A 144,179-nucleotide genomic window follows, 5' to 3' on the forward strand; every position below is an offset into this window, starting at 1 on the left:
ATTGGTATTTATGAGTGATTATTTTTACTCTTTTCTATTTCTCTTTATATTCTATAATGGGTACATTTACATATGTAATAGAACTACTAATAAACTGTATATAAAATTTCTCCCCTGGGTGAGAACTCATCTTCTGCTAAGTTAGGTTCAAGAAACAAGAAATCCTGTTGTTTGTAAATATCCCTTTAAACAGAAGTTAATGCTTGTGAGTATAAGTTCTTCTGTATTGTTATATTGGCAATTTAAGCCTTAATAGAAAAGGGTGGTAGTTTGATAGTGGTGGTAACTTAAAGCCAGGATGGAGTGTTCCAGTTTCCCCAAGAGTCTGTGTGAACAATGTGACTGGCAGCATGTGGGCTTGTTAGGGACTCTGGTACCAAGGCAATCCATGCTGAGATCTGTTATATTTGCTCCAGTCTAGTGTGGTCCTTAGCTTAGAATATGTAGCTTAATCTCGGTGAGCGTGGATCCTAAAAATTCCACCAAAAAGGCTCTATTAGGAGAAGTTACACATAGGGAAACTTGCATAATGTAATGTCATTATTTCCCTTCATGAATGGTCCCACTGAATGAACAGGAAGGGTGGGGCCCTCCGTGAAACTTAAAGCCAGTCCCTCCAGTGAGGCTGGTATCAGCAGAGAGGGCCAGAAATGTAAGAAGTGCTTGAAGTGGGCATGAAAAAGTTCTTGAAAACTAAAAAATGGTACCATTGTATCTTTTGTTGACTTGAAATTCTTGGCATGTTAATTAGTCTATAAAAAGGGCCTTGACAATGTCATAAGGCAAGTTCTAAAAGCCTCAGGCTTTTAAACTTGAAGTAGCACAGTGAAGGACGGACCTCATGCAGAATGTTCACAATGAATCGCAAAAAGTGACAAAAGTTGATTAATTACTTATATGAAAACAAATTTGCAGTGATTATATTAACATTCTGAAGCCAGCCATTTCCTTCCATTTGCTTCTTGTGGTTGGGACATATCTTCCTCTTTGTTCATTTCCTAAAGGAACCATCTTTCATTTTCCCTCTTTTTTTGATAACCTGTTTCTTCCAAGGACTATAAATATCTGAGATTCACTGATCTAATGAAGACTTCCTCGTTGACAGAAATTCTTACAGAATTCAGTGGCAAAAATGAGCTCTATCTTTGAATCAAAATCTGAAATTATTTTTTAAAAGAAAGATAAAAATAGAAAATAGCAAGTTCTTTGCCTTGGGTAGGATGTTTGTGACAATTCAGAAACTGCCCTTGCAAAAATTATAACAGTAAGAAAATTATGACAGTGGAGGAGATATGATCTAGACAATCCCCTCTTGCCTTTATCCTTCGAGCTGCCTTAACTGTTAATGGGCATAGGCTTGGCTAGCTGTGGGAGATATTTATAGTTTATATGATTATAGCCATTCCCCCAAACACAACCATCTTTGTAAAGCTTAATGAGAGACCACCAGGTTAGGAAGATAGAGAAGCCTGGATTCTGCTAACATATGAGCATTGCCAGCCATTTTTTCTGGAGATCACAAGATATGCAACTTTCTCAATTACTTCTGCAGATAACATCATTATTGTAGAATCTAAGATTGCCCTTTGGAGATAACTTTTCAGGTTTTTTGCTTGTCCGACACCAATGATGGCTCTACCTGGACCTGCCAACCACTCCTGTGTCTCCATCCAGAAGCACTTCAGCCAGCAGGAGGATAATTTCCTATATCCCTATGACTGCTCCCCCAACTAATCAGCGGTAAGTACCCATTGCCTAGCCACCTCCACCTCTTCCCCCAAACTACCTTTGGAAAACCCCTAACTTAAGAAGAGATTGATTTCAGTAATAACTGTCTCCCACATGGCATGGCCAGCCTTGTGTCAAGTAAACTTTTTCTTTACTGTAATACTGTAGTCTTTGTTTGTGTACTAAGCAGGAAGAACCTGTTGGGATCTTTCAATTCTATTAAGTAGGTACATTAAAATACATCACCTCATGTCAATCCCTCATTCCCTCCACCTAATTTTAATCAACTAGTTGAATTTAAGAAAATAATCTTAACACTAAGTTGGCTACCAGCAAGTGTTCTATTTTTAAAAATTATCTTTTATACATCTAAAAATTATATAGGTGCTTAAACTTGAAACAATTTAAGGTGTATAAAGTGCCTATCAGAATCTCTTATCTATAATAAATGTGAAATTAAAAGTAAAAAGTTTTGCATATTGATGGAGACATTTCTGTCTTGCCCTTGGTATGAGTGAGGTTCAACAAACATGAGGATCTACTTTCTCTTAAATGCTTCAGCTGTCTGGGGCACCAGGGCCTCCTGGATGGGTAGCATAGAAAGCTAAGAACTCTTTATTGCACTTGTTCATTTTTGGGTGGTCCACTGGCTAAAGCTTGCTATATTCAATGGAGCAGAATTTTCCAAAATGTATTCCATAGCACACCATCCCAAAACAGTCTCCATGAAAAAATGCATTACTCAACTGAGCTTGCAAAGCACTACTGATATGGTTTGGCCCTGTGTCCCCACCCAAGTCTCAACTTGAATTGTAATCCTTACATGTTAAGGCAGGGACCTGGTGGGAGGTAATTGGATCATGGCAGCAGACTTTACCCTTGCTGTTCTCGTGATAAGAGTTCTCACAAAATCTGATTGTTTAGTAAGTGTGGGGCTCTTCCCCCCGCTTCTCTCTTTCTTTCTCTCTCTGACCTGCTGCCATGTAAGACAAGCCTTCCTTCCCCTTTGCCTTCTGCTATGATTGTAAGTTTCCTGAGGCCTTCCCAGCCATGTGGAACTGTGAGTCAATTAAACCTCTTTCCTTTAGAAATTTCCTAGTCTTGGGCAGTTTCTTACAGCAGTGTAAAAATGTGTGAATACAACTACCGAATGAATATTATTGAGTAAGTTTAGTATTCTCTACTTAACCTGAAAGCCAATCTTTAGGCATGTCTGACTGGTGCTGATGAATACTAATAGTAATTTGCCTTCCCATCAGCCTTCATATGGTTACAATGCAGGGAATCCTTGTGCCTGCCTCCTAACTGCAACCAGACTCCTTCCCACCAGCTCAGTCTTTCTCTCACACCTCACCATTGCAATCTCCACAGACTCCAGCAAGGTTAACAAAGCCAGTGAGACATTAATTGACATTGTCATAACTCTGGCATGCATCTGCTGGCATAATAAAACACTTGGTGTTTTAAATCAATCTGTGGTGCAGCATTAGTGATAAGGTCTTTTGTCTCCAGGAAGCTTTTCAAGTGCACATTTCTCAATGAGAACAGCCTGGTCAGGAGGGAGACAGTGTTTCATGATCATCTCGCTTCAGACTGCAGAGTCTGACTGCTGGGTTTGCCATTACACATAATTACATTATACATAATTAATGGCTGAGTTTGCCATTAATTATGTGATCTTGGGCAGTTACTTAAATGTACCGTACTTTAGTTTCTTCACCTGTAAAATGGGAATGATAATGGGATCTACTTTGCGTAGGGTTGTTACAAAGGTTAAAGGAGATAGTACTTACATTAGAACAGTAACTAAGGCCGGGCGCGGTGGCTCAAGCCTGTAATCCCAGCACTTTGGGAGGCCGAGGCGGGTGGATCACGAGGTCAGGAGATCGAGACTATCCTGGCTAACATGGTGAAACCCCGTCTCTACTAAAAATACAAAAAACTAGCCGGGCGTGGTGGCGGGCGCCTGTAGTCTCAGCTACTTGGGAGGCTGAGGCGGGAGAATGGCGTGAACCCGGGAGGCGGAGCTTGCAGTGAGCCGAGATCACGCCACTGCACTCCAGCCTGGGAGACACAGCGAGACTCCGTCTCAAAAAAAAAAAAAAAAAAGAACAGTAACTGGGATGTGATTAACAATCAATAAGTAGTTATCATCATCCTAGTACTGTTATGATTATTTTCTCAGAAGTTTGGGTTGGAGTTAGCATTCATCTGATACCGTTTTTGAGAGTGTGTCTATAATTAGATCTTTCTGGTCTCTTTTGGAGGGCATATTACATTTAATAGGCATATAAGACTTGGTTAGTCTGCACTTAGACGGCTGAATCTTGAGGAACTGATGTTGAAAGGTTAGCACTCTGGAGCTGAATCTGACTGCAAAAATGACCAGGTCCCACTCTCATTTTGCAGATCAAGAGCCTCAGGTCCAGAGAAGTATTTTTCCAAAGCCCCACAGTTTGCTATAGGTGGGGTTGACAAGAGAACCTAGGATTCCTGATTCCAGGTCTACTACACTATTCCACACTGCCCTAGTGCAGGAGGCCTCAGAGTGTGTAGGATAATGCATTATTAGTTATTCTGTATACTGCTTAAATTTGTAGATTGTTTCTTATTCAAGGTTGATGTTCCTCAAGCGTAAAGAAGCAATTCGAAGGGAGAGGAAGAAAGACAGGGAAGAGACACAGGCTTTAGAGTCAGAGTCCTGAGTTTTGATCCTATTATCTAAACGTCTAACTCTCAGTGTTAGTGAACTTCTGTGACTTTCACCTTCCTTGTGTATTTGGAGATGATATTTGCTTTTCAGAATTATTGGGAAAATTAAATGAGAAAATATATAAAATTGCTTTGAATGTGGTAGGTATTCAATAGATGGCAGTTTTACAGATGTTCCTTGACCTACCATGGGTTTATCTGGATAAGCTGAGGGGTGTACTGAATGCCTATCGCTTTCACACCATCTTAAAGTTGAAAAATCCTAACTTGGGAACCATCTGTATTAACATTTATGGCTAATGAGAGCTTTAATAGGTGGATGCCACTGCCAGAAACAGCTACTTGAGAAACAGGCTGGAAACAATGTGCAGAGTTTACTTAATCCCATGATTCTTGAACTGTGATATGTGTAGTCCAGGGGTAAATAGCTGTGTGCCAAAGTGAACGAACTGGTATGTCATTTAGGAGGTCAATTTTATTTGGGAAAAAAAAATTGAGAAACTATTAAGTTATTAGTAATTTAAAACATTTAAAAAATAACATGGATATTCTATGGAATAAAATTCAAAGTTAAACATCTTAAGTAAAAAGCACAAGACTTCAAATAAATTTTAGTTTTGCAGCAGACAGCTCCAAAATATTCTGCCAGCCTTCCGTTTCACCACCGTTCTGCCCCAAATTCCAGAGTGCTCACCCTTCATGGCTGTAGGGAATATTCTGATGAAAAGTTGAGAAGGATTAATTTAATCTATCCTCTTACTGCTGCTTTGTAAAGGTAACCACTCAAGGAAAGACAAGCTGAGAGGATATATTCTAGGTGCTGCCAGCTCCTCTACTAAGTGATGTGGGAGTGTCACATGGAGGGCAGTGACGTCAAATCGTGTTGACTCTGAACCCATACACCTGCCTTGCTAACTTCTCATGCTCATTTCTGAATGCCTGGTCCTCATTTGTGGGTTCTGTTTGAGGTGGCATCTATTCTTTTTGGCTGCCAATCATCCAATCCATCCTTTCTTCTGCTGATAATAGCTCCTGTTTTTTCTCCACCCTTCTCCAACTTGGTCTGTGAGTCTTGGCTGTGACTAGTCCTGACCCCTGGATTCAGGGTAGCCACGTGACTGTAGTCTGACCGTAAACTTATGCCTTTCTTTGTGGCTCCTGTGGTGCTTTCTTTTCCCTGAACTTGAACCTGTGAGGATATAAGCCTGGAGCTGCCCGATGCTTCTGTCAGTGAATGAAGCTATATAGACTCATAAATTATGTCCTTTATTTGTTTTGTTTTGCCTTAAGTTGTAGAGTTGAGTTTTCTTTTATTTGTATCACTCTGCATCTGTATTTACTCTTGCCTTTTCTACCCTAATCAGTTACAAGAACTACCTACCTGTCCTTATTGCAAAGATTAATATTTACTTCTTCATGCTTCATGCATTTGTTTATTCACTCATTTATACTTATAAAGTTTATAGAATACCTACTGTGGCAGAGCTGGTAATTGTATACTCATTCATTTCCACTTTTTTTTTTTTTTTTTGCCAATTGAACTGCAAGTTTATTCACAGCAATGATGTGCCACCTGAGGCCATGGGTCATGATTGATCTAACATTTTAACTTAATCATGGGAATCCTGTTCTAGGTGAATCACACCAATCCCATCCTCTCCTTTCCCAGCCTTCCTTCTAGCTAGTGGTGGCCATGTGGCCCAGTTCTGGCAAATGACACCTCTTAGTGGAAGTTTGCTGGGAGAATTCTGAAAAAATTTGCTATACTGATTAAACAGCATATGCACAATTTGTACAACTACCTTCCTCCTCCTTCCTGTGACTGCGATGTGCAGAGCTGCAACCACTATCTTACAACCATGATGCCCCCCAGGTATGAGAGAGAGGCCAAGAGAGTCACAGAGAAGCCAGCCTTGACATTGTTGAGCTAATGAAACCCCACCAGTAGCCACTTCCCTCAAGACTTTTTATATGATAATTACAAACCTCTATTTGTTTAAGCCTGTGTTAGCTTTCTGTTACTTTTAGTGGACAGCATTCCTAAAAGACACACCCAGCAATAAACAGCAAGGGGCTAAATGCTGGAAATAGATAAATGATAAAGATATGCCATTTCAAGAAGTTTAGCACAGAACTATTCAGTTAGTACAGTGTGATGATGTAATTGCTACAGAGTATAGACAAGGCCCCAAAGGTGCCCAACAGAAGGCATGCTTGAAAGACATAAGCCTTGAGCTGACCCTTACATGGAAATGAGGGTTTTCTAAGTGGACCTTGGCATGAGGTTGGGGACTAGAGCAGTCCATGGAAGCTGGAACAACACGTACACAGGGCTGGCTCAGTAGCTATAAACAGTTGTAAGTGATAAAATGTGAAGGAGAAACCAGTAGCAGGAGACAACTCTATACAGGTATACAGGGGCCAGATCTTAAGGATCCTTTTTTTCCATGCTAAGGAATTTAGAATTAATCCTGTATGTCAGTGAATCAGCACCTGTATGAGTCACCCATGGGCTTTAATAACAGTTTCTCAGACCCTAGCCCAGACCCACTGCTTTGGAATCTATGTGTTAAATCCCAGGAATCTGTATTTTTGAGAAGTTTTGCAAGTGATATTGGTTAAGAATTAATCATACAGATGATAAGATAGTGAAAACTTTTGGTCAGGGGAATGACAAAATCAGATCTGTCTTTTAGAAAGATCCAGTTGTGTGCCTATCACATTTAATGCACAGAATACATCATTTTTTAACAACTGCCTCCTCTATATGACAACATTAATTTTAGTAATATTTTTCTGATTATTTTTTTAAAAATTGAAAAATAAGAATAAATTTTAATTTTAAAGATATTATTCAAATTCAATAAAATAGTTTCTGTATGAGCTTAAAATTTACACCTATGAAACAAAACCTCAGTGTCTGTACTCTTTTCACTGTTTGAAACATTAAACACAAATCCAAACTCCAAGTGGTCAGTTAGAATGACTAACAGAAGTAACTCGAGTTCTGTTTATTCATCTTGAAATCCCTATACTGTCATTGTTTGTTGTGAATCTCCTTTAGCAGTCCTTGTGTTGTACAGTTCTGATGGACAAGAATTTCAGTTATCACAGTTTAGTTAAATAGCACCAGTCCTGCAACAACAAGGTTTCACATTTCAATTACCAGTTCAGTTTATTAACTGTGAGTAATTGCATGAAATACACTTTACAGCCAGCTCTTCAGCTCACAAATCACTACATAAATAAAAGATGCACATCATGATTGGTGACCAATCATGACACTTCTTTAAGAATCTGTTCGTGACTGATCACCAAGCATCTGTTATGCAGTACATGCACAGATAGTACAGTATGTAGTTGTGTTGCATCCTTGTTGTCCAGTGATAGTCCACAAGATGTTTTTACAAAAATGGATAGTCAAAACGGTATATTGGTCAACAAAGATGAAAGTGTAACAAAGGAACAAAAATGATAATGCTAGAAATGAAACTGACATCAAACATGAATGGAGTTTTAGAAGAAATAGCTGACCCTGGGAATGCTGACACAACCATCATTTGAGACTTAGATATGCAGCCAGAGGAACTTGGTGAAGGTAAATTTATGGACATGAATTTGGCAAGTGGATGTGACAAAAAATATAAAGATGTTCCTGAGGAAGTGATACTAGGGACTTCACATGAAGGGGACTCTTGGAGATATTTCATGATGTTGAAAATGCAAAGGATAAAATTTTGGAACCTGATTCAAACTTCAAAATAGGATAACAATTTGTCAAGGGATAGAAAGAAAAAGCTCATTCCAAAAATAAGTTATAGGAGAAGAAGAAAGAAAACACCATTCGAACTACTCTTGGTAAGTTTTTTTAGACAAAGAAATAAAACACTAATTCACAATGTTTCTAATGTTTTAAATTACAGTGTACTAAACAAATATCAATTTTACTCTTTTTCATTTCTCTATTCATTTAGAACTGAGAGTAAGAGAGCTTTTAATGTCTCAACCAAAAAGTTTAGAAGTCACAGAAGAATCTTACTTCTACCTTTTGATGATAAAGATCTTTTTGCATGATTTCCGCTTACATGACAATTTTTTCAGTTCCACAGTGCTGTGCAAACCAAAGACTGCCTGTATTTAAAAGTGGGAATGTATGACACTTAAGAGGCTAGACATAAAAACTGCTCTTGAAAGGAGTTTGAAAAATACTTGAATTGTTACAAGCTTACGAGGGAAACACATTTTAAGGTGTTGACTGTACAACTGGGAATTCTCTGATTACTTTCTCTGTAAAAAATGTTTATGAAAATAAAATGTCTACTAAATACACAATTTAAAATGTGCTAATTTGAAGCTGATGTATATAATGTTAAAACTCATTAGTAATCACAATTGTTTAGAACTTAGGCCAAGAAAATATTTTGGGGGTAGTAGTAACGTATCATTGATGTTGTTTAGACTCACATACCCATGGATATGATAAAAGGCAGACTGACTTTTAGTTTTATTATTGTTTTTTTTTTTTTTTTTTTTTTTTTTTTTTTTTTTTTTTTTGAGACGGAGTCTGGCTCTGTCGCCCGGGCTAGAGTGCAGTGGCCGGATCTCAGCTCACTGCAAGCTCCGCCCCCCGGGTTTACGCCATTCTCCTGCCTCAGCCTCCCGAGTAGCTAGGACTACAGGCACCCGCCACCTCGCCCGGCTAGTTTTTTTTGTATTTTTTAGTAGAGACGGGGTTTCACCGTGTTCGCCAGGATGGTCTCGATCTCCTGACCTCGTGATCCGCCCGTCTCGGCCTCCCAAAGTGCTGGGATTACAGGCTTGAGCCACCGCGCCCGGCCTAGTTTTATTATTGTTTTAAATTCCCTTTGTATTTGCCCACCTTATGGCTTGCACTGGGGTGAACTGCTCCCACTGTCCTGCCATCGGTGCGCCACTAGAAACATCACTGGAGAAGCACTGTGGTGGAGGATGACATGAAGGCAGTGAGACAGAAGCCGGATATGTACATAGGAATGGCAGAGAGACCGATTAGGAGATAAGCTGAGGCAGTCACAGTGGAAATGAACCTATTTTAGGCTATTGGTCTTTGTCATGATGACCAAGTTTAATTCCTGCCTGAGATGACCACTACCTCTTACAATTTCTGCAACAATCTATCTCTTTCAGACCCATCCTTCTGTAGTGGCACTGCTGATTATTCTAAATCTCCCCTGAACTTAGCTGTGAACCTGCTGAATGTCCTTTACCCTATCACTGACCTCTAGCTCTCCCCTACCCACATTTGACCCTCAAGGAGATTTGGCCGTGTCCTCAGTTGGATCTGACAGTCTAAAATCACAGCCTATTATTCTTACAAATTATAAGTGAAAGAGATTCTAGATTCCCTTATATTTAGCTTCTTTCAGAATCTACTAATTTTGGAAGCACAGGTTTGGCCCCCATCTCTGTCCTAAGATGTCTTTTTTTCTGGAGACGAGTACTCTTATTTTTCTTTCAGTTCATCATTCTGAAACCAGCCCAATTATCCCATAGAACTGAGGTTTATGGCTTCTTTTGAGTAAACATAGAAATTGATTCTCCCAGTCTTAAAACTTGAGAAAGTTTCATTTGTCTTATCTGAGTTCCTTTCTCAGGGAATCAACCATCAGTCCTCCCAGATTATAATAAGGAACTGAAACTTACCAGATCATCACATCTGGATAATAAGATGCCAGACCCCTCACTCAGCGTGACTGCCTAATGGGCCACTTGCTTCCTTTTGAACAACTCCTCTTCCTTACCCCTTCCTAATTTCTGTTTTCCCACACAGGGTTACACTTATTTCCTGCATATAAACCCCCAATTTTAATCAGTCATGGAGATGGATTTGAGACTGATCTCCCATCTCTTCAGCTGCAGCACCTGATTAAAGCCTTCTTCCCTGAAAATACTTGTTGGCTCAGTGATTGGCTTTCTGTCTGATGAAGAGCAGGACCTAGACAGGACCACTTGTGTTTTGGTAACAATTCTACAACAACCTTTTCTGAATTTGATTCTTTCATCACACTGAAGACACATGTATGTTAATTGTATATCTGAACATCCTGGGTAAAGCATGACAACAATAAACAATAAAAATCCAGAATTATACTGGTATAATTAGGCCAGAAATTATAAATTAATTGCCTTTAGTACAAATTAATATCACAGATAATTCATTTGGCCCATGCAGTGTTTTACATTTTCTTGAACCAATGCTAATATTTCAAAACCTTCATGACAAAAATCAGGCTTTTCTTCTTTTTCTTAAAAAATACCCATTACATTTCCACAAGGTAGCAGTCAATTGGTGCTAATGGTCACCACTACTTTTAAACAGGGTCTGTCTAAACTTGATTTCTATTTTCCTTGATTCCTGTTTTGTGATATCTGTTTAAACCTGGTAGACACTTGAGTTTGTAACTCATTATTTGAAATTTAGAGACTTAATTCTTATCAAGAGCAACATTAGCCAAAACTATTTTCTTCAGAATAAATAACCAGTCTCTTGACTGTCTACTTCTCCAAAGATCAGCTAATAAATTTAGATTTGATCAACACGTTTATCTTGTGGTCTTTTCAGATCTCAGCACCCGTATATAAGAACAGAGTCAGTTTTGCTTGGCTTTGGAGGAGAATTTGAATGAAAATGCAGAAGGACATGTCTCTTCCCAATTATGTGAGTAGAAATAAGTATTTGAAGAGTATGTTTTAATTTCCTAAACAGTCAACTATAGTTAGATGTTGCCACAGCCTTCACTAGTCCAGTCTATGATGGTGTAGTATCTGGCAGTTGATCTACAATTGTTTATGTGTTCTTCCTGAGGTCTTCTCCAGCTTGACTTCTCATCTGTTCTGGACACCCAATAATTTAAACCACTCATACATATTCTTTGCAAATTAAAAAAAAACAAAGTCTGCATAGTCATAAGGTGGCAAAACTTATTACATAGTCAGCTTACCTAACCAAACAGACTGCTAACCTTCTTCCTCTGAAATAGCTAACATTTGGGTTATTTCACTGCACTTAGGTTTTCCGCAAAAGTGAAAAATATGTACTTGTATTATATTTGCATAACTAAGATGTCTATTGTGTTGATTTTCCCAGAGCAAAACAACTTTTAATTCAAAGTTTCTTATTTTAGGAAACATACTGAAACTTGCTCTCACATGAACAAAATTAAATAAAATTTTCTTTTAGAATAGTTTTGGTTTACAGAAAAGTTGCAAAGATAGTACAGAGTTTACATGTACTCCTCATCCAGTTTCCCCTGTTCTGAATGGTATATTTGCCACAACTAAGGAACCAGCATTGGTGAGTATGATGAATGTCCCACTTTATTTGAATTTAACTCTTTTTTTCCTAACAGACTTTTCTTTTCCAGGATCCAGTCCTTTTTTCTCTCTTCCAGGATCTCATTACATAGACAACACATTACATGGAAAACACATTACATTTAGTTATTATGTCTCTTTAGACTTTGCTTGGCTGTGATAAGTTTCTTAGATTAAAAAACATTTTTTTGATGACTTTGATAATTTTCAGGAGTACTGGTTGGATATTTTGTGGAACTATCTAAATTTGGGTTTGTCTGATGTTTTCTTTTTACAATCAGTCTCGGATTATGAGATTTTAGAAATAATACCACAGAGATAAAGTGTCCTTCTTATCACATAACATCAAGTGTAGATGCTATCAACATGACTGGTCAATGATGATGTTAACCCTGACCACCTGTCAAGGTAGTGTTTGCCAAGTTTCTCTACTGTAAATTTAGTCTCCCTACTCCCCAGTACTTGAAAGCAAGTTAGTAAGTGCAGCCCATATTCAAGGGATGGGAAGTTAAACTCTGCTTCCTTGAGGGATAAGTATCTATGTAAATTATTTGGAATTTTTCTACATGGGAGATTTGTCTCTTCTCCCCCTTTGAATAATCTCAGGTTAATTCATGTATACCTTTGGCAGGTCCCCATCATTTTGTTTACTTAGCACTTCCTTACTTTCTGGTACTACGTGGTGTTCCAGGGTCATTTGTATATTTTCTGTCTCAACCTTAGAGTCAGTCATTTCTCAAGGAGCCCCAGTTCCTTTCACTGGAGAATGGTGTTAGAAACCAAGATCTGGGCATTGGGTGTGCTCATTCATCCTGGGATGTTATTGCTTCTAGAAGGCCCTCTCAGAGGGCAGAGCTAGGAAATATATGTATGTATACTAACCCATGTGTTCACACATATACACAATCATTTCTGTATTTATCTGTCTGTATATATTTTAAGTTAAACATGAATTCACACTGATGTCTTTGACCCCAAGCCCATACCACATGTTTCATTCTGACTTCCAACTTCTATAACCTCTCAGCAGAGAGAAACCTGGATCCCACTATCTACCATCAATTTACTCATTTGTTCAATCCCAGTATAAGATTTTCTTATCTCCCTAGTTTCTATTTATTATGGGTTCAAGTGATATATTGGGGCTTAATCTCAGATAGGAAAACCCTTTTAGTTCTTTCAATGATGTAAACAGCAAAGCATAATTTGGCCACACTGCAAAATAAAACCCTCAGCATGTTTTCTTAATTCGTTGAAATAGATAAGTATGCATTAGCAGTTAACACATCTGTGAACACCTGGGATGCTATGAATGTTAATTAGGGATATCAGGTCTAGAGGATTTATGAAGGCAAGTGATTAAACAAGTAAATATAGATTTTAGTCATTCAATATTTCAATACTACAAATTTTGTTTTTGTGTAAAACAGAAACCCCTTGGGAACTTTAGCTCTACTCATTACTTGTTTGCAAAAAAAGATTTTTATAAAAAGATATTTTGTAAATTTGCACAAATGAGATTTTATCCTTTGGGAGTAACAAAAACAAAGGTGAATGATACTGCAGTGAGATAGCATAAGTTTTGGGTATACTGAACTATTGCATTAAGAGTTGTTTGAATGCAGAAACAACTTAATGTCTTTCTGGAGTAAAATAAATTTCAGATTTTTTGGAAAAATGCTATTGCAAACATATTATAAAAAGTTTTTTCTATCATTAGACAGAAGCACCTAAGATAATGACTGTGCTTCTGGGTAGGCCTACAGTGCTTTTGGAAGAATTGATCATGTTCTCCATTGTAAGTTCTGCTGTGGGTGCTGTAACTGTATCAGATGTGGGGGTGTGATGCTACCTTTAGTGCAGAGAGATAAAGGGATAATATTAACAAATGAAAGGAAACCATTGAAAAGAAGCCGAAGAACACCTCTAAAGTTTGCAGTAATGTAAAGTATTGATACAACATGGTATATAAGATGGGACTATGATGCTAAGAAATAATTCCTTGAAACTGTTTTTAAAAATGTGGCTCATAGCCTTTTGCTGTAATTAGTGATCATTTTGTCTAAAGCAATAGCCAGCTAGACTGGTGAATGACATTGGGTAATTATAAATGGCAACATTAATTTTCTTTTTTTTTTTCTCATCACATATCTGTCTAGGTTTATTTCTAGAGATTTTATTTTTATATTTAGTTTTTTTGGTCTTCAGGAAAGCTTTATTAGGATTTATTTGTTTCTTTATTTTTTATTTCAATAGGTTTTGGGGGAACAGGTGGTGTGTAGTTACACAAATATGTTGTTTAGTGGTGATTTCTGAGATTCTGGTGCACCCATCACCCAAGCAGTGTACACTGTACCCAGTGTGTAGTCTTTTATCCCTCACCTCCTCCCACCCTCTCCCCTGAGTCCCCAAAGTTTGTTGTATCATTCTTATGCCTTGTGTCCTCATAGCTTAGCTCCCACTTATGAGTGAGAACACACAATGCTTGGTTTTCCATTTCTGTTACTTCATTTAGAATAATGGTCTGCAATTCCATCCAAGTTGCTGGGAGTGCCATTACTTCATTCCTTTTTCTGGCTGAGTAGTAGTCCATGGTATATATACACCACATTTTCTTTATCCATTTGTTGATAGATGGGCATTTGGGCTGGTTCCATATTTTTGCAACTACAAATTGTGCTGCTATAAGCATATGTGTGCAAGTATTAATATCTTTTTCATATAATAACTTCTTTTCCTCTGGGTAGATCCCCAGTAGTGGAATTGCTGGATCAAATGGTAGATCTGCTTTTAGTTCTTTAAGGAATCCCCACGCTATTTTCCATAGTGGTTGTACCAGTTTACATTCCCACCAACAGTGTAAAAGTGTTCCCTTTTCACCACATCCATGCCAACATCTATTTTTTTTTATTTTTTGATTATGACAATTCTTGAAGAATTAAGGTGATACTGCATTGTGGTTTTGATTTCCATTTCCCTGATCATTAGTGATGTTGAGCATTTTTTATGTTTGTTGGCCATTTGTATGTCTTCTTTTTAGAATTGTCTATTCATGTCCTTAGTACAGTTTTTGATGGGATTGTTTTTTCTTGCTAATTTGTTTGAGTTCTTTATAGATTCTGGATATTAGCCCTTTGTCAGATGTATAGATTGTGAAGATTTTCTCTCATTCTGTGGGTTGCCTGTTAACTCTGCTGATTATTTCTTTTGCTGTGCAGAAGCTTTTTAGTTTAAGTCCCATCTATTTATCTTTGCTTTTGTTGTAATAAATGGAAACATTATACTTTCAAGTTGGGTCTTGGTGGTATCTCCAGTTTGGGACTTTTTAATCCATTAGGTTGCCAACACCTGTTTCTGTTGGGAACATATTTACTGCCCATCTTTTGTCATCTCATAATAGTTAGGGTTGAAAGGGTATTTAGAAACCCAAAGACTACTGGAGAAAGGCTTTGAGAAGGAAGCTACCTGGGTTAGGTTAAGTTAAATTAGATAAGAATACATGAAATGAGCAAAGAAGATATATGTGAGCTAACATGGAAATCTCTAACAGAGATATTGAAATTAAATAAAGAAAATTTCAGAAAAAAATGCTTACCTGGATTAAAGGGAGAGACTGGGGGATCATGTGGAGAAACTTAACCTATTTTTTGTGGTATATTCCTACAACATTTGATATAGTTTTGAAACCTATTCCATATTTTATAATGAATGACTTGTGAAATAAACAGCCTTATCAGGCTACTTTGATTTGGATAATAACAAACTGACTGACCAGATGAAACTAGTGCAATAGTTTGAATTAGTACATTCTCAGGCTGTGTGATTGTGTGCCCATTACTGATCTTACAGTCATCACTTTGGGAATCAAAAATGAATTACAGAAATTAAAATACTGATGTGCCTTTCTAGCTGTTAAAAACTGAATCTTTCAAAAGTATGGTTCATCTTTGTTACAATAAAATGGGTTTTAAAATATTTCTTATTGATGTGTCATGAATCTGTCAAATTTGATAAGTACAAAAATTGATTTTATTTCTTTATTCTCAGTGGTGAAATTTTTCTTTTATTATTTCAAGCCAAGAAAATAATGTTTTATATTATACTAGTAAATACTTCCAAAATATGATGTTTACATAATGATTTACTTTTTACAAAGTATTTGCACAACTATTATTTCATCTGGAGTCTCCAAACAAGAGAAATGTTAAAATCTAAAACATTTGTTCTTAGAAATTCTGAAATGATAGGGTCTTTTTAAATGTTTTATTAACAATTTTTCTCTTCAGGCATTTTATCTTCTAACCCCAAAGTATGTTATATTCTTATAGTTTTATTTCTAAGGTAAGATGAAGTTTTAATGACATAGAAACTTAGCAATACAATGACTCCTCATTATAGAAAATATTTTCATTAAAGAAAACTTTCATTTAATTTAATTCAGTTCAATTCAACCATTACTACTGATTGTGTGTGCACTGTAGAGGATGCTATGCTGGGAGCTGCAGGGAATATTATGAGCAAAGCAGTGTCCTGCTTTCAAGGAGCAATAATTACACATAAAGTATAAGCAGTTCAATGAAGAACTTATTGCTCTGTTGTGGTGAGTGTGGGAGAGTCAAGACAGAAACAAAATAAATTTTGACACTAACCTGAACATGATGATATGAGGGAAATGAAAGCAATGTGTCATGGGAGTTCAAAGGAGAAGATGATGCCCTGAGTTGGTAGGATTGGAGAAGGCTTCATGAAGGTAGTGAGTATGAAATGAGCCTTGAATATGAAATAGAATTTAAAGAAATTAGGAAGTTTAGACACAGTCATGGGAAAAACCAAAAGTATTTCAGTTGAGGCTATCTTAATGAGTTAGCCTTTTTCTTTTTTGTTGATGATATCTATAAATCATCTTATCAGTGAACGACATAAAGTAGGGACTCCTTTTGTTTGTCATAAGTCTTATGATATGGGTTATCATCTCATCCAAGTTTCTCAAGAAACTCTGATCCAGAGAAATTAAGTGCCATTTTGTAAACCCCAGGCGCTTGGTAGAGGAGTCAGACTTAGAGCCAGTCTTTTTATTTCCAAGCCAGTGATGAACTCAGTTTACTTAGGAAAAAAAAACAAAACAACAACAACAACAAAAAACCACTACAAGTATCAGTGATCTTAGAGGTTTCTTTTCCTTATTTGGGATATCAATATAAAGAAAAAAATGCAAGTGACTTTTTTGGTGATTTGAGACTTTTTTATACGTTATGTCACAGTCTTGACTAAACAGAAGGAAATAATAACAGATGCCATTTCTAGGAGGCAGGCATTTACCAAATGTTTTCTCATTTAATCTTCACCATAAACAGGCCCAATTACCATAATTATCATTTTTATTATGAGAAAAATGATACTAAAAGAGTGTAATTGATGTGCTTAGTGTTGTATCCTTAGAAATGCTGAATTCAAGACTCAAACTGAGGTGCTGAGCTATTAATCCACATTGCTAGTTTGGAACAGTTAAGTACAGCTGTTGGTTAGAGGAAGATGTGAGGTCCTTCTAATAATCCCTTTAAAATTACCTTCTCCTTTCTTCAAGGCAAACCAAGTGTTTAGGACACACAAATCATTTGTTTACGCTTCCTCTAAATTTGGTCTGTAGGCTTTTGGGAAAGACAAGAAGGAGTCGTTTCTTCACTTAGAAATGAGGAAAACACAAAACGTGGTTATAAACATAGGGGAAGTATTTTTTTTAACCATTCATATCAGTTGGAAGGGTTCCAGAGCCTCAAATCACTTCCCTCCACCACCACCAGTACCATCACCACCACCACCACCAACAACAACAACTATTGTCCAGCAGGGCGTCCTCTACTAGTTGATTCCACTTATTTACTGGTGACAGCGCTAGACTTAAGCATGGGGTAAATGCTGGTGTCTAAAGGCAGGGAGGAGGTACCTTCTAGTCTTTTAAGAGGTGAGCTTTCTTGAAGGCTGAATGTAAAAAGATGTGCAAAAGAGATGTCCATGGAAAGTGAAACTTTCAGTCACATACAAAAATGGAGAAAAGTAAAATGGAGATTTCCAGAATAAGGTTTCAAATGTACAGACAGATGTCCAGATGAAGGCAAGCAATTTTTTCAGCATATTTCTCTTTATTTTTAATTATGGTGAGTTTTGAGGTTAGTCCTACTCTTTGATTGTACTTTTATTCTCCCAATTTTGTCTTTCTGTGTTATGATCCCCTTAACAAGCAAGAGGAAACAGATGTATAATAAACCAGATGTCACTCAATAATTCCTAAGTGTTATTCTTAGTATCAGAAAAGCAAATGCAAACCAATAAAGAAAGAAAAAGTGATGGGTGTGGGCTAGATTTTAAAGTTATTCATTTGGCATAATTTAGAGTTATTATTGACAATGATGCTCTTCAAACTAAAATAAGTTCTTTAAAATGTGGCACAGAAAAGGACTTCTTATGGGTGAAATGAGCAGTATGCTAATGAAAAGCTAAATAGTTATATATTTTTCTGTCTATTTACCGATCAATTTGCTGACTATAGTTTATTCCTAAATTGCTCCTTTCTTCAAATAAGGGTGATATTATAGAGTAAGACTCAGCGTGACAAAGTGAAATTTTGAAAGGCAGCAACACTTTAGGTTTAATCAATGGCCATTCCCCTTCTTTGAAAATAGAACTCTGGTTTTTATTTACTCTCCTCCTATGAGCATCTCTTCAAGGATAGCTAGACTCTTCCCCAACCAAAGAGGTAACTCTTAATTGTTTTAAGCTAATTACAGTTGTCTCATTATTTGTTTTCCAAGTAATTGGTGAAACCATGTGTAATTTACAAAGTTTTGGCCAAGAAAACGTGAAAGGAAATCTCCTGAGAGCCTCTGGGAAGGTTTTTATCACTGTGTGTGTGTGTTTGTGTGTATGTGTGTGTGTATTTATGTGTGTGTGTATGTATATGTGTGTGTGTATATATATATAAATAAATAAAACAACCAAAGACAGGGTAGATGTATCCTCAAGGAATACTTGAAACTGAGTCAGATATCTGGAGGCTATGAGGGGGAGTCAGCCTAAGAGTCGATATCCTGGAGATCAGCAGATGGCACAGCAGAAAGGAATCTGCTTTTATGATGACCTCATTGAACTATTTGATTACTCATCCCTAAAACTGACCTAGTAATGTGAGATAATAGTGTCCTTATAAACCTCTTCTGGTTGTGATTTCTCTAATTTGCAGATGAAAGCACTCTGATTGGCACAAGTGTCAACTTTATTTTTTTCAGGATTATATTTAACTAGTCCCCAGTTTGAACTTATTTCCAATTTCGCCTTGTATTATCCACCTAAAATGCTCTTCTTGTCTTCTTGGATCATCCAGAGCCTGAAATCTCTATATGTATGTGTCTCTGAAATCTCACAGTATGTATGAAACCTTCCCTAAAACTTCCTTTGGGAGCCCTCTCTTCTGAACGTCTAGAAAAGTGCTGCTCAAACTTTAAGTTCATTCGTGTCATCTGGGGCTCTTATAAAATGCAGATTCTGATTCACTAGGTCTGGAGTGGGACCCAAGATTTTGAGTTTTCAAAAGCTCCCAGGGGTTACCCTGCTGCTTATCCAGGGAGCACACTTTGAGTAACAAGAACACTCTTACTGGTAACACTCACTTGATACTAGATTACATGCAAGCAATAATGTATGTTATTTAGTTTCATGAGTTTATGTTTCCTCTTTCCAACGAAATTTCAAATTTTCCAAGGGCAGAGGTCGTGCTTTCTCATTTTTTGGTTTCATGACAACACTCAACACGGTGAATCTGTTAAGCAAAGAAGGGATGAATCAATGAAAAGGAAATTAAGTTAAATATAACCATGTTTTTGATAAAGAGGAATCCATTATCTCAAATAACTATCAATAAGATGATTTGTTCTGTCTTTACTAATTGGCAAAATACTTACTTTTGCAGAGAATTAAAAATTCTAGAAAAAATATTTTAAAAAATTATTTGCCAGATGGCAGTGGAAAGTGAACAAAAGCAGGCAAATACTGGAGGGGAAGTGACATTAAATAAAATAAATATCAATTAGTGATATTTTTTCTTTTTGCCTGAGTACAGGTCCCAGTGTGCTATACAGTGTAGCTATTAAAGTACTTCATATAGTCTTACTGTTTAAAAGAAGTAAATGACAGAGTTCAGAGAAACCACAGACACTGGAAAGCGAAGGAGAAATCTTGTAGAGGAAAGAGCCAGAGATTGGGAGTCCACAATGCTGTTCATAAACTCTTTTCAAATTTCTGGGTGGTCTCAAATCATGCATGTGGGACAGACTCCTAGCAGCTCAGCTATGGTAAAGGAATTGAACTGGTAAAGGAATTTGAGCTGCCATTCACCATAGAAAATATAGAGTTTTCAGTCTGAGTTCAGCCAGTTTAACTGACTGCTCTAACAACAAAATTAATACTCTTCAAAGGAACATAACAGAATCCAGAGTCTGTGTAACACATTATTCACGATGCTCAAGATATAATGAAAAAGTACTTGCCATACAAAGAAACAAGAAAACGTAACCAATAGACCATTCTCATGAAAAAAGACAACAGAGACTGACCCTGAGATAGTCCAAATGTTGGAATTAGCAGATGCAGATTTTAAAGAAACAATTACACCTGTTTTCGAGTACATAAAGGAAAATTTTCCCATATAATAAAAGGGAATAATTCTTAATAGAAATATATAAATTATAAAAGGAATCAAATGGGAATTATAGAACTGAAGAATACATTCTCTGAAGTTTAAAAATTCCACTGCATAGGCTTAAAAGAAGAATGCATATGATAGGAGAAAAAGTCATTTTTCTCTGAAGCTAGATCATTTGAATTCAATGAGGTGATTTGGTTGTATGATTCCTAGTTCAAACCTTAGAAATGACAATTATGGCTGGTCTAAAGACTTTCCAATTATCTTTTTTTTTTTTTTTGAGATGGAGTCTCACTCTGTCACCCAGGCCGGGGTGCAGTGGTGTGATCTCGGCTCACTGCAACCTTTGTCACCCAGGTTCAAGTGATTCTCCTGCCACAGCCTCCCAAATAGCTGGGATTACAGGTGTCTGCCACTGTGCCCAGCTAATTTTTGTATTTTTAGTAGAGATGGGGTTTCACCATGTTGGTCAGGCTGGTCTTGAACTCTTGACCTCGTGATCCACCCACCTCAGCCTCCCAAAGTGCTAGGATTACAGATGTGAGCCACCGTGCCTGGCTTCCAATACCTTTTTAAGGAGCCCAGGAATCCACTCTTTTTCTGGGTCAAGGATCTTAAAACTCAGGAAAATTCAACGAGTTTTTAGTGTTCTTACCTCTGCTAAACAACAGTTGGAAATCTTCAGTGAGCCTAGAAGAGACATGCCAGCCAGGGATTTTTCAGGTATCTGCTTGATGGCAGCCCCACTAGCAATGCCCTAGAGTGTACTGAATGACACAAACCTAATTAGACTGATTAGAATCTGATCAGTTCTGAGAATGCAATTAAGCAATGCTGCTGCTTAGTTAGTGTTATGTCACTCTCAGAATAACAGAAATATTTGATGTTGCTGAAAGAGAAGGGAGAACTTGAAAGGAATTAAAAAGTAGACACATCACCAGTTGGCAGTCACTGTAGTAATAATAATTTTAGCCAAGAACCAAGAAAGAAACTAGCGGTTGAAAATTTGATGAAAAATAGGACATTTACATCACGTCAAAGTAGGTCTCCAGAAGGTATTTATTAATTACAAAGGGAAAAAAGATTTACACTGAGGAAACATGGCAGAAATCACCTTAAGTAAGTGATCAAATAAATGCCACTAATAATGAGACAGAGATATCATGTGCTTCTTATTATTATGCTCTGAAAAGGACACAACACTTTACTTCTGAGCTAATCCTTCCAAAAATACATAATCTAAATCTATTTATGAGGAAACATCAGATAAACCCAAACTAAGGGCTTGTATACATTTTGAATGTCGAGGTCATGAAAGACAAAGAAAGATTGAGGAATTATAAGGTGATAAAGAGACATGACAATTAAATGCAATGTATAATTCTGGATCAGAAAAAAAAAGACATTTTCTTCCTTTTGCTATCAAGGACATTAGTGAAATAATTAGTGAAATTTAACTAAATTCCGTAGATTAGATAATAGTCACATAAATAGTAAGTTCTTGATTTTGATAATTAAACTGTGCTTTGTAAAAGAATGCCCTTGCCCTTGTTTTCTAATTATTAAACTTTATTTTAGTTTTAGTTTCACAGTGCAATTGAGCAGATAGGACACATACCCCTGTCCTCACATATGTACAGCCTCCACCACTATTGACATCTTACACCACAGTGGTACATTTCTTACAATCAATGAACCTGCATTGACATATCATTGTCACCCAAAGCTCGTAGTTTACATTAGGGTTCACTCTCAATGTTGTACATTCTATGAGTTTTGACAAATGTGTAATGACATGTATTCACCATCATAGGCCCTAAATCCTATATGCTCTGCCTATTTTTGCCTTCTTCCTCCGAACCCCTGGTAACCACTCAGCTTTTTACTGTTTCCATAGTTTTGCCTCTTTCAGAATGTTATATTGTTGGAATCATACAGTATGTTAGCCTTTTCGGATTGGCTTCTTTCACATAGCAATGTAGATTTAAGGTTCCTCTATGTCTTTTTGAGGCTTGACAGCTCATTTATTTTTAGTGTTAAATAATGTTCCATTGTCTGAATGTGCAACAGTTTATTTACATATTCACCTACTGAAGGACATCTTGGTTGCTTCAAAGTTTTGGCAATTGTGAATAAAGTTGCCATAAACATTAATGTCCCGGTTTTTATGTGGACATAAAAGTTTTCAACTCATTTGGGTAAATATCAAGGAGTATGATTGCAAGATGATAAAAGTATATTCAGTGTTGTAAGAAACTGGCAAATGATCTCCCAAGGTGTCTTTTCCATTTTGCATTCCCAGGAACAATGAATGAGAGTTTCTGTTGCTCCACATGCTCATCAGCATTTGGTGTTGTCAGTGTTTTGGATTTTAGCCATTCTAATAGCTGTGTAGTCATTGTTTCTAAGAAACATACATGAAAGTATTTGGCATTGTAAAGTAAAGAGGCATTGCAATATAATCTTACATGGTTCTGAAAAAAATGCATTTTTGTGTGTGTATAGTGCACACTAGGCACTCACAAAATAATAGATATGTTATGATCCACATACCTTTCCTAGCTTCATCTGGTTTTCCTCCTTCTCCTAATCTTCAAATTCTCATTCTCTCTCTCTCTCTGTCTCTCTCTCGCTCTCTCTGTGTGTGTGTGTGTTATATCCAGAATAACAGAGAGGAGGTATTATTATGGCCAACATTAGTGGAAGTAAGAGAAACACATTCTAATTCCTTATGGCTCTGATCATAAATTCTAGAGCAGTAGTTTTCAAATATGGCTACACATTGGAATCATCTGAAGTGTTTCAAAAAAAAAACAAACAGATGCATAATATTACAAACCATGCATAGGTAAAAACATTTATTCAAAATACAAAATAGAACAATAATATAATGTAACAAAATATACAAAGTTCATTAATATTTTTTCAGATTGCATATCGCAACTAACATTTAAGAAACTACCATTTGTAGAATTTTGGTGTAATATCAAGAACACCCACAACTAACTGAAAATACTCCTTTCTTTTCCAACTACATGTCATGTGGGCCAATTTTTCTTTAAATGTTTCAACCCAACAATTTATTGCAACGTATCAAATGCAGAAATGGATATGAGAATCTAGTGTTCTGTTTTAAAGCAGAAGTTAAAGAGATCTGGCTGGGTGTGGTGGCTTATGCCTGTAATCTCAGCACTTTGGGAGGCTGAGGCAGGCAGATTACTTGAGGTCAGAAGTTCGAGACCAGCCTGGCCAACATGGTGAAACTCCATCCCTACTAAAAATACAAAAATTAGCTGGACATGGCAGTGCATGCTTGTAATCCCAGCTACTCAAGAGACTGAGGCAGGAGAATCACTTGAACCTGGAGGCAGAGGTTGCAGTGAGCCCATATTATGCCAATGAACTCTAGCTTGGGCTACAGAGAGAGACATCATATCAACAACAACCAAAAAAAAAAAAAATTAAAAAGATTTGCAAAATGCTAAATAATATCTGTTCACATTTGAGGAGAAAATATGGATTTATTTTTATAAAAATATGTTATTTATGCCAATATGAAATGAGTATGTTATTTTAGTAAATTAATAGATACTTAAATTATTTTTCCATTTTAATTTCTAATATGGTACATTTTGATAGGTATGATTAATATAAATAAAACCCTTTTGGGGTCTTCAGTAAGTTTTAAGAATGTAACAGCATTATGAGATTATGCTGATCCAACAATCTTCATTTGGGAGGATCAGGAAAAACTTCCCAGATTTGATAGAGCTTTTGTGGCTTGACTGGGGATTTAGCAATTGACGATTAGGATTGGGCATATAAGAGGATGTTCTAGACAGAGGGATCAGTATGAGCTGAAGTCCAGAGGTGTGAAAGTTTGGAGAGAATTTAGGAAACAATGAATAGTCAGTGCATTTCAATCCAGCTATCTACAGAGCACCCTTTGGGTGGTAAGTGCATGCTGTGTGTAGTGCTGGAGAGTAAGACACTATCTCTACCCTCAAACTCACAGTTCATATTGGTGGAAGAATTATATTTTGAGTGGAAAAGCAGTCAACAATACATGTGGTCTGACCTCAACATTATTTTCCCGGGTGCTTTCTTTAAAAAAAAACAATTAACTTCATAATTCCTCATTTATAAGTCTATGCAACAACTTGCATTTAATTAACTATAATGCCTTTATACTTTATTATTTACACAGTCTTTAGCAACAATGTCCATTTTTCTTTGTGGGCACCTTTTTCTTTATGCAGCCAGTTTTACAAGAAGCAGGTGAAATTCTTCAGCTGATATATAAGCAAGTTATGTCCATTAAAATTAATGAGAGCTGACTATGTGCACTGCGGGAAGAATATACTTCAAAAAGTTAATTTACACAACGTTTCTTATTACATTTTCATTGTAGGATTTCTTTTTCAATTATGCTTAATGAATTGTATTGAATGCCCTGTCACTAAGGTTAGCGACATTAAATATGCTTCCAGTTCTGTTTCATGTCTTGGGCTGTCCAAAGCAATCTTTTAGAAGTGGAATTAATCTTATCACCTAAGATGAATAGATAAATGTAACGGTTTTCAGTATAGTTCAATGCCAAAGTCTCCACAGCAAAAGAATTCGATTAAGAGACAAGTAAAGGAGACAGAACAGATTGCTTGTAAAACATGTGACTTCTGGAGATAATAAATGACACGTTATTTATTAAAAGAGCATTTCTGGTTAGAAAAATAAACAAAGCCATCACATAACTGTGGGGGATCTTCAGGGGAGGAAAAGGGCCTTTTCTCCCAGGGATGCTTTCACGGGTTATGCACAGTTTGTCAATAAACCTTGGTTTCATTAAAGAGTGTTCATCCTCATACTAATAAACCAAATTTGCCGAGAAACCCCAGAACAGCAAGATGGCAAACCTAACCCACGCATTTATGTTATTGTCTACTTATTGGCTTCTGGATACAATTTGATCCTCTGTTGGCCTGGCTGTCTCAGACTTTCTAATAGGCTCAGGAACTGCCTGGGGCTTTCACTCACAAGGAGCCAGTGAATCTGGTCATCCTTGGTGGTTGTTATTCTTAATAATCTTTTCTTACTTCTTCCAAAGGGACACCTAATATAACGCTCTATCAAGATCACTGATGTTATTATTGCAGAAACTTTTTACTGTTTCCTTGCTGTTCTGCTTCTGGTAGCTTTAATAGGGTCTTGGAGAGCACAAAGGTAATATTTCTGCTTGTCAGAAGGATTCCTTGGATTGAGCTTTTGTAATTTGAGCATTTGCTTTTGAGGCAGCAGATATGGGAAAACTATGAACTCTTGTGTTGAATCTTTAGCCTAGTGGTTCCACAAAGACGCAGTTTGTGAATGGTACTATTTTATTATTTGTTTTCACTTTCAGCCATCATGTATCCATCATTCTAATTTCAAAAAGTTATTCATGCCTTCATTAACTTATCTGGCATATAAGGAAGCAATCATTAACACATAGGCACTTGCTTAAAAAAACTTTTGGTTTAGTTATCAACTGAATGCATACACTTTATTTTCAATGAAAATTAAATTTAAAAGATTGACCCTGTGCTCTGTGAGTGACATTTTGGTTGTGACACTCATACTGGCATATTATAAGGAGAATCCTAAAACAAAAGATGAAAGCCAACATTACGTCTCTTAAATAATGCTACCTTTTTTGCTTGCTTGTTTTAATAAGCAATGTCTCTTCTAGGAAGGTGTTTTGCTTCAGAGGGTCTGCTAGCTGAAGTGCTACTGTGCTCCTCTGAGCACAGAACATGGATGCCTTTGGTCTCTGGTAGGAGTGATGGGCCACACTTACAGATCCCAGGCACAGAGCAACATTTTGCAGGTACCTCTATTCCTTTTCCTTTAACTTTAACTCATCTGCCCCATTCTCTAAGACCCCTCATAGAGATTAGAGGATATCTAAACAAAATATTTTAGTGCTTTATTTTTATGCTATTCCTTTTCTTTCTTGGTCTTTTAAAAAGCACCTTTGATCTCTTATATATTTTTGGTACCAATGTTTCTGAGGATGTGCTCTTTTCAATCACTCTAGGAATTATTTCACAGAGAATGGGTCCAAGCTACCTGTAGTGTGACTTTAACATTGCAAGGAACCAAACCAGGGCCCAGACTGGATGCTGAGGCCTTGTGTGGGCTGAGGGGGTGGGAAGCTTAGTTTTAACTTAAAGATTCAAGATTTGAGCTGAAGTATTTTTTTGGAGAAAAGCACATGTATCAATAGATTTGGGCACAATGGTTGTTTGAATAGTGGCAGACATGAAGGTAGAGAAGGAAAACTATATTTAAACTTACTGTAAGGTCTCAAAACAACATACTTGAATGCAGAGACGAGACACTAAAGGAAATGGAAAATGTGTGCATGTCAACTGTAAGATATATTAAAACATAAAAAGAATCTTTAATGGAAAGAGATTGGGAAGCACTAGTATAAGCAAACTGCCTATTTATGTTTCTTAACAAATCTATGTAAAATACTGTTAAGTCAATAAATCTCAGGTTGATTGTACATGGAAAAGTCAGATAGAGAAAATCCCATGATGAGAACAAACAATTAATGATGTGATTTCTTTATAGTTCAACCAGCAATGTTTAAGAATTGTACTCTCTGGATTCAGTTCTGAACAGATCAGTGCAGTGGATATTGTTTGGTTTGTCAGTGATTAAAAATGTTACATCAAAATATGAAAGTTTTCTCTTATTCTAGGAAACTGCAGATATTTTTATTTAAAAAATACCACTTTAAACATTTATATTATTTAGATTTGGGCACCACTGTGATAGCAGAAATGGAGAACAGACAGATAAATTCAGAATACATAAAAATACTGTTTATGCAGCACCATTGCAGTTGCAACATCTATACAAAAACCAGTCTGGTAGTTTTATTTTTATATTGCAATTAGATCTTGAGGTAAAATTTAGAGCTACCAGTATGTCTCCTTACTCAGGTATTGGATGCTCAGAAATGGACTCCTACATGGTTTGTGATACTTTTTACCAAGGCTTGCTTTCAGAATTTTTGGACCTCCTCAGCCATAGATTGTGTGTGTGTGTGTGTGTGTGTGTGTGTGTGTGTGTGTTTGTGTGTGTGTGAATAGGTAGCTCCATTATGACTGTGACAATTGTGTGGATTCTAGAGTCTGTGCTGTATCTCTTTTATCTTCCGCTTTTTGCCACTTTCTGAATCTCACCCTCTCATGTATTTGTGTTTTTGTTCCTCTCTAGCCCTGTTATTAATATTCATCGTTGTCATCATCTTGATGATTATTTATCTGAGATTCATATGAGATAACAGCATGTTTGCATGTTTTAGTATTTTAGAAGTTTAATTAAAAACCAGGGACTTTTAAGCTCAGTTTGATCTGTTCTTTTAATCTTTTGGGTTTTGGCAATAAAATCCTCAAAATAAAAGCATTCTAGCTATTTTTAATTCATAGATTTTTACTTATTTGAATTGTAGATTTAAGATTTTTATCAAGTGTTTGTTACGTTTCTTTAAACTTTGAGATTTCCAAAGCTTCTCTGCATGCTAAAGTGGAATCCCCCTGCCTCCCTCTACCACTATCATGCATTATAAAGGCTGCGTTTTTTTCCCTCTTAGATGGACACCTTTGAAAAATTCTAGTGAAAAAGTAGGATGTAAAATATGGTGATTCGCTTCACAGGCAGCCTTTATGGGACTGTATCTATTTTGTCAGGCAGAAAAAATTAGTTTTACAATCAGGGCTGCCTCTCTCAGTGAAAAGCGTTTCAATCCAGCCTATGATCTAGCCCTGGTCCAGCATGGAGAAAGGAGCATTCCTTTTTCTATATGGTCCATCCAGAGAGGTGACTTTTTCCTAATTCCTACAAACCACATGGCACATGCTAGAAGCAGCCATAGTAAGATGCATTAAAGCAATTAAAAATTTTTTCTACAAAAGATAAAAATTGCCCCTCATTTATCTTTTTATACAAATCCAACAATGAAGTCATTGCCAAGTATGGCAACCATAACCCAAAGTCTCTTATGTTCCTAAGAGCATCAGAAATGTTTCCATTCTCCCAAATACACACATATGTATACACACACATAAACACATATATGGAGTGAATTAATTTTCAATATGGCTGTTGCCCCATATTTAATGATATGCCAGAAGGTTGAAGGTAGTAACATTTCTGCTATACATTCATATTGGGAAGAAATTAATTATATAAAATGTTATGTTGCTTTAAATATTCTTTGACTTTAGAAAATGATTTTTCTAGAGAAAACTGCTAATGTTAGAATCATAACTAAATTTGTTTACCTGGCGTCCAGAGTTAATAGTCTTTTCAGTGTTAACTTGCATAATCTATTCTGTTTTGATGAGGAAGAGACAACGGCCAGTAAACAAGTTGACAACAGGGAATTCTAGAAATCAACTTTCAGACTGCCATAAACTAGATGACTATATCGATTCCTTATGAAATTTATCTTCCAAACCTGAGCACTTTTGAGAGTGAAAGAGAGAACTATGCTTGGACTGTAGTGTTAACTGGGATGTTCCAGGCAAAGTGAAATATATGAAGACCCTGGTTATAGATCACAGAAAAATCTTAATTAATAATTTAACATAGACTCTAAGATATCATAGTATTTCACTCTTTGTCTTAAGCATGCACTAACCTTTTTGTGGTGTGTTAGTTCTTTGTTAGTGTGTACAAACATGAATCTAATACACAGAGGCCTCAAAAAGCTTATATATAGGAGATAAAAGATAGGTATGTGCAGCATGGTTTGGCTCTTTAAGATGCTGCTTCTGGCCTGGTAAGATGTATCAAGGCAGCCAGAGAAACTTAGAATTCTCAGAACCAAGTGTTCAATGCTCTTTTGTCACTTCCTGGTTTTGCTCCCACCTTCCTCTCCCTCTCTTCGTGATCTTATCCTCTCTAACCCAGGCTCAGCAGGACCTGACCACCCTTTGCCTCTCTCCTCCAACGATTCTGGAAAAATGGCAGCTTACAATATGTTTTATGGATTTCTTTTTAGCCTTTTATAGCATGAGTTAATTTTATTTGTATATGTACACTGATTTGTTAGTGTGTGGGAGATTGTTTATTAGTCAATTTTCTCTTCAATGACCTATTTAAGATTTTTCAAACCACAGCTGCAACTCATTTTGTGTTTTATTATGTATTATAATTTTATTTTAAAATTGTACCATGCATGTAGAATTCTCTCCTGTCTTAACTTATTTTTATGTCATCTCTCCTTGGCAAAAGTCATGATTCTTTTATTATAATCTGTCCAATAGAGCAGGAAAATAATAATAAAACAAACCAATTAAAAAGGAGACAACTTTTAAATTTCTCACTGAGATAGTAATACTATACCTACTGAATCTGTTCCTTGAATCTGTTACTATGAGACTCCCACAATATTAGATATTCATTATTTATTTCTTAGCATAGAGCATTTGGAAGACAATGATTGTAATTAAAGGAAAGAGAGCTAATTGCAGAAAGTCCAATATGAGATCCAGTGATGACTGGTTCTATATTGCCCCAAGAGAAGCAGCTATTTAGCCCTTATCTCTTCGATCTGATCAATACAGACAGTCAAACTAGAAAATTAAAGGCTCAAATAAAGAGCTCTCAGAGAATCTCCAGAAGGACCATTTATAAACTTGATTCAATCCTGAGTTTGGAATTTCAAAAGTGAGAGTAGAAGTCATATTTAGGAAAATATGAAGCCTTCAACATTTAAAGATAATCAATTCTTCCCTGTTTATTGTATGCCCAGCAATGTAGAGTGCTGGAATTTTAGCAGCAAATAAAATAGTCCACTGCCCTGCCTTTAAGGCTTTTCATTGTAGCAAAGAAGACATTGCACATGCATGTTTCCGAGGACACATATATGGATGCATAAGAGCTATGAAGATGAATCATAGGCTGATAGACTTTCGAATTTGGAGGGAGCATTTTGACTATGCAATGCTAATACCAAGCTAAGAGGTGAGAGTGTTTCAGCAGGTTGGAGCTAACGTGGCTGGGAAGGCAGAGGGCATGGGAAAAGGAATGAAGAAAGGGCTTGCTAGACTATGGAAAATAGTATAGTGTCCCTCAAAAAATTAAAAATAGAGTTACTATATGATTTGGCAATTCTACTTCTCAGTATATACCCAAAAGAACTGAAAGCAGAGTTTCTCAGGAATATTTGTATTCCCATGTTCACAGCAGCATTATTCACAATAGCCCAAAGGCAGAAGCAACCCAAATGTCCGTTGATAGATAAATGGATAAACAAAATGTGGTGTATACACACAGTGAAATATTTTTTCAGCCTTAAAAAGGAAGGGAACTCTAGCACATGCTACAACTTGGAGGAACCTTGAGGACATTAAGCTAAACAAAAGAAGTCAGTCAGAAAAAAGCAAATATTGTGTTATTCATCAATATGAGGTATCTATAGAATGGTCAAATTCATAGAGACAGAACATAGAATGGTGGTTCACAGTCTGGGTTGAGGACAAAATGTGGGGTTGTTTAATGGGTCTGGAGTTTCATAACATGAAAATAGTTTTGGAGATTGGTTGCACATACTTAACAATACTGAACTGTACACTTCTAATGGTTAAGATGATACATTTTATATTATGCATATTTTATCACAATTTTAAAAGGGAGAGAGAAAGAGATATGCCAGAGTGTGTCCATAGAACTTGAGCAGTGGAGACGAAAAAGAGGGATCAAACTTAGCTTTAAGATTTTAAGCTTATATGACTGACAGAGAAAAATGGCAACATTAGTAGTGAGGGAGAAATTGGGTGGAGAAGGTTGGTTTGGGTGGTTGGGGTAGAAAGGTTTGGTGGAGATGATGACTTGGATTTTAAAATGTTCACCTGGAGGGTCTGGTGGGAATCTTGTTGGTGGTAATTTGAGAAGAAGAGCTAAAAAGATGTCATATATCCTTTTCTTAGGTTGATAAAACTTACCTATCATGTATTTGGTAAGGTTATTTATCGTGATGCAAAAACGACTTCATGAATAATTATCCTTTTCAGGTAAAATTGTCAAAGGTTTATGGTTATGTTGCCTCAGAGTGATTTTAATGACAGAAATTCGAGGAAAAATAGCAGGGTATACGTGCTTGAACAAAGTCTTTTTATATTCCTTAGATGATAGTTGATGAACAGGGAGTGGCATCAATGTCCAACATTATAACTTGAGTCAAAATTACTCAGCACAACTATGATGGGTTTTGCCTCTCCTGTAGTCTTAGATGACCTTCTGACTTACGCCATCCACCTGCTGTGAGGGGAAAAACAACAGCATTTGTTTAAGCTCCTTGGATATTTCTCAATGAAATGGGGGTCATAATACTATATAAACTATAAAAATATACTATTATTGTGATTATTTCTACTTTGTTTATTCTCAATTGTATGACCTGCTTAGAGGAGGGGCCATATCTTTTTTGTTTTTGTAATCCTAAGAACTAGTAAATTGCCTGGCGCACAGCAGGAACAAGTTCACAGCCTTTGATAATAGCATCATAGATGGGTAAAATGGAAGAAACTGGAGGGGCCTCCCCTTTGCTGTCACACAAAGAGGTGACGCTCAGAGAGACAGGCTGGCTTGCCCAAAGAAGTGCTAGTGGGCTAATCCAGACTACAGCCTGGATCGCCTGACTTCTAGTCCAGTTTAACTTCCAGCTTACTTCATCATTTCATGAAAGTTCCTGAAGCTCCCAAACCTCAAGTTGTATCCCATGGTACCCTTGTTAGTGCCCAGCATAGTACCTTGCACTTAGTTGTCAAACAAATGTTTATTGGGTCTTTTCCAAAGCAAAAATCAGATGAGGGGAGAAGCAGCAGTAAGTGTAACACACTCCTGAATGGTACCTAAGATAAGCTTTTATTTGAATTGATACTCTAATACAAAGAATAGTTAGATGCTCAGTTATTAAAACAAATTCTGGGCTAGCCTGATGAGAATGGAGTTTTTTTTTTAGTAAGCAATTTTACTTACACTAATCTTACTAGCTGTGTGTGGCAAGCCAATTGGCCATACAGAAACTCTTTGGTTCTTTTTGGCAGATAAAGGAAGCTGCTGGAGAAAGTTAAAATCGATAAGCTTAAACACCTCCTCATAACTGCAGTATCACTTATTTGTAACAGCAGGTCTCAGATCAAATTCTGCTACACATACAGATATTTTTAAACAAATATAATTAGAAAGCAAGCATAAAATTGCACATACAACCAGCTGTGTAATCCCAATGCCTTTGGCATATTCTAACCCCTGTCTTACATACAGAGTTTATTGGAGACAAACACAACCATATTCCAGCAGCAGGGATCCATCCTTTTATAGGCAGTATCAGGCAACTAGAAAGCCTCCTAAACCAATGGCTGAACACAGAACCAGCTAGTGGAGTGTCATCCTTGAAGGTGAAAGCATAGATCTCACTGGATTTCATACCCTGTTCTTAAGGAGTTGAGTGTCACCAAAATGCCGTAAACCAACCCATACCTAGATACCTTTAATGTAATCAATAAGAGCCAGTTCTAAAATTTATCATACTACTTACTAGGTCACTATGTTTAATCCATGAAAATCCATTGCTGATATTCATTAAACTAATAGCGAAGTGTTGGTTATTGACTGAGATGTGAATCATTCAAGCTATTATGGTAGCTGTTTTGGGGAACAGATTTCCTGGGTGGAATGCCAGAAGACCATCTGGTTTGTGCATTATTGATTAGTGCCTGAGTGAAGCTCACTGTAAGTAATATACACATGATATCACACTATGTATGTTGAGTATTTTAACATGTATTACAGGACAGCATAATACTATCTCAATTTTCTTATTAATTAGGTCATTTTAGATAAAATGGAGGGTTTTGGAACCAAGATGGAATTTGGGAGCTAATTTTAGTAATTCATTGTCTGAACTGGATGCTTTTTTTAAATGAATGTCAGTGAATTGATATCATACCCATATGACATAAATGGAAACTGAACCACAACTTAGTTAAGTGACTTCTTTAAGTGCAGATAAAATGGTGTAGAGGAAGAATCAGGGACAGAATCCAGAGCCCATGGTTTCTTTGCCAGTGTAAATTCCATGCAGGGGCCAATGGTAGGAGCAGGGACATCTCTGGGAGAGAATTAAGTGAGACACTAAAATTAGGTTACCCTTAAAACCTTTCTCTTCGCCATTGGAACTGGGCAGGCTTTAGATTCTGCACTTTAGTAGACATTTATCTCTGTTCTTACCTTGGGGAGTATTATCAAATGCAACCGCCCTTTCTGCCTGTGAGGCTAGGGTCCTCCTCACCTGAGCTGAGAGATCTGATGGATGTAGCCTTCATGGATGTGCACTGAGCCACTGGGGTTATGCTTTCCAGCCACAGGATGGTGGCAGCTATGAGGACAGTGGCTGTGATGACAGTGACTTGGCTGATTGTAAATCAAACTGTCTGGAGTTGTTTCCTCCCTTTTGCCTAGAGAATGCTATGTCAACATTGAACCTATCATTAGCTTTATGGTTCCCCAGATTCTAGTCATAAACATTAAACTAGCACATCTTTTGATATCCCTTTTTTTTTTTTTTTTTTGTAACTGAGACAGAGTCTGGCTCTGTTGCCCAGGCTGTAGTGCAGTATCATGATCTTGGCTCATGGCAAGCTCCACCTCCCAGGTTCAAACGCTTCTCCTTTCTGAGCCTCCAGAGTAGCTGGGATTACAGACACCCACCACCACAACTGACTGATTTTTGTATTTTTTGTAGAGATGGGGTTTCACCATGTTGGCCAGGCTGGTCTCGAACTACTCACCTCAGGTGATCTGCCTGCCTTGGCCTCCCAAAGTGCTGGGGTTACAGGCATTAGCCACCACACCAGACCTGAAATCTCCTTTTGAAGAGTTTTATTCAAAAGTCTCTACTTCCAAGGTTTACAGACAGAGTGACCTCCTGAGTTTCTCCTGTCACCACCCCTATCCCAAATGTTGGAGACATGGAGGCCCATGAGATGGTGTGGACAGAGTGGGGATTTTTTTAAAATTATGTTTTTATGCAGAAGAAGGGGCAGTCCTAACAGACCTAGTACTTTCCCATCCCCATTTCAAGTGTTTGAGACCACATAAGGAGGTAAGAGAAGATTTATTGCTGCCACTGTTTGATGACTATCTTCAGTGCCCAAACTTGATATGGGTTCTCTAATTTTGTTAAATACTTTCCATCCCTTAGCCTGTACAAACATTTTAAAACCTCAGTAATGCCATAGTCATGGAAATTACTGTTTTAACTAAAACTTCTGAGATCTTGATTGACTTCAAACACTGCTTCAAACATCTATGTCAATGACAGGGCCTTATGCCATTATTTCTGCATTACATTCTAGGCAGTGATTTACTGACAAGATGCTACCTGGCCAATATTGAATTAAGTGTCATCCTGCATTTGAAGACTAAGGTTTTTATATAAGTTCAACATTGTTATATAAAGTATCAATTTGTTTACCTTTTAAAAAGTGGTACCACACAGAAAGCACAGTAAAATCAAGTGACAAATAATATTTGAAAATACCAAATTATAAAATATAACTTCATCCAGTAAATATTATAAACACTTTGTTTAATGGGATTTATGAAGGTTTAGAATGCACAATTAAGTTTCTGAAAGATGCAATTTGTCCCAACATTTTTTGAGATACAAATCTATTTGGTCTTAGTAAAATAAAAGATATGTTTTTGTTTTTAAACCATTGGACTTCCTAGTTGGGTAAGTTTTAGACGACAGCCCTTCGCTTTCAAGTATGGATTCTCTCTTGTTCTCCTGTTCTCTTCTCTCAAGTCCCTCCATTCTAGTAATGATGGTGATAAAAACTAAGGTTTTATTGAATATCTAATATTTGCCAAGCACTGTAGTGAGGATTTTATATACATAATGCCATTTAATTCTCTATTTCAGAGATGAGAAAACTGAAACTTAAGAGGTTGAATAACTGATCTCAGGTCTTCCAGCTGGACCACAGTGGAAAAAGGATGTATACATTGGCCACATAAACTTTTGTTTTTTCTAAATTTTGTAACATTTGCTGGATTGCAGTTTCTTGTCTAACATTGGGATGGAGTCTCCACAGATACCCTAGTCATTTTGAAAAAATTCTTTTTTAGTCCAGCTGTAGGTGTTCTCAGTCTGGATAATTCTGTCCAAGTAAGATTTTACTTAGTGGCCTTTTTGGTTGTATCAAGCAGACTTCTGAAAAATACACACAGCTATGTAAGAGAAAGAGCCTAGTTGTATCTTAAAGATGCTCAACATAGTCTCTCTCCTCCTTCATTCCTTCCTTCTTTTTTTCTTTTTTCCTATGTTTTGTTTTCCAAAAAGATACAAATTGTTTTGTATTTGATTTCTTCCCCTAAATAAATACTGTAATTTAGTATTTCTGCTAAATAGTCCTTGTATTGAATCCTCTATAAAGGTATAGGGACTAGGCAAAAGACAGCATAGGACATGGAATGGGTTATCTGAGAATCGGTAATATGTGATGGCTTCCATGTTATTTGTCATCATGTTAATTAAACTTTGACTCTGTCAGTCTGCCAAAGAAAGTTAGACTCCCTTGAGCAGAGGACACACACTTGATCTTAGAATGAGAAGGGTAGATGAGTCATTTCTGTTATAAATCGATCTTGACAGGCAGTGTCAGAAGCTCAGGGCCAATCAGTCAGTGTCACTTACTGAGCCCTAACCTGGCCAATGTATAATTATTCCCGGGCTTTTCCCCTTGAGTGCAACACTGTCTTTGTACTTGACAAGATATTAATTACTAGACCTGGGAAATTCGATGTGTATGATTTTACTCAATCACTCAAACTCATGTCATTCTCTATGCATGTTACAATTAGGCATGAGTAGTAAGGCTAGTGGAAAATAAGGACTAACTTCAGCTCCACAATTCCTCCAGGCAAGCCTAAAAAATATATGTACTCAGATGTCAGAAAGTTTTTAGTAATTCATGCCATTCTGTGTTTTCATTGTAATTGTCACTACTATTATTGTCATCACTAGAAAATTTGCCACATAATAAAATAATGTGATTTTTTTTTGTTACATTCCTAGATCAAATGGAGTGCAGTGTTTGAATTAGGAGAAAAAAAGGATTTCTGCAGGTTTCACCCAATTTATAAAACACATATTCTGGAAGGTTAAATGTAAAATAAATTTTATATAGCTAAAGACTCATCTTGGAATTATTTTTCTGTGAAACCATGAATGAGCTTCACCTTTGCCTTTGACAGTTAGACCCCTGCCCTTTGTGTCTCCATTATGCCCACAGTCTACTTCTTCTTCTTTTTATTATTTTTTGTTATAATTTAAGTTCTAGGATACAAGGGCAAAACGTGCATGCATGTTACAAAGATATACACGTGCCATGGTGGTTTGCTGCACCCATCAACCCATCATCTATGTTAGGTATTTCTTCTAATGCTATCCCTCCCGTAGCCCCCCATCTCCAAAAGGCCCCAGTGTGTGATGTTCCCCTCCCTGTGTCCATGTGTTCTCACTGTTCAGCTCCCACTTATGAATGAGAACATGTGGTGTTTGGTTTTCCGTTCCTGTGTTAGTTTGCTGAGAATGATGGTTTTCAGCTTCATCCATGTCCCTAGAAAGGACATGAACTCATCCTCTTTTATTGTGGCTGCATAGTATTTCTTGATATATATGTGCCACATTTTCTTTATCCAGTCTATCATTGATGGGCATTTGGGTTGGTTCCAAGTCTTTGCTATAGTGAACAGTGCTGCAATAAATATACGTGTGCATGTGTCTTTATAGTAGAAAAGTTTATAATCCTTTGGGTATATATCCAGTAATGGGATTGCTGGACCAAATGGTATTTCTGGTTCTAGGTCCTTGAGGAATTGCCACACTGTTTTCCACAATGGTTGAACTAATTTACACTCCCACCAACAGTGTGAAAGTGTTCCTATTTCTCCACATCCTCTCCAGCATCTGTTGTTTCCTGACTTTTTAATGATCGCCGTTCTAACTGGTGTGAGATGGTATCTCATTGTGGTTTTGATTTGCATTTCTGTAATGACCAATGATGATGAGCTTTATTTCCATAGGTTTGTTGGCCCCATAAATGTCTTCTTTTGAGAAGTGTCTGTTCATATCCTTTGCCCACTTTTTGATGGGGCTGTTTTTTTTCTTGTAAATTTGTTTAAGTTCCTTGTAGATTCTGGATATTAGTCCTTTGTCAGATGGACAGATTGTAAAAATTTTCTCCCATTCTGCAGGTTGTCTGTTCACTCTGATAATAGTTTCTTTTGCTGTGCAGAAGGTCTTTAATTAGATCCCATTTGTCAGTTTTGGCTTTTGTTGCCATTGCTTTTTGGTGTTTTAGTCATGAAGTCTTTGCCTGTGCCTATGACCTGAATGGTATTGCCTAGGTTTTCGTCTAGGGTTTTTATGGTTTTAGGTCTTATGTTTAAGTCTTTAATCCATCTTGAGTTGATTTTTGTGAAAGGTGTAAGGAAAGGGTTCAGTTTCATTTTCTACATATGGCTAGCCAGTTTTCCTAACACCATTTATTAAATAGGGAATCCTTTCCCCATTTTTTTTTGTCAGGTTTGTCAATGATCAGATGGTTGTAGATGTGTGGTGTTATTTCTGAAGCCTCTGTTCTGTTCCATTGGTCTATATATATGTTTTGGTACCAATACCATGCTGTTTTGGTTACTGTAGCCTTGTAGTATAGTTTGAAGTCAGGTAGCGTGATGCCTCCAGCTTTGTTCTTTTTGCTTAGGATTGTCTTGACTATATGGGCTCTTTTTTGGCTCCACATACAATGTAAAGCAATTTTTTCTAATTCTGTGAAGAAAGTCAGTGGTCGCTTTATGGGGATAGCCTTGAATCTACAAATTATTTTGGGCAGTGTGGCCATTTCATTATTTGATTCTTCCTATCCATGAGCATGGAATGTTTTTCCATTTGTTTGTGTCCTCTTTTATTTCCTTGAGTAGTGGTTTGTAGTTCTCCTGGAAGAGATCCTTCACATCTCTTGTGAGTTGTATTCCTAGGTATTTTATACTCTTTGTAGCAATTGTGAATGGGAGTTCACTCATGATTTGCCTCTCTGTTTACCTATTATCAGTGTATAGAAATGCTTGCAATTTCTGCACATTGATTTTGTATCCTGAGACTTTGCTGAAGTTTCTTATCACCTTAAGGAGATTTTGGGCAGATACAATGGGGTTTTCTAAATGTACAATCATGTCATCTGCAAACAGAGAGAATTAGACTTCCTCTCTTCCTATTTGGATGCCCTTGATTTCTTTCTCTTGCCTGATTGCCCTGGCCAGAACTTCCAATACTGTGTTGAATAGGAGTGATGAGAGAAGGCATCCTTGTCTTTTGTTGGTTTTAAAAGGAAATACTTCCAGATTTTGCCCATTCAGTATTATAGTGGCTGTGGCTTTGTCATAAATAGCCCTTATTATTTTGAGATATGTTCCATTGGTACCTAGTTTATTGAGAGATTTAGAGTAAAGGGGTTTTTCATTTTATCAAAGGCCGTTTCCTCATCAATTGAAATAATCATGTGGTTTTTGTCATTGGTTCTGTTTATGTGATGGATTACATTTATTGATTTGCATATGTTGAACCAGCCCTGTGTCCCAGGATGAAGCCAACTGGATCATGGTGGATAAACTTCTTGATATGCTGCTGGATTCCATTTGCCAGTATTTTACTGAGGATTTTCACAGCGATGTTCATCAGGGATATTGGCGTGAACTTTTCTTTTTGTTGTTGTTGTTGTGTCTCTGCCAAGTTTTGGTATCAGGATGATGCTGACCTCATAAAATGAGTTAGGGAGGAGTCCCTCATTTCCTATTGTTTTAAATAGTTTCAGGAGGAATGGTGCCAGCTCCTCTTTGTACCTCTTATAGAATTTGGCTGTGAATCCATCTGGTTCTGGGATTTTTTTTTTTTTTTTGGTTGGTAGGCTATTAATTACTGCCTCAATTTCAGAACTTGTTATTGGTCTATTCAGGGATTCAGCTTCTTCCTGGTTTAGTCTTGGGAGGGTGTATGTGTCCAGGAATTTATCCATTTCTTCTAGATGTTCTATTTTATTTGTATAGAGGTATTTGTAGTATTCTCTGATGGTGATTTATATTTCTGTGGGATCAATGGTGATCTCTTCTTTATCAGTTTTTATTGTGTCTATTGATTCTTCTCTCTTTTCTTCTTTAATAGTCTGGCCAGTGGTCTGTCTATTTTGTTAATCTTTACAGAAAATCAGCTCCTGGATTCATTGATTTTTTGAAGGGTTTTTCATGTCTCTATCTCCTTCAGTTCTGCTCTGATCTTAATTATTTCTTGTCTTCTGCTAGCTTTTGAATTTGTTTGCTTTTGCTTCTCTAGTTCTTTTAATTGTGATGTTAGGGTATTCATTTTAGATCTTTCTTGCTTTCTCCTGTGAGCATTTAGTGCTATAAATTTCCCTCTAAACACTGCTTTAGTTGTGTCCCAGAGACTCTGGTGCATTATGTCTTTGTTCTCACTGATTTCAAATAACTTATTTATTTCTGCCTTAATTTTGTTGTTTACCCAGTAGTCTTCAGGAGCAGGTTGTTCAGTTTCCATGTAGTTGTGTGGTTTTGAGTGAGTTTCTTAATCCTGAGTCCTAATTTGATTGTACCCCATATTCTACTTCTTATAGTATCATAATGCTTCCTATATTTTCCCTGTTCCTCATTTCAAATAAGTATCCAGAGCTTTTTTGCCTACTGATTTCGGGATGGTTTATGTTTCTGGGCTAAAAGCCAAAGTTTCCTGCCAGACACATACCTTTCAGATTTTTGAAAAGTCTGAACCCATTGAAGAGAGATGCAAGGTATGTTGGAGGCCAATGACTTAGAGAGGATTGGGCTTTTGAGAAGCTGTAGGTGGGCAGATCACCCAAGGTCAGGAGTTTGAGACTAGCCTGACCAGCACGGTGAAACTCTCTCTGTACTAAAAATACAAAAATTAGACAGGCATGGTGGCGGGCATGTGTATTCGTAGCTACTTGGGAGGCTGAGGCAGGATAATCACTTGAACCCAGGAGGCAGAGGTTGCAGTGAGCCAAGATCACGCCATTGTACTCCATTCTGGGCAACAAGAGTGAAACTCCATCTCAAAAAAAAAAAGAATAAGAAAAGAAAATAGGATAGCAGAGAGTTAGTAGAATCCGGGAGTTGAAGGGCATAGGTCCCAGAAAGAGCAGGGGCTTGCGTTCTGCTCTGAGGCAGCACCTGAGAAGGTGGCATGACTCAGAGGGTAAGGCTGGGGGCTCCATATAGATGCCCGTTTCCCACACTGGGACAGAGCAATAGGGCTGAATCTGAAGGGACCATGCTGACTTTACAGTGGGCATATTCCGTCAGCCACAGAAGACTTTGAGCTGATGGCCACAGGGCCTCCTGGTGCTTTGTTACTATCTGAGAGCTTTGGTGTTTGCCTGGTCCTGCTGCGTTACTCCCAGAACCATTTCAGATATGCCTTCTGTCCAATAGTTTAAAGTAACCAATGCCCTCACAACAGAACTGACCAATGTTAATATAAAATGTAGCTCTGCTTCCCTACAAGGCATAACAAGAACTTTATTCCCTGTTTTAAAACTCTTTGCCAGGCCCTAAGTCTTATGCATTTTTTTTCCTAATCTACTTTGCAGTGTTACTCAAACTCCAATATGGTTCTTACTTCTTTGGGAAATTTGAGACTTCAATATTAAATGGTGACCCTAGCAACTCTTGTCCTTTCATTGATTTTAGCTACTGTGCACACTCTTGACTGTCTGAAATAGGTGCATTATTGGGATTAAGGTGGGTAAACCTGGGCTTTGTCCTCTATGGGTGAGCAGATGGTTCTGAGAAGGAAGAGTAGGGAAGGAAGAATGGATTGCAAGTTGGAATGATCAGACTAGACTACAGCTGAGCAAGCAAAGATATCCAGAACTTGGACTGAAGAGGGTAAGATAAGGAAGGGCCAGAGGCCTGGCTTCAGGGGTGTCTGTCTACTGTGAAGTTCTGTCTGCAGAATGGAAAGACAGAAATATATTGTCAGTGATCCACATTTGACATTTGTTGGGCATCACTAGCTCCTACCAATGAATGTACAGGATTGAAATGATAAATAATAGCCACAATGAACTTACTTTAGGAGCTTTGGAATTCCCCAGGTGAGCTGGATGGTCCTGTTGCTGCCAGTAGACACCCAATAACACATTTACTCTTGTAGTTTATCTGCACAGCCATATGGTATTCATTCCATTTCCCTTATGTCCTGAATTGGTTCCTTTGTTCTCACTGACACTGTCTTCCTTAAATCATAAATGCCTAGAGGTTAGGCATCATGTCTGTTTAATTAGCTCTGTAAAATGCCCAGCACAGCTCTATACACAAGAAAGTATTAGATGTGCTTGTATAATGAGTCAATGTTTGAAAAGTGGAAAAGGGCTCTGAGTCACTTAAAATAAAGATCACAGTTAATAGGATCTTTTTAAGCCTCCTGTAAGGACTCTTTTTAGTTGTCAAAAAGTATCTTGGAGATAGGGTTGTCACTAGGGGATGTTAGGAGCTGATGTTAGGACCTGATGTACATTAGGAGCTGATGTTTATTTCTGTGCACAGGAATGAGTTTCTGAAGTTCAAACTTGTGGGCCTAGGTTGAACTAAGGCACCCATGTAGATGCTGTGTTGAGTGTAAGGAAAAGACAACCGATTCCAATCCTTCTGAACACCCCTTTCCCTATGCCCTTCTTCTCTCAGGAAGCATAGGCAGCTGGTGCCAAGACGTGCCTACAGTAGATGTGAGCCTGGCCCTGGGGCAATGAAATACGTGGATGAAATGACTTGCTTCATCCCTTTGCTGAAAGCAGAGGCCAAAAACCCTTACCAAACAAAAACCCAAAAGCCTCGTTTGCTCAAAAAATGACCACAAATTATCAAAGTTATAAAGAACAAGAAAAAATCCAAACTTCTCTTTGGTCAATTTTAGACAGCCATTGTCCTTGAAATGTTAAGGGTTATGTAGATAAATGTATCCATGACAGAGCACTTGAGACACAATTGGACCAGGGAGGACAGGGCTATTGTTGACTCTGACAATGGACAGGAAGGAATTGAGCTCACACGGGCCTAAAAGCCAAGGAGCTAATGAGGTCAGCGATCCCGGAATTAAAAAAAAGTCTTGTGAAGAACTTTGAAATGTTCACCTGTAATAGTTCTGGAGCTGTTAGCACAAGCTGTCATATCTGCAGGCCCTATTTCAATAACAGCTTTAAGTATCCAGCGTGTTATATATCACATACTTAAAGACTTTTCTTGGCTGGTATTTACTAAAGGTGACAGCTAGTAAAAGTTCCAAACAGGCTTACGAAATATGCAATGAGGACTCCGGAGAGGAAACTGGAGAGGAAAGATGGTTAATACAAAAGAAGAGCAAATCTCTGGAAGTTTTTGTCTCATTTGATTAATTACCTTAGATTTACATTGGAGGAGGAGGATTTCAAAGGCAGAGTTTGGAGTGATGGATGCCCAGTGACTGTTCTACAGCCCACCTGTGGTCTAGGAGCTTGAGCTCTTTAGGCAGATTCAGCCACAGAGATATCCGTTCCCTGCCCTTTGCTTTTCTCTCTGCTCTATACCCCTGGATCTCATTGGTGCTTATGTCTTCTGACAGCTTAAAGCAGATGGCTTTCAACTCTGTATCTCAATATCTCTTCTGAGTGTCTGTCACACATTCAGAATTATTCACTGGATGTTTCTACTTGGAAACTAAAATGTAGCCTGGATGAACCTGACTCACCACCTTCCATTAAGAACTGCTTGTCCTCTCCTAACTTGTCCTGGTTCTGAGGGATACATGCCCACTTTTTTTCTGTACTACCAATAGGGAACCTTGAGGTCACTGTTGACTTCTCCCTGTTCCCACCTATCCCATAAATAATCACTCATCAAAACTAGTTTATTCTTCTCCCAATATCCTTTCCTGCAACTTGGACATTTCAGGCCCTTTTCTTGGCAGCCTTGGATTATTTCTTTTGTCTATGTATTATGCCTTTATATGGTTCAATCTTTCATATGACTGGTCGTTTGTATTACTAAGCCTTTTTCAGAATGTTATATACTTGGAATCATACAGAATGTTGACCTTTTCAGATTGGCTTCTTTCACATAGCAATATGCATTTAAAGTTCTTCTGTCTCTTTTCATAGCTAGATAGCATATTTATTCTTTGTGCTGAATAAATTCCACTGTTTGGATATACCACAGTTTGTTCAACTATTCACCCACTGAAGGATATCTTGGTTACTTCCAAGTTTTGGTAATTATGGGCTAAGCATCCGTAGTCAGAAAATCTGAAATCCAAAATGCTTCAAAATCCAAAACTTTTTGAGCACCAACCTGATGCCACAAGTGGAAAATTCCACAGCTGACCTCACGTGCCATTGTTAGTTCCTGCTGTTGTTTAATAGCTGATATAAGTATCCTAATGATGCTACTATGCTGCTTAGTTATCCTGAACACATTATTTTTTTTGCTATATTAATGATATGTCATTTTTTTACTGTTAAGTACTTATATGTGAATAAATATGAGAGAATGATTGTTTATTGGTAGCTATAAATTCAGAGTCAGGAATGATGGTGATGCCAAACAGCCACAGATTGTCTCACACAAGTGCTGAGATAGTGATATATTTGCTTTCTGATGGCTTAATGTATACAAACTTTGTTCTATGCATGAAATTATTAAAAATATTCTATCAATTACCTTCAGGTTATATATATGTAAAGTACATATAAAACATAAAGAAATGTCATGTTGAGACTTGGGCCCTATTCCTAAGATATTTTATTACGTATATACAAATATTCCAAAATCTGAAAACATTCAAAATCTGAAACACTTTTAGTCCCAAGCATTTCAGATATGAGATTCTCAACCTGCACAAATAAAGCTCCTATAAATATCCACGTATGGGTTATCTAGACATAAGTTTTCAACTCATTTGGGTAAACCAAGGAGCATGACTTCTGGGTCATTGGTAAGAATGTGTTCAGTTTTGTAAGAAACTGCTAAACTATATTCTAAGTGACTTTTCCGTTTTGCATTCCCACCAGGAATGAATGAAAGTTCCTGTTAGTCCATATCCTTGTCAGCATTTTGTGTTGTTGGAGTTTTGGAATTTAGGCATTCTAGTAGATGTGTAGTGTTATTTATTTATTTACTTATTTATTTATATTTCAATAGTTTTGCGGGAGCAGGCTGTGTTTGGTTGCATGGAAAAGTTCTTTAGTGGTGATTTCTGAGATTTTGGTGCACCCATCACCTGAGCAGTGTACACTGTACCCAGTGTGTAGTCTTTTATCCCTCACTCCCCTCCCACACTTCCCCCTGAGTTGCCCAAATCCATTATATCATTCTTATGTCTTTGGGTCCTCATAGCTTAGCTCCTGCTTATAAGTGAAAACAAAACAAAACAAAACAAAATGGCCAGGTGCAGTGGCTCATGCCTGTAATCCCAGCACTTTGGGAGGTCGAGGCGGGTGGATCATGAGGTCAAGAGATCGAGACCATCCTGGCCAACATGGTGAAACCCTGTCTCTACTAAAAATACAAAAATTAGCTGGGCATAGTGGCACTTGCCTGTAGTCCCAGCTACTCGGGAGACTGAGGCAGGAGAATCGCTTGAACCCAGGAGGCGGAGGGTGGGTGTTTGGTTTTCCATTCCTGAGTTAATTCACTTAGAAGAATAATGGTCTTGAACTCCATCCAGGTTGCGTGAATGCCATTATTTTGTTCCTTTTTATGGCTGAGTAGTATTCCATGGTGTGTGTGTGTGTGTGTGTGTGTGGTGTGTGTATCACATTTTCTTTATCCACTCATTGGTTGATGGGCATTTAGGCTGTTTCCATATTTTTGCAATTTGAATTGTGCTCTATAAACATGTGTGTGCAAGTGTCTTTTTCTTGGAATGATGTCTTTTCCTCTGGGTAAATACAGTAGTGGGATTACTGGATCAAATGGTAGATCTACTTTTAATTATTTAAGGAATCTCCGTGCTGTTTTCCATAGTCATTGTACTAGTTTACATTCCTACCAGTAGTGTAAAAGTGTTCCCTTTCACCACATTCATGTCAACATCATTTTTTTTTTATTTTTAATTATGGCCATTCTTGCAGGTGGTATCTCATTGTGTTTTCGATTTGCATTTCCCCTGTTAATTAGTGATGTTGAGCATATTTTCATATGTTTTTTGGCCATTTGTGTATCTTCTTCTGATAATTGTCTATTCATATATTTTGCCCACTTTTTGATGGGGATTATTTCCTTTTTTCTTGCTGATTTATTTGAGTTCTTTGTAGATTATGGATATTAGTCCTTCTTTAGATGCATCGTTTTCAAATATTTTCTCCCACTCTGTGAGTTGTCTGTTTACTCTGCTGATTATTTATTTTGCTCTGCAGAAACTTAAGCTTAATTAGGTCCCATCTATTTTCTTTGTTTTTGTTGCATTTGCTTTTGGGTTCTTGGTTATGAAATCTTTGCCTAAGCCAATATCTTCAAGAGTTTTTCTGATGTTATCTTCTAGAATTTTTAAGGTTTCAGGTCGTAGGTAAAAGTCTTTGATACATCTTGAGTTGATTTTTATATAAGGTGAGAGATGAGGATCCAGCTTCATTCCTCTATTTGTGCCAATTATCTCAGCACCATGTGTTGAACAGGGCAGCCTTTTCCCTCTTTATATTTTGGTTTGTTTTGTTAATGATCAGTTGGCTTTAAGTGTTTGGCTTTATTTCCAGATTCTCTATTCTGTTCCATTGATTTACATGCCTGTTTTTGTACCAGTACCATGCTGTTTTGATACCAGTACCATGCTGTTTTTGGTAACTATATTCTTTTAGTATAGTTTGAAGTTAGGTAATGTGATGCCTCCAGATTTGTCCTTTTTGCTTAGTCTTGCTTTGGCTATGTGGGCTCTTTTTGGGTTCCATATGAATTTTAGGATTTTTTTTCTAGTTTTGTGAAGAATGATGATGATACTTTGAGGCAAATTGCACTGAATGTGTAGATTACTTTTGGCAGTATGGTCATTTCCACAGTGTTGTTTCTACCCATGCATGAGTATGGCATGTATTTCCATTTGTTTGTGTCATCTATGATTTCTTTCAGCACTGTTTTGTAGTTTTCCTTGTAGACAGCTTTCACCTCCTTAGTTATGTATATTCCTAAGTATTTTATTTGTTTAGTTGTTGTAAAAAGGGTTGAGTTCTTTATTTGATTCTCTGTTTGATCATTGTTGGTGTATAGCAGTGCTACTGATTTGTGTACCTTAATTCTTTATTCTGAAACATTATGGAATCCATTTGTCAGATCTAGGAGCTTTTTGGATGAGTCTTTAGGGTTTTCTAGGTATACTATCATATCATCGGTGAACAGTGACAGTTTGACTTCCTCTTTACTGATTTGGATGCCCTTTATTTCTCTCTCTTGTCTGATTGCTTTGGCTAGGACTTCCAGTTCTATGTTGAGTAGAAGTGGTGAAAATGGGCATCCTTGTCTTTTTCCAGTTCTCACGGAAAATGCTTTCAACTTTTCCCCATTCAGTATAATGTCGGTTGTGGGTTTATCATAGATGGCTTTTATTACCTTGAAATATGTCCCTTCTATACTGATTTTTCTGAGGGTTTTAATCATAAAGAGATGCTGGATGTTGTCAAATGCTTTTTCTGCATCTATTGAGATGATCATATGATTTTTGTTTTTAATTCTGTTTATGTGATATATCACATTTACTGACTTGCCTATGTTAAACCATCCCTGCATCCCTGGTATAAAACCCACTTGATCATGGTGTATTATCTTTTTGATATGCTGTTGGATTTGGTTAGCTAGTATTTTGTTGAGGATTTTTGCATCTATGTTCACCAGGGATATTGGTCTATAGTTTTCTTTTTTTAGTTATGTCCTTTCCTGGTTTTGGTATTAGGGTAATACTGGCTTCATAGAATGATTTAAAGGATTTCCTCTTTCTCTATCTTTGGGAATAGTTTCAGTAAGATTGATACCAATTCTTTTTTGAATGCCTGATAGAATTCAGCTGTGAAACCATCTGGTCCTGGACTTTTTTTGTTGGCAATTTTAAAATTACTGTTTCAATTTGGCTACTTGTTATTGGCCTGCTCAGAGTTTCTGTTTCTTCCCAATTTAATCTAGGAGGATTGTATTTCCAGGAATTTATCTGTCTCCTCTAGATCTAGTTTGTGTGTGTAAAGGCATTCATAGTAGCCTTGAATGATCTTTTGTATTTCTGTGATATTGGTTGTAATATCTCCTATTTTGTTTCTAATTGAACTTATTTGGATCTTTTATTGGTTAATTTTGCTAATGGTCTATCAATTTTTTTTTTATCTTTTCAGAGAACCACCTTTTTGTTTTATTTATCTTTTGTATTTTTGTTGTTGTTGCTGTTGTTTCTGTTTCATTTAGTTCTGCTCTGACCTTTGTTATTTACTTTCTTCTGCTGGATGTGGTTTTGGTTTGTTCTTGTTTCTCTAGTTCCTTGAGATGTGAGCTTAGCAATCTAAATTGCCTATTTGTGCTCTTTTGGATTTGTGATTAGGCATTTGATGCTATAAACTTTTCTCTTAGCACCACTTTTGCCTTGTTCCAGAGGTTTTAATACATTGTATCACTATTATTGTTCAGTTCAAATAATTTTTTAATTTCCATCTTGATTTCATTGTTGACCCAAAGATCATTCAAGAGCAGATTATTTAATTTCCATGTATTTATATAGTTTTGAGGATTCCTTTTGGAATTGATTTCCACTTTTATTCCACTGTGGTCTGAGAGGGTACTTAATTTTTATTTTCCTACATTTGTTGAGATTTGTTTTGTGGCCTATCAAATGGTCTATCTTGGAGAATGTTCCATGTGCTCATGAAAAGAATGTATATTCTGCAATTGTTGGGTAGAATGTTCTGTAAATATCTGTTAAGTTCCTTTGTTCTATGATATAGTTCAAGTCCACTGCTTCTTTTTTGACTTTCTGTCTTGATGACCTGTCTAGTGCTGTCAGTGCAGTATTGAAGTCCCCCACTATTATTGTGTTGTTGTCTGTCTCATTTCCTATGTCTAGTAATAGTTGTTTTATAAATTTGGGGGGTCCTGTGTTAGGTTCATATATATTTAGGATTGTAATATTTTCCTGTTGGACTGCTCCTTTTATTATTATCTCTCTTTGTCTTTTTAAACTGTTGTTGCTTTAAAGTCTGTTTTGTCTGGTATGAGAACAGATACTTCTACTCACTTTTGCTGTCCATTTGCATGGAATATCTTTTTCCACCACTTCACCTTAAGTTTATATGAGTCCTAATGCATTAGGTGAGTCTCTTGAAGACAGCAGATACTTGGTTGGTGGATTTGTATCCATTTTACCTTTCTGTACCTTTTAAGTGGAGCATTTAGACCATTTATATTCAACATTAGTATTCAGATATGAAGTACTGTTTTATTCATCATACTAGTTGTTGCCTGAATTCCTTGGGTTTTTTTCATTGTGTTAATGTTTTATAGGCTATAAAGCATGTAAGATTTATGCTGTAAGGAGGTTCTGTTTTGGTGTATTTCAAGGTTTTGTTTCAAGGTTTAGAACTCCCTTTAGCATTTCTTGTAGTGCCAGCTTGGTAGTGGTGAATTCTTTCAGCATTTGTTTGTCTGAAAAAGACTATCTCGCCTTCATTTATGAAGGTAAGTATTGCAGATACAAAATTCTTAGCTGGCAATTATTTTGTTTAAGGAGGCTAAAATAAGACCCCAATCCCTTCTGGCTTATAGTGTTCTGCTGAGAAATCTGCTGTTAATCTGATAGGTTTTCCTCTATAGGTCATCCAATGCTTTTGCCTGAAAGCTCTTAAGATTCTTTCCTTCATCTTGATTTTAGATAACCTGAAGACTATTTGCCTAGGTGATGATCTTTTTGTGATGAATTTCCCAGGTATTCTTTGAGCTTCTTTAATTTGGATGTCTAGCTCTCTAGCAAGGTAGGGAAGTTTTCCTGGCTTATTACCTCAAATATGTTTTCCAAAGTTTTAGATTTCTCTTCTTTTCCAGGAACACCAATTATTCTTAGGTTTGGCCATTTAACATAATCCCCAAATCCTTGAAGGTTTTGTTCATTTTTTAAAATTATTTTTTCTTTGTCTGATTGGATTAATTCAAAAGCCTTTTTTGAGCTCTGAAGTTCTTTCTTATACTTTTTCAAGTCTATTGTTGAAACCTTCCAGTGAATTTTGTATTTCTCTAAGCATGTCTTTCATTTTCAGTTGTGATTGTTTTTTTCTCTATGCTATCTATTTCTCTGGAGTATTTTTCATCCACATACTGTATTGCTTTTTAAATATCTTAAAGTTGGTTTTTACCTTTCTTTGGTATCTCCTTGAGTAGCTTAAAAGCCAACATTCTGAATTCTTTATCTGGCAGTTCAGAGATTTCTTCCTGGTTTGGATCCATTGCTGGGGAGCCAGTGTGGTCTTTTGAGGGTGGTATAGAACATCGTTATGTCATGAGTAATCCTTTTGTGATTCTTTCTCATTTGGGCAGACTATTTCAGTGTAAAAATGTGGAACTTCAGAGCTGCTCTTCAGATTCTCTTGTCCCACAGGGCGATCCCTTGAAGTGGTGCACTCTTCCTTTTCATGGGGGTGGGGCTTCCTGTGAGATAGACTGCAGAGATTTTTATTGCTCTTTTGGGTCTAGCCACCCAGTGGGGCTACCAGACTCTGGGCTGGTGCTGGGGAATGTCTGCAAAGAGTCCTATGATGTGATCCATCTTCAGATATACCAGCCATGAATGTCAGCACCTGCTTTGGTGGAGATGGCAGGGGAGTGGAGTAGACTCTGTGAGAGTCCTTGGTTGTAGATATGTTTAGTGTGCTGTCTTTCTCAAATGATGATTATGCTAGCAGTGAAGTTGTCATGTGGACAGATTCAGAACCACTGGTTAGCCAGGATGTTGCAGGCAATGGAATTAGCTGTTGTTTTCTTCTTCCTTGGAGCAGGGTTGTTCTGTTATGAGTTGCTGTAATGTCCCAAGTTGGCCTCCAGCCAGGAGGTGGCACTTTTGAGACAGCACCAGCTGCAATAGTAGGAGGGGGATACAAGCTTGCCCTAAGGTGGCCAGGGTAAATATTTGGTTTTCTTAGGTGATGGGTGAGGTGATAAAGCTCCCAAGAGTTTATGTCTTTTTTGATCATCTACCAGGACCAATGGAGAAATTCCATCAGGTGGGGGCAGGGTGAGGTGGGTCTGAGCGCAGCTTCTCCTTGGGTGGGGGTTTCTGCAGCCACTGTGGGGGATGGGTGGTACTTGGGCCAGTGGGGTTATGTTTCAGAGGGGATTATGGCTGGCTCTGTTGCTAGGGAAATGGCAGAAAGCCAGTAGTGATAGGCATCACCCACCTCCCAGGCAGTTGGCAAGCCCAGTCTTGCTCCCTGCAAACCCCACTAGTAGCACCAAGTTTACCTCCAGGCAGCCTGAAGAGGGGACTCAGACCTAGCCCAGACTATAAGCTTCCCTGCTGAGAAAGGAAACAGGTTTTCAGACTATGCTCCTCCTCATCTGCCCACACAGTCCCTCAGTCGCAACTCCTGCTCTCCTTTCTGCAGCAGTTCCCGTTTGCCCTGAATTCTTCTCAAAAGATTTTGCACCAGTCAAAATTGTTACGAACTTTAGTTGGAAACTTCTTTCACCTTGTGATCCCTCACAAATTTTGCCAGCTACCTTCTCCAAGGCCTCCTGTGAAATATAGTCAGGGATGGCTTCTCTGGATTCAAGCCAGAGAATGGGATTGCCTGCAAGGCTCTTCCCATTGCTGCATCTACTTTTATATTTAATACTAAATCTATTTCAGCTCTGGGTAAAGCTAAATCCTTCTCCTATAATCTCGATTTTCAGGTTCCCCTGTGGGGATATGTGTTCTAAGGCAGATTTTCCCACTTTCACACTTTGGGAACTCAGTTTTTTGCCTGGAATTTGCAGCAGTCTGCTGCTGCTTTCTAAGGATCTGTGACTCCTTTTGGTTTTCCTTGTACACTCCTGCAGTGGTTCCTGGAGCAAAAGTCCATAGTGTGAGTCTCCACATGCTGTTCTGTCTGTCCAAGTGGGAGTTGTACATCAGCCTGTTACAGGTAGTTAGATAGCCATGAGTGGGGCAGGAGAGGGCTCTCTCACCCACTAGGAATGTCAGGTGATGGTTCAGCAATTATCTCATTGCTTCTCTAGAAGTGACAAATTGGCAGCTGGTGCCAGGGAGAGGCCGTTTCCTGATGGTCCACATCTGTTGCACTAAAGTGTTGATTGAATGCAGGCTCAGGGAGAAGCAACTTCCTGGGTGTGCACATTAAGAGACAAAATGGCGGAGTATGATCTTCTGGAGGCACTCAACCAGGAAAGGGAAGAAAGCCTCAGATGGGCATATGTACAACTGCCTAAACACACTGCACATGATCACTTTCCAAGAGTAAGGGGGTCACCATGCATGCGGGCAGCCCACCCTAAGGGAAGAATCATAGGTAAAGGGACCAGCCTATAATGTCCTAGTATCAAGGTCAAACACTGCACTTGACCTTCAGGTGCCTGCTTGGGTGTCTTGCAAGCATATTTGCCTTTCTTTCCTTTTCTAAAGCCTTTTAAAATAAACTTCGACTCCTGCTCTGAAACTTGCCTCAGTCCCTTTTTCTGCCTTATGCCCCTCAGTAGAATTCTTTCTTCTGAGGAGGCAAGAATTGAGGTTGCTGCAGACCTATATGGATTTGCCCCTCATAACTCGGATCCCTTCCACAAGTAACAAGCCCTGTTTCCTATCTTCCATCTCCCCTGATTCTTGTGTTATTTTAATTTGCAATCCCCTTATAGCGTATGATGTTGAGCATATTTTTATATATTTATTTGCCATCTGTATGTTTTCTTTTTGTTTGTTTGTTTTGTTTTGTTTTGTTTTTGTGATGTGTCTGTTTAGACCTTTTGCCCATTTAAAAAAATCAGGTTCTTGTCGGGGCGCGGTGGCTCATGCCTGTAATCCCAGCACTTTGGGAGGCTGAGGCTGGCAGATCACTTGAGGCCAGGAGATGGAGACCATGCTGGCTAACACGGTGAAACCCCGTCTCTACTAAAAATACAAAAACAAAATTAGCTGGGCGAGGTGTCAGGCGCCTGTAGTCCCAGCTACTCGGAGTGGGGGGGGGGCTGAGGTGGGAGAATGGCGTGAACCCGGGAGGCGGAGCTTGCAGTGAGCCAAGATCGCACCACCGCACTCCAGCCTGGGTGACAGAGCGAGACTCCGTCTCAAAAAAATAAAATAAATAATAATAATAACAAAAAAAATCAGGTTCTTCATTTTATTATTGTTGAGTTTAATAGTTATTTGTATACTTTGGATAACAGTTTTTAATCAGGTATGTCTTTTGCAATTATTTTCTCCCAGTCTGTGGCTTGTCTTTTCATTTTCTTGAAAGTGTCTTTTGCAGAGCAGAAGTTTTATATTGAAGTCCAGCTTATCAATTCTTTATTTCATAGATTGTGCCTTTGGTGTTGTATCTAAAAATTCATTGCCAAGCTCAAGGTTATCTTGATTTTTTCATGTTTTCTTCCAGTACTTTTGCTTGCTATAATCACTTGCTATAATCACTTATTAATTCCACCAGGTTTATTCCCAATTCTTTCAGATTTTCTACACAGTCAATCACATCATCTGCAAAATAAGGTTTCATTTCTTCCTTCCCAAGCTGTATACCTTTTACTTTATTTTCTTTATTTCTATTTCCTTTTCTTATTGCATTAGATATTCTAGTGTGACATTGAAAGTGCGGTGAGAGAGGACATCCCTATTTTGTCCTAGTCTTAGTAGGAAAGCTTCTAGTTTCTCACTATCAAGTAGGACATGAGAAGTAGGATTTTTGTACATGTTCTTTAGCAAGTTGAGGAAGTTTCCCTCCACTCTAAATTTTCCATGAGTTTTTGTTATAAATGGGCACTGGGTTTTATCAAATTCTTTTTCTATTTCTATTGATATGACCATGAGATTTTTCTTCTTTAGTCAGTTGATGTGATGGATTACATTAATTTATTTTCAAATGATGAACCAACCTTGCATACCTGGAATAAATACCACTTGTTTATGGTGTGTAATCCATTTTATATCTTGTAGAATCTCATTTGCTAGTATTTTGTTGAAGATGTCTGCATTTATGTTCATGAAAGATATTGCTTGTGGTTTAGTTTTCTTGTAATATCTTTGTCTGAGTTTGGTATTAGGATAAGGCTGGACTCAGGATGAGTTGTAAAGTATTCCCTCTGCTTCTATCTTCTGAAAGAGATGATAGAGAATTTGTATAATTTCTTCCTTAAATGTTTTGTAAAATTCATTAGTGAACCCATCTTGGCCTGGTGCTTTCTGTTTTAGGAGGTTATTAATTATTGATTCAATTTATTTAGTAGACAAAGGCCTGTTCATACGATCTATTTCCTCTTGTATGAGTTTTGGTCGAAGAATTGGTCCATTTTACCTAGGTCACCAAATTTGTTGGTATGGAGTTGTTCATAGGTTTCTTTTAATATACTTTTAATATCCATGGGATTTATAGTGATATTCCCTCTTTCATTTCTGATATTAATAATTTATGTCCTCTCTCTCATTTTTATTGGCTAACCTGGCTGGAGACTTATCACATTTATTTATCTTTTCAAAGAAGCAGCTTTTGGTTTTGTTGATTTTCTCCACTGATTTCCTGTTTTCAGTTTAAATTATTTAATATTTTCAGTTTCTCCATTGACTTCCCCTCTAATTTGTATTATTTCTTTACTTCTACTTACTTTAGACTTAATTCACTCTCCTTTTTCTAGTTCCTAAGATGGAAGCTTAGACTATTAATTATAGATCTTTCTTCTTTTATATTTAACTTTTATTTTAAGTTAAGGGATACACGTGCAGGTTTGTTATATAGGTAAACTTGTGTTGGGGGTTTACCCAACCCCAAACTTGTGTTGGGGGTTTGTTGTACAGATTATTTTGTCACCCAGGTATTAAGCCTAGTATGCATCCACAGAAAAGAATGAGATCGTGTACTTTATTGGAACATGGATGAAGTTAGAGGCTTCAGGAATCTAATGTGGGAACATAAAACGAAATACTGCATGTTCTCACTTACAAGTGGGAGCTAAATGATGAGAACACATGGACACATAGAGGGGAACAACACACACTGGGGTCTAACAGTGTGTGTTGCGAGGAGGGAGAGGATCAGGAAAGATCTTTCTTCTTTTCTAAGATATGCATTTAATGCTATAAATCTCCCTCTAAGCACTGCTTTTGCTATATCCCATAAATTTTAGTAAGTTATATTTTCCTTTTCATTTACTTGAAAATATTTTAAAATTTCTCTTGAGATTTTTTCTTTGACCTATGTGAGTTTTTGTAACCCATTTTATTTTTTAAATAACTTTATTTAGGTATACTTGATATACAAAAAAATTGCACATATTTAATGTGTACAACTTCATGAGCTTGGGCATATGCATACACACATGAAGTCATCACCACAATCAAGATAATAAACATATCCATCACTTCCAGAAGTTTCTTCATACTCCATTGCTTTTTGTTTCTTTTTCTCTTTCTTCTTCTTTGTGATAAGAACACTTAACATAAAATCTACCCCTTACATTTTTTAAGTGCTTAATACAGTATTTACTATAGGCACTATGTTGTACAGCATATCTCCAGATATCCATTGAACAACTTCGCATTTCTGCCTCCCTACCATTTCTTCACTCCCCTGAAAACTACCATTCTACTCTCTGTTTTTATGAGTTTGATTATTTTAAATACTTTATGTAAGTGGAATCATGCAGTAGTTGTCCCTCTATAACTGGCTTATTTTATTTAGGTTAATATCTTCCAGGTTTATCTATGTTGATGTATATGGCAAGATTTCTTTCTTTTAAAGGCTGAATACTATTCCATTGTATGTATATACTACATTTTCTTTATTATTTTTTCCATCAATGAACATTTGAGTGTTTGTGTATCTTGTCTATTGTGTAATAATGCAATGAACATGGAAGTACAAATATTTCTTTGAGATCCTGATTCCAATTCTTTTGGGTATATACCCAGAAAATAGATTGCTAGATCATATGGTAGCTCTGTTTTATTTTTTGAGAAACCTATGTGTTACTTAGTAGTGTATTGTTTAATCTCCAAGTATTTAGGGATTTCACAACTATCTTTTGGCTATTGATTTCTAGTTTAATTCTATTATGGTCTGAGAGCATACACAATATTATTTCTGTTATTTTAAATTTGTTTATGTGTGTTTTATGGTTCAGTGTATAGTTTATTCTTGGTGAATTTTCCCTGTGAGCTTGAGAAGAATGTGTATTATGCTGTTGTTAGATGAAGTAGTTTATAGATATCCATTATATCCAGTGAATGGGTCGTGGTGTTGAGTTCAACTATATCCTTACTAATTTCCTGCCTGGATCTATCCATTATTGATAGAGGGATATTGAAGTCTCTAATCAAAATAGTAGATTCATCTGTTTCTTCTTGCATTCTATTTGTTCTTGCCTCATGCCTCCTGATCATTTTTGCTCAAACATGTCCAGCTTGCCTCTTTACAACTCCTATAGCTTGACAGTATGCCCCAATGAAATGTTCTGCTCATCTTTGTTTCACAGTTCCACCTAAAATTCTGCTCAGTCCTATTTTCATATACTGTAGCCCAAAGCAAGTTCAAGTCTGAGGTCTGGACTCAATCCAGTTTTCCTAGATCCTGCCTGTTGGGAAGGGGCAAGTAGCTGTTTTACTTAAATTGATTAATTCCATCTTACTACTGCATGTAAACATTTTATAGGCTTATTGTGTGGGAATGTATGTAGGTCTCAACATGATCTTCTAATATTAATAGAATGAGTATAGGGGCATGTGACTTGTCTGTTCATCCCTACACAGGAGCATGGTTGAAGCTTAATAAATGTTTGATAATTAAATGAGCACATTAGTGTCTAGCTGGAAGAAGAGGTTTTGTGTCCTAATGTTTGAACTTGAAAAGATAAACATCAAAGATGAAGATTTTTAAAAAGAAGGAAAGGAAAGAAAACAGTTCTTTGGAATTAAAACCCCTATTCACTAAAGAAAGAGAACCTATTAATGTGTTTATTGAAAATAATATTATATTTAGAGTTACGAGATCAAAATATGAGCTCTAGTTCCATCCTTGGACAACATGATTATCCTCTCTAAGCTTTAAATAATACTTACCTCATGGAGACATTGTGAGAATGCACTGAGATATGATGATTTGTGTATGCTATTAAATATTTCCATTAAGTCTTCATTAAGGGTGAGAATAAGATGGCACCAAATATTCATTCATAGGTAACTGTTTGAAAAACACTGTTTGAGCATATGTATACAAAGAGAACAGTTATGGCACATGGTTCACTTTTTCATCTTTGTTTAGAGAAGAGGTGAATTCTGATTTGGCTGTTTTGCTTGGCTTACATTTTAAAATGTTCCACATTGTGTTGCTAGTTTGTAGAATTTGAGATTAATGCTTAATGGATGTTTATAAAGGCACATTTTTATTTCTGCAACAAGAGTTTATGCTATTGGGCTTAGACTGTCTGTCTAGTATAAGCTCACTTCAATTCTCAGCTACTAATGTGTTTCTAATTAATAAATGTGTAATGGAAGCATGGAAAAATCTTTTTCAACATGAAGTGAGGCCTGAAATTATTTGTTGGTTTCATATGTGCCTTTTTTGCTTGTTTATGTAAGCTTGATTGCCAAATTGCAATTTAATTGACTTTACTGTATTAGCAGGACTAATATTTTTCCATATAGAATTTCTGAATTATCACATATGCAGTGTATATAGGGTTTCTTAAAGTAACTAATTTCAAAGAGGACCCCTTCCAGAGCCTGAAATTCTGCTTAATTTTTCTTAAAAAAATATTCAAAAACAAGTTCAACTAAGAACTCAGTGAGCAGGATACTTGCTATGTTAGTAACTTGCCTTTTCATTCCTGTCTGTCTCTCACAGGAGAAATAGCTAGTTAATGTCATCTAACCTAGGCTCCACTTTTCACAGTCTAGCTCCAGCCATGAACCAATCCTAATCCTGCAGCTATGTACTGATATGATTAGGCTTTGTGTCCCTACCCAAATCTCATCTTGAATTGTAATCCCCATAATCCCTACATGTCAAGGGAGAGACCAGGTGGAGGTAGTTGAATCATGGGGGCAGTTTCCCCCATGCTCTTCTCATGGTAATGAGTTCTCATGAGATCTAATGGTTTTATAAGGGGCTCTTCTCCCTTCACTTGGCACTTTTCCTTTCTGCTACCTTGTGAAGAAGGTGCCTTGCTTCCCCTTCACCTTCTTCCATAATTGTAAGTCTCCTAAGGCCTCCCCAGCCATGCTGAACTGTGAGTCAATTAAACCTCTTTCCTTTAAAAATTACCCAGTCGCAGGCAGTTTTTACAGCAGTATGAAAACGGACTAAATAGATGTCCACCCCCACTGGCAATTAGTCATATTACTATAGACTTAGACCAATTTGTGCAACAAAGCTTTTGCCTCCATCTTTGAATAGCACCCAACTCTTCACCGTCTTCAGCTCGAGTCCATTTGGGTAGCCCCTGGTACCTTGCCAAGATCTAACCCTCCCTTTTCTCTGAGAGTAGGGTTCTGCTCTCTGCACCAACTCAATCCACTAGCCAAAGAATAGCTGCTATTGACCAATTACTTAAATTCATAACTATTACTGGGATTCCTCTTCAAGTGCCTTAGCTAGGGTACTGGATCTCCTTGGATTTCTCATCTCTCATTGCTTCACCCCTCCTACTCAATTCTCTAGGCATAAGCTTCTGTCAGTTCTTCTAAGGCATCAGGCTCTCTCTGATATCTGAATATTTTCATGCACATTTCCCTTTGTATGGATCAGTTTTTCTACTTCAGCTCCTTCTCCTCCAAGCACAGACAACCCTAACAAATTCTATAGTTCATTCAGCTTATCCTTCTAAGACACCCAGTTTGGGTTAGGTAGTTTTCTATAACATCTTATACCTACCCTGTTGTAGCATTATTATATTAATACCAAATTATAATTGCCTGTTTAGTTGTCTGTTACCCCCACTTCTTCCCCCAGATTATAAGAGATCGTGTCTATCATGTTCACAGTTGAATTTCCATGAATAGTAAAGAGCCTATCATGTAATAAGCACTTAATGAAAACTTGTTGAAAGAATAAATGCTGACTTCCTACTCCAACTAAGTCTGAAAATCAGCATGCTCTTGGGGCTGAATTTCAGCTGTCCTTGAAGAAACCAGCTCTATAACCATTATTATTTCTCCATGATCTTGTCTTATTCAGGCCCTGAATGATCCTTTACCAGTCTGAAATACTGAGTTTTGACATAATCTTGAAGCCCTGTAGACCAGGGCAGGAAGAAGTATGTCAGAAGGTGAACTTTAGTTCACGGCATCTCTCTTGTATCTATACCTCTGAAACACTCCATATCCCCAATCTTTCTTTCAAGGTGCTGCACAGTCATATTTTTATGCAGATTTAGACATCTCTGAAAGCCGTCATTCTCAGGCTCCTCACCTGTGTCAGGGTAGCAGTTTGCACTAACAGTAGAGCTGAGGGAACGGAGATGCCTCCTCCCCCTCCCAACACTGCCCTTAGCATACACTTTTTTCTCAAGACAGGAGGGGGTCACAGTACTGAGTGCTTCTGGGCCTCTCACCTGGATACCTTAGCATGGATGTGTTCCTGAGTCTGTTTCGAAAGGATAGAACCTATCCTTTGTCTATGTCTGGTTGATAGATGAAACTAAAATTATAATAGTACAATAAACTTCAATCAAATTTTGTGATTAAAAGAGGATCCAGTTTTCTAATTCTTAGCTTGGGTCTTTCCATAAGAACCCAGCTAATGTAGAGGCCTCTGACTTGTGGCCCATTGACTGAGTCTAACTCTCAGTTTCATTTGTCTTGCATAGTATTGGCTTAGTGTTTCCTAAAATATTCCACTAGTTGTCAATTTTTAAAAATCAGATAATACATCAAAAATTTGAATTCTGGCTTCTTTTGTAAAAAATGAGAAGACCAGGACCTGACTTCAGGCATAGAAACAATGGTTTTAAGCTGGGCGAGGCTGCTGTCTTTATAAGGGCCCACACTTTCTGGTTCACCATAGTCCTCATTGCTCCCTATTGTTGCCACCATGCATGGACCAGGTTACCTGCTAGGCCCTGATGGCCATGTGAGTTTGTGATTCTTAGTCCTGAGATTCATCACCATCTAGGTCCTAACTTACTAAAGGTCAGCTGTGCATGAGCTTTATCTAGTATGTCCCCTCCTGTTGTACGTGTGGCATAGACAATGAGCTAGGACCATCTAACTTCCAATAGAGAGAGAAGATTAGGCATGAGCTGGAATAACAAACAAACAAACAAAAACCAGAGGCATGCTTAAACATGACATATCTAGTGACTGGCGTATAGGGAACCATTATAACTGATTTTTAGAAAGATTTTTAAGGCAAAGAAAAATAATCACTATATATTGATAAGTGGAAAAATGCTGACCGTATTACTACATGTAGTATAATCCTAATTCTAAAGAAAAAATATACAGATATATTCATTGAAAAAGTCTGAGAGGAAAGAAACATATTGGAAAATAAAGTTGGTGATCTCAGGTTACTGGGATTGTAGGTAATTTTTGGTTTTTATTTTGTAATACTTTCTTGAATTTTCCAGATTTTCTCCTGAGTATCTATTACCTTTCTAATCAGAAAATAAGTAATCTTTTAAATAAATGAATATAGCATTATTCCAAAATGTACTATTTTAATAAATTCTGTTATGGTCCTAGGGAAGATTTTTAGCCTGTGGGTATCCCGAGTTACTCAGTTTTTGTGTGTGTATAGATATATAAATAAATACATATATAAATTATAAATATATATCATATAAATATAATATATAAATATTTATGTATATTATATATAAAATGTATATGGTGTGTATAGAATATACACTGTATATACACTAAAACTACAGTGCATATAGGCTATGCATATATAAATCTATAGTGCATATAGATATATAATATATATTCATACATGTTTTTATATAGAGACATAGTTATATATATTATATATTTATTGATGTATGTATAAATATATCAATATCTACATATATTTATCTGTAAGTATAGATAAATATATCTCTATATTTATATATCATAAATTATTAAAAATTATATAAAATATATATCTATATATTATATAAAATATTTTACATATAAATTATTTAAAAGATATATTTATTTATCTATACATTTTAATATATTATATGTGAATTATATATGTAAATTATTTATATATAAATATAAAAATTTATTTATTTATTTTTGAGACAGAGTCTCACTCTGTTGCCCCAGCTGGAGTACAGTGGTGCAATCTGGGTTCACTGCAGCCTCCACATCCCAAGCTCAAGCAATTCTTGTGCCTCAGCCTCCCAAGTAGCTGGGATTACAGGTGCATACCATGACACCTAGCTAATTTTTGTATTTTTAGTAAAGATGGGGTTTTGCCATGTTGGCCTGGTTGGTCACGAACTCCTGACCTCAAGTGATCTGCCAGCCTTGGCCTCCCAAAGTGCTGGGATTACAGGTATGAGCCACCATACCTGGCCATAAAATTATTTATATACATCAATTACAGATATTTACAATATATACGATCTATATATAATATTACACATAAAATATATGTGTTAAATATATGAATATTATATAGATATATAGAAAAATATATTGAATAACATTGAAGGAAACATGAGCTTCATTAATGGGAGCCAGAGAGACAGCGGGGGGAGGCGGGGGAACTAGAAGCAAACATGTACTAATTACTTCTGCTATTGAGGCACCTGCTCCATACAGTCCTTTTTCCTATACTCCTGTGCCTGTATGAAATAAACAATGAAAGAAGTCAAAGAACCAATGTCAAGATGCTGAGGAAATTAGAAATAGATAAACTCACAGAGGCAAAAGCAATTAAGAGACTAAAGTGCAAAGAACAGAAAGAATAAAAGAAGCAAAAGTAAGAGATATTTAAAAGTTGATATATAAATGAGTAAACAAAATATAGATAAAGCAAAAGCAAGTTTTATCAAACAAAACCCCAGAACCACATAAAATTAAAAGGGCTCAAAAAAGAGAGATGTAATATATAAAAGGAGAAAAAAAAAGGCTCAGGAATAAAATGCAACTCTGAAAGGAATGAAGGTAATTACAATGATAAAATTTGAGAAATAAATGAAAGAGACAAAAATACCTCACCTTTGAAGGACAAAGTAAGAGATTACAGTAGTATAAATATATTAAGAAAGAAATACAACCATTTAAGAGAGAAATGGTAAAATCAGGAAGCTTAAAAACTAAAATCAGGAAGCTTAAAAACTAAAAGAAGATAAAGTAAGACAATTGTCTTAGTCTGTTTTATGCTGCTATAACAGAATATCACAGATTGGGTAATTTATACAGAAAAGAAATTTACTTTTCACAGTTCTGGAGGCTGGATAGCCCAAGATCAATGCACCTGATGCGCGCTTTCTTACTGCACGCTCACAAGGTGGAAGGGCGAGAGAGACCAACTCTGTGTCCTCACTTGTAGGAAAAGCAGAAAAGTGCAAACCTACTCTTGCAAACCCTTTTTACAGTGGTATCAATCCATTTGTGAACTAAACACCTCCCATTAGGCCCCACCTCCCAACACGGTTGCATTGGGGACCGAATTACCAGCACATGAATTTTGGGAGCCATATTTAGATCATAGCAACAATAGAGAAGAAAAACATGTAATGATTAAAATTAAAAGAAAGGCCGGGCGTGGTGGCTCACGCCTATAATCCCAGCACTTTGGGAGGCCGAAGTGGGCGGATCACGAGGTCAGGAGTTTGAGACCAGTCTGGCCAAGGAGTTCAAGACCAGTCTGGCCAGCATGGTGAGACCCCATCTCTACTAAAAATACAAAAATTAGCCGGGTGCAGTGGCGCATGCCTGTAGTCGCAGCTACTCAGGCGGTTGAAACAGGAGAATCGCTTGAACCCAGGAGGTAGAGGTTGCAGTGAGCTGAGATAGCGCCATTGCACTACAGTCTGGCGACAGAGTGAGACTCTGTCTCAAAAAACAAACAAGCAAACAAAAAAAGAAAGAAAGAAAAAAAAAACATATGGTGAGTAGAATTACAATAGACACTTTTTATTAGGAGTTTACTGGTACCAGGAGCTTTACATTGATTCATGTAATCCTTTCAATCACCCTTTGAGGTCAGTGCTACCACCTTCATCTTCCTTCAAAGCAGGAGGAAAGTGAGGCACACAGGTGAGTGGTTCCCTTGCAGTTACTGGCTGGGAGGATGTGTGGCTCTGGGCTTGAACACAAGTCACCTGCCTTCAGATCCAGGGTCTTTTGTAGTATATATATCATATATACTACAGCTTAGTATAGATGAAATGACAATCTTAAAAGATTAAACCCTGCTAAAATAGTAGCCCCTGTGAAGTTAGAATACATTTAAAATAAATACAGTTTCAATGAAGAAGGAGGAAGTAGAAAACAAAGACCAAGATGTAAAGGCTGCACTGCCAGGCTGAAATGTCCCATTAGACCATTAGTCTAATGAAATGTCCCAAAGACTATTAGTAAAGGCTGCTCTGCTGGGCTGAAATGTCCCTGGGAACAAGCACATGTGCCTGAGGGCAGAAGGCAGAACCCTAGGTGACAATCTGCATACTTTCCAAAGCACAGCACACAACCTTATGCAATCTACAAAGAACACATATTCCCTAACCCCTGGAGGTACATGCACCTGATGCTGCTCCAACAGCAGTGTAAGCTACCCAAATATTGCAAGGAAGGCTAATGGAGAACTATCTTTACTTATTTAAGGAGATAGAAGGTTTGGGAATAGGTAGAAAGTTATAGAAAAATCTCACATATTTTCTTTTCAGTCAAATCTTAAAGAGGGTTATTTGAGCCTCGTGCCTGTATACGTTTCTCTTAAAAGGGATATTCATTACTATTTTTATTTTCTACAGCATCTTTAGCAGATAAATCCTGTAAATGTAAATTGCTAACTTACTGCAGTGTATTCATAGCACATTGTTGTTTCTTGAGCCCTCCTGTTTAATGTATACCAAGTGGGTATACAGGAAAGAAAATAAATTAATATAACAAAAAGAATTTTGAGGAAAATTTTGATGCCAATATAAAATCTTATGTACTATTTTCAACAAAGTTAGAAAAGTCAAATTCAACTGGTAATGAGGCTCAATTCCTCACATATAGTAGGAATAAATAACTTAATGGAAAAGTTCTATTTGGGGCAATGCAAACACTTAAATATGAGGAATTTTATTGCAAGGTTTAGGCAGAATCTTGAAATCACATGTCAGTCTGTGTTAGAATTCCTTGCTACTAACTAGAAGCTTGGCAAACTCTTATAGGGAACATAAATTGATTTTATTTTTTGTTTCAGCAATTATACTGTTGCTGTTATACTAATATATGACATTACTGTTCTGGCTGCTATAAAGTTTTAAAAGGTGCCACAAAACACCATTGCAATCTACTTTCTCAAAATTTAAGACTAATACAAGATAGTAGAAAGGAGTGGGGGGAAATGTTGAGTGTTGCAGTTAACTTGCCTTTTTAATTCTTACTTTTCTTTAAAATTAAAGTGATGTGGGCTTTCAGGGTAAGGATGATGATATAGGGATATTTCTTTCCTTCTTTCCATGCAAAAATCAACTTTTAAAAAGAGAAGAATGAGAAATAGCAAACTCTGTCTTTGTGAAATTAGGAAACACACTAAACTCTGAGTTGAAAAATAAAATCTACTAGGTGCATTAAATACTTGACCAGGGTTAGCAGATATATGCAGTGGTGGGGAGGGGAATGCCAAGAGATGAACTTTGTCTCTAGATCTCAAGCAACAGAGTCGGTAGCCAATATAACCCAAGGATTAGAGTGTTTTGTGAACCACAGAAGATTCCCGCAACTCTGTTTAATCTCAAAGTTTAGAAATGTAGGTGGAGCTAAATTTCTAACTGAAAGCATGGACTCATCCAGGATTCCACATTACATTCAGTCATTGTCTTTAGTCTACTTGGGCTTCTATAGCAAAATACAATTAACTGGGTGGCTTATAAATAACAGACAATTACTTCCTGCAGCCTGGAGGCTGGAAAGTCCAAGATCAAGGAGTGAGATATGGTCTCTGGTGAATTGCGTCCTCATAGATGGTGCCTTCTCACCATATCCTCCCATGGTGGAAGGGACGAGGGATCTCTGGAGTCTCTTTTATATAATATAAGGGCACTAATTCCATTCATGAGGGCTCTACCTTCATGACCTAATCACCTCCCAAAGGCTCCACCTCCTAAGACTATCACATAGGGGTAAGGATTTCAATATGAATTTAGGGCACACATTCAGACCATACCAATCATTGTGTCTCCTTAGATTCCTGTTGGCAGTTTCTCAGACTTTCCTTGTTTTTGATGACCTTGATTTGAAGAGTACTGGTCATCTATTTTGTGGCATGTCCCTCGATATGGTTTGGCTGTGTCCCCACCCAAATCTTATTTTGAATTGTAGTTCCCATAATCCCCATATGTCATGGGAGGGAGCCAGTGGGTGGTAATTGCGTCATGGGGGCAGTTACCCTCATGCTGTTCTCAGTGATAGAGAGTGAGTTCTCATGAGATCTGATGGTTTTACAGGGGGCTTCCCCTTTTTGCTCAGCACTTCTCTCTCCTGCCACTGTGTGAAGGAGGACATGTTTACTTCCCCTTCCACCATGATTGTAAGTTTCCTGAGGCCTCCCCAGCCATGTGGAACTGTGAATCAGTTAAAACTCTTTTCTTTATAAATTACGCAGTCTTGGGTATTTCTTCATAGCAGTATGAGAACAGACTAATATATCCCTCATTTAGGATTTGTCTGGTATTTTTCTCATGATTAGACTGGGGTTATGGGTTTTGGGGAGGAAGGCCACACAGGTAAAGTGCCATTCTGATCATATCAAGCCTGCATACTATCAACATGACTTATCACCATTGATATTAACTTTGATCACTTGACAAAGATGTTTGTCAGATTTCTTTTTTCAATGTAAAGTTATTTTTTCCCTCCTTTCCATACTGTACTCTTCAGAAGGATGCTACAATGCACAGCCCACACTTAAAGGGTAGAGAGTTATACTGCCCCTCCTGGAAGGTAGAGTAGTTACATAGATTTGGAATTATTCTGTATATGCCACTGATTTGTTCACCTTTTCTGTAGTCTAATATTATATAAATGGCCTTTTCAGAATGACTTCTTTTATTTAGCAATACACACTTAAGATATATGGTTTAATAGCTCATATTTGTTGTCATTGAATATTTTATCATGAAATAATTGTACTACAATTTACTTGTCCATTCATTCGTTAAAGGACAGCTCTGTTGCTTCCAGTTTTTGGCAGTTTAAATAAAGCTGCTATAAACTTTCACATGCAGGTTCTTGTGTGCATACAAGTTTGCAAATCAGTTGGATGTGTGATTACCCAGGATACCTAGGAGTATATCACTGTATTGTGTGGGAAGACTGGGTTTCGCTTTGTAAGAAACTGCCAAACTATCTTCCAAGTAGCTGTAACATTTTGAATTCCCATCAACAATGAATGAGTGTTCCTGTTGCTCCAATCCTTAGCAGCAATTGATGTATTATCAGTTTTGTTTTGTTTCTCTGGATTTTAGCCACTATAAGAGCTACACAGTGGTATTTCATTTTTTAATTTGCATTTCCCTAATGATATGTGATGTTGACCATTTTTTATATGCTTATTTTCTATCCGTATATCTTCTCTGGTGAGAAGATATATATCCAGATCTTTTGCTTATGTTTAAGTTGGCAACATTTCATTTTTCTAAGATTCTTTTATGAACCTCAGCTTTCTCTTTCTCTGTTTTCTTATCTTGGAATGAGAACACGCCAACCAGACCTGGCATTTATATTCCAACTCCAGTGCAAGATTCCCTTGACACCCCCCTCTCTATTCACTTGGGGCTCAGAGGCACCTCTTTAACTCATGCAGTGCATATGATCTGCATACCCATTAGGCATTTGCCTATTGTGAATCTGCTGGTCTGGAAAAGAATCTGTTCCTGCTCCTGCTGCCTGATTGTGTGATATGTAGAGGGAAATTACTCTTGATAACTTGAATCTACTTGTCATTTCCCCTTGTCAAATTGTATGTATGAAAAGCCTACAGAATCTACCACTCATTCTCATGGCTCTTCCTGTCTCCTGCTCCTTCCTCCCATGGCCAGCACATCTCAAGGTACAATCAACACACCTAACATTTACTTCCAGTTGTACTACATTACTTGGTGTTATAGTCCATGAACAAATGAAAAAAGAGTTACTGATGCATGGGATGAAGGATACTGCATTGATTGCTTTAGAAAAAAATCCAAGTAAGAATGTGATCGCCAGCTTCTACAAATACCCTGCATCTCCAAGGTCAGCAACATGATGGGAGAGGGAGAACAATCTCTCTAATCATGACAGCTCCCTTCATTAATCTCTTAAAATGAGCCCAGAACTTTTCTAAGCACTTACATTTTACATTTGCTAAGCACTTTACATATTATGACATTTAATGTTTACAGAAACCCTCTGGAAGAGAAATAATTGTCCTCCATTTAAAGATGAGGGCATAGATTATTCAGAGAAAGCTGAGAATTCAAACTCAGGACAGTTCAATTCCAAAACCCATGTCTCCAACTAGCATTGTTTTCACTACTTTGGATTTTGTACTTCTGGGGCAGGTCTATATTTAGGCTTCACTCAGTGGCAGTTCCTCCTGGAGTTTGGAAGATGGTGGTTAATATTCATATTTCCAATTCTGTGATGGTTTTGTAAACACAAAATGGTTAAGAAATTGGAGTCAAGAGAAGTATGAGTAACTCACTAGCTGCCATCTCTACCCAACTCTCTCTACCTAATGTTAGAAAAATGAAGTTATAAAAACAGGTTTAAATTTTTAAGTGACAGTCTATATTTCTGACTTACAAAACCTTCCACTGTTCTTTAGTTGTAATAAATTAAAATACTGTAAATATGTTTAGCTGATATAACACTTTTCTTCTGAGATCTTTACCATCTCTGTCATTCATAAATCATCTAACTACTTTGGGAAGCAAAATTATTTAATAAATGTCCCTCATAACATTTGAAATTAGAATTGCTGAATCCTTTTATATTTTAAAGTATCCCTATGTTAATCAATAGAAAAAAAACAGTAATTTTTTTTCCAAAACAAGAATGAGGCTTACATGTCCTGGATCGTTTTAAGTGCACCTTCTATTCTTCTATCTCACCTCCTGAAACAATTAAATAAATTTTTTCAGTTAAACTCTACATGGTTAGATGTATTGTGTGGACTTCTGGGATGGATACAGTGTTAACTTTGGCTAACAAAACTTATTACGTTATTCCTACTATTATCATTCTAGTTCAAGATTTGTCTTATTGTACCCGGATTATTGCAGTCATCTCCCAGCTATACTTATTTCTAGTGTCCATTTCTCTTCTTCAAAACACATGCATGTTTAGTATTGGGCTAATCACTCCTGGGGAGCCTCTTTCACTTTCTGAAGTGGCAGCAAAGAGGTCTTATATCCCATGGTCTTATATCCCATGGAAAGAGCATATCAGTTGAAGTCAGACAGCCCTAAATTGGAATCCTATCCACTCTGCTGGTTAAACCTGAGCAAGTTACTTAACCCAGCTAACCTTCAATTTCTCAAGGGAACCCTGAAATATTGCCATAAAATTAAATGAGATGAAGTATATAAATAAAATTCCTCATTTCCCTGTCCAGGACTGGCACCCTATGGAACTTTATAGTTTCATTTCCCAAACAAATGGTAGATAAGCCATGCATTATCTACCATTTTTGAAACAAGTTTTGTATTTCCCTGTGCATTTTATCATGTGTTCTCTCTGACTGGATTGTGCTTCCTTCTGCCAAAAATGTCAACCGTTTCCTGATCCAGCCCACTTTCTGACATGGAGGACCTTCTGATGGCTCAGCCCTGTCATTTCCTAAGCCAAGATCCTGGTTGGGGCAGGTCATATAATATCTTCCCCATCCTAGTGGTGTATGTGTGATAACATATGGGCATGCATGCCTACTAACCCACAGACTTCTCTTAACTTCTGCTATATTTCTCCAGTATGCAAAATTGTTGATTACCTGTACTTTAAAAAATAGCACTCTGATCGTTCCATATTAGGATTGCATCCTAGCCCTGGGCTCCCATCTTCTTGTCTGGGATCCTGAGGCTTCCTAATTTTTTATAGTTCCTACTCTAGAAGGCTATTACTACCTCTGACTGGGTCTCAGTCTGCCTAAATGAATCCATATAAAATATCACACCTGTTTATCTTGGCATCTTTACTTGAGAGAATGATGCTATAGACTATCTACAGGAGTGGATTGCAATCTTGATTTCTGCCATGCTTCTTTGGGCATTATAATTTGGACTCTGGCTTCATATTTTAGGGACAAACTGTATAGCCATGCAAACTTCTCCACCTCCCCAGGTCTAGTTGTTTATTCTCCTTAGTCTGTGCATTGAGAATGGAGATCTCATCTTGCCTCATAGCCATGTTCAGAAACAATGAGCAACCCATCATTCATACCTCGCTCAAATGCTTCCTCTCCTAGAATCTCTTACTTTTCTTCCAGAACTCTCCTTCATTCAAAAATATTTATTAAGCATCTAGTATGTGCCAGCCACTTGGATGCAGCAGAGAAAAAAAAACAAAGAAAATTCAAAACCCTACTCCTATTTTGTTTTTAATTTTTAACATGGTTTATTGTATTTTCATAGTACCTCTTCTTAGTCGTAAATGCTGTAATACAAGGGCAGGAAACTTAAAAAAATTAGTCTGTCTAACCACACCTGTAATGGGTTGAATGGTGGCCTGCCAAAAAATACATCCATGTCCTAACTCCTAACCTAAGAATGTGACCTTATTTGGAAAAAGAGTTTTTGCAGATATAATTAAGGATCTTGAGATGAGATCATCCCAGATTATTTGATGGGCCCTAAATCCAATGTCCTTATAAGAGAAGACACAAACACAGAAGTGAAGGCCATGTGAAGATAAAAGTACAGATGAGAATTATACAGCCATGAGCCAAGGAGTGCTTGGAGCCATCAGAGCTTCCTAGAAAAGGCAAGAAAAGAGTATCTCCTATAGCCTTTGGAAGGAATACAGCCCTGTTGAAACCTTGATTTTTGGACTTCTGGCCTCTAGAACTGTAATAGAATATATTTCTCTTGTTTTAAGCCCCAATTATCACAAATTTCAAACAAATTTGTGATAGTTGTTTATGGCAGCCACAGAAAACTAATATACCACCATACTTTGTAGATGACCAGAGCTGGCTAAAATCTTTAGAACCCACAAATACTAAAAGGATTCCAGTCTTCACCCTACCCCATGCCCTAACCTATAATTTAAAAGAAAATCATTTTTAAATAGAAAAACAAATATGCTGAAATTAAAAGAGTTCCCTTTCAGCTTTTCTGATTATAAGATTCTAAAGAGTTCATAGAGTATGATTTGTTCTTTTGCTTCTTTTTTTCTATTTTTTGCATTGCTCCATTTCTTTGGCTGTAATGCTTCTTTCTTTCTTTTTTTTTTTTTTACTTGCAGAACATAAACAATAAGCCAGCTTATAATGTGGGAATGAAGTGATACAGCATGTGAAGTCCATGGTGCTAGTCACTTGGTAACTAAATATGCCTTCTCTTTATTTTTGGAACTGGTGACGGGGTAGTGGCAAGGGTATAATGAAGACGAGACATAGTTTATTCCTTGGTCCTATCTACTGACTCAGTGGTTCGAGATCTATGAGGTAGAGACATGAGACAATTCTCCAGATAATTTGAATTAACTCAGCTCAACAGATTCATTCTACCTTGCAATTGGCATTTGGTGAATCTCACAGTTCTTCATTTCTGCACTACAGTTTTTCCAATTACCAGATTAGGTCATCTGTGTCCTTCTTATTGAATGGTTCTAGAACCATGAGGCGAGATGTATCTGGGTTAGATTCCCAAGAAACAAATCTTAAAATTATTTTCCTTGAGTGGATGAGGAAAAAGAAGCAAGAGCTTTCTCCTTGAGATGTTTCTGGATTTGTAGGTGGCTGATTAGTGGCTATGAGCCATGCATGAGCCTTAGCATTTCTTCCAAATGAGAGTGAAAATAGCATAATTTATTTGGGAAACTTTTTACTGTCAATTATATCTTACCTCCTGGAGAGACTAGCCAGACAGACTCCATTGACAATATGTAAAGGAAGCATCTTAAGTGCCACTTAGTTGTCCCCAGAGCTTTAGTCACTCATAATACTTCCTCAAGACTATAAAAACATAACCCCAGATTATTTTACCTTTTTTTAAATTGAAGAATTCTTTGACCTTTCTCTAACAGTTGCTCCCTAGAAATTTCTTTGAGCTGAAGCCATACTTGACCCTGGCCTTCCAAATAAGTTAATGTCTCTGCACGCAGGTTTCCTCATATTCATTTGAAAATGGGGAAAATAATAACAGCATTTCTTTCTTTTTGAGCCATAAAGTTATTTTCTGAACTGACTTCCAATTTAATTAGATCAAATAGACTAGCAATGTTATCACTAACAAACATTCATATATCTGCCTTATCCCTAGGCAAATACGGTACATTTGTTATATACTACAGCAGATTCTTGATGTTCAACTTCCTGTATCTTAAGTTAAACCTGAGTTCAGTCTTAATAGAACTTAGCGGCTGATACAACTGTGTGGTATATTCACTGTTTATAGCCAGCTTCTGCTCTGATTGACTGGTGTCCATGTTGAATATTTGGAATATCACCCTTGTTTAACAGCCATACTTTAAAACTGATCAGTGAAATAAATGGCTATAGGAGTCCATATAGTGCTTGTAAAGTACCACAGTGTTTGAAAAATATTTGATTTCCTAAAATATGGTGAGTCAACTCCCTATCTTGGAAAGGAATGGGAAATCTAATGGGCAATATTATACTTTATAACCACTTAGGTTTGTTACTCCATTTAGTTTAAATGATAGTTGTTGGGAGGGGCAATCTTCTTCCGTGGGCTCTGAGTATCCCTGCATGCTCTTGCTGGGTGTGCCAGGCAAGAACACAGGGTCTTGTCTGCTCTTTACCAGACATTTCTTAGAGTTGAGTTTGTAGTGAGTAACCTTGAATGATGAGGTAATATTTCCCCGGATACCAAAGGCAGGCTAGGTTCTGCTTAGAATAAAAACAATAAATCCCCAAGCTCAGTGTTCCTTTCCTGTAAATACAACCCATTTTGTTTGCAGGCATCCATCACGAGCCCTTTGTGTTACCCCATAAAACTTGGGGCACATGGAGACCTGAAGCAAACAACCATGAAACTCTGGTCACTGCTTCTGCTATGAGTAATAAAGTCTTTTTTCTCCATTCCGGGAGTCTCATGCCTTTTGCCAGCCATCAGCGAAATAGTAACAGGCTCATTTGTTAGTTTGTAAGTAAAATAAAACCTTAGCCTTTGAAGAGTTCCTAAGGGTTTTCAAATATGTCTATGTAAACCCAAAAATAGGTCCTATAATGATTATGTATATTGTTTCAAACAATTAGTGAACATAACCAGTATAGAACATAACCAGTATAGAATCTTGGTCTTTTATCCTGACTCTACCACTGAGTAAATGATCTTGAGTAAGTTTTTTTCTTGTAGGCTTCTGTGTTTTCATCTGTAAAATGAAGGAATTCAACTGTGCCCTGGGGAGTAAATGACAAGTCACTTCAAGGGCACTTGCATTAGCCCCCAGTTGTGGGTTGTTGGCTCTGGCTGGGGGCAATGTTATAGCTGTGTTGACTGGCCTGGTCTCCTACCCTCAGCAAGGCAAGCAACTGTAGACACTGTCCCTACCCTTTCATATTTCTCTTACATATGATTTCCTCCACACTTTTCCTCATACTTCCTAACTCTCTTATTTCCTTTCTCTCAGGAAAAAAAAAAAAATGCAGCTAATCAGAATTTTTTCCTTTCTATCACTTGAGCCACTGACTGTGCTCTGGACACCATCCATCTTATCAATCCAGGGATGACACCTGGCAGGAACAGATGACATGAGATTTCAGGCCACACAGTCATTAAAGTCTCTAGGAGTTCAGCAGAGAGGGAAATCACTATGAACTGGCATGTGGAAGAATGGGGAAGAGTGACCTAGGCCTTCAAAGTTGGCATTCTGAAATACAGAAGGAGAGCCCTGCCTCAAGGATTTGCCTTCTAAGACTTTCCCTTCAGGGATGTGGAATATTTATCTCAACAGGGAACACAAAGAGCTGGCTTTTGCTAAGGTGATCCACTGTCCCAATTTGCCAGAATTGAGGGTGTTCTTGAGACATGGTGCTTTAATATTTTAAGCCAGGACAGTCCTGGGCAAACTCTACTAACATATTCTTCTAGATCCACACTTTGTGGTATAAGCTTTATGTTATAAGGTCCTCAAATATTAAGGTTTTGGAAGCTCAGACATGAAGAATTTGATGTAGCCCCCACTCCCCAAATGTTGCTGTAACAATATCCTAAGGCAATAAACACCCCTGAATAAATGGAAGAAGGAAAAAAAATAGAAAATGTAGTAGAAAATGTTGGTTAACATAACATGTATTATCTTCCTGTAGCTATCTTTAATAACTTGTAAACTAAAATGGTTTCGTTACATTCCCTTTCTAATGACTTTCTAAGTAATGGGAGAGAAAATACTTATGAAAATATGCTTAGGGCAAAGAACTAACAATAGAAAAAAACAAATAAAAAGTGAAAGAAAAGGGCATAGAGAGAATGTATACCTACATAGCAAAAAGCAACTGTCAGGACATAAAATTAAATATGATTAATAGTGGTTATCTCTGGGTGTTTATTTTTATTTTAGTATTTATGCTTTTTTGTGTTTTTAATGTAACTATAATAACCACATATTACTTTTATAATAAAAAATAACTGTTAATTGCAGCTTAAAAAAATAAGAGAAATAAAGATATGTCAAGACCACAGTGGGATGGACTATATTAAGAAATATTAGGATTTTATGCTGGAGATAATGGAAATCAGTGGGTGGCTTTTAAGCAGGAAAACCACTTATTGTACTTGATCAGAGAAAGAATTTTAGAACAGATTTTTGAAAAGGACCCTGATGGCACACAGGAAGGTATTGCCCTGGCTGGAATATTTGGTTTTAAACAAGGGTCTCTTATTTTCTTTTTCTTTTTTCTTTTTTTTTTTTTTTTTTGAGACAGAGTCTCACTCTGTGGCCCAGGCTGGAGTGCAGTGGCCGGATCTCAGCTCATTTTCAAATCCAAAAGTAATAGAAGTGCCTGTCCTCTGACAGGTGACTTGAGATTCATTCAAGCCAGAGGGCCCAACCCACCCAGTGCCTGCCAAATGTTTTGACATAGGTGAGCATTTATTTCTCCTGCTCAAGTGGCCTGCCCTTTTCTTCATCAAAATCATTTAAAGGTCAGCTAGAAAACTTGTTGAAATTGTCAACTTCCACTGTCTCTGAATTTCTGGTAATCTGAAGTCTTCTGAGTTTAGCATCCCCCTTTCTGAAGTCTTTATGAGTTTGATTTTGTATGATTGGTTGTACTAATTTGTAGTGATATATACTACTATGGTGCAATGAGGAACTGTGTAAAGAAACATAAGATGTTTTATTTATTTATTTATTTATTTATTTTCTAGATATGTTTGTTGGGATTTGGGACTTTATGTAATTCTGTAATCATTTGCCAAAGAGAGAATTTGAGTAAAAAGAATATAAAAGGGCTTCATCAAGAAGTGTTTATAGATATATTAATTACTGTGACTTAACACCAGAATATGAAGGAAATTATGACTCGTACTGAGTGCTTCTTAGTTCTCTTGTGTTTCATTTAGGAATGAGAGTTATGGGATTCAATGTGTGTGCTAAGGTAGCATGCTCTAGGCAACACTATAAAACCATTAATCACCTCGGGTCTCTGAGGGAGGCCCTGGCTTCTCTATCTGCGGAATTTAAAGCACACAACTGAATTGTGTGATTTTTTTCTGTTCTGTGTTTTCAACAAGCATTATCTGAAAAGAATTTTCAGTCTGCTGCTTGTGTGCCATGTTGTTGTCATCTTACTGAAACATGAAGTGATTTAAGTTTCACAGCTGTTATTGTTTTCAATGGAGCAGCTGCCTGGCACTTCCAGGGACAATGCCAGGTTCACATGGAGGCTATCTATGCAAATTACAGTAGAAGGTTGAGCCATAATCTGGTGAATTTGATCATTACAGACAGTCTAAATAATTCAGATGCAGATAGTGTAAAGTTCCTTCATTGGCCAGAGCAACGCAGCAAATTGCTTTGGTTCCTTCACTTGATTTAGTGATTTTGGACTTAGCCTTAGTGATCAATTTAATAACCAAATTCGTAAGAGACTGATGTATGAAACTAAATGCTAATTTACAATGAGAACCACAGTTCATGCCAGTAGATTCTCTCTTCATAGGAAGAGCTATATGTGAAAATTACTATAATCAGAGGATTGACTTATAATAACAGCCTGAGCAAGCACAGTCAGTTAATCAATAATAATCTCAGCTGTAGGAATAAAACTACTCAGTAATAGATCCAGGATTTTGAAGCCGGAATGCATAGGACCTCTTACTCGTTAAGTCATGTTGTCTGGAACATTTTTTTCTCTATTAGTTTTAGTTTTGCTCCCAAAATTCTAATTTATACACTTTAATTGACTTGAGTACTTTCTAAATCTGCTTCCCAGGTTCACACATAAAACTCTGAATCATATCATTAGATGGCAATCCCATCCAGTCTAAGTTGATTTCCTGTGTTTCAATTCTCAGGCACTCTGGACTCTATGAACAGATGACAGACCACACAGTCATTTAAGTCTCTAAGAGTTCAGCAGAGAGAGAAATCACTATGAACTGGCATGTGGAAGAATGGGGAAGAGTGACCTGGACCTTCAAAGCTGGCATTCTGAAATACAGAAGGAGAGCCCTGGAGACTGTGACTAAGTCTGCTTGCCTAGGTAACAAGGTAATGCTGCAGAGAAGTACAGATAAAGATGGAAATGCACTTTGAGGCCAGATTGTGGAGGTTCTTAAATGCCAGGATAGTAAATGTGGATTTGTTTTAGCAGCTACTGTGAATGCCTAAGAGCTTTGGTTTACAGGAATGACATGCTCAGTCCAGGGCGTAAGAAAAATAAATCTGACATCCTTTCATAGAAAGGAGGAATGGAGAATAGAAGCAGAGAGAACAGGTAGGAGACTGTAACCCTAGCCCAGATGGAGGTGAAATTGAAATGAGTTTCAGACCAAAGTAAGGTATAGAGACTGTATTCGTTGCTGATTGCTGTTGTAAAAAATTACCACAAACTCAGAGTCTTAAAGGAACACTAATCTCTTCTCTTACAGTTCTGGAGGTCAGAGTCAAAAATCATGGTGTTGGCAGGACAGCCTCCTTGTGTTTCCCAGCTTCTGGAGACTGTCTGCATTTCTAGGCTCATGGCCTCTTCCTCCATCTTCAGAGTGCATTACTCCAACCTTTGCTCCTTTTATCCCATCTCCTCCTTCTGCCTTTGGTCTTCCTGCCTCTCTTGTATAAGGACCCTTGTGATTACTTTGTGCCCACCTGGCTCATCCAGGATTGTCTCCCCATCTCAAGGTCCTCACTGAATCCCATCTGCAAAGTCTTTTATGCATGTTAGGTATCATATTGTCAAGTCGTGGGGATAGGGATATGGACATTTTGCGGGGAGGTGCCTTATTCAGCCTACTACAGAGACACAGAAACATCCACCTCTCACTGTTGCCTCACACTACTTCCCTTTCAAAGACGCTGAGCTCCAAAGGAACATGATTACTTATATCCAAAACATACCTTGTTCTTTGCTGCTTTTAATTCTGTTCTTTCCTTTGCTTAGAGTATCTTTCCTCAATATCGGCAGCCTCAAATGCTTCCATCCCCCAAAATCTTTCTGCTATCCTCCCTCCTCCCCTCCCTTTGACTTATGACTTGAGGAAAGATTCTCTCTCCTTTGTCTTCTGCCTATACTTTATATGACTCCTGTCATTTTAACAAAAACCTTTATTTTGAAATAATTTCAGACTTTCAAACAATGCAAACATAGTACAAAAAAAATTACATATACTATTTGCTTAGTGTCTTCAAATCTTAATAACTTGAATAGCCATAGCATAATGATCCAGACCAGGAAATTAACATTGATACAATACCATTAACTAATGTACAGACTTGACTGAGATCCTAACAATTGTCTCACTAATGTCCTTTGTCTGGTCCAGAATCACATGTTGCATTTAGCTGGCATGCTTCTTTAATTTTCTTCAATCAGAGACAGTTTCCCAGTCTTTCTTTGTCTTTCATAAGGTTACTACTATTGAAGAGTCTTGACAGTTATTTTGTAGAATGTCTCTTTATCTGGGTTCATTCATGTTTTCTCCTGATTTGATTCAGATTATGCATTTATGGCACAGATATCTCAAACGTGAGGTGTCCTCTCAGTGCATCATATCAGGAGTTAAATTACATTGGTATGTCTCATTACTTGGGATATGTAACCACTAGTTTAAAATGGTGTCTGCTAGCTCTTCTGTTGCTCTTAGCACATTTAGCCTTGTACTGTATATACTTTTGTCAGCATGTTAGGACTGGAGAGGATCAAAGCAATGATTTGGCAATAATATAAAAGTAACATAATATCAGGTAATTTATACTAAGGATTTAGCATATCCTAGGAACTGCACACATTAGTTCATCTAATCCTTAAAATACCCCTTTAAAGTTGACACTTTATCAGCTCCATTTTATCTTTTTGGAGAAGACATTCCTTGTTGACAAGTACTGTCTCAAGAAGAGGGAATATAACTTGCTCATTTTTATCCCACACAGAGCCTAGTACAGCACTCTACATAAAATAAGGGGTAGAAAATATTTGTTAACTTAAATTGAAATGAAATGGAAGGCAGAATCTTGAGACTGTATAACTAATTAACGTCAACAAAGGAGAAGGATTCCTGGGTAATTAGGAGGTGCTGAGTTTGTGGGAGGGGAACACATATAGGAAATGATTTCTTTTCAAAGGGACAAAAAGTTGGAACTTTCATTGGCCAAAGTATGAAGAGTGGCTTAAAAGTAAAGACTTGGGCATACATTCACATTTATTTGGCAGAAGAAAAATCAGTAAAGGAGAAAAGGAGTGAAGTGTAAACAAGGTAGAAGAAGTAAGATAGTGTAGTCTTATGGCTAGACAATTTTAAAATCTGAAATGAAGAAAATTAAGTGGGAATACGCATAAAGCCATTCTTAAATTACAATGAATATTTTGGGAAAACTGTAAAAACACATTTGATGAAGTTGTTACTGGTTTTTAAAAATTTAGGCAACACATAATTATCCATAGTAATGCAAAAGAACAATATCAAGCATAAATCAGAAGAATGGATGATTCTGAACATGTAGAAGTGACCATAAAGCACATTGTGTATGATTTCTGAGGCAGCATATTTCCCTTTCAATGACTGCTGAATTTAGATGAAGAACAGCTTTTATTTCTTAATGCAAAACCTGAGTGCTGGAAGGGAAAGAAAACCGGAATTTGAAAAGTGGTCACATGTTTATAGTTGAGGGCTTATTATAAATATAAGACTGTTTCCCAGTGTTCTAAATGTAAGCTCTTTCTGGCTTTATCAACCTTCCAATTTTACAATAAAGGAGATCAGGTCACTGGACCAGAACTCAGACCTGGCTTCTATTCTTAGCATGACCACTAACTGTGTAGTGAAGCGGGGAAATTCATCCTGGCCCTTTGCGCCCTGGACAAGGAGGTTATTAACTAGAAGATTTCAGTGATCCCTTCTGGAGCTAAATCTCTGAAGCTGGTTCTGTTGTTTAGGGAATGCTAGCTATATAACTGTTTTGCATGACATACAAATTTTATTTACTGGATTATTTGACGTATGTAAGTAGTTCCTTAAAAGCAGAGTTTTCTAGAGAAAAATATAAGTGGAGCGATTCATTGCCAGAGCTACACAACATGGTAATTATAGAATTAAGAATTACAGGAATAGCTTTCTATTTAAAACAAGCTTGGAATTTTCCATTTGTTTGGGGTTTTCTCTGAAGCATTAAGAATGGCCCTTGCCAATTAGTTCTCTCTCCCTGTGTCGTTGCATGAGCTGCCTTTGTGTGAAAGATTGGTCTTGGAAGCCCAAAGCAGCCAGGAAGAAAGGTGTGAAGCTAGAGTGCCCAGCAATTCTTCAGAGAGGACAGATGGAGTCAAGAACTAAAGAGGGGAGGAGCCTGACAAAGGAATGAAATTAATTTGGATGGGACCCATGGAAATTGGATGAAGTCAAATAGTTTATCATTAGAAGGGCTTATTTTGCATCCAAAGTAGTTTTCTTCTGAAAGAAGACCCCTTAATCATGGGAAACATTCTTCTTCCATGGCAGTCTCTGTTTTAAATCTTTATTCTTGCCTCTTCCCTCTTCAACTTTGTTGTCCTTTCTCCCCCTTTTCCCCACTCCCCTCCCATTTTTCTCCTTCCCTCCCCCTCTTAACACTCTTTCATGATTAGATTAATTTGTTTGCCCAGACAAGGGGAAGAATAATTTGCAGACTTGTAAGAACAGGCTTCCTTTCCCAGTGCACAATAAGCCGCAAAACATTGAACTCCTCTCACTGCCCTGTGAGCAAGAAAAAGGGACACTTAGTCCTAAAACAAAAGAAAAGACTCTGAGATCTTTTTAAATTGAACTAATGAAAGTCCTGCTATTGTCAGGAGAGAAGCAGGGTGTGGGTGTGTGTGTGTGTGTGTGTGTGTGTGTGTGTAGAAAGACTATAAGGCTCTGATAAAGATGGATGCCAAGGTTACAGAGGATAGGAGGGTAGAAGGAAGCACACAGGAGCCTTGAAGAAGGAGAGATAGTTTGAGTTGAATATATGTCTGAAATAGTGCAATTTTCACACTATCAAGTTCATATTCCTAGGAAGAGGGAGTCTGGAGTAAGTCTGAGCAAGCTAGTTAACCTCCCTGAGTCTGTTTCCTAGGCACATTCACACTTTCTCACACTGTTTTTGGAGGGGCACATAATAAGTCATTCTTGTGCTAGTGCTTAGAGAGTTGTGTGATATTAGATACACTCTTGAGTATTAACTTGCCCATCTGTAACATGGGAATAATGATGGAGGGTTTTCATGGGAATTTAATGAGATAGAGCCTAGAATAAGGAAATACCTGATTCTTGTTTATTCTCTTATTTCCCCTTGGGTACAGGTTATCTTAAGTATTGGGAAATAATAAGTTAGTTTGTATTACTCATCTTTAATACTAGCCTAATACTAGCCTAAAAGCATAGTTAAGAGCTTAAACTTACATTATACAGTAAAATAGAAGAGCATTTAATGTGGTTTGTTGTGTTTAAATTATCAATTGGCCATTGATAACAGCTAACTCAGAGTTCACATATGAGCAAATGGTTAACAGAACAAAGTATCTAATTTGTGGTCTCATCTGCTTACATGATAATCAACTGGTGTCCTGTCAGCATCACCCAATGAGAATGGACACCCTTGTGATAGGTTGCACCGCATATTCTCACTCATAGGTAGGAATTGAACAATGGGAACACTTGGACACAGGGCGGGGAACATCACATACCAGGGCCTGTCATGGGTTGGGGGGATGGGGGAGGGATAGCATTAAAAGAAATACTTAATATAAATGATGAGTTAATGGGTGCAGCAAACCAACATGGCACATCTATACATATGTAACACACCTACACGTTGTGCACATGTACTCTAGAACTTAAAGTATAATAATAATAAAAAAAGAATGGACACCCCTCACAGTGCTGCAGCAGGGCCTCTGAGGCCCCTCACTGTACATGCCAGACATTAACCCTTGAATTGCCAGAGCCTGGGGAGCTTCAGGGCTCTGGGGAAACAGGAAGTTCCTTCAAGGGGTTGTGGGTAGTGACTGTTTAATAACTGGTATAAAAGTATTTTGATATTTTTTAAACAGAGGGATAAGCCAATGCAGAAAGACTGAGTATCCCAGCTCATCTGGAACTCAATAATAACTTAATGCAAACAAACAAAATATCACTACACCATCTCACTTCCCCCCAAACAACAACTCTCAACTCCTTGTAACATTGACTAGCAAGTTTCTGAATGCGCTTTCAAGTCACAGAAGAACCTTATTCTTTTGATAGGACAATAGAATGAGGGAAAAACAGATAAATTCTAAGATGGGATCTCAGAATAGGCATGGAACAGGTGGCTTCTGCTAAAAATTACCTACCCTACTTTTAACACTTTTCCACTTAGTAGGAATCCATTTCCATAAGTATTGCTGTGAGGTCTGGGCCTATCAATGGTTCTACTTCAGAGAGATTTAGTTAGTTAATTATGTTGAGGACCTGGGAACTTTGATTGGTATAGCGTTGTGAGGAGAGAAAAGAGATCATTTGGAAGGTAATTTACTTTAGAGGAAAGCAGACATGGTGGAAGAGACGCATTAGAACACATGGACATCCATGAAATAATCCTAAAGTTACTGGCTGCCTAGTAGTTAGGGGAAAAGGATTTCCAAAAAGGAGGAGACTTCAAGTCCCCCGACCCTGATGACTGACCCTTTCCACACATCCCATGCTTTGGGCATGTGTGGCATCAGATGCAAATACAGGTTCCAGGATAAGAAACAGACTGATCAAATGCACACGGCAGTTCTTGATGAAGCTGCAGCTGTGCTAGGTAGCATTATCTAATAGGAGTGTACCTGCAAACACAGATGAAAGAAAAGAGGTGGAAGGCAGCCAAGAGTAATTTCTTTCTAGTTGGGAAGAGAATCATAAATTTACCTATGACATTTAATGTCCAGGAACTTAGATTTGGGGGAAGATCACTTGGAGTGCAGTGAGGCTGGAAGAGAGGTAAGACAGAGTCATGTAGAGTCCTAAGCATTGTTTCAACTGGGAATACCCGGGAAGACAGTCAATAGCTAACTCACCAGCACCAATTGCTTCGCCACTGAGATGGCCTACTTGGATGGCAGCCTCACATGAAGAAATCTTGTTCAGTAAGGGTCAATTGCTAGGATTATGGCTCAGGGCACAAAGCTTCCAGCTGAAGTCCTTTGCAAACATAGATACTAGTTTAGTGTTGCAAATGAAATAAATTGTCATCAATAATAATGTTTATAATTAAAGTTCTATTGTGCTCTTTTCTTTCGTTATCCAGAATGCCTGAAAAAATGGGAATATTCTGGTGAATGGATTTTTTAAAAGGGATTGTCTTTAGAACTATATAGGAAGCAACAATTACTAATAATTGAAAGATAATGAAATATGCTTGAAAGTACAGTAATTCTTTTGTGATTTTTAAGAAGCCCTTGAGGAACTCATATTGCCTAAAGCTAATGAGGGGCACCAAGTTCAGGATGTCAAATACTGTTCTTAATCTGATGGCACCAAAGAAATACACTTCAGAAAGTGGTTTTTAAATTGTTTTAGCTAAGATTTCTTTTTCCAGTGTTCTCAAAACTAGAATGTAAAAGGTATATTAAAAACTATCAAATGTTAACACTTATGCTGAATAAAAAGTTGATCTTATTTTTGTGACAACTTGGGGTTGTGAGCTTGTTTGACCAAAAGATGGCTTTTATCCTAATTTAAGAGACATTATTTCCTGATGTACTAGAGTAATTGTTTGAAAATCAAAATCAGAAGAGTTTTCAACAGAACTCAGAGCTTACTGACTCCTAAGCTTCTATTTGGTATAAATCTATTTCCTTAGAAGGGATCTATTTCCTAGTAATTTTAATAGTTATTTAAAAAATTGAGATATAATTTTGGCTTAGGACTGTCTTGGCAATGTGGGTTCTTTTGTGGTTCCATATGAACTTTAAAGTAGTTTTTTCCAATTCTGTGAAGAAAGTCATTGGTAGCTTAATGGGGATGGCATTGAATCTATAAATTACCTTGGGCAGTATGGCCATTTTCACAATATTGATTATTCCTATCCATGAGCATGGAATGTTCTTCCATTTGTTTGTGTCTTTTATTTCATAGTGCAGTGGTTTGTAGTTCTCCTTGAAGAGGTCCTTCACATCCCTTATTAGCTGTATTCCTGGGTATTTTATTCTCTTTGTAGCAATTGTGAATGGAAATTCATTCATGATTTGGCTCTCTGCTTGTCTATTGTTGGTGTAATGCTTGTGATTTTTGCACATTAATTTTGTATCCTGAGACTTTGCTGAAGTTGCTTATCAGCTTAAGGAGATTTTGGGCTGAGACGATGGGGTTTTCTAAATATACAATCATGTCATCTGCAAACAGGGACAATTTGACTTCCTCTTTTCCTAATTGAATACCGTTTATTTCTTTCTCTTGCCTGATTGCCCTGGCCAGAACTTCCAACACTATGTTGAATAGGAGTGGTGAGAGAGGGCATCCCTGTCTTGTGCCAGTTTTCAAGGGGAATGCTTCCAGGTTTGCCCATTCAGTATGATATTGGCTGTGGGTTTGTCATAAATAGACCTTATTGTTTTGAGGTATGTTCCATCAATACCGAATTTATTGAGAGTTTTTAGCATGAAGGGCTATTGAATTTTGTCAAATGCTTTTTCTGCATCTATTGAGATAATCATGTGGTTTTTGTCTTTGGTTCTGTTTATATGCTGGATTATGTTTATTGATTTGCATATGTTGAACCAGCCTTGCATCCCAGGGATGAAGCCCACTTGATCATGGTGGATAAGCTTTTTGATGTGCTGCTGGATTTGCTTTGCCAGTAATTTATTGAGGATTTTTTCATTGATGTTCATCAGGGATATTGGTCTAAAATTCTCCTTTTTTGTTGTGTCTTTGCCAGGCTTTGGTATCAGGATGATGTTGGCCTCATAAAATGACTTAGGGAGGATTCCCTCTTTTTCTGTTGATTGGAATAATTTCAGAAGGAATGGTACCAGCTCCTCCTTGTACTCTGGTAGAATTCAGCTGTGAATCCGTCTGGTCCTGGACTTTTTGTGGTTGGTAGGCTATCAATTATTGCCTCAATTTCAGAGCCTGTTATTGGTCTATTCAGGGATTCAACTTCATCCTGGTTTAGTCTTGGGAGAGTGTAAATGTCCAGGAATTCATCCATTTCTTCTAGGTTTTCTACAGTGAAATGCACAGATCTTTAGTTTCCCATTTTGAATATTTACATATTTATACACTACTGTAACCACCACCTAATTAAGATATAGAACATCTTTACCACCCGAGAAATTTCACTTATCAGCTTTGCCAGTCAAGCGCTGCCACTTTCCCTCCCTCAAGGCAAATGCTGTTCTGATACCTATCAATATAGATTCCCTTTCTGTAGTATAGTACTACAGTGTGGGAGATTGAAGATGCCCATAGACTTTTTTTTTTTTTTTTTTTTTAAACAGAGTCTTACTCTGTCACCTGGGCTGGAGTGCAGTGCCGCAATCTTGGCTCACTGCAACCTCCACCTCCCCAATTCAAGCGATTCTCCTGCCTCAGTCTACCCGATTATCTGGGACTACAGATGTGCGCCACCACACCTGGCTAATTTCTGTATTTTTAGTAGAGTTGGGGTTTCACTATGTTGGCCAGGCTGGTCTCGAACTTCTGACCTCAGGTGATCCACCTGCCTCAGCCTTCCAAAATGCTGGGATTATAGGCATGAGCCACCACGCTCAGCCCCCCATACACTCTTTGACATTCCTTCCATCACAAAGTGGGATCTACGTCCTCTAGTTTTGAATATACAATAAGAGCTTAACTAATGGAATACAGTCAAAGTTATGTTGTGCCAGTTTTCAGGCCTGTGCTTTAAGAAACTGGCAGCTTCTGCTTCCTGAATCTTGGGATACTCTCTCTTAAAGCCCAATTGGCATACTGTGAGGAAGTCCAAGTACCCACAGAGAAACCTATGAGGGAAGAAACTGAGGCCTGAGCCAACAGCCCTGGCTGAGTTTCCAGTCAACACCCAACACTAATTTTTCAGCCATATGAGTGAGCTATGTTGGAAGTATTAATAGTTCTGACAGTCTCAGTAGAGCTGCCTAGCAGATACTGTATGGAGCTGAGATGAGCCACTCTCATGAATCTTTATTCGAATTGCAGATTTGAAGCCAAAATGGATAATGTTTGTTTGTTTGTTTAAACCATTAAGTTTTGGATGGCCTGTTTCACAGTAGGTAACCAGAACATTTATATAAATAGAATCCTACCACATGGACTTAAAAAAATCTGACTATAATGGTCAGTTTCATGTATCAACTTGAATGGGCCATGGGGTGCCCAGATTAATTACTATTTCTGGGTGTGCCTGTGAGGATGTTTCTGGATGAGAATAACATTTGAATAGGTGGGCTCAGTAAAGGAGATTGTTATTCCTAGTGTGAGTAGCCATCATCCAATCCATTGAGAGCCAGAATAGAACAAAAGGTGGAGTCAGGAAGAATTTACTGCCTTTTTTTCTGCCCAATTACTTGAGCTGGAACATCTCATTTCATCTTCTCCTGCGCTTTGACTGAGATTTACACCATTGTCTCCTCTGGTTTTCAGGCCTTTGGACTTGGTCTGAATTACACCACTGGATTTCCCAGGTCTCCAGCTCACAGATGGCAGATGCTTGAACTTCTTGGCCTCCAAAATCATATGAGCCAATAGCTCCTAATCTCCCATATATATCCCATTGGTTCTATATCTCCGGTTTGTTCTGTTTCCCTGTAGAACCCTAACTAATACACTAACTTCCTTAGCTCGGCGTTTTAAAAAGTATATCCACGTCACTGCATGTACTGGTAGTTTATTCCTTTTTATTGCTAAGTATTATCCCATTAAATAAATACACCACAATTTGTATATCAATTTTTATGTTGAAGGAGATTTGGATTGTTTCCAGTTTTTGCCTACTGTGAATGATGTTGCTGTGAACATTCATGTGCAAGTTTCATGTGGATATTTGTTTTTATATCTCTTGGGTAAATATCTAGAAGTGGAATTGCAGTGTCATATAGTACACATAAGTTAAAAGTATTTTACTTAATAAAAAAACTGCCAAATCTTTTTCCAAAGCTGCTGCCAAATTTTACAGTTCTATCAGCAATGTTATACGAGTTCTTGTTTCTCTACATTCTTTGCATACTTTTATATTGTCAGTCTTTTAAATTTTAACCATTCTTGTGGGTGTTCAATAACATCTTGTTCTTATAATTTGCATTTTTTCAATGAGTAATAATGTCAAGTACTTTTCCATGTTCTTATAGCCATTTGGATCTTCCTTTGAGAAGTGTCTGTGCAAGCTTTTCTTTTTCATTTTGAATTGGGTTGTCTTTTTATTACTGAGTTATATGAGATTTCTATATATCTTGATATCAGTTGCTTTCTATTTATAGGTTTTGTGACTATATTCCCCTAGTGTGTGTCTTATTCATGTTCTTAATATTAATAGTATCTTTTGATAATTAGAAAACTTTTATTTCAATTAAGTCTAATTTATCAGTTTGTTATAATTAGTGCTTTCTGTGTGCTCAGAATTTTTTCCTAGCCTAAGTTGTGAAGATATTCTCCTATATTTTCGTTTAGAAGCTTCACAATTCATATTTTAAATCTATAATCCAACTCAAATTAAATTCTGTACATACCATGAGTTAGAGGCCATGTTTATTTTTTTCCTCAAAAGGATAACGGCTCTAGCACCATTAATTAGAAAGAATTTCCTTTACTCATAGGGTATTTTTGCCTCTGTTGAAAATTGATTGTATATGTGTGTGTCTCTTTCTATATTCTCTCATCTGTTTCACTGATCTACTTTTCTAATTCTATATCAAGGCCACACTATTTTGATTAATGTAGCTTATAGCAAGCCTTGAAATCAGGTAACCTAAGTCCACCAACTTTATTTTTTTCCATATTGTTTTACTATTACATATCTTTTGTATTTTCATGTACATTGTAAAATTAGGTTGTCAATTTGGATTTTGACTGGACTATGCTTAACCTATAAATCAATTTGGGGACAGTCAACATCTTAAAAATATAGAGTCTTCTCATCACTGAACATAGTGTATCTCTCTTTTTATACAAATGTTTATTCTGTCTCACAAAGGTGTTTTCAGTGTAGAGGTTTTGAGAATCTTTCATTATATTTTTAATGATTGATTTTAATTAATTGTTCAAAAGTAGGTATTGAAGCACCTATGTGTCATACACTGTTTCAGGTGTGTTAGACACAAGATCAGCAGGTCTTCTGTTTTCATTCTGGAAGGAAAGACAAAAACAAACAATAAACATATATGCAACATAGCTTTGTATAGTAATAAAGGCTATAAAGGAAATAATGCTCCATAAGAAATAGAAGCATGGACATGTACATTTTTGACAGGGTCATCAGGGAGCATCTGTCTGAGAAAGTGACAATTGAACAGAGGCTTAAATGATGTTAAGGAGCAAGTCATAGTAAATATCTGAGGGAATAACTTTCTGGACAGAAGAAATAAGGGACAGAAATAAGCTTGGTATATTTTGACAACAGCCAGAAGAATTGCCAGTAGTTTCATAATGTAATTTTAAGATATTCTCATCTGATTCCTTCTATTTTCTCAAGAGATAAGAATTGAGATGATTATTTGATAATGAGTGGGACAGATATGGGAGAGAAGAGAAACACAAAATGTTCTTTTGAGAAATGAGAGAACAGTAATACAAGAGAAGTGTGACAGTATTGCTTGGGCACTTGGGAGTGTTCTTTGAGATCTGGATCATGAATTGACTAGTACTTAGTAATGATTGTGTATTGTATTGCAGGAAAATTCATCTGTTAGAGAGCAGATGGAGATTTGGTGTGGAGTTGGGTTTAACTACCACTGAGTTTGTTTCCTTTTCCTAGTAAGAATGCCATAGAAGGAGATGAGGAGAAGAGTTTAGAGTACATTCAATGGGATGATTACAGTGATGATTAATGGAAATCAAGCTGGGAGCAGTGAGAATATAAAGGGAATGAGAAAGTTTTAAAAATTTGCCAATGGACTGGAGAACCAACTACCTTTGGAGTTGGGATGTTGAAATAGATGATCTGGAAAGACAGGAATTGGTAAAGTGTAGGCTGTTTGAAGATTTTGGAAGTGGCAAAGTGAGTACTGATACTGAAAAGTTCTAAGACATAGCCTTGGGATTGGATTGCTACAGTGAGGAGGAGAAAATAAATTGTTGAAAGTGAGGGAGTTAAGGAACAAGAAAAGTGTTAAGTGGATATTGACATGAATATGGAACTCACTAAGAATGATGAGAGAAATAATAGTGGAGGGAATGATAAATGAGAAAAAGCGATCCAAAGGTTGATGGTGATGATAACAAAGAATGGTACCCAGGGGTAGAGTATGATGGAAAGTGCTTTAAAGATCAGGAGATTTGGGGCTGAGTGTAGTGGCTCACGCCTGTAATCCCAGCACTTTGGGAGGCTGAGGTGGGAGAATCACTTGAGTACTGAAGTTGAGATAAACCTGGGCAACATGGCAAAACCCCATCTCTACAAAAAAATATAAAAATTAGCTGGGTGTGGTAAAACGTACCAGTAGTCCCAGCTATTCAGGAGACTGAGATGGGAAGATTGCTTGAGCCTTGGAGTTCAAGGCTGCAATGAGCTATGATTGCGCCACTGCACTCCAGCCTGGGTAACAAAGTGAGACCCTGTCTAAAAAAAAAAAAAAAAAAAAAAAAAAAAATCTAGGGAAGAGCTAGAGAAGAATTATAATTATGAGTGAGTTTCCGATAATACAGTGCAAAAGTTTGGGAGGTCAACAAGAGATTTTGGAATAGGGATAGACATAGCTCTATGAAGGGATAAAGTGTGGATAATGAAGGATGATCTGAGAAGTCTGGACTTCTAGCAGTGCCTGAGATAGATAAAGTTGTGAGGCATGATGAGTTTCCTTCAAACGGTTTCTTTTGGAAAGGTGTATGATCAGTTCTAATCATAAGACACTTACGCTATTTGTGGTGGTAAGTGAGGTGGTATTGAAGTCAGGAGAGGCACAGTTGCACCAGGAGCACTTACAGCTCTGTAGGCCTCTCTTATATTCATAAAATGCATGATGAATGAAAAAAAACTCATAGACCTGACACACTTGTCAGTGGATATAAAAAGAAAGAGAATCATCAGTTTGTATTTATAGATTTTAAAATGGTTTGTTACTTCTAAAAGAGAGGCTTGGGCATGCAAGAGGACTTGAAACAAGTTGAGACACATTATTGGTCAACTGTTAGGATGTCTTCCTTTTAATTATTCCAAGTATTAAACACCATTTAAAATGGTATAAAAGATCAGTGCAGTAATCCTACCAAAATAAAGAGTGACAATAAACACTATTATATATGTAAATAATAATAATATTTGAGATTATTAATAACTATTATTATTTGCATATATATCTCATTAGAGCACATTATATCATCACACAAGCCAAGCTTATTGTTTGCAATATAATTTTTCGCACTTATGAAAAAATTGTAGTTGCCCACAAAGATTTTAAAAAACATATCCTTTGTGCTCATGTTTATTCAAAAGTTTAAAATCTATTTCTTCAACTGTTTAAATCTACGTTCTTCAAGTGTTTAGCTTTAATCCAAGAAACACCTTTCTTATCCAGATTTACTCTTTGATTTTTCTTTATCAGCTTGAGACAGGGAAAAAATGTCTGTAATAATGAAGACAGAAAAAAATCTGTATTTATTATTAATCTTGTGTTCTAGGCTGGAAATCTGATGTCTTATATTAATACTTGGGTAAATAAAAGAAAGTTTTCCTATATGACTGTATCTTGGAAAGCAGTTGTTTCCCTATTTTCTCCTTTTCTACTTATTCCCTTTTGGGGAGAGCTCTTCTGTCGTATGGTTTAGATGATTCTCTTTCAGCAGCTGCCCTGCAAATTTATTTCTCTGCTTAAAATCCCTTTCTCTCTGCTCAGCAGCTCCTTTCTACCTGACACTCAGATGTATCAACTTAGATGTTTTTTTCTCTTTGCAAGTTAAACATGGAAAAGACAAAAATAGAAAAGCTCATTAATCGATGTAAGAAAAACATGTCAGAGAGAGAAAAAGTTATGTTATAAGGGCAACCATGGCGTTGATTTTTAGCAAGTGGACCCAGGATCATCCTTCATCAAATAGCTGTAATGTAGTTCACAGTTTGGATCATGCAAATATTATGAAATACTTATTTGACTTATACATTTATTATTAATGAATGATAATATTAGTAATAAACTTGAACTAGACTCAGCTGCTTCATTTGGCAATATAATACAAATAAACCCCATGTTCAGATAAATAGAAAAAAAGCAATAAAAACAATTTGCCAAAGGGCCCATTTCCCACTTGATATGACGGCTTTCTTAATTTGTTTTCTAAGCCTTTACTCATTTTCTCATTTATTGCAACAGTTTCTGGTTTGGGAAGTAAACAAGGTTACATACAAAATTGTAATTAAATTTTTCTTCAAGTTCAATCACCAAACAGTTGGGCTTACAGGCAAAGCAAATGTTTAATGGTGTAGCAAATGGGAATCTTCTTAATTTATTCAGAAGAATAAAATAAACCTGGCCTGGAAAATCTGAAATGGGAGAAGAAGTTGTAGCCTTGCTAAACCTGTCTCACAGGTGAGTAAATATAATAGAGAATGCATTTTCTTTTTAGTGGTGTCTAGGGCAATTTTTTGAGATATTAATTTTTAATTTGTTCTATTGTTTTTCTATTGTTCAATTCCTAGAAGGTAGCAAAGTCTTCATACTCACTTGCCTCTGGGAAGGATTGTGTCACAGAGTAAAAGAAGAAATTGCTTATAGACTACAAAGGCTGACATGGAGATAGAAGAACCACATGGAGCTTGGAAAATGGGAATCCCAGTAATACCATAGTGGCTGTGAGTGTGCAGGGGGTCCTCCGATGCTTTTGTTCTTGTTAAAACCCCAAGGACCTTTGAAGGATAGTGGGGAGGGGAATCCTCCAAATACCTAAGATTAAATTTCCCACTGGCTTGGTAGGATGGAACTTGTAAATGAAATTAAATTTATTTATATTATTATTGTTGTTATAATTATTATTATAATTTATTTTTGACCTTAGGCACCAAATAAGACCAATCATAATTTTTGGTTCATAACATACTTGCCATCATTGCTTACTTCTGGCCTTCATTTATTTTATTTATTTAATTTTATATATTCATTGACAATGTGATGAAGTTATATCAATTCACTGCCTGAATCAAGAAATAGACAGTTATTAGTAACAAATATACATATATATGTTCCTCCCTACTCCATTTTTAAAAACCTGCCCTTGAAGTAACTATTATTTTCAATTTTATTTTTATCCTTATTCTGCCTTAAACATTATTGTGTTTGTGTGTATGTGTGTGTGTAGTCCTAAAAATATTTTGCTTAGTTCAAAATGTATGAATTTTCTTAGATTTGCTCTTCCACTCTTCATTTTCATAATAGGATTCATTCATGTATTACATGTTGCTTGGTTCATTACTTTCCATTGATATTTAATGTGTCTGTGATTATGCCACAGTTTATTTAAACTTTTGTTAATGGGTATTTGGATAGCTTCCAGATTTGTGCTATCATGCACACTGCTGCTTTCTGGTACACATTTGCTAAACTTCTTTTGGGTAAATACCTAGAAGTGGAATTGCTGGCTCACTGGGTATGCAAATATTCAACTTTATAAGATAATAACAAATTGTTTTCCCAAGTGATTATTCTAATTTACATCCTGTCAACAATGTATAAGAGTTCATCAATCTACAATTTCTGGAATACTTAGTATTGCCAGTTTTTCAGTTCTTCCCTATTGAATGCATGTAAAATAATATTTCCTACTCTTGTTTCACATTTCCCTGAGTACAAGTTAGATTGAGGAACACTTCATATGCTTTTTATTAATACATATTTTCTCTTCTGCGAAATGCCTATTCAGGTCTTCTGCCCAGTGTTCATTTATTATTGACTTGTAGGACTTCTTTAAATATAAACGGTATCACAATTTTAATCTTTTCTATTAAGTGTTTTTGCGGCAGTTTAAGAAATTATTCTTCACCTTAAATTCAGAAAGATATTCATCTATATTTTATCTTATAATTTTAAACTTTTTATTTCAACAGCACATCACCATTTCTACACATCATGTAGGAGTTTCTAACTAGTTCCATAAATGAAGAAATGAATTAAAAGTTATAGGGCTAGGAAAGGAGAAAAAAACCTGTAATTTTCAGATGACATGATTGTCTGCTTGAAATCCTCCCAAATTGAGCAAACAAATATAATAGGAAGTTGAGCAAAGTGGATGAACAAAAAATTAATACAGAAAAGTTGATTATACTTGTATAAATCAGAAGCAAACAGAATAACAACTATGAACACAATTTACAACTAAAAGTATAAAGTATAATACTTAGGAATAAAGCTAACGAAAGATATATAAACCTGGATGTAGAAAACTATAAAACATTTCTGAAGAATATTTTAAAAACACTAATAAATGGAGATGTATCCCTTGATCAACAGGAAGATATCATTAAGACCTTAATCTTTCTCATACAGATCTACAGATTTAATGTAACTCTAGTAAAAATCCAAATGGATTCTTTAACTAAAAAAGGTCCAAAATAGCCAAAATACTTCTTTAATAAATGAAAATATGTAGATAGAGTTGCTCTTATAAATACAAAGATATATAGAGCTATACTAACTGGCATGTGTTACTCACACAGAAAAGAGAAATTCATGCATGAAATAGGATACAGAACTCAATAAAGGACTCTTATATATAACTTTGACAGAGGTGGCATGAAAGAACACTTGGGAAAGGAGTTATTATTCAATAGTTACAGCTGAAAAAGTTGGTTGTCTACATAGAAAAAGCATGAAAATTGATCTTTACCTCAAACACAAAACAACTTTACACAAATTAGGAATTTAAATGGCAAAGGCAAAAATAACAACTTTTTAGTAGAGTTAATTTGTTTTAGAGAAAGTAAAATCATGTGACATTTCATTTCTGCACACCTGAATTTGCAGTACCATCTTCATATCTGGTTTACTTTTAAGTATTGAGCCCATATTTATCATTGGACACAGACGCTAGAGGAATCTCTTGAATAAAAAATTCTCACGTTTTTGTTTCTTTGTAACAAATAATGCCCACCGTTTTTTCCATTGCTCTCTCATTTCCAGTCCTTCTGATTACCAGGAAAGAAAATCCTGAATTAGGTATTCATGTTGTTAACCTTTGCAATGTTTTTATAAGAAAAGAAGGGTATATCCATGGGAGACAAAGGGATGTTGGAGCAGTGTTGAGGAAAGCAGGAGGCAGCAAATATGAAAAAACTGAAATCTGAGTATGTATTGAGTTCTTACTTGAGGAAGATATTGTACGTTGACTCTCCTAACACCCATTCCAACTTCTTTTTACTTGCTTCCCTCCATTTTGGAAGCTTAAAAGCTAAAAGCTCATCTTTTCAGATTACTTTTTACTTAGAGGTGGTCATGTGACCCAGTTCTGGCCGATGAGACATCAGCATTGAAAGACTTCAGTACTTTCAGTTAGGCCTGCCTCTTCTCTTTCTTCTTTTCCACACCAGAATGTATAAGCCATCCAAGAGTTGAAGCAGCCCTTACTAAGGATGATGGAGCAGAAGAGCAAGAAGCCTCTTTTCTCGAAGGCATCCTTGAGACCCTACACATGCCCTAGACCTACCTACAACTTTTTTTACATAAGTGAAATAAACCTGTTTCTAATAAGTTATCATTGATTGAGCTTTCTCATACTCATTACTGAATGAAATCCTAATCAACAGAGTGTATAGCACTAATTCATATATGTGTACCTGAATACAGTGATTATCATTCATTAATATGAGTGCATCAACTTCAGTATACCTTTCTCAGAATTTAACAGTTCCTGTAGACAAAGGTTAAGTAGTAAAGATAGAGAGGAATTTAATCATACCATTAATACATTCAAGTAATAGGCATAAGTAGGCACTTCTATTCCTCAAAAAGAATAAATTTTATATACTCTGGAAGTTTCACAAGAACTGATCATGAATTTGATGACAAAAATTTTTAATGGTACTGTCAGCTTTTCATGGGTCACATTTCCTGGTCATGCATCTATAATCTTTGAAATAAATAGTATATAAGCAAATATAAAATTCAGATTTCTTGGAAACAAACTTCTAGAAATATTATGTTGGGTCAATGAGAAAATGAAAAAGGAAATTACATGCTATCTGGGAAACAATGAAAATGAGAATACTTCATCCCAGAAGCTGTGATACACAGCAAAAGGGACTTGAGATAAAACTAATAGTCGTAAATTTCCTCAATGTTGATAAGGAAAAATAAAGGGATTAGAAATTTGAAAAGAAGCACAAACCTCTCACACACACACAAAAAAAGAAAATAAAGGAAAATTTAAAATATAAACTGGATTTAATAAAATTTAAAAACAATACTTCATAGGAAAATAAAAAATAAATCTAACAGATATTTTGTAAACAATAAAACGATAAGCTGGATTATTTAAAAAAGAGAGAAAACAAAAATATTTAAAACTAGGAATGAGAAAGTAGATGTAAGTATGAATATAGAAGAGATTGAAAAGAATTACAGAAGACTGCATCTATTTTGACAATGAATTTGGAGACCTAGAGGAGATGGATGATTTTCTAGCAAAAGATAAAATACCAAATTTGACCTAAGAAGATGTAGGATCCTTGAATAGAACAATTACCAAAGACAAGATTGAAAAGGTGAATAAAGATGTACCATTCAAATACACACCAGGGCCAGATGGGTTCTCAGCCAAGTTTTATATAACCTTTAAAGAAAAGTTATTCCTTTTAGAAATAGATTATTTAAACTATGTCAAGCCATAGAAGAAGCTAGAAATCATTCTCATTTATTTTATGAATCTCACAAAATAACAAAACTTTATCAGGTACCAATATAGTTCCCAAATAAAATGAAATTCATTTATTAACATTGGCAAAATTATAAATAAAATATTGGCAAGTAGAATATATCCAAAGAATAACATATTATTACAAAAGTAACTCAGGAATTCAAAGGCAATTCGATATCAGTATAAACAAGTTTAAGAGGGAAAGATCATGATATAAACAGGGCTGAAGAGGCATTTGATAAAATAAAGCACTTTTTCCTAATAAAAATTTAATAAAATTCGAAAAAAATCCTACTTAAATGTACTAACATGTTTTACTATATACCCATAGTAAATACCATTCTAAATGGAAAACTAATTCTAACTCATGAAAACTTTCCAATGAAATTAAGAATAAAAATAAACAGCTAGCACTTCTTTAGTGTTTACTATGTGTGGGCATGGTTTTAGGTACTTTACATATGTAAATTTTCAAAAAAATAATATACAATATCATACAGTGTCATAATCCCCACATTGCAGATTGGAACACTGAAGGACAGAGAAGTTGAATAACTTGCCCAATAGCAAGTGGTAAATTTGTGATTCAAAGCAGTTGTGCTCCACAAATTGCAGCTGTGCTCCACAAATTGCACTCTTAGCCACTATGCTATATAGTTTTTGCACCTAACCAGAGATTCATATCATTGTTACTTTTCAACATTTTTGAAGTGCTCACAACCCTAATAAAAGTAGAAAATGAAAGAAATATTAATGTTGAAAAACAGGGATAAATCAACATTTTTCAGATTGCATTTCTTGAAAACCAAAGAACATCTAGGAAAATACTACTAAAATTAATACAGAAATTTGGTAAGGTAGCTGGACAAAAGGTGAGCAAAATGGGTTTCCTCTACTCTTGCAATACAAAACCTAGAAATGGAAATGGGGGAAAATATTTTGCTCACTACAGTCAGATGCAGAAACATAAACACATATACATGAATAAAATAATTTTTAAAATTGATAAAAATTTGATAAGAAAAGCATGGGATTGATATGAAAAACTATAGTCTTAGAAAATATATGAAGAAGATTTAAACAAATGGAAAAAATGTCAAATTGAAAGATTATTACTTAATATCTCTATCACTCAAAATTACTATGTAATTTTAAGAAAATTGTAGTAACAAGATATTTGGGGCATTGGATAAAATAATCTTAGTATACATAAAAGAAAAATGCCCCCAAATACCCAGGAAAAGTGTGAAATGAATGAAGAGTATAGGGGAAATTTCCTTACCAGGTATTCAACGTAATCAGTATGGGTATAGGGAGAGACAAATAGTTTGAAACTCAAAAGTATATCTCAGAGTATATGATAATTTTATGTTTTATGAGTGAGGGATGAATTTAATGGGAAAAGGATGAATAATAAATGGTAATGTCACAATTGCCACTCTAACTGGAATAAAAAATTTAGAGTTGTCTTTAATTGGCCAATCTGTAGTTTTTTCAAATGGCAGACCAAATAGCCAGGCCGTTGCCAACAACCCAAGAATTAGCCAAAACATAACAAAATTCATCAAAAGAGGTACCGGTTCAAGCTATGAGAATGGCCTGGGTTCTACCTACTGAGTGGCATAACCATGCCAATTTTTAGTTTTCCATAGCTGGTGTGGGGGTTGAAAAGCTGTTGATTCCAGTGGACACTGTTAGGTTTCAGCTCAGCCAAACCATTAGTGAACTAGGTCCAGGCACTTTGGTGAACCTCAGTGCATGGAGAGACCCATTGAGCCTGCAGTTTCCTTCAGGTGACAGAGTAGAGAATAAAGTTTCTCCCAAGGAAAGAGCTGCCATTTTTTTTCATGTAATGTTGAGATGTCACTCAAACTGTGCCAGATATGGTCTTCAATATACTATTTCCATGTGACAGTCAAGGCTTGTTAGGCCCCTCCCATCTTTTTGCTGAATACGAGTTGTTCTACTTCAAAATGAAAATATAAGGCCCTAGAAAGTCACAAGCTCTCCATGGTCAGGCATTCAGTTTCAACGATTGCTCACTAGCAAGCTGGGGTGTTCTTGGTAACCATTTCAAGGAGGAAACAAGTTTAAAGTCACAAGGGACACCTTTGGGTGGTGACTGCCTCTCTTTGCCAGAGGCTTCACTTGAAAAAATCATCAGTCTCAGAGATATGAAGTTCAAAAGGGTTATCAGGAGTATGGGGCCCAAAGGTTGAAAGCCAGCCACAGCTTTCTAGACCACTTCCAATGCCATCTATTGGTGTGGGCCCAGACTCAAGGACACTGATATAAACATCCAAGTAGAATGCCCAAGTGAGCACATACTGTCTCCAAAGTATTATATAAGGTGTTGTTCTCCTTTTTGGTGGCTGGAGGCCAGAGGCAGCAGTTTTTCCTTGACTATCAGAGGCATTGAACATTCTGATTCTGCCTACATAATCCCAAGAAGCCTTATTCACCCAGCAGATCCCTGAATTTTGTTAAGGTTCATCAGCCACCTCTGCCGGGACAAGTGTGGTAACACTGCAGGTAGAGTGTTTGAAACTGGATCTTCTCACTTGTCAACTAAATAATATTGTCTATATAGCGAAAGCTTTGACTATCAGAGGGTAGAGGCATTTGTACTAATCCTGACACACCCACTGGTGGTAAATGGTAGGGGAGTTTAGGTACCCCTGGGGGAATATTTCAAGCCAGTGGGCCAGAAAACAAGGTGCTGGCAATGTCTAAGACATTATATCAAGTGCCATGTATAGTAGATGTCCAGTAAATGCCATCAGAGTTATAAGGTCTATATACAGCCAGGGATTTGGGAACAACAGCTGAATTCAATAAGTCTCAAGCCCCCACTGGCCTTTTACACTGGCCATATGGAGTTATTATTTTGAGCTATTGCATCTCTTACTACCCCCTGCTGCCTTTAGAATAAGGCTTCAAGACTGTGATTTCCCTTTTGCCTCCTGGGATACTATACTATTTCTGTTGGACCTGGGAGGGGACAGGGAGATGATTTGAGGAGAACTTTACAGGTCCCTTTAGCACTTCTCTATATGCTGCTTTTCCCACTTGGGAGACTCCCTCTAGTATTTATGGGATAGGAAAGTACAAGCATATAACACCTCAATTCTTACTATACATGTAAATGTAGAAGCAATAGTAACAGTACATTCAATTGGCCCAAAGTTCCTTAAGGTGCCATGAAGTATTTTCTTCCTCACCATGTACCCAGCTCAAACTCCATTAACTGAATCTAAGTGCCTTTTCCTTCCCCACTTTCAAGTAGGATAGTGACTTGATTGTCTATTGCCAAGATAATCATGTAAGTTAGAATCCCTCCCACCCTGAAATTCCCCCAGGACATTCAAACTGGTGTGCATGGCTTTTGCCTTGCCCTTGGCAACAGGGAGACTTGGCCTCGCCTCTAATCATTTTTCTCCTTAAAACAGCTGAGATAGGGGTCTGGGGGAGGGAGGGGATGAAGGAGAATAGTGGGAGAGAGCAGCAATATGACATTGATCAAGATTTTACATTTACATTTGGTTTCAAACAGCACAGCAGCTGCTAGCAGCTCAAACAGAAAAACTTACAAATTTTTTTGCTCTTATCCCACTCCAAGCCCCATGTTGAGTAGCAAGATCATTATTAGTGACACTATTTCTGCTTTGGGGATCCCTTGACACTACAGTCACATTGTTTTTTGAATCGGACAGTCAGATTTGCACGCTTTGTAGATTTGTGATTAACTCACACACAAACAACTTTTTAAAAAGAGGTACACTTTAATCTGGGTCAATTGCTGCCTTACTATTATGATAACATCTCTTAACATAAAGACATAAAACATATGACCAGTTTTAACATAAGGAGTGAGAGAGTTTTCCAGAGGAATGAGGCTAATCGTGAGAATATATCTAGAGTCCTTTGGGTTAGTTTCTCATTCTCCATTTGATTCATCAGCACTGTAAACCCAATTTAGGGCAGAAAGAGCCTGAATACTAGTCAATGACTCCTCTGTGATTTTCTCTTGAAGTTTGTCTTTCTCAAGGATATCTGCCCAAGAGGGTCAAAGGTCTCTCATAGCAGCCAAAAAACTCAGTCTTTTTCCTGCCATTTGAATGGATCTAAGATTGGCTTGATGGCCTGCAGAGGGGTCTGAGACATACAAGATGTTCCACTGTAGTCATTCATCCTTAGCAAGCATTATGCATCTGACACCCTCAACTCCCAGATGACCCAGCAGAAGCACTAACAGCCTGGTTTTCTGCCACAATGATTGCAGATTTGCCTCCTTTCACACTCCAGTCAGTGCTGATCTCTGTCATCTGAAAGAGGCAGAACCTTCAAATCAGGATAAATCTTAGGACTAGTTGTCACAATGTAGAGGACTTAAGGCTGACAGCCAACTGGTAAGAAAGTTCACCTACTGGTAGAATAACCTCTGCACCTTTTGGGCAGTCAGTTGTCTCTGAATTAATTTCCCAGTACTCATTCTGCAAACATTTTCTTAATTTTTCCTCATTAACAGGCATTAAGGTGGAGGACCACTTATTGACCAAATACATTTGGTCAGTATACTCACTATATTATGAAAGTCCTTTAATTGGTCCAAAAGGTCCTCCCCTATCTTTCACAAAAACATGTCTCTATCAGCGTGCCATCCTTATCATAAAAATTGGTAAGAACTGTGACAAGTCTAAGGTTTTACCTGATTTTTTCCTTCCTTCCTTCCTTCTTTCCTTCCTTCCATCTTTTCCTTTCTTTGCTTTTCTTTCCTTCTCTCTTTCTTTCTCTTTATTTTTCTTTCCTTTCTATCTTTTCTCTTCTTCCTTCCTTTTCTTTTTATTTTCTTTCATTCATTCTTTTTTCTCTCTCTCTCCCTCTCCTTCCCTCCTTTCTTCCTTCGTTCCTTCCTTTTTTTTCTCTCTTTTCTTTCCCTTCCTTCCTTCCTTCCTCCCTCCCTCCCTTTCTTTCTTTTTTCCTTCCTTCCTTTCTTCCTTCCTCTTTCTTTTTTCCTTCCTTCCTTCCTCCTTTCTTTTTTCCCCCCTCTCCTTCCCTTTTCTTCCCTTCCCTTCTTTCTTTCTCTTTTGATAAGGTTCTGCTCTGCCACCCAGGCTACAGTGCAGTAGCATGCTCTTGACTCACTACAGCCTCTGCCTCCCAGGCTCAAGCCATCCTCCCACCTTAGCCTCTCAAGTAGCTGGGGCTACAGATGTGCACCACCACACTCAGCTAATTTTTAATTTTTTTGCAGAGGTGAGGTTTCACTTTATTTCCCAGCCTGGTCTTGAACTCCTGGGCTCAAGCAGTCTTCCCAACTCAGCCTCCCAAAAGTTTATAGGAGTAAGCCACCAAACCTAGCTTGGTTTTACCCTATTTTCAATCTATTATATTAGCCTGCCAGAGTTTGGTGGTGGTGGTAGAAGACATGAGTCTCCTGGATTAGAGATGAAAGACAGTTCATTACTCAGAGCACTATCAATAGAGTATAGCACTGGCATTATTTGCACTGATTCCCTGGACCCCAATTCTCATATCTGGTGTGGAGAGCCCCAGATGACACCTGCACACACAGCAAGTTGGATTATAGGAGAGAAACTTTGACCTTAGGGAACCTGAATCTTTTTAAAGTGAGCAGGAAGTATGCCTGGACTTTGCTGCAGAGGGAGACACTTTATCTTCTAAGAATGTAAACCAACTTGTCTTTTGTTCTAGAGGGAGATATTAGTTCTATCTTTCAGGGCTGTTTCCTATACAAATATCCTTGGAAAGGTAGTCTGGAACACAAAGGACATTGAGTTGTAACTCTGAAGGTACTCAAGAATGTGAGAAACCCATGGAGAATCACCTCCTAGCAATGGGTTTATATTCTTTGCCAGAATGGAATCAAATTGAGAACTAAAATTTAAAGCATTTAAATCAAAGGAAACATTTAAAAAATCATAAAATTATTTGATGAAAACTATTATGATTTACAGAGAAGGGTCTATTGAAAGTGTCAACAATTTTAAATATGTAATTGATAAATTCGTATAAATTTTGAAGATTTCTGGAAATTTCATGAAAAGGAACTTATAAAGACATTGATTCTTTTTTAGAAAAAAAATCTGACAATCTAATATTTCAAAGAGATAGAGCTCAGAAACTGGTTATTCTCCTAATATTATTTTAAATGTTGAGATAATATAACAATGTTTTGAAACATTTGCTTCAGATATACACAGATGTCATTTTTATTTTCATGAAGAATTTCAATTTTGAAATAACTTTTGAATAGAACCATTTATAAATCTACCCATATAATAAAAAACAATTGATAATAACATGTTTTCCAAAACAACATATAATTTCAGTTATTTAAGTGTTCCTTTTCAGGATCAAAACCCTTTTCAGGATCAAGAATGTCCTCCTAGCTTGGATGAAAAATTATCTGTTCATCTGAGTATGAATGAAAGTTGCCTGGTGAGAGGAAGGAATTGAATGATTGCAGGAGACCAATAAAGGCTAGAGAAGTTTTAAAAAGCTTTCATGAGAAATGTGAATGTGATCTCATACAATATATGCACAGAACAGTGCTGTTCAATTCATTTGTATTTTCACCAATCATTCAGAGAATCATTGAACTTTTGAGTTGGAAAGTTAGAACTTATCTACTGTAATGTTCAACCCAATGCAATATTTTTAAAGACACCCTTTACAGATTTAAATTTTATTTTAAAAGCATTACATATATTTTAAAATAATTTAGGGGGCATGTGAAAAAGTAATATGTTGAATACATTCAACATAAAAGTCTATTGTATTCACACTGTTTCTGTTCTATTCAAAAAATCATTCATATTTTCTCCTAATGTTGACTTTCCACCTTTCAGCTGAGCATAATCTTGACTCTCTTAATTAAAAAGCTGCCTTAATTTGGGGCATTTTCTACACATGCAAAAATATCAGCTTCTTGATGTCTTCTTCCTTTCCATACGTAATTGCAAGTGGATTTTAACACCACTTTTGGTTGCTAAGTAATTTAATCATGAAGATTAGTATGATGGGAATATAGCAAAGTTATTAAAAATTGGGGCTTTGGGGTCAACTGGAACGAGGTTTGAATTCTGATTCCGCTTCTTATAAGCCATAGGACTTGAAGTTATTTAATCTCTCAAAGTCTCAACTGCCTCATCAGTGAAATGGGGGTAATAATGACAATACTTTCCTCACTGAATGGTTGTTAGGGTTAAATGCTATAATATACTTAACTGTTTAGATAATGCCTGCCACGTGGTTAACACTGAATAAACATGATCAATGATGATGAGTATGATGACAATAGCAACATAACACAAAACCAAAGGTCTAAAACTCAACATCGTCTAATTTTTAAAAAGCCATTAGTATTAGAATCTAATTCTAATTCTAAAAAGAATCTAATTCTAACTTTATTTTATTTATTAATTTATATATTACCTTCCACTTCATGGAATTCTTTCAATAGAGATGCCTAATGACATCTTCCACTTGACTGTTTTCTCATATGAGAAAACCTAGTGTGTGGGAGAAGGGAATGAATGGTCTGAGTGGGAAAGGATGGCACTTGGACAGATGGACAGAAGCACATCCTTTGCCTGAGTGTGATTTTTGCAGTTTGATGATTTTTCAAAAGCAGTTTGCAAAGCTAGGATAACTAATCTGGACCATAGCCTTATTAGTAAAGTCAATATTTTTATCCCTGTTTTACAGATAGAGGAACTGAGCCAAGACATGGTAAATGTCTTTGTCAAGGTTATGCGGAAAGTCAGGACAGAACTACATATTTATTTCAGAGTATTGATTCTAAAGCCAAAGCCATAGGCTGTATAATCCTGCTAATATGCAAAATAACTGAAAACACACCCTTATGCGATGGATGTTTTAAAAATAGAATAATGCAAATGTCATTTTCAAAATCTCCAAATTAATGTCACACCTGTGTAATCACTTATTTCTAACATTACGCTGGTGTTAGTTGAAGCATGAAAGAAAATGTACCTGCAAAAAGAAACTACTAATTGTATTGACAAAGCAGCTTTTAGAAAAAAGACTAGAGCTGGAGGAAGAGGTAGGGAAAGGATAGAAGAAGGAATTAATTTAATACCTTTAACACATCTGTACCTGATGCATTTTAATATTGAACTGAAATTCATGAACAAATATTACCGGTGGGGTTTCCTACTGACATAAATGGCAGTACTGAATTTCCTTCCTCGTCTGCAGCTCTAGCTCATCTGGAGCTCTATGGCTAAATGAAGGAGGAAGCCAGCCAGAGAATTCATCACAAAATGTAGTAATTCTTGTCCAGCAGAAAAGAGCTATTTATTTCTTTGGTAAAGCAGGGTGTGGATAGACAGTTTAATTAGAAGAACATCTAGATGCAGGGAATAACTATATTTCCTTTCTCTATTTTTGTCTTCAGTCTTTTGCTGAAATGTGTGATCGAGCTGCTTCTGAAAACCATTTTAAATTGGCATAGATGGATCTTCCATAGATAAATTTAGCAGGACAGTCAAAATTTTAGTAGTCTGTCTCACCCACTCTAAGCTAATTTCCCACTAAGCATTTATGCCTGCTAACTGGCTGTTGTTTGTATGGAAATGTATAGTTTTGCTTTCCAAGAGAAGAGTTGGCAGTGGGGTATAGTAAGCCCCAAAACATTTCCTATGCCAGGATTAGACATTGTTTTCATCTTCTAGGGGGAAGTAAACCAGGCATGTACAGACAAGTCCTCTACAAAAGCCCTCTGTAGAACAAATTCACTTTCAGTATTGCTATTTCAGATAAATTGCATCTCCAAATGCTTTGTATGAAAATTTCCAGTTAGTAAATTTGGTTAAAAAATATTACATTTGGATGCTGGACTCAAGAATGTCATCCTGGTGACATCTGATACAATAAAAATAGTCCATGTGGATAACTAATTTAAGAAAGAAAAACCTATCGTGCTTTGGTGCTAATTTCAAATAGTCTGTTTCTGTGCTCAACAAGCCAGGTTCTATCACCACTCGCAACAGGAATTTGAAATTGACTTGGATAGTAAATCTATTATGGCTATTAATGATCTCATTGGAGTCCAAACAGTGCACTGATTTTTTTCCCCATTATCCAGATTATTAAATAAAAGGGAGCCACCCCCTCCCCAGCTCCCTGGCATAACCCCTGCCTGGTCTGGCTCTAGCTCCTACTCAGGGCTCACCTTTCCAAGCTGTGTCTGCCAATCTTGCTGCTGCAGGCCCCCAGCTGAAGCTTCTTGACTAGTCACATCCATCTTTGTGTGAGCCTGGGTTGGGACTTTTTCTCCTTTTCCTGGGAAAGTTCCTTTGGTTGGTTTCTGGGTTGCTCCCTCATAGTCCCTATTTCTGACCTGATTCCCTTTCATTTATGTGGAATTGTATCCTCTCTGGTAGGAGTATTTGATTAATTTCTTCCATCCCTCTCCCCAGACCATAATCTCTTTAAGAGCAAAAAATATTATTGTATCCACAGCACTTAGTCCCTTGTCTAGCAGCTACAAAAGGGAAACATCCTAAGTATTTGTTGATTGAATGACTGAATAAATGAATGTTAGGGGAACTTCCCCCAAATCAAGTGTCAATAAAATGCAGACAAGATGTTGTGTCTCTGAGTGATTTGAGATAATGGAAAAACAGAAGAGGCTAAAACCTAGAAGATAAACTTCTCTAGTCTCACAATTTTACTTGAGGGCTCACCCTGTTACTGAGTACCGAGGTGCCTTGGGACATGTTTATATCATTAGTGTCAGATTTATATCAGTAATATATTGTGAAAACCCCGGTCTACTAAAAAGAAAAAAAAAAAGAAAAGACTTTTTTCCACAGGAACTGCTCCAGTAATGGAAGTGATTTTTCTCCAGCAGGGCTTGATAAACTTAACTACGACCCCATCAGAGAACTGAAAGGGGCCCCCAGGAGAAAGGCACAACCAAATGGAAGTAACTTCAGAGCAGCAGTGCCTGTGAGATTTGGATTCCAGGGTCACATTGCGGGAGTGTTCAGGGTGCCTGTGCCGATATATGAGAATCCAGGTAGCATCCTTTCCCACCCCCTGTTCCTTCACTCTCCTCTGGCATTGTAATGACTGGGGTCAGGTCTAAGCAGATATCTTTGATCTCAAACTTCTGCATATGAAAGCGGTAGCATTAGTTGAGTTCGCATGCAGAGGACAGGTCATGTATGCAACAGGAAGGAAATCTTAATATCAAAACACATGTAATTCTTTTTGGTAGCTGTGATTTTTGTTTGTTTGATTTTTGGGTTTTGTTTTAATGAGATATGGTCCTGATCGGTTGGGGGCTTGGGTGCAGCAGTACAAACATAGTTCACTGCAGCCTGAAACTCCAAGCTTTAAGTGATCCATATTCCTTGACCTCCCAAGTAGCAGGACTACAGGCACGTGACACCACACCTGGCTAATTTTAAAACTTTTTTTTGGAGAGACCCTGTTATGTTGCTCATGCTGGTCTTGAACTCCTAGCCTCAAACAATCCTCCTGCCTCGGCTTCCCAAAGCACTGAAACTACAGGCATGAGCCATGGCACTCAGCCAGTAGTTGCTTTTTTAAAGGTGTAATCTTGGGAGTGCTGTCATCAGACTTACCTATGTGCTTTCAAAACTTCAATTTGTGCCTGCTCAGCCCCAACTGAATCAGAATATTCTGTTGGTTGGGGGCATGGGAGGTGAGTGCGGAGTTGTATTAGTTTGCTAGGGCTGCCATAACAAACTACCAAGAATTGGGTGGTTTAAACAACAGAAATTCATTTGCCCAGAGTTCTAGAGGCTAGGAGTCCAAGAATAGTTGGCAGCAGGTCGAGTTCCTCCGGAGACCTCTCTCCTGAGTTTGTGCATAGCCACCTTCCTGCTGCTTCTTTACATGGTCCCTCTCTGTGCCTGTGCACCTGTGATGTTTCCCTATGTGTTCTAATTCCCTTTTCTTATACGGACACCAGTCAGATTGAATGAGGACCCAACCAAATGACCTTATTTTCACTTTTAGTGAACTCTTTACAGGACCTATCTGTAAATACTGACACATTCTGAGGTACTGGAAGTTAGAGTTTCAAACATATAAATTTTGGTGGACGCAACTCAGTCCATAACAGGAATGTTAACTTAAAAACACTTCAGATGATTATAAAAGCACAAATCTGAAAAGCAGTGGTTATTCTTCACCCCTGCCTTGTGGAAAAGTATAGGGCTTTTGCTAGTCATTGGCAGAACCAGGAAGCTCCCGGCTCTTGCTGCTCCAAACTCATTAGGCACATCTGTGTGTCATAACCATCAAGGTCGGGGAATGCTATGTACTTTTTAACCTAATGTGATGACTCTTTTCCTCCTACACTTAACTATCTCATTAGCAACTCTCAGACTATGAAAACAACTTGGCTCTGGGGCTAAATAGTATTTACACTCATAATTTTTATTTTGCCAGGCTCAACAGACTTTTTTTTATGAATTAACAATCCCTAATAGAGACATTGACCTCCATCCATTTAATAAACCAATAAGTGTTGCACTTCCATGTACAAAGAATGCAAATAACCTGTGACCAGCACAGCCTAGATGCCAGTGTGCTGAGTGGCCATGCCCACGGGGTTCAGTGTGTGCTATAGACTGAATGTGTCCCCCTCAAAACGTCATATGTCGAAACAATTGCCAATGTGAGTGTATTAAAAGGTGGGGACTTTAGGAAGTGATCAGGTTATCAGGGCTCCACACTCATGGATGGGATCAGTGACTTATTAAAAAGGCATCACACAGAATTATCCTTTCGTGCTCAGCCTTCCACCATGTGAGGACGCAGCAATAAGGCACCATCTCGGAAGCAGAGAGGGAGCTTTCACTGGACACCAAATCAGCCAGAACCTTGATCTTAGACTTCCCAGACTCCAGAACCGTGAGAAACAAATTTCTATTGTTTATAAGTTAACCAGAGTGTGGTATTTTGTTCTAGCAGTAGGAGTAGACTAAGATTGTACCAGTTAAATTTTGCAATTATGGGTAATTTGTCTGTGCCTGTGTGAGAGAATTGATCATAGTATATCATAGTTAATTGTTCATATATTTGTCTTTTTTGCCTACTGGTAAGTTTCTTGAGAGCAGGGGCGGGAACTATATTCAGTTTCATTTCTCTAAAATATTGCCTGGCATAAATATTTATTGGATAAATGAATGATCAGTGTATTTGAGAAATACCTTCAGGTTTGAGATTTGTCTTCGCCCATCATCTTTGCTAATCTCACTAAATTATACATGTGTGTTATTTTAAATCTCTGCCTATGAAGGTGAAAGAAGAAAATCTCAGTTTTTGCACAATCTCAGAAACAACTAAATGTAAACAAACATGAATAAAATTCCAATCTATTTCTTTAATAGAAAAGCCTAATAGCAAACCAATATGATTTAAACAAGGGAATTATCTCATTATGGAAAACACATTATGCCTGTATCAACCATTTGCCTTGTTATTGTGACACAAACAAAAATAAAGTGGTCCTGGAATGAAATGAATTGAGTCTTTGAGGGACAGGGTGCAAAACTGTCCCCTGCCGCCTTCCAGCAGAATGATTTGTCAATACAGAGAGGGCCACTTCTGGAAAAGGGTCTCCTTTCTTTGAAAAGAGCACCTGAAACAAGTGTTACAACTCCAATGTGGTTACTGAGACCTCCCAGGGCACATGCTTATTCCTTCACTGTGCTGCCACAAATAGGCAGGTCTTCACTGGGGACTAGGAGTCTATATTTAACAGTAAGAGTTCATTGTATTCATTATAACATCATGGAAATGACATTTGGGACATTTTATCTGCATAAAGTAGAATCTTTAAAAACTTCTATTTTGGAAACCATTTCATATCTTCTCATAACGATGCCTTCTGTTAAAATATTTCTAGTATAGGACTAAAGTATGAAGCATTTACGGAAGAAATGAAAATATTCCGGACAGCAAGCAGGCAAGGCAGTGGCAATGGCTCAAAATAACTAAGTTATAAAAGAAGTATCTAAATAGTGTGACATCTCACTCATCAGAACTCCCTTAATAAAGAATTTTTGAGAATTCTAATAGAATTGAAACTGAAAATAACTTATGTACTTCTGTAGAAGAACAAAACTTTCCCTTCTTAAGAGATAGCATAAATATGATATTTATTCAGGAAGACTAAATAAAAACCCATTTAATAAATACCTATTTGAAAGCCATTTTCAAGTACTTTGGCCCCACAAACCTACGTATACTAGACATATTATAGTATAACATTTTCTTTATTCCTTTAACTTCTCTTCTTCATTATCAGTGGTGAGAAGGTTTTGTTTTTGTTTTGCAAAATAATACATCAGTCCTGAAAGATGATGAATATTGGCCAGATAATAATCTGTTTAGTCTTATAAATGCTCCACAAATGCTCCCACAATGGATCCAGGAATAACTTTCCATAGTTTTGACAACAAGCAATAGCTGAAAGTAGCTAAGATGCTATGGGAGGACTGAGAGGAAAATAGATTTTGGGGTACCCATTCCTAGATAACTCTGAATGACCTGACAGGGACCCAGAGGATACAAGACAAGGGATGTTGTGACTTTCCTTTGGAGTCAAAATGTTTGGAATTGGCTGCTCATAAATGTGTGTTCTTTCTGACCATGGTCTTATTGGCATGTCCTTCCAGCTAAGTGGGTCCTTTTGGCAAGGTTACATTTAACCCATTGTTAAAGGTGTCCTTTGCTGCATAATTCTTGTCAAGCACTCATAAGCAACAAAAATGCATGCTTTAAACATAATTTAGAAATCACCTTTTAATTATTACTGGTCTTCCTTTCTGTTAGCTTTGCTCATCTCTGATCTCTGAATGCCCTGATATTTCCAAACAGGCAGATCCTTCAACGTTCTCTCATTTTCCTTGTCTGCCTACCTGCTCTGGCTCTGCTGTTAGACTGAGGTCAAGTTACTTCACAGTAGTGGACCTTGTTTTACGTGCTTATAATCTCCAAACAGTAGAGTATATAACAGGAACATAGAAGTGGTCAATAACGTGTGTTGGTTATTTGAATTTTTAAAAATCGGAAAGCATAAATCAAACAAGATTCTTCTGATTTCAACCCAGTCTTTTCTCTGCTTTTCTTAAATCCCTCCTTGAAAATTGTAAGAAAAAGATGTAGGTATTAAAGTCACAGGTTTAAAAAAATAGAAGAAAACCCCTCTCCCTTTCTGCCAGAAGCAAGAGTAATACAAACATGAATGCACTGAATCCTCTTCACCCACATCGTGCCATAGAGGCTGTTTTATAAGTCAGTTATGAGCTACGCTCTGTTGTTTGAGTGATAAAATATGTGACATGTTTCATGTCAGATACAACTATGAGAGCAATCTTTCACCCACTGTGTCTTCTTGCTACAGATTAGCATCTCCTACAACCACCGACTGAAAAACTTCAGCGTTCTCACCCACTGCCTCTTCTCCACCCATTGTATGCAGTACAGCAAGAGGAAATGGTAGCTCTCATCTTAGAGAAGAAATGGAAAACTTTTTCTTTCTCTTCCCTTCCTCATACTTGGTGTTCCCAAAGGGTTAGCCCACCACTGATCATCACATTTGCTAATGTGAAGCTACAGCAGTTCCTTTGTTACATGCTTTCATTGTCAGCCCCATGTCCTAATGAATTGACTTGAGTATGTATACCATTGCTCTCCTGAGGAATATAATGGGCCTGCTTAAAAATAACCACCCTTTCCCATGCTGTGCTAGTTCATTTTCAGTAAACACTTTATATCAGAAAATGGCTTTTTGCTCTTGTAGTGATTTTGTGAGGAAAGATTTGGGAAACATTGCATATTGATTATTGCTGAGAAAAAATACGAAAATTAACTGTTAGGTTTTTTTCTAAGTGTTGGATGAATGTTGAATTGAAAAATAATAATAGTAAGATTACTGGGCTATTTGTTGAGAAACCGGACCATCTCTTAATGCCAGTATCATTAGGGGTTCTTTGTTTGTTTGTTTGAGATAAGTTTCTTGATAGCTTTGTATCACAGAATCATAGAAACTTAGAAGTAACCTTATAAACCCTCTAATCCAGCCCCATCAATTTAGCTTGGGAAAAAGTTAACAAAAGAATAAATAATCATAATAGTATATTATATTTATTTTTTTGAGCTTGAAAATTAAATCTTAAATTTTAGAAAATATTTTATTTACAAAACATTGCAGATAGTACAGAAAATTCCCACATACCAAAAGACAGTTTACCTTATTATTAATGTCTTAAGTTAATATGGCACATTTGTCACAATTACTAAACTGATATTGATATATTAGTATTTATGAAAGTCAATACTGTATTCAGGTTTTCTTAATTTTTTCCTAATATCTTTTTTCTGTTCCAGGTTCTCATCCAGAATACCACATTGCATTTATTTGTTATGACTCCTTAGGCTCCTCTTGGTTGTGCCAATTTTTCAGACTTTCCTTGTTTTTAATGACCTTGACAGCACTGAGGAGTATTGGTCAAGAATTTTGTAGAGCGCTCCTCAGTTGGGATTTGTCTGATGTTCTTCTCATGGTTAAGTTGGGGTTATGGTTTTGGGGGAAGACACCAAGGTAAACCACTCACATCCTATTAAGGATACATATTATCAACATGATTAACACTGTTAATGTTGACCTTGACTATCTGGCCAGGGTAGTGTCTGCCAAGTTTTTCCACTATGGTCATGCTTTGTTTTTGTTTTTTGTTTTTTGAGACGGAGTCTCACTCTGTCGCCCAGGCTGGAGTGCAGTGGCGCGATCTCAGCTCACTGCAAGCTCCGCCTCCCGGTTCACGCCATTCTCCTGCCTCAGCCTCCCGAGTAGCTGGGACTACAGGCACCCGCCACCACACCCGGCTAGTTTTTTGTATTTTTGGTAGAGACGGGGTTTCACCGTGTTAGCCAGTAGGGTCTCGATCTCCTGACCTCGTGATCCGCCTGCTTTGGCCTCCCAAAGTGCTGGGATTACAGGCGTGAGCTACCACGCCCAGCCCACACTTTTTTTTAAAACCATCTTACATATTGTACTCTTTGGAAGAAAGTCACTTTGTACATCCCTCTACATAGATTATTTGGAATTCTTCTGCATGGGAGATTTCTCTCTTCTCCCTCATTTATTTATTTATTCAAATATTTTATATACATATGGACTCATAGATAATTACTTTATACTTTGAGATGTGATATAATACTATATTTATTTTATTGGTTGAATTGTTCCAATTTTGACAATTGAGAGCTCCTTCAATTGTCTTCTGTGCATTTTTAATATAATCTCATTGATTTTTTTTTTTTGGGGGGGACGTTTCCTACATTCTGGTAATACAGATGTTCCAGGCTCATCTTAAACATTTCCTGCCCAAATCCTAGAATCAACCTTCTCTGCAGCTATCCCTGGTTCATTTTATTGGAGAATGATATTGGAAACTAGTATCTGGATACCAGTTTTACTCAATGCTATTGGAATGTCATTGCTCGTATGCACTGTCAGCTGGCACAGCAAGGAAATACCTACATATGGGTATATACTAATCTGATTATATACACATATCTATGAATATTTCTATATGTTACCAACCATATAAATATTAAGCTAAACATGATTTCATATTGATGTCTCCAACTCTAATCTATTACCCCATGGATTGTTCTAGACTTCTCCCCTTGCTTATCTATGACCTTTCATTTCACCTGTGAGAAATCTGGCTTTTACCACCTGACATCTACTTAGGTAATTGTTATATTCCACATATACTGATTTTCGAATTACTAACTTATATCCCTGTGGGAAATAACTTTATCAACTGTAGAGCAGTGCTTAGGTATAGTTCCTTCTGCCTTTAGTCTTATAAGACAAAATCACATAAGTTAGTACCTTTTTCTTTTTCTTTGTTGATGAGGTTATTTCATAACTTTGTAATAAAATTAGATTTTTTGGGGGGGGTGTCACAGTCTATATTCCATACTGGGATCCTTCAACCCTTAAATGATTTCTTTTAAATTTGCATACAGTAAGGTTCACACTTTATACTCTAAAATTCTATGGGTTTTCTCAAATGCATTATGTCATGTATCCACCATTAAATATCATAAAGAATAGTTTTACTGTCCTAAAATATCCCATGTGCTTTAATTATTTCACTTTGTCCTAATCCACCCCTTCCTGAATCCCTGGAAACCAGTGATCTTTTTACCATCTGTATAGTTTTCCCCTTTTCAGAATGTCATATAAATGGAAAGATACAGACTGGTCTTTTCAGGCTGGCTTCTTTCTCTCAGTAATATACATTTAAGATTCATCCATGTCTTCACATGGTTTGATGGCTCATGCCTTTTTATTGCTGAGTAGTATTCCTTTATATGGATATACCACAGTTTGTTTATCTATTCATTTGTTGAAGAACATCTTGGCTGCTTCCCATTTGGGGTATTATAAATAAAGCTGCTGTAAACATGCTTATTTAGTCCAGTGTGGTTTAGGTGTCAGTTAGGGGTGTGGAGTGGGAGTTCTTCTCCATAAGATCTTCCAAGGACTCAGGTCAATAATTTACATATTGAAAATACGTGTATCTCTCAAGTTTTCCCCGGTGTTGACATACAACTAGCAGCTAGGGAGAGGACAGGAAATAGTGCCATGGATTTTGTGGGCAAGTTCTGGATGTGGTATACACTTCAATTACGCCTACATTCCTTTGGTTAGGAGTCAGTTGAATGACCGTGTTAACTGTGAAGGCAGTTGAACTCTATGCACAGGAAGAAAGGAAAATAAGTTTGGTAAAAACATAACATTGTCTCTGCCATGTCACCCCCATTTGGTCACCAAATATCTGTTATACTCTTCCTTCCTTACATAGAACACACTGACATCCTCCTCAAGCTACACAGTTCAAAGTCCTGCAGCCACGTCATTCAGCTCAAAGTCTAGGATCTCAGGCTGATGTGGAGGTCAAGATGTGGGACTTCGTGGTGACTTTTGAACTCTAAAGACACCATACAATGATGGAGCAAGGGGAGGAAAGTCACAGTAAACATTGTGAGAAGAATGAAAGACACAGCAGTCACTTGTGCAGAGCAGTGAGGGAATCCTGCAGGTCAAGCATTGTGAAGTTTCTCTGCCTTGGAAATGTGAGAAGTTTCTGATTGGCTCCTGTTTAGACTTGATTCTGCTCTCTGGTAGGAACTCTGTGGCCCCTAGATCCATTCTCTAGGAGGTTCTTTCTTTTTTCCCTCTCTTCCTTGGCCACATCTGCAATAGCATTTGGTATGCCCTTGTTGGAAGCTATAGAACTCCCTGAATGTGGAACATTGAAGGTTCAAGAATTATTTTTAAGTCACAATTAGAAATTTGCTAAGTCCATGCTCCTAGCTTATTTCGTCATATAATGATCTTAAAAACTAAGTAGGTGGCCAGGCGCAGTGGCTCACGCTTGTAATCCCAGCACTTTGAGAGGCTGAGGCGGGTGGATCACGAGGTCAGGAGATCAAGAGCATCCTGGCTAACACGGTGAAACCCCGTCTCTATTAAAAATACAAAAAAATTAGCCGGGCATGGTGGCGGGTGCCTGTAGTCCCAGCTACTCGGGAGGCTGAGGCAGGAGAATGGCGTGAACCAGGGAAGGGGAGCTTGCAGTGAGCTGAGATTGTGCCACTGCATTGCAGCCTGGGTGACAGAGCGAGACTCCATCTCAAAAAGAAAAAAGAAAAAACAAACTAACTAAGTAGGCTACTGATGCAATTTTCCAGTTATTCCACATGCCAGTAACCTGCCATAAATTCTTTATTGGATACGATTCTCACATTCATTTTATTTATTGGCTTCCTCTCTATCCTTCCCAGTGCTATTTCTCCCAACTAATGGTCGATATTTTGAGGCTATTAATCTTGAAAGAGAAGGCCACATTCTTAATTTCATTTTGTTGCAGAACTGGGTTTTAAAGATTTCTCTGACTCAACAGCTGTCTTAATCTCAAATCCTTAAATCTTAAATTAAGATGTAGAAGCAGTTGGTTTTCCAACCGTGACCAAATTTTTAGAAACTGGCCAATTCTCTATTAAGAACATCTTTTTCTTGCACTCCCATGCCACTTTCAGTCAAGGTAACCAACACACACTAATTCATTTTGTTTCCAAACAATTCATTCAGAATGGCCACTTCAGTAGGGACATGGTCTGTTTTCCAAGTTACTGCCATTTTCCGAATGTTTTGCCACAATATAACATTGATTACCACCTCCTGGCACCTGATATTAGTTTCTTTGCTAATGTCACATATTTTAGGTTTGTGTTACAGCAGCGCCCTGCATCAAAGGTATCGATTCCTATATTGGGCAGGATAATTATCATTGCTGTTGGTTTTCAACAAAAATCTCCAAATAAAAATGTCAGTGAGTTAACCCATTAAAAGTATATTAATTGCTCCTGCCACATTACAATATGGTCTGCAGGGAGAATTGCTTCACATAGCTATTTAGAAAACCAAACTGACAGACGCCTCTCCATCTTTAGTCTGTGTCTCACAAGGTCATCTTGAGTATAAATATCCAGCAAACAGATGGGAGGAGAGACCTCATTGCTTCTGCATATGTTCTACTGGCCAATAAACTATGTGGTTTTGTTTCATTGCAAGGCAGAGAAAGAAGTGTGGTCTAGCTCCAAGAGGAAAAGGAAATAGGTTTGTTTTACAGGGAGCATTGATTTTGCTATAATGTCCCTGAATTTCTGTCATCTCATCAATAAACAGGGCCATTAATAACTTTCCTCATTGGGTGTTGTGTATGAATGCTTTAATTTATGTAAGCAATATTTGAGTTCTAGATGTGTTTTCTCATATTTGAGAAATGGTGATAATCATACCTATATTCTGCATTATCTCTCTCCCTTCCTTCTTCTTCCTCACCCCTACCCGTCTTTATGAAAAATAACCAGTTGTATTCTTCAAATTAGTGAAGTTAGAACTTAATGATCTTTTATTGTACATCATATGATCAGAGGAATGGTAGCTGATCATAACTCAGTATTTGAATTTGGTTTTGTCTCTCTCAATGTCTTTCTCCCATTCTTCAGCTATATTTTTTTCTCTTTCTGTAGCAATACTTATTCCAAAAAGCTGGTTAATTTCCATCAAACTAAGTGGGTTCCACATGTTCTTTGTAGCCTTCTGATATAAGTACGCTAAAGATGAAGAAGGCCTTCCTGGTCTTGTTGTTAGATCCTTGGATTTTGTCCTTATTAAAAATCATGGGCCCTGGAACATAGACTGTCTGTAATTGAATTTACCCAGACTTTTATTAATTTATAAGCCAAACACTGGAGATAATGATCATACCCAGATCATCACTCCAGATATGCCAGGCAGCTCCTGGTGATAGGCTGTGGAAATTACTATCTTTTCACAGGATAGGTACCAACATATCAGGCTCTTTAAACTAATACATCATGATAATCAGTGCTTTTAAAAATACTGAATGCTGCATAATGAAGATACAGAAACACTGGAAATTCTCAGCAATGCTTCACCCTAATTGTCACACAACTGAAAGCCTGAGATCTCCCAACAGCTGGAAGTTGCTGCCATGGAAACAATGTTCCATTATCTAAGAGATTAAAAATTGAGACTATTAATGGACCTGACAGTAGCTTGCATGTTTCGTTAGTAAAAAATGCCATTATTCTAGGGCTCAGGGGAATTAGATTTTTGAGTGATGTGTCTTATTCTGTATTAAACTGGTCCAGGCATAATTTGGATGGCATAACAGAAGAAAGAAAACAACAGAGGAGGAATTAGTACATTCTGGCAAATCAATAATTTTTCTTCTTCTTGACATTCTTCTGCTGATTCATTGTTTAACTGGGAACAGGTGGAGGTTGGAGGATGGGCAGGAAATGAGAGAAGGGAATTTCAGATTCCATTCCTTTCCAGTACAGGCTCCTTCCGAATCCCAGGTCTCCCCTTTGTTTGGGGAGCTAGAGTATGCTAAATAGCACACAGCATAATGTAGTGCAGCAGAATTTGGAAAACTGAAGGCCTCAGCTCATTAATAGAATAGGTAATAAATGGAATTCAGTGTGTCTCAAGCAGTATTTATTAAAAATGAGATGGAATCAAATAAAATGAAAAATACTGAAAGGTGTTCCATGTTGTTAGGACAAGTATTATTTTTAAAAAACTCTTTCTACTGGCTCACAATATAAAGTTACTTCCTATTATGAATTGTGACCACAAACGTTTGGAAAAAATGACTACAGTGCATGGTTAAGAGGCCAGGCTCTAAGGCTAGACTGTGAATTTAACTCCTGACTTTATCATCTGCTAGCTATATAAGCAAGTCACTTCACCACTCTGTGCATTCATTTGCTTCTCTCTAATACAGGTATGATAGTAGTAAAACCATAAGGTTTTCATAAAGAGTGAATAATTGAACTGTGTGAAGCATTTGGAGTATGTGGGGCACATAGAAAGTACTCACATGACAGCTATTGAAAATACCTCATTGATTACTTGAAGAAATTACATCTTTTGGTCACTGAACATGTCTTTTATGTTTACATTTGTGAAATAAGGCTAATCCTCACCATTGTTATAAATTATCCTGTTAGACCACATGATACATTGTATCTCCTAAATACCTCTTACTATGATTTTGCAGCTTTTATTCCTGTCTCTTGATACCAGGATAATAATGGGGTTCTATGGCATCAGGAGGTCCTTAGAGAAATGCTATAAAGACAAATGTAAATATTACCCATCTTTCTTTTCCTAAGAAACAGTCTTTAGTCCAATTTCTCCTTATATGCTGCATCTTGTCTGAATAGACCACGGGGGTACCATTTACTGTGTGAAAACATTAATCCACTAAATGGTGCCTGAAAGGTTAATGCAACTTCTGGAAATGACTGACCTATTCCCAGAGGTCTGTCCTTGGCCTCTAAAAGATGGGATATTGCCCTGGACTGCCAATCAGCAGACAGCAGCAAGAAGTCTTTGAAATAGACACATAGGATCTGCTGGTATATGGCCCCTCTTGGGATCTGACTGTACGTAGGGGTTGCCTTATTTCTTAAGAATAAAAGATGGTCCAAATGATTCCCAATGTCCTCTTTAACACACTGAAATATTTTTAAATACAATTTATTGAGAACAAGGGTATCCTGGACACTAAAATGTGATGTTAGTTTTGTGTTTGAACTCTTTACCTTCACCAAATCACCAGACGGGAGAATTATCTCAAAAGCACAATCACATTCTAATTTCCATAGGTGTTGCAGTTAAGTACAAATCAAGGGACACTCATAAAATGTTAGAGTTGGAAATCACATGACAGTCTAATCTTCTCCCCAGCCTCATTTTAAAAATAAGGGAACTGAGGCCCAGAGAGTTTGAATGGGGATGGGGGCTAGAGACAATGCTAGCTGCCCTTCCCTGAGCAGTACTCCACTGTAACTATACCCAGCACTGCACTGAAGGCTTTATCTTGGTGTGCCGACTGAATACAAACCATGGCTCTGTAATGTAGGAATTGTTTGTCCCATTGTCCAAATGAGGAAACTGGGGCTTTGAAATATTGTGGAATATATTAACAAAGATAATGTAGGTATTATTCTTAAAAACTGTATGCTGCCTTACAATGTACTCCCTGTTACGAATCACAAATATACACGTTCGAAAAACATGACTATAGTAATTATTCTAGCATCTTCATTTTAATGACTGACAATAGAGACCTTCAATCCATTGACCTCATTGAGTTTTTTACTCTCCATCACCTAACCACCTGTATCCTCACTTCATTCCCAAGATTCTAAGCTTGCTTTCTTTTTCTAAAATCACTCTCTTACAAAAGCCTCTCCCCTTGCACCTCGTCCCTTCATTGTATTCACCTAGGGAAACTCCAAGACTGGTTAAATCCAACTTTCTGCCTGCCACACACCTGTATTGGAGTAGCCTTCTATTATCTCACACAGCTGCTTCACCAACTAGTTCTACTGATCTTCCTACAATAAATAGAATTTGTCCCCTTCTCTTTCTCTCCACTGCTACCATCTCTTGCCTAAACTGTGGTGGTCTTTAAGCAACCTCCCTGCTTCCACTCCTCCCTACGCTCTTAGAGCTGCCAAAACAGTCTCTTAAACAAGTATTCAGATTGTGGCCTCTGTGCGCCTCAGACCCTCTAGTGGTTTGCCACTTATCATGGAACAAAACCCAAGGCCCGCCATCATCAAGCCCCTGCCTGCTTTCGGACCTCAGCTCAAATCATTCTCCCTGTAGCTCTGGTGAGCTACCATGTCCTCATCCCACTGACCTTCTTTTCATTTCTTGGACACTGTGACCTTGCTCCTACCTTGAGGCCTTTGCACTTGCTCTTTCCTCTACCTTATCAGCTCTTTCTCCAGACCATCCCATAACTGGCCCTTTCTTACCATTCAAGTCTGTGCTCAGATCTCACCTGCTTTGAGAAGGCTTCCTGGATATTCAGTGTGAGGGGCCTGTTGCATCACAAAGAGTTCAAACAGCTCCCCATGGAAGCACAGAGAGGACAGAACAAGGCTTTTTCATTCCTGTTCCTATGTTCTTTTTAAGTATTTATTAATTTAAAAGATAAGAAACTTAGTCCAAATCTTTCAGATTATCACTTTGATCAAAGATTATAAAATCCCAGCAGAACAAATGGCAGAATTTTCTTTGGTGAATTCTGAAGTTTGTATCCTCTGCTGCTCCTTGGAGTCGTAAGATTAGGCCTGCTCTCAGCTGGCTCCCCACTGCACAGGCAGACAGGCAGCTTTGGGGCCAGCTGTACAAACATGGGTAAATACTGTTCCAGTGCTGTGTGGAGGAGAAACGTCATGCCCCACTGGTGTATCTGCATTTTTTATCTTCACAAAATCAACTGATGTCATAATGACTGATTGTGCACTTGATGTTTATGTGTACATAATCAAAACCAAATACAGCCTTTTATTGAAAGTATGCTCTGGTGATTTTACCTATATTATTCCTAAGTTCAGAGAAGTGGAAAAACATTTAAGTTCCCATCTGAGTGATGCCAGGGCCTGTGTTCTTCCTAGAACATCATGTTGCCTTTCAAATAATATATGATTTGGTGAGTTGCCCTGAAGGCATAATTTTCAATTAATGCTTTCAATCTCTCTGTTCCACCACTTTCTTCAGTCTTAGGATCCCTGACATAACCACCCCAAGGCTTCTACCTGTTTCTTATCTGGCCAATATCCAAACTTCATGAAGGTATTATTTGATATGGACCACTCTGAAGAGGTTGAAGGGAAGGCAGGTTATTATTTATTAGGGCAATAACACCCATACTGAGAAGGAATAAGAGAATGAGACAGATTTTATGAGGGTCTCACCATGAAGTCCCTCAAATGATACTACATAAATAGTCACTGACTTCTATTTATGTGCTAACTCCTTTTCCTTATCCATGTCCATGTCCAAATTCTATTATATCCACCTGTACCTAATCCTGGAACAGTGTTTCTCATGCAAAGTAACCAGCCCAAGTAAGAATTAACTCTGATCTTAGTTTCATTAACACAGATTTTTAACTAGTAGAACTAGATATTTCAAACCTAATATCAGGAAACACTTTTGATAATGTATATGTAGTAGCTGTTAAACATCTGAATGAATATTCTTCTTATGTGATTTCTTAGATTTTTGAGTCCAAAAATTATTTAAGAACTAAATAGGAGAAATCATAACTATTGTTTTCTTTCCTGACTGTATAATGACGCTGTACTGGCTTGCCACTGGTCATGTTTTCTGAAAAGCTGCTTTCTATGTCTTTTGGACAATAATCATTGCCCATTATTAGTTTCTTGGCATGGTTTTTATTTGCTAGGGAAGCTATTCAGAAGCTCCACACCCTGCTTGTGACCCAGATAGTAAGATAATATCAACATCTCTGCAGTGCACATTACCAAAACAGCAGTCTGGCAGCACTGATTAGTAGGAAGGATCAGGTGGCATTTTAAAATTATATTCTAAATGTTAGAATTGTTTCATTTTAAAATACTTTTTAACCCCTTTTAAAAAATCAGGGTGTAAAACCTTTAATAAACTCTATGGTGGAGTTTGTGCCAGGGCAAATATGAAACATAGCTAAAACAAAATCAAATGCCAAAGCAATCAAAAGTGGGCAGAAAAGAAAATATAAGTATTTTTATCTTCCAACTTCAAGTTGCTTAAATTATCTTGATGACTCTTCACCTTTGATTTGATGATGGATCTGAGTATGTTTTATTTTCTGTGTTATTTACCTATTGTCCCTTGGCTCCATATCTGCCATTCTCTATTTGTTTGTGCCACTGGGGATGGTAGTCTGAAACCTACATTTCCCAGGCTCCCTTGCCAGCTGCCTTCCCATTAGGTTTTTTCAGTGGGAGACACTGGTGGGAGACCAGAAGGCAGAAAGAAGAAAGATTTCCATTTCTGGCTTCCACTCATTGGCAGGGACTAACAGTTGCTGGTAGTTTCTGAGAGTGGCAGAAGGGTGATGGTAGGTTTCCCAGCAGCACATCCTTGTAAGTAGTCCAATCCTGGCAACAGTGGTGCCTCACTGGCTGTTTCAGCCCCAGTCACGGTGGTTTCAGTACTGACAGTGTCAGCGTCTTCAGCAGCAAGGCAGCAGGTACAACCTAGTGTGCACCAGCTGAGGGTACATCAACAGCTTCCTGATCTCCAGAAACCCCCATTCCTTCCTTTCCCCCATCTAATCCTGCCAACACCTTTTTAGGGAATCCTCTCTATTTGAAATACGTAGCATGGGTTCTGTTTTCCTGCCTGGATTCTGACTGATACGTTTATAAACTACTCCAACATCCAATACAACTCCAAAGTATTAGCACATTGATTTTGAACTTTAAAGGCTCAATGGTCTTACATTTTGTTTCTCATATTCAGCTACTGAGTCTTTTACTTAAATATTTAAGTAGAAAATACTAATGAAAACATAATAATAACGGCTGACTTTATCAATCATTTACTATGTGCTAAGTGTTGTTCTAAGCACTTATATTTTATTTAATCCTCACAACCCTATTATATATGTACTATTTTTTAATCTCATTTGGCCCTGGGAAAAGTAAGGGACAGAGAAATCCATTCGATTGCCAAGGTTTACTGCCACCCAGTGAAGAAAGCCAAAATTTGACCCAGGACTCCCTGGCTCTGTAACCTGAAATCTTAATTGCTATGGAATATTGCGTCCAGTCACCCTGTGTTCTAACTGAATGCACTCATAGATCATGAAATCTTTGGTTGAATCAGTCTTTTATGAGAGGCTTTGCAGATGTGCTTCCTGAGATCACTTCAGAAGTTGGGTAATTCTATAAGTAATATTAAGAGTGTAACATTAAGTCACTTATAGATTGTTAGCTACATGAAACCAGAAACAATTTCCTGCCTTGTTCATTGCTCTTGTCTCCAACACCTATCACGTTTCTGACACATTTGAATCTCTAATAATATATTGGCACAATACATGTTTATATAGTAGATGTTTACACAAACAGTAAGTCATACATGTAAATAAACTGTACTTACAACAAACAATAAATCAATGAATTGAAGCCTGCATGGACTTGTATGGGCTTTACATTTTGTGGCCTCAAAACTGTTTTCATTGCTAAATACTTTTACTTGGAAAGACATCTAGGTAACAGAAAAGCAAAAAAAAAAAAAAAAAAAAAAAAAAAGAGAAAAAAAGAAAAAAAGGCTTAAAATTCTTTTTCTCAGCCAGAACACATTACAGTCTAAAACTTTCCTAAAGGCGAAAATATGGTCCAAGAACATCAGGGATGAAAAGTGGAAAATTACTTTATCATTAAAATATCATTACTTTATAAGTAAAGACTATTTAATGATGTCTCATAAGTCCATAAGAAGTGTATAAAGAAATAAAGAAGATGAAATAATACTAAGATATAATAAAACATGGCATGTCTCTGGAAAGAGGCAACAAAGAACAAACTTGACCCCCATGTATCTCCTTTGGAAGGAAAACCTACAACGTTGAGAGCAAGCAGACACAATGAAGGCTTAAGCCTTTGTATGTTAGGTTCAGTGATATCATGAAACAAGAGGAAGGATACTTGGGGAAGTCATTCACTGACATAACCTTGGCATGGAGAGAAATGAATGAAGATAGAAGCAAGACTCTCTAAACAGAGATCTTATTGAGCTGTCCATCCCAGGCCAAGTATTCAGGCTGTGTTCTGAGAATTTTGCCAATACAGGTCCTGAGTAAAGAAAGTTTGTGCAGTAGACTTCTGTGAAAAAAGTACATAACCGTATTTGATCTATGGTTGAAAGTACAGGGATTATTTTTAAATTGCTGTAAGAAGAATGTGATCCATCAAGACTGCAATCCAACTTCATCAAGTTGGAGGAAGTAGCATACTGAAAGTTGAGTCACTGGGATCAATCTACCTGAGATAGAGGCAATAAGTACATTGTCTATAGAGAAGGTAAAAACAATAATAAAACCAATTAAGAGTTGGTCCATTTTTATTATCAATGTGGCCCACAAGTCTAAATACCCTCAGTGGGAAAAATACTCTTCCCTGAAAAAAATCTTTTGTTGGCCTCAGATTTAACAAGTAGAGAAATTACTGTTGTGTTTTAATTTTATATATATACTTGAAATTAGCTCCTTTTATAAAACTTATTTTTTAATGAATATTGTATTTCACATGCAAGTTAATTAGAGAATTTCCATATGTGAAGTTGGCCCCTGACATGTGGGATTCAGCCACATTATATTTGTTTCAAAAGAAAGTTTGTAATAGTTTGGAATCATTGGCGGTCCCTTGGCCACAGTTTGTATCTTTACACATTCCTGTGTCAAAACTGTGGATTTTAAATAAGAATTGTAGGTATAAGTAAATGAAGGTTGAGTTATTTTACCTCTGTCATTTTATGTGACCCTTGGAGTTATTTGTACTTAGAATTTTAAAATTAGTGGAAGCTAAGACTCAAAAAGAGAAATTGCAATGTTAATTATTCATTGCTATAACAAACCAATATATAAGTACATTTTCCTTTTCTTTTAAGTCAAGAACATTGAGAACATAATCCATTACTTTTTCTTTTTAATACTGTAACATTTATTTATGTATTATATTATTATGTATATGAAGTTTAAGACAGAAAAATTTTCCTTGTGTTTTTTTTCAGGACATTATTTTAGTTTCATATGATAGTTCTTGCTGAAAATAATTTTGTCATACAGAGGAAGAGGTTATTGAAAAATGATCTTTTCTGAGTATCAAATACACTGGGCATGTCACTGGTTAGAAGTATGTGGATTGCTTGGCAAACGTCTCCAAATTGTTACTGCAGGCGAAGTCCATCAGACCCTGGATAACGGAAGTGCTCTTAATTATGTTCTTCTTCTGTGCTAGTTAACTAATTTCTTGATAGAGAGTAAGAGTAATGATGGCCTATTCTTTGGACCCAGCTCCATGTCTCATGAAAATCTTAATGTTTTACTCACTTAAGACATTTTGGTGAATGCTTTTAGGTTTCATGTGTGAGTTATAGCATTTCTTTCAGGGTGACCTTGTTTAAATAGACATGATGCCTGCTAGTGTCATATTCCTTTTTCTTCTTCAGAGCCAATGAGTTAAGGACACTTTGCTAGGGATGGACCATCAATGAAGAGTTCTGAGTTGGATGCCTGTTTAGAAGCTAATGTTAATTATCTACACTTGCCAATGTTAGGAAGAAAATGCTAAAGTTCAATAAAGAAAATATTTTCTTTTACTCAAGTAAACATATGATATAACCAATAGACTTTATGTTTACCTTCCTTTCAGGATTTAACCTCCAGGTCAATTTTCTCGTATTTGATTGTGACGTAGAGCAAGGCTAATAGAAATCATATCACAAAGTGTATGATTCAGAGAGATACCAAAATCAGTTAATAAGCACCCTGAAGAGGGCTGAAATATATGGAATTATCATCATTAATTTGTAGAGAACAAGTCCTGTTGGTTTAAACTTTTATAACAAAATGTCTGGCTAGGGCACAATGTAAAATAATAGATATAATCTTTCCTGACTTCGCAAGACTTTTGAATTTGTCACATATAACTTCTTCAGAAAACTGGAAAAATATAGGTACATCATTACCTGGTATCTGAATCAGTCAGGTTTTGGCATGTATGATGGGATTAAAGTGGTTTCACAGAGGAATTAGGGTCTCCGGGATATGGACAGAGCTGAGGAGTGAGGGTTAGGGCGGCTGTATAGGTGAGAGGCTAGGGAAACAGTTACCCTAACCTGAAATTTATGTCCTCTAAATTTTGGGGGGAAATGGATGAACTTCCCAAGACTCTCTAGAAAAACTTCCAGCAATAGAGCAGTCTGAAGCAGCAAAACAGGCACTCTGAAGAAGCCTAAGGAACCTGTTTACCAACACATCCAGTCCCCACAACCATTGTTCTTGGGAATAATGGCTTCTCTTCCCTCTGCCTTCCCAATCTTGCATCAATTGTTTTCATTGGCAAATTCTAACATGCCATCACACAAAAAACAACATTCTAAGCAATGGATTTCCCTATATATCTACATCACATAGGAGGGAATGCATGATGTCAGGTTAACAACAGACCATCCAGCAGTCTCCAAAGCGTGACTACTACTTGTCATCTCAAATAAATCAGATTTTGGCCTCCCCATGCAGACCACACCGAAGAATATTATCAACCCTCTGTTGACAAATGATATAAAGGGGACAATTCTCATTCATTCATTTATTTTCCCATGACACCTAGCTAGACAGTAAAATGAGGGATTGAGCGGCCAATATGGTGAACTGGAATTAGGATTAGAATTAAAAACTAGGCATATATAACATGAGAGATTTTTATAAAGCACAGCCATGTGGGAGAAATACAGAATTGCACACACATAAATAATAATGGACTGACTAAATGTGTTAAAAAAAAAAAAGGAACTAATTGGTGATATTAAGAAAACAGAGTCTTAGAACTTCTGGAAACTTTAGGAATTGTCCAGCCTTCCTTTTGCCTAAAGAAAAGTAGGAAGAACTCAAGTTTAAATAAAGCATTCAGGGAGGAAGCAATGATAAGGCTCTAGGAGGTGACATTCACCTCTGCCCTAGGTCTAACTCTGTCTTACAGATGCAGAAATTTGTTTTCTTTGATGATAGGGTTGATTAAGTATACAGCAGGCTGACACAAATTGGGTGCTAAAAGAATACCAATTTGTTAACTTTCTTTCTTTTTTTTTTTTTTTTGAGACGGAGTCTTGCTCTGTCACCCAGGCTGGAGTGCAGTGGCCGGATCTCAGCTCACTGCAAGCTCCGCCTCCCGTGTTTATGCCATTCTCCTGCCTCAGCCTCCCGAGTAGCTGGGACTACAGGCGCCCGCCACCTCGCCCGGTTTTTTTTTTTTTTTTTGTATTTTTTAGTAGAGACGGGGTTTCACCGTGTTAGCCGGGATCGTCTCTCAATCTCCTGACCTCGTGATCCGCCCGTCTCGGCCTCCCAAAGTGCTGGGATTACAGGCTTGAGCCACCGCGCCCTAAAATATAACTGCCAGAGACCAGAAAGTCATGTTGGTCTGAATAGCACCTCTGCTTCTTATAGGCAAGTGACAAGGGCAGCCAAATCCCCGGTGGGTTCTGTGGTTGGTGTAATGACAGCAAGATTTCAGAGCTACTGTAGCAATCTCCACAAGGAGACCATTGAGGCCAGGTGTCAGCATAACCTCACTAACACCCTCTTCCTTGGATATTGTTTGAGTGGGCATTGCCAAGATCTGACTCTGATTTTCCGTTTTCAAGCTTTCGTGGTTGATCAACACCTCTTCTGAGAGACACCGTCTTTCTTTAATCAAATGACCATCCTGTTGGTTCTGGATTTTTCCCCCATTAAATCTGTCTTAATCTGGGGTGTTTTATATTAATTTTATAATTTCACCCTCACAGGGCAATCCTATAGTTCTTATTTTCTGGCACCTTATTATTATGTAGGTACCACCATATAGGCTGTGGTAAGTCAATGACCATAGGAAAGTCTACCAATCAACTGAGGGTTCTATCAATCTCTTTCCAGTATCCTCACTTCTGGATTTAGAGAAAAGCATAAATGGGAAATAATTCAAGGAAAGCCAGTGAAGATGATTTATAGTTTTGAGAATGACTCATGGAAGAGTCGAAAGTACTGGGAGAAGGCTGACGATTGATAGAATAACAGTGTCCAAAAATGCTGCATTGTTAAACATATGAGACCAAATTATTTTGCAGCATGAGGGAGTTAGGCTTGACATAAAGAAGAACTTCCTTATGGTGAGAAATGTGACAGATGAATAGGCTACCAAAAAAGGTTTGGCAATCTGCTCTGCAGAGTTTGAAAAATGAATATATTTTCACTTATTTTAGGCCATAGTTCTTTCTGAAGGCAAAGAAATGGGACACATAGCATTTCAATTTTTTCCAGGTCTGAGATTCATGGATTAATTTTCTCAGGAATAGAGTAATGAATCCTTTTATAGTTAAGTGAACTCAGAACTTCAGGTGGTGATCCAAGGTAAACTACAAATAAATTCTTTTCTGTGCACTGTTTTTAACTTCCTCTGGGCAAAAGAAAAAAAAAACTATTTGAAAAACTGATATAACCATAGACTGCCACACATGCATAGATTTGCACATGCCACATTTTGTAGGTAATTTCAAGGGATTAATGAACTCTCCACAGCTGATACAATGAGCCACTTAAGGGTGAAGGGACTCAGGTTAAGAATAAAACAAAACACAAAACAAAAACTCTTCCTGGAAGAAATGTATTCTTAACCCAGAAATGGGCGATTCTATTTTTGCATTTATAGCAAAGTTGTTCTGGAATCTTTTCCACATCATGTATGCCTTCGCACCATAAGAAATGTATGACTTGAGCATCTCTTCTTTCTCACTTTTTCCTCTTTTGTTCTGCCTCCTAATTTTTTTTCTTCCTCTGATTCTCTCATACCCTCTCCTGTCTTCTTTTGTTCCTTCCCCTCTGTCAGGGTCAGCCTAAAGTTTCTTCATAGCTCCCTACAACTAAATCCACAGCAATGACAGGCTCTTAAAAACTGTATTTCCTAAGTCCAGATTTATGTCACACCTACAAGTATGTGTGGCAGAACATCATCTATGAGTAATTGTACAGAATTTACATGAAAATCCCATGTTTTTCAACTCCTTGGAATCTGGGGTCTGAATGGCCTGAAAAACGTAGAAGACATATGCCACATGGCTTGAGTATTTAGATCTCAGATGTTTCCCTATGGAGCCTGGCCATTGAGGAATTCTTTTGGTAGCACTTAAGTTGCCTCATTGCCATCTTTGGAAGAGCTCCTCAGGTTCTAGAGCCACTGCTGTTTTTTTCTGGAAAATCTGGACATTCCCTTGGGGAGCATATACTAGGCATGGTTTAATAGAGACTGGCTACACAGCTGGGGGTTGAAAGCTATGGTATAGGGTCACCACAGCAACACCATTTAGGAATGAGTGGGCTCATTTGTTTTAAAGAAATAATTTGGGAGAACAGGATATTTTTATTGAATAAGGTATCGAGGAGTTCTTCCAAGCATAGAATTTTGTTTCCTCTGGTGTCTACACTAGCTGCTTGTTTATGTATTTTTCTTGGGTCTGAACAATTTTCAACTTTGAATTTCTCTTCTGCAATCTGTGAATTAAGAAAATGGCTCTGGATAGAGTAATGCGACTTCTCTTTGGCAGATCTCATGTATCCCAGAAAGTGACAAAGGAGAGAAAGATCGGAGAGGTGAAGGGAATTGCCAAAGGGGCAGAAATGAGAAAAGAAACTAAGTTCCTTGAAGTCATCCTAACCCCTGGGTGATTAGAACTTTCACGTCTTGAGAATCCAGCACTGTAGGGATCCCTTAGATTATAGATAGAGCAATTATAAATCTGGAGACTGGTTAAAGGTTGATAATAACAAAACTTTAAAGATAAGCCTTCTGCTAACAGACATAATCTTTTTCAGTTTCAGAAATCTTTAGGTAGAATCTTAGAAATACTTTTTCCCATTATGTTCTGTCTTTTCCTATAAAGAATACAGCAAATGAACTGAGTTCTGGAATGTATAAGGTGCAAAATAAGATCACAAAGAGGAGTAAGCCATCCAGATAAGGAAAATAACTATCTCCTGCTCTTCTCCTGGCAGGATACTGAGAGTCTGGAGTTACTCTTGTTATGTGATGGTCATAAGACAACAGTGGGTGGTGAAATAAAGCAATAGCATAGGAGAGAACCCTGTTGTGGGCTTGAAAGATCTGGCATGACGACTATATTTGAGGACTCTGATGTTAAACAGATTTGGGGTTATTTGATGGGCAGTTACTTGAACTCTGTCTCCATTTCCTAATCTCTAAACAGCACAACAATGCTGTTTAACAAACTTTAAATGAGATACTGCATGAAAAGCACATGGTGAGTGCCTGGCACATAGTAAGTGTTCAATAAATAGTGGCTATTATTATTTATAGTTATTAACCCTTTTGAGAATGCAAGATGTACCTTTTTATATCTAGATTTCAAATCTGTATTAGTAATAATTATGCCAGCAGTATTTTTACCTCATTAGAGAAAAGTGTCATTTATTCAGCTAGAAGAAAAACTTTAGATAAATTTAACAGAGTTTAAATGAGCAAAGAATAATTCACAAATCAGAGAGTTCCCAGAACCAGAATAGGTTCAGAGTGACTCCAGGGCTGCCGCATGGTCAGATAACATTTATGAACGGAAAAAGGAAAGTGATGTGCAGGAAACAAAAGGGAGGGACAGAAACAGCTGGATTGGTTACAGCTTGGAGTTTGCCTTAGCAAACCTGCTTTGAGCAGTTGGCTGCCTGTGCTTAGCTGAGATTTGGCTATTATATTTGGCTCTAAGAGTAGGTTGCAGTTTGCTTATGCATCAAGTTAGGTTACAGTTCACTCTGTATGGAGAAATCTTTAGGATGAGCTTAAAATTTATAGGGAAGCAGCTTTAGGCCAAACAATTCACATTAAGTTTTACTAATTTGGAATGACTTGCTAAAGGGTCAATCTTAATGATTACTAACTAGTACTATAGATATATCAAAAGCAATGCAGATGGAGCACTAGCTTGACCCATAGTTAGACACTTAAACATATCTGCTGAATTGAAAAGTATGCAAATAATTGGAGAAACTGCTCTCTCTAAATCCCATGATTAACAGATGATGGTCACTTGTAACTAGTACCATTTGAATGTGAAGGTGTTCATTATTTTATAGTTTTTGAGTTATTTCCTAATTAAAATAATTTTTAAATGATGTTGAAAACTTCAGAGCTGAATTTGTGCATAGGGCAAGACCCAGTGTTTGCTGGGCTAACTCTCCTAAGCAGGTCACTGGCTAAGTATATTCTAGGCTCTCTCTTCCCTTCTCTCTTTTGCATTGTTCCTCTTTTTCATCCTGCCTTCAGGTCCTCCTGCTCACCCCTGAAGCTACAAATCTCCCATTTTATAGCCCTAATGAGATAAACACACTGAAACCTTTCTCCCTTCCTATCCTCACCCAAGCCAAAATGTACTTATCCAGTGTCCAATTTTCTCAGAGCTCTGCTCTTTTAATAACTGATAGACTATATTAAACTACAGTGTGGAGTAACTCATAATAACTTTTCATATTATACCTCCCAGATAACATTTGCATTTGTTGCCATTAATGTATTTATAATATATCATTTTTGGTCTTCATTTACTCCTTTTAAATTTTTTTTTTATTTTGAAATACTAATAGATTTACCAAAAAGTGGCAAAAATAGTACCAAAAGTATCCATATATTCTTTAGCAAGCTTATCGAAATGTTAATGGCTTACATATTTCCTCATGATTAAATTCAGAATGTTAACAGCTTGATATTTCCTCATGATTAAATTCAGGTTATATAATTTTCTCAAGAATACCACAGAAGTAATGTTGTATTCTTCTCAGTGTATCATCTCAGGAGGTGCTTTCTGTCAAATATAACATAATGAGTAGTGACTTTAACCATGATCACTTAGCTCAGTTGGTATATACCAAATTTCTCCACTGTAAAGTTACTATTTTTCCTATTGTAATTAATAAGTATCTTGTAACTGTCATCCAAAATGGCTGAATAGGAACAGCTCCAGTCTACAGCTCCCAGTGTGATTGACACAGAAGATGGGCGATTTCTGCATTTCCAGCTGAGGAACGTGGTTCATCTCATTGGGACTGGTTGGACAGTTGGTGCAGCCCACAGAGGGTGAGCCGAGGGTGTTGCCTCACCCAGGAAGTGAAAGGGGTCAGGGGATTTCCCTTTCCTAGCCAAGGGAAGCCATGACAGACTATACATGGAAAAATGGGACACTGCCGCCCAAATACTGCGCTTTTCCCATGGTCTTAGGAACCAGCAGACCAAGAGATTCTCTCCTGTGCCTGGTTTAGCAGGTCGCACACCCCCAGGGCCTTACTCACTGCTAGCGCAGCAGTCTGAGATCAACCTGTGAGGCTGCAGCCTGGTGGGGGGAGGGGCATCTGCCATTGCTGAGGCTTGAGTAAGTAAACAAAGTAGCTGGGAAGCTCGAACTGCGTGGACCCCACCACAGCTCAGCAAGGCCTACTGCCTCTACTGATTCCACCTCTGTGGGCAGGGCATTGCTGAACAAAAGGCAGCAGAAACTTCTACAGACTTAAACATTCCTGTCTGACAGCTCTGAAGAGAGCAGTGGTTCTCCCAGCATGACATTTCAGCTCTAAGAATGGACAGACTGTCTCATCAACTGGGTCCCTGACCCCCCTGTAGCCTAACTGGGAGGCACCTCCCAGTAGGGGCCAACAGACACCTCATACAGGTGGGCGCCCCTCTGGAACAAAGCTTCCAGAGGAAGGATGAGGCAGCAATATTTGCTGTTCTGCAATATTTGCTGTTCTGCAGCCTCTGCTGGTAATATCCAGGCAAACAGGGTCTGTAGTGGACACCCAGCAAACTCCAACAGACCTGCAGCTGAGGGACTGACTGTTAGAAGGAAAACTAACAAACAGAAAGGAATAGTATCAACATCAACAAAAAGGACATCCACACCAAAACCCCATCTGTAGGTCACCAACATCAAAGACCAAAGGTAGATAGAACCACAAAGATGGGGAGAAACCAGAGCAGAAAAGCTGAAAATTCTAAAAACTAGAGTGCCTCTTCTCCTCCAAAGGATTGCACCTCCTCGCCAGCAAGGGAACAAAGTTGGATGGAGAATCACTTTGACGAGTTGACAGAAGTAGACTTCAGAAGGTCGGTAATAACAAACTTCTCCAACCCAAAGGAACATGTTCTAACCCATTGCAAGGAAGCTAAAAACCTTGAAAAAAGGTTAGACGAGTGGCTAACTAGAATAAACAGTGTAGAGAAGATTTTAAATGACCTGATGGAGCTGAAAACCATGGCATGAGAAGTTTGTGATGTATGCACAAGCTTCAATAGCTGATTTGATCAAGTGGAAGAAAGGATATCAGTGACTGAAGATCAAATTAATGAAATAAAGCAAGAAGACAAGTTTAGAGAAAAAAGAGTAAAAAGAAATGAACAAAGCCTCCAAGAAATATGGGACTATATGAAAAGACTAAATTTACGTTTGATTGGTGTACCTGAAAGTGATGAGGAGAATGGAACCAAGTTAGAAAACACCCTTCAGGAGATTTTCCGGGAGAACTTCCCCAACCTAGCAAGGGAGGCCAACATTCAAATTCAGGAAATACAAAGAACACCACGAAGATACTCCTCGAGTAGAGCAGCCCCAAGACACATAAGCATCAGATTCACCAGGGTTGAAATGAAGTAAAAAATGTTAAGGGCAGTGAGAGTGAAAGGTTGGGTTACCCACAAAGGGAAGCCATCAGACTAACAGTGGATCTCTCTGCAGAAACCCTATAAACCAGAAGAGAGTAGGGGCCAATGTTCAGCATTCTTAAAGAAAAGAATTTTCAACCCAGAATTTCATATCCAGCCAAACTAAACTTCATAAGTGAAGGAGAAATAACATATTTTACAGACAAGCAAATGCTGAGAGATTTGTCACCACCAGGCCTGTCTTACAAGAGCTCCTGAAGGAAGCACTAAACGTGGAAGGGAACAACCAGTACCGGCCACTGCAAAAACATGCCAAATTGTAAAGACCATTGATGCTATGAAGAAACTGTATCAATTAATGGGCAAAATAACCAGCTATCATCATAATGACAGGATCAAATTCACACAATATTAACTTAAAATGTAAATGGTCTAAATGCCCCAATTAAGAGGCACAGACTGACAAATTGTATAAAGAGTCAAGACCCATCAGTGTGCTAAATTCAAGACACCCATCTCACATGCAGATACACACATAGGCTCAAAATAAAGGTATAAAGGAAGATCTGCCAAGCAAATGGAAAGCAAAAAAAAAAAAAAAAAAAAAAAAATTGAAAAAAAAACCCACCAGATATTGCAATCCTAGTCTCTGATAAAACAGACTTTAAAACAACAAAGATCAAAAGAGACAAAGAAGGTCATTACATAATGGTAAAGGGATCAATTCAACAAGAAAAGCTAACTATCCTAAATATATATGCACCCAATACAGGAGCACCAGACTCAAAAAGCAAGTCCTTAGAGACCTACAAAGAGACTTAGACTCCCACAAAATAATAATGGGAGACTTTAACACCCCACTGTCAATATTAGACAGATCAACACAACAGAAGGTAAACAAGGATATCCAGGAATTGAACTCAGCTTTGAACCAATCAGACCTAATAGACATCTACAGAACGCTCCACCCCAAATCAACAGAATATACATTCTTCTCAGCACCACATCACACTTATTCTAAAATTAACCACATAATTGGAAGTAAAGCACTCCTCAGCAAATATGAAAGAACAGAAATCACAACAAACTGTCTCTTAGACCACAGTACAATTAAATTAGGACTCAGGACTAAGAAATTCACTCAGAACCTCACAACTACATGGAAACTAAACAATTCACTCCTGAATGACTACGGGATAAATAACGAAATGAAGGCAGAAATAAAGATGTTCTTTGAAACCAATGAGAACAAAATCACAACATAGCAGAATCTCTGGGACACATTTAAAGCAGTGTGTAGAGGGAAATTTATAGCACTAAATGCACACAAGAGAAAGCAGGAAAGATCTAAAATTGACACCCTAACATCACAGTTAAATGAACTAGAGAAGCAACAGCAAACAATTTCAAAAGCTAGCAGAAGGCAAGAAATAACTAAGATCAGAGCAGAACTGAAGGAGATAGAGGCACAAAAAACCCTTCAAAAAATCAATGAATCCAGGTGCTGGTTTTTTGAAAAGATCAACAGAACTGATAGACCGCTAGCAAGACTAATAAAGAAGAAAAGAGGGAAGAATCAAATAGATGCAATAAAAACTGATAAAGGGGATATCACCACCCATCCCACAGAAATACAAACTACCATCAGAGAATACTACAAACACCTCTATGCAAATAAACTAGAAAATCTAGAAGAAATGGATAAATTCCTGGACACATACACCCTCCCAAGACTAAACCAGGAAGAAGTTGAATCTCTGAATAGACCAACAACAGGGTCTGAAATTGAGACAATAATTAATAGCCTACCAACCAAAATAAGCCCAGGACCAGATGGATTCACAGCCGAATTCTACCAGAGGTACAAAGAGAAGTTGGTACCATTCCTTCTGAAACTATTCCAATCAATAGAAAAAGAGGGATGCTTCCCTAACTCATTTTATGAGGCCAGCATCATCCTGATACCAAAGCCTGGCAGAGATGCAACAAAAAAAGAGAATTTTAGACCAATATCCCTGATGAACTTTGATGCGAAAATCCGCAATAAAATACTGGCAAACCGAACCCAGCAGTACATCAAAAAGCTTATCCATGACAATCAAGTCGGCTTCATTCCTGGGATGAAAGCCTGGTTCAACATACGCAAATCAATAAACATAATACATCACAGAAACAGAACCAATGACAACAAAAAGCACATGATTATCTCAATAGAGACAGGAAAGGCCTTCAACAAAATTCAACAGCCCTTCATGGTAAAAACTCTCAATAGCCGGGCGCGGTGGCTCAAGCCTGTAATCCCAGCACTTTGGGAGGCCGAGACGGGCGGATCATGAGGTCAGGAGATCGAGACCATCCTGGCTAACATGGTGAAACCCCGTCTCTACTAAAAAATACAAAAAACTAGCCGGGCGAAGTGGCGGGTGCCTGTAGTCCCAGGTACTCGGGAGGCTGAGGCAGGAGAATGGCGTGAACCCGAGAGGAGGAGCTTGCAGTGAGCTGAGATCCGGCCACTGCACTCCAGCCTGGGTGACAGAGCAAGACTCCGTCTCAAAAAAAAAAAAAAAAAAAAACTCTCAATAAACTAGGTATTGATGGAACGTATCTCATAATAATAAGAGCTATTTATGGCAAACCCACAGCCAATGTCATACTGAATAGGCAAAACCTGGAAGCATTCGTTTTGAAAACCAGCACAAGACAAGGATGCCCTCTCTCACTACTCCTATTCAACATAGCGTTGGAAGTTGTGGCCAGGGCAATCAGGAAAGAGAAAGAAATAAGTGGTATTCAATTAGGAAAAGAGGAAGTCAAATTGTCCCTGTTTGCAAATGACATAATTGTATATTTAGAAAACCCCATCATCTTAGCCCAAAATCTCCTTAACCTGGTAAGAATCTTCAGCAAAGTCTCAGGATATAAAATCAATGTGCAAAAATCACAAGCATTCCTGTACACCAATAACAGACAAACAGAGAGTCAAATCATGAATGAACTCCCATTCACAATTGCTACGAAGATAATAAAATACCTAGGAATCCAACTTAAAAGGGATGTGAAGGACCTCTTCCAGGAGTACTCTAAACCACTGCTCAATGAAATAGAAGAGGACACAAACAAATGGAAAAACATTTCATGCTGATGGATATTAAGAATCAATATCAAGAAAATGGCCATACTGCCCAAGGTAATTTATAGATTCAATGCTATCCCCATCAAGCTACCAATGGTTTTTTTCAAAGAATTGGAAAAACCTACTTTAAAGTTCATATGGAACTGAAAAAGAGCCCGCATTGCCAAGGCAATCCTAAGCCAAAAGAACAAAGCTGGAGGCATCACACCACCTAACTTCAAACTATACTACAAGGCTACAGTAACCACAACAGCATGGTACTGGTACCAAAACAGAGATATAGACCAATGGAACAGAACAGAGGCCTCAGAAATAACACCACACATCTACAACCATCTGGTCTTTGACAAAACTGACAAAAACAAGACATGAGGAAAGGATTCCCTATTTAGCAAATGGTGCCGGGAAAACTGGCTAGCCATATGTAGAAAGCTGAAACTGGATCCCTTCCTTACTCCTTATACTAAAATTAATTCAAGATGGATCAAAGACTTAAATGCTAGACCTAAAACCATAAAATCCCTAGAAGGAAACCTAGGCAATACCATTCAGGACATAGGCATGGGCAAGGACTTCATGAATAAAACACGAAAAGCAATGGCAACAAAAGCCAAAATAGACAAATGGGATCTAATTAAACTAAAGAGGCTCTGCATGGCAAAAGAAACTACTATCAGAGTGAACAGGCAACCTACAGAAAGGGAGAAATTTTTTGCAATCTACCCATCTGACAAAGGGCTAATATCCAGAATCTACAAAGAACTTAAGCAAATTTACAAGGAAAAAAAAAACCATCAAAAAGTGGGCAAAGGATGTGAACAGACACTTCTCAAAAGAAGACATTTATGCAGCCAACAGACACATGAAAAAATGCTCATCATCACTGATCATCAGAGAAATGCAAATCAAAACCACAATGAGATACCATCTCACGCCAGTTAGGATGGTGATCATTAAAAAGTCAAGAAACAACAGATGCTGGAGAGGATGTGGAGAACTAGGAACACTTTTACACTGTTGGTGGGAGTGTAAATTAGTTCAACCATTGTGAAAGACAGTGTGGTGATTCCTCAAGGATCTAAAACTAGAAATACCATTTGACCTAGCGATCCCGTTACTGGGTATACACCCAAAGGATTATAAACCATTCTACTATAAAGACACATGCACACATATGTTTATTGCAGCACTATTCACAATAGCAAAGACTTGGAACCAACCCAAATGTCCATCAATGATAGACTGGATTAAGAAAATGTGGCGCATATACACCATGCAATACTAGGCAGCCATAAAAAAGGATGAGTTCATGTCCTTTGCAGGGACACGGAAGCTGGAAACCATCATTCTCAGCAAACTATCACAAGGACAGAAAACCATACTCTGAATGTTCTCACTTATAGGTGGGAATTGAACAATGAGATCACTTGGACACAGGATGGGGAACATCACACACCAGGGCCTGTTGAGGGGTGGGGGTCTGGGGGAGGGATAGTATTAGGAGAAATACCTAATGTAAATGATGAGTTGATGGGTGCAGCAAACCACCATGGCAGATGTATACCTATGTAACAAACCTGCATGTTGTGCACATGCACCCTAGAACTTAAAGTATAATAGAAAAGGGGGCATTATGGAGCATACACCATAGAAAAAAAAAGAGTATCTTGTAGAGAGATATTTGGAGACTATGCAAATATCATGCTTCTCATCTTTGTCCACTAATTTTAGCAAACATCAAATGATTCTTGCCTACAAGTGTTACTGTGGTGTTTGCCAATTATTCCTCGGTATGTCTACTTCATTAATTATTTTCACATTTACAAAATAGAATTTTATTATAAAGAAGAGTTATCCCTTCTTCCTCATTTATTTGTATATTATTTGCTTACATTGGTATGAACAAGAGGCAGTTAACTTTTTTCTGTGGGCTATAATCCATTACTGTTATTTATTTTTCAATAAATAATTGAGCTCCCTCAAGAAGGTTCTTTTGTCCTTTTAACATGCTTCTACTTTTTTTTTTTTTTTGATTACTTTTTCTTTTTGGTACCACATGGTGTCCCAAGCTCATCTTGTAATATACCTGCCCTAGCTTTGGAATCAGAAATTTGTCCAAAGAGCCCTGGTTCTTTTTATTAGATGTTGATGTTTAAAAACCAAGATATGAGTGTTATTACCTCAGGACCCTTCTAGCGGGCAAATACACACCACACATTTACATACCTTTATATGTATATGTACACATACATATTTGTATTTCTATATCTGCATATTATTAAAAACTATTATTATGCTACCTCTGATTTGTATCTAACATCAAAGGAATCTTCCCCATCCTTATTTGTAATTCCTGTCACTGTGAGAAATCTGGATTTCATTATTTGAAATATATTTATGATTATCTCAATCTTAGGGTGCATAAACTTAGTTTCAGAATTATTCATACCACTGTGAAAACAAAATGTACTAAAAAGAGTAAAATATTTGACTTTTTTCCTTAGCTTTATATAATAGACATTGTTTTCCAACACCACCTAGCATAGTTCTTTTCACCAATTCCTTCAGTGTGGCTATGTTATTCATCAGTAATACAGTTAGGTTAACTCTGCTGGAATTCCATTTTGGACTCTCCTCCATGTTCTGGTTGATTTTAAGTATTTTTGGCTATGTGAAACATGGCCCTAAAAATCAGAAATATACGAACAATGTATACTTTCCATTATTTTTAACACTTTATTCCACCTAACCATGTAGAAAACTATTCCCACTAACATTTCTGATTTTTGCTTCTCATATTTCTTTTTGTATACTGCCTTGTTTTCTCTTATTGTTTAGTGAAGATAACACACTATAGACAATCTTTTGCAGTCTGCTTTCTGTGGTTAGCAATATATCCTGGAAATTACTCTGCATCAGTCCATAATGATTGCCCTTATTCCGCAGTTCCGTAGTACTCCATCGTGTGGATATGCCATGGTTTATTCAAACACTTTCTATGTGTGGGTAAGTGCATATATCTTTGTTACATATTGCCAAATTCCCCGTCCCCAACTGAAAATTTGTTTCAGTTGGTATTCTTAGAAGTTTAAGAGAATGCATATTTTTTCATAGTCTCACCAGTAGCATATGTCATATTTTTAGATTATTATCCACACTGATAGGTAAAAACTGATAATTCAGTGTTGCTTTAATTTGTATTTCTTTTATTATGAAGGAGTTTAAGTATCTTTACATGTGTTTAAAAGCCATTTGTCTATTCATATATTTTTACCATTTTTTCTGTTGGGGTTGAATCTTTGTCCTCCAGTTTTTTTGTTTGTTTGTTTGTTTTCCTGAAACGAATCTCGCTCTGTTGCCTAGGCTGGAGTGCAATGGCATGATCTTGGCTCACTGCGACCTCCGCCTCCCAGGTTTAAGCACTTCTCCTGCCTCAGCCTCCGGAGTAGCTGAGATTACAGGCATGCACCACAACGCCCAGCTAATTTTTATATTTTTAGTAGAGATGTGGTTTCACCATGTTGGCCAGGTTGGTCTCAAACTCCTGACCTCGTGATCCATCTGCCTTGGCCTCCCAAAATGCTGGGATTACAGGCGTAAGCCAGGGCGCCCAGCTTGCCCTCCAGTGTTTAAGAGCACTCCTCATGTATGAGGTATTTTAGCCCTTTATTGGGATATGTCTTGCAAATATTTTATACCAGCTTGTTAGTTGCCTTTCAACTTTGTTTATGGTATTTGCCATGCAATTTTAAAGAATTTTTTTGTGGGAACATGGATGGAGCTGAAGGCCTTATCCTTAGCAAACTAACGCAGGAACAGAAACCAAATTCCACGTGTGCTTACGTAAAAGTGAGAGCTAACTGATGAGAACATACGATCAAAAAGAAAGGAACAACAGACACTGGGGCCTACTTGAGGGTGGAGGGTGGAGGAGAGAGAAGAGCAGAAAAAATAACTGTTGGGTACTGGGCTTAATACCTGGGTGATAAAATAATCTGTACAACAAATTCCTGTGACACGAGTTTACCTATGTAACAAACCTTCACATGTACCCCTGAACCTAAAATAAAAGTTAAAAAATAAGAGAATTGGCCAGATGAGGTGCCTCACTCCTGTAATCCCAGAGCTTTGGGAAGCCGAGGAGGGCAGATCACCTGAGGCCAGGAGTTTGAGACCAGCCTGACCAACATGGCGAAACCCCATCTCTATTGAAAATACAAAATTAGCCAGGCATGGTGGGAGGTGCCTGTAATCCCAACTACTTGGGAGTCTGAGGCAGGAGAATTGCTTGGACCTGGGAGGCGGAGGTTACAGTGAGCTGAGATCATGCCACTGATTCCAGGCCAGGCAACAGAGTGAGACTCCGTCTTAAAATAAAATAAAATAAAATAAAATAATAAAATAAAATATCAAATTTATCAATATTTTCTTGTATTGCCTCTGACTTTTGAGTCACATTTAGAAAGCCTTTTCCTACACTATGGTTAAAAAACGACTCATCCGGTCTGGGCACGGTGGCTCAAGCCTGTAATCCCAGCACTTTGGGAGGCCAAGGCGGGCAGATCTCCTGAAGTCGGGAGTTCATGACCAGCCTGACCAACATGGAGAAACCCTGTCTCTACTAAAAATACAAAATTAGCCATGCATGGTGGCAGGCATCTGTAATCCCAGCTATTCTGGAGCCTGAAGCAGGAGAATCACTTGAATCCAGGAGGCAGGGGTTGCAGTGAGTCGAGATCACGCCATTGCACTCCAGCCTGGGCAACAAGAGCAAAACTCTGCCTCAAAAACAAACAACAACAACAAAACAAAACAAAACAAAAAAACCATGACTCATCCATCTTTTTGTCTGATATATTTGGAGTTTATTACTATATGCAGAGTGAGGTATGACTCTAATTTCATCTTTTGCCAAATGGCATATTTATTTAAAAGTTTATCATTGCTCTGGCTGGGCACGGTGGCTCAGGTCTGTAATCCTAGCACTTTGGGAGGCCGAGGTGGGCAGATCACTTGAGGCCAGGAGTTCAAGACCAGCCTGGCCAGCATGGCAAAACCCTGTCTCTACTAAAAATACGAACAATTAGCCAGGCATGATGGTGCGCACCTGTAGTCCCAACTACACAGGAAGCTGAGGAAGGAGAATCACTTGAACTTGGGAGGCAGAGGTTGTGGTGAGCCAAGATTGTGCCATTGCTCTCCAGCCTGTGTAAAAGAGTGAAACTCTGTCTCAAAAATAAATAAATAAGTGTAAAAATAAAAGTTTATCATTGCTCTAATAATTCAAGATGCACATGTATCATACTACATTTCCATATGTACTTGGATCTATTTATCTTTTCCTTTAGTCTGTCTATTCATTTACCAGTATCACAATGTTTAAATCACAGAGGCCAGTTTCCTCTGATAGTTTTTCTTTTGCAGTGCTTTTCTGAGTATTCTTATAATTTGTTTTCCATACAAACTTTAGTATCAACATGTCCAACTCCATGAATCTTGTTAGTATTGTATTGCAACTGTTGTAAATTTGTGAGTTAACTTAGGAAGAGTTGATATCTTTATAAAGTTGAGTTGATTTACCCAAGAACAGGGGAGGTCTTTCCATTTGATCAAATCTACTTTTATGTCTTTCAGGAGAGTGCCATTCGTGTTTTAGTCCAAAGAAGAGACTTATAATGAAAGGTTCAGGAATCATGGGGCACCAACCTTTAAACACAACATGCTGTGATTGCACCCTCCTTGATATCCATTCAACTAATATTTACTAAGCATTTATCTACCAGATGGTAGGATCTGTGCTAAGACCTGTGGATACTAAAGTAAAACACCTGGTTCCTGCCTAGGAGGTGCTCACAATTTAGTAGGAGGACCGTTTATTAAATTGACAGTAGCGATTACTCTTTTAAAGGATAGCCCAGTCTTTTCACTGGGAGAACTAGATTCAGTGTCTGTGAGACATCAAGGAGGATGTCGGAATTGGTTGTATGAAACCTAGCTGGAAATTTGTTTCTCAATGTCATTTATGCATGAAATAACTTTTACTTACAGCTGAGTCTTACAGAAGATAATTTGAAAGTCTAATTGTAAAGTGTTGAAGCCTTTCTTGTTCTTGCATGTGTATCCAGTGTGATATCAAGTGGAATGTTGTAATTAGTTGACTTCAGCAGCAGCTGGTACTCAGCAAGATTTTCTTCTTAAATCACTTTACTTTCCCGGGTCATTAATAATCTGACTAAAAAGGAAGGAAATTCTTAAGACCTTTATTATGCTTCCTAATTTTTTTCTATCAGTTCTTGCAATGTAATATATGACTAGCACGTTTTCTGTGTGTGATAACAATGTTGGATATTGTATTTATATGCTTTTAACAAAATATAATTGTTGCGCAAGTTGAGTGAATCATCACTTTAAAAGTTGTTTTACTATGGCTCCTTCAAACTTAATTCACATCTTATTTTGAGCCCATGGAGAGTCAAGCAGGATCTTAAAAAATGTGTGATCTGAGGTAAAATTAATTAACCCTTTCAGGATTGTCAATGTTCCTAGAAAAACAGATAATTTATTTTTCGGACTGTTCTTTGGCCAAATATCTAATATAGGATTTCCAATCTTGCATTATCTTGCTAGAATAGAATTCTAGTTTTCAAAATGGAACTAAGATAATGATAAGATGCTAATATGGATGCATGCTTATGACTATAGAATTAGAAGTGTGATTGTGAATACTAGCTAGGAAAAGGAGATGGGGTCACAGAAGGGAAGGAATCTTATTCTTTTTGATCCTTTCTTATCTCAGCTTGAAAGTAAAAGGAGATTTTTTCACTATAGCTTTTCAAAAAGCAAAGACTGTTTCTTCAGGGAGTCCAAGAGTCCAAGAGAGAAAAATGATGGAATGTGGTCTTAGAAGCTTTTCAGAATGAGAAGCAGGTAGCTATTATTAAAATATGAGCTGAAAGTAACCTTACATGGAACTTACAAGTAACTCCCAGAATTTTGCTAGTATTTTTTTTTCCTTTTTTGGTTAATTTTAACCTTCCTCTTTTCTGCACGGCACTGTAGTCATTCAGTTAAATCAATTCATTCCCAATCCTACACAGTTCCCCACTCCTACTCTGGTCTCTGACCCTTTTCTCCACCCTGCTTGTACTTTTCCTCTTTTATTTTCATTCTAAAGTGGATGCTACAAGAGAGCTATGTAGGCTCTAAGTCTTTGCGGCTTGTCACTATCCTTGACAATCTGCAAAACTGGTTTTCTTCTTTTTTTTTTTTTTTTTTTTTTTGGTTCTTGTATCTAGATCACCTAAAGTTACTGATCACATCAATTAATATCATCAGTTGTCCTCCATCAAACAAGAATATTTATTCCAAAATAATAATGACAACATTTATAACCAGAAAATTTCAAAAACACAGAAAAGTGAGGTGATTGTGTCAAAGAATTATTACATACTGACTGACAAGCTGGGAAATGTGAACTATGGAATGAAATATGAGTTTCAGTAGCAGTCAATAGTAACTGCTCCCCACTCGACTTCTGAGAGTGTAGATACAACATTCCCCACAACCCTCACCCCCAAACCACCAAACCTAATAAGGGAAAAAAAAGCTTCTCACCACCATTTTTTGAAATCTTGGCTGACCTAGTGTTAGTGTTTTAACCTCATCCAATGCAATCACATTCATCATTGCATTTCATAGATGAATTGCTGCTCCTTAACATCCTCTCCATACCTGGTCACTTGTATTTCATTATATATTAAGATTTGACAATAACTTATTAAAAGGAAGCATATCCATATTCACTTGCTACATAACTGCTCTCTTTCCTTCTGTAGTTTGTGTGTATTTTTTAAATGCCATGTAGAAGAAGAGGGACTGTTTATAAATTTAGTTTAAAATTTTTATAAAGAGAAGGATTGTTTTAGACTTTTTTCTCCCAGAGATTCAGGATTTGGATTTTATCATGTTTCAACTAAAAATAGAACTATACAGTAGTTATAATTGCATGGAACTTACTGGTTCATTGTCTTCTATAGAATTAGAGGTTACTATACCTTTAATCTTAGAACAAGCTTACTTTCATTTAATTACTGTAATACAGGACCAGTCATGCTCAAACTGACAGCACTGCCCATATACCTATCATGAATTCTAGCCCAGGGGAAAGTAGAAGAGAGAAACACCATTGTGAAATGAACACTTCTTGGCTATGAAAGAAATTACTTCAAAAATTTTCCTAACACACTCTCTTCTCTCTCCTTCTGGGACTCCACTTATGTTTGACTATTGGATATTATCTCATTGTTATGGATATTCTGTTGGTTTTTTAAAAATATTCTTATTTCAATTTAGGTCATTTTTATTGACTTGTCTTCAAGTTTACTCATCCATTTTTTTTTTCCTGCAATATCTAATCCACTGTTAAGCCCATCCAATAAATTTTGACTTCTAATATTGCATTTTAAAGTTTTAGAATTTTCATTTTGTTGTTTCATAGGGTTTCCATTTTTTAATAGAAAATCAAGAGAAAAGTCTCTTCATCCATAATATGCATTTTTCTGTAAATTCTTTGACAAACATAATTATCGTTGTAAAGTTTTTGTCTACTGATTTCAATAACTAGATTATCTCTGGGTCTGTTTTTACTTCCTCTCAGTTTTTTCCTGATTATCATGTTTTCCTCCTTCCTCACATTTTTTATATATCCCTCCTCTATTGCTATTCTCTCACTGTGAGGAAGCCTGGACGAATAGACTTACTGGATTGGGTTCTTCCAGACTCCAGACTCCTCCTACTGTGTCCTTCACCCCAGTCATTCAGGGAAGGCCTGGTTATTTCTTCTCATTCTCAGAAGGTCTCGCCATCCAGGTGTGGAAGCTGCTGCCATTTTCTGCTCATTTGTCTCTGGACCATAATTTATCAAGGCTTCTTTACTGCCCTTGCTCTTCACTAGCTCCTTAGAAAACAATGGTTTTTATTTTATCTATGTCTTTTATTGTAGATACTATGAGAACAAAGGTCTTTTGCATTATTCTACATCCTAACTCAAAGCAGAAGTCTAACCTACTTCTTTAAGTCAATGTGTAGATTCCTGGCAAAGGACACAGGACATTGAGGAATATTCATAAAGTCCCCAGAGAATTTGTGGCATCAATGATTTCTGTTAAAAAGTTGGGAGTTTGTTGGGGGCAGGGAGATGGATAATGAAATTTCATGGGAAGATGTTATTTATGATGATATTTTTCAAATGAGATAACAAAGGGAAATATA

General features: G+C 37.3%; 1 long non-coding RNA gene across 1 annotated transcript; it reads left to right on the forward strand.

The window, feature by feature from the left end:
* Positions 1-848: 848 nt before the first annotated feature.
* On the forward strand, positions 849-90,917 carry LOC105495731 (uncharacterized). The gene is made up of 6 exons (XR_011623096.1): positions 849-1,740; positions 10,250-10,438; positions 11,042-11,137; positions 75,665-75,860; positions 90,451-90,525; positions 90,636-90,917. It is a non-coding gene; the product is annotated as an uncharacterized lncRNA (long non-coding RNA).
* Positions 90,918-144,179: the final 53,262 nt, after the last annotated feature.

The sequence above is a fragment of the Macaca nemestrina genome, chromosome 5, assembly GCF_043159975.1.
Source record: "Macaca nemestrina isolate mMacNem1 chromosome 5, mMacNem.hap1, whole genome shotgun sequence".
In the NCBI taxonomy this organism is placed as follows: Eukaryota; Metazoa; Chordata; class Mammalia; order Primates; family Cercopithecidae; genus Macaca; species Macaca nemestrina.